The following is a 139,070-nucleotide window of genomic DNA, read 5'->3' as shown; positions in this document are numbered from 1 at the left end:
TCATCAGATAATAATGCGAGAAGTACATCATCTCCTTCACCAAAGCATGAACCAGAAACCACAAGAAAAATACATGATAAATCTTCAAGACCTACAAACTAACCTCTACATAACATACATTACATTTATTGCTACAAACTTATTTCACTTTCCATTTTCCATGCCAATGCATTTATAGTCGCCACAAATTGGCGGCCCCGTCTTCCAGCCGACCCCAACACAACTGCAGTCGCCTATGACTTAGGAATTATCATCGAACATCACCGACAGCAGCAGCCCTTGGACAAAGTCGCTTCTCTTTGTTTTCTCCTCCTGATCTTTGACCGACATTGGAGGCTTTCTGCATAACAGTAGAGATTAAGAACCATACAGACTCGAACATGCAACAAGATGAAAGACGCAGTTGATTTCCCAAGACCAAAAGTGAATGCCCCAGTGGTTAGTAGAAAAACAAGACTATGTTTGAAATTTAAGGGCATATAAACACAAACAAAATAGCAGCCTCGGGGAATCCAAGTCCTTGTTTTTGTTCATCTTTTTCATGAAACTCAATCTTTTACTTCTCACTTTCCATGTTTCTGACAGGTTATAGTAAAACGTGAACCCACCTCTCAATGTATGACTCATGTCCTTAACTTTTCAATGTAAGTTTAATCCAATGGTCATTTTTAGTCAGGACAAATATATGTTACTGCCACTAATCCGGCACCTCATAGATTCAAGAACAGCCTATAGAATCTCTAGTGCTGAAAGGCCTAACTTCAGTAGTTTCGTCAGAATTTGCTTGTTGCTAATTAGGTGGCACTGGTTCCTGGTTTAGATGATATTTTCGCCAACTAGGTTCTGGCATTGAGTACGTACTAGGTATAAATTAATCTAATTGCTTGACCCTCTGAGACCCTCCCTCCCTCCCTCCCTCCAAGGCCCCATATGCACTATTTATCTTAATAAATTATCAGTTAGCAACAGAATGGAGACAAACGACAGGGAACAAAGAAAAAGTAGAGGTTAGCCTCTCAAACAACGGGGAACAGTTTCTTTTCACAGTTCTAGTTCATGATAGTTTATGATCTCCAAAAAAACTAATACAATGTAAACGTTAAGCCATTGTTTAGGTTTCTACAAAACCTCATAGACACTTGAAAGATCCAGAGGGCCTCAAAATTATAAATAGTGCATCATACAAACTCATATGCTTAACAGGAAGACCCTACAGGGCTTTCATATTATCAAGCACACTCAATAATCTAGGCTTATAGACCTAAAGAACTTGAGAGAAAATATTACTCCTCTAAGGATGAAAACCATGATCTGACCCTATTTCTAGTAACAAATCCATCAAAGAATATTTATATATTCAATCATAGAGATGAATTTGATTAAAGGATCCGAATCATATTCAAAACTAATCATAACCTTCCCAGAATTTTAGTTTGCAGTAATGTTTAAATAGGTCCATTCTATGGGTAATCAGATTTTACTAGCACCAAATATACACATATTGATGAATGTTACTTTAGCCCTTCTATTGGGTCCACATACTTTAGCAATAAAATACACTAATGCGATGCAAGTATCAGAAACAAGGGTATAGCCATATAAGGGATCTTTTGCAATGCTAACCAGAGCAAACACTGCTATGACTTAAAACAACTAACCTCTCCGAAGTGCATTCAGTTGTGCTTTTCTTGGTTGTTGTCGTCTCAGCTGAAGAGTGTGATGGCACGCTTTCATAATCTTCAACCATTGGCAAAATAAATGAGGACAAAAGCGGGTCAGGGGCTGCATTGCTTGAAGAAACTATGCAGGAAGATCCTCCAAAAAGGGACTGCAAGTTCCCTTCTCTTAGCTCTCGCCTCAACAAAGAAAGAGTAGAATGTGAACCAGATTTTCGGGATTTTCTCTTGCGCTGCATGTAATACATAGTCAAGGAATCCAGAGTAGTTGGTCACTTAAGGAATATAGCATGCAATCATCTGTTATAGGAAGAAATAAAACAGCCATTTGACTATTTTAGCAATAACATCTGCACAATGCTACTTTTATTACTTAAAAATCCAATTTTATGTCTTGCAGCATTAATGTCTAGTATAAAACGTGTGCCTGATTATTAAGAATAAGGAAGGTGAATAAACTGCAAGTAATGGCTTCACGAGAGAATAAAATAGTTGAAAATGATAACTATTCTGAGAAGGATATCTTAAAAATATTCCCGTGTTGCAGTGTTATATGAGCTACCATATCAACACCTACCCTCATCGTACAAATTGGACATACCTGCAAGAATAGAGTTATTAATAGTTTTTCTAACAGTGAAGAGAAAATGTGAATAGACATCATGAATATGCTTTGAAGCAAATAACCTACTAGTATACCAAAGTTTTAAGAGAATATAATCAATGATAAATTCGTACTACTAATAACCAGGTATTAGATCGATCACAAGGACATAATTAGTGATGTGGAAAGAACTAAAAAGTTGTATGTATAATCTCCTAAGCTATCTGGAGGATACTAAGTCCTGCCAAGATTACGGAATTCAAAATTGGTGTTCGCAAAAAAACGAATTAAATCATAAGAAAGTCACCAATGAACATTTAGTGAGATAAGCCTCAGCTTAGCAAGTCTCGCAGTTCTTGCAGAGTGGAACCATGCTGTACCAGACACGAGGTAGATCTTCCAAATTTTCAAATAATGCCAAAGTTTTTACCCGTAACTGTACAATGATATGATAGGACTCACCCCATTCTTGGCTTCTATAGGATGCTCATCATCAATGTGGCAACAGAGTCCCACAATATCAAAATAGTCCGAACAGAAAGGGCATGGATATTCCTCTCTTATATCATCATCCATGTCAATCTCCTCAAAGCCCATGAGCATTTCTGCATCAAAGCCATCCCATTTCAATCCTATAGATAATACAAAAGCAACCAGAAACCCCAAAAGTTAAAGAACAACACACAAATGCAGATGTGAGATTTTTAGCAAGTAAAAAAAAATTCACTTTACAAACACACACATAAAAAAAAATCATCCATCATTCAACTTTAAATCGAAATCCCAAAGCAACTCATTCCTTGACAAATGCGACACCCACATAGAAAACAAACACAGTCAGCATATGCATCTACAGTCAAATTCATAGCACCAACATCAAATGAAATCTTTGGAGAATTACAAAGATTAGCCAATTCAACAAACCCTAGATTAAAAACGCAATCTTTGAAATGAAAATCACCCCCACCAACAATAATGAGGCCCATCACAATGCAAATATGTAACAAAGACTACATCATGTCAGCATCTAACAAGAACCCCAGATGAAGATAATAAATAGTAAAGTTTTTTTAAGAAGAAAAAGAAAGAGGCAAACAAGACATAAAGAAGGATTTACCAGATCGAGATTGAAGAGCAGATTGATAGCGCTTGGAGGCAGAAGACAAACGAGTAGCCCAAGAATTAGCATCCATGGCTTCTTAATTTCTTATCAACCCCAAATTTCAATTTTTTTTTTTTTTTGCAAATCCCGAGCTGTCTTCTTCTCAAGAGCCTATGAAAGCAATCAAGGGTGCTCCTGATGAAATAATTGCCCAGAGATTTCCTTAATTTGTTGGGAGAAAGATGATGATGAGATGAATGGAAGAGAGAGAAGGGTTGCCTTTGGAAGGTGATATGAAAATCCACCAAGAGGGAGCCGAGAGTTGTCTTCCACACACCTTTTATATTCTTCTTTTTTCTATTTTTATTTCTTTGCGTCCTGACAGCTTGTCCTTGTCTGAATGTAATTACTCTGAAATCGATGATCAGTTTTTGAGCATAATTACTTTGGACAGTGTTTGGGTGAAAATTAATGCTGATTACATCCTGCTTTGACAGATGTCAACCGATCACACATTTTTACCTGCTTTGGTGAATAGCTATTAAATCAATTAAATATTTACTTTTTCTTTCTAAAATTGGTTTATATCCAGTTTTTGATAATTTAATTGAGTTGGTTAAGAGTATATCAATTGATGTTAGAGCATCAGCATCGGCGGATGTCCGCCGAGCATCGGACCGGCGTGTCCGATGTTCGCGGCGGACGTTCGCCATTGGGAGAGGAAGGTAGGCGGGCGGACGTCCCGTGCAGACACGGGAGTTTCGCGGCATTGGCGCGACGTCCGTCGGGAAGGCTACGGGACATCTGCCGCTGTGGCATGCAGGCGTCGGATATATTTTTAATTTTTTTTCCAAACTCTATATATACGGCTCGTTAAACTTCATTTCATTCCCACCACTTGTGTTAACAAGTTTCTATCTCTCTCTATATTCATCTCTTCTGGCGAAATATGTCTCATTACGATAGTGATTCCCCCGTCACGAGCGAGTCACAAACGCAGAATATTCCCTTGCCGTGTATTCCATCTCGAGTTGGGGGAAATGCCAGCGGAAGTGCACCGATGCCCGGAATGTCGACGATGATGCAGCAACCCCAAATAGGGGGAATGATGCCTGGGTACTACAATATGCCCGGGATGATGCCCGGGTACTACAATATGCCTGGGATGATGACGCCCTAGATGCAACAGATGCCCCAGATGCAACAGATGTCGGGGATGATGCCCCAAATGCAACAAACGCCGGGGATGATGCCCCAAATGCAACAAACGCCGGGTATGATGCCCCAAATGCAACCGGGGGATGATGCCCCAGCTGCAACAGGGATCCACTGCCGCTGCGGGAGGGAGCAGGCAGGGTGTCCCTCAACCAGCTGGGGACAATGAGTATCGTCCCTATATGGATTTATTGTGCAGTGATTCTCCCATCCGTACTTCGCTGGAGACTCGTACTGCCCTGGAGACTCAGTTCCGCGGACGTCGCCAGCCACGCAGCCAGCAGCACCACCGGCAAGGACACGAAGGGAGGGGAAGAGCAAGGCGACTACCTCGCATGTAGCGACCGATAGTGGGGCGGGGATGGAGGAAGGCGGCGGCAGGAAAAAAAGGACTGTCTGGAGCATTCAGGAGTGCGTCGCGCTGGTAAAGGCATGGATCAGTGTAGTCGAGGATCCATATGTCTCGTCCAACCAGGTCATCAATAGAATGTAGTACCGCATTAGCCAAAGCTACCTCGATTGAAAACCGGCCGACGGGAAGGCTCACTGTGCAGAGCAGTGCCAGAAACAGTGGGAGCGGCTGAAGAAGCAACTCAGCCGATTTGTCGACCTCTACCAAAACAACCTCCGGTTGGCAACCAGCGGCATGACCTTCGAAGATGTGAAGCTTCTGTCTCACCAGTAGTACCCCGACAGTGAGAAGGGGTTCGGGGAGTTCAAATAATGGGAGGTTTATCTTGAGGTGGAGAATTTCCCCAAGTTTATGGCGGGTGTTGAAGATGGGTGGCCGAAGCGGACGAAGATCAACGCCTCTGGCGAGTACAGCAGCAGTGCCGGTTCCCACGAACTCCCCGAAGCCGAGGCAGAGTTCCCGACACCTCAATCGTCTTCCTGCCGCCGTCGCCCGATTGGGCAAAAGGGCGCGATGCGGATGGCTAGGGGAAGTTCCAGCGCCTCGCAAGAGGTCCACTCGGAAGCTCCTTCGCAGATCACTCCCTAGCTGACCAATCTCGCCGAACTGCAGATGACGCAGTTCATGATCGAAACAACGGAGAAGTGGCATGCAGCGACAGATCTCATGTACAAGCGGATGTTGAAGTATGGGATCGACACTATGAGGAGAAATCTGAGGCTGCCATCCCTGCCCGATGTTGAATAGCACCACCGGCGACGGGGAGAACGAGTCTGATGACGGGGAATGAGACGGGGGGCCAATTTGTCGAAGCTTGGGGTAGTTCTTTTTTCTGTAATAATTATGTACTTTTTTTTAAAAAATAAAGTAGTTGCATTTTCTCCGTATTCGTGTCGAAATTTTAATACCGTACATTGTTTATTAATTCCGTAAATTGTTTAATTTGGTGAATTTGTGAATTTTTTTTTATTGCGGGAAGTCCGTGCGGGAAGGCTATGAGATGTCCGTCACTGTGCAGGGAAGGCTATGGGAAGTCCTTATGACGTGGCAGTGCTGGGAAGGCTATGTGAAGTCCTTATGACGTGATAGGAGGTGTTTTTGGGAAGTCCGTCCCCACTGGGAATGCTCTTACCCACTTGTTAACTGGCCGTTCCGATTCGAATTATAACCGGCTTATTTTATCATTTTCTTTTTAAATTTTAAATTTTGATTTGAATATATATAAAAATAAGCAATAACAGAATGTGTAAATTAAATTAAGGGTAGATGGAAACTATAAAACTAAAAGTCACAAACTTACAATTTATGGTTTTACAAGTATTTCAAATTTAAAACATAACTATGGAGTAGTACGTACTCCTATTTTACAATTAAGAAAAGAAAAATAAAATGAAATAAAATGGTTTAAGTTCAACTTAAATTTTGAATTTATGACTTTTAAACTTAAATGGTCGGTTAATATGTGATTTTGTTAAAAATTAGTACTAATTTTTAATGGAAAACATTTGGTTTTGTAGATTTTCCAGTCATATATGCTACACGCGTCCCTATCACTGACCTCCTATGAAACTAGGTCACGATGATTGTTTCCAACGACGATTATAGTTGTAATTATGCTCAACTTATCATCGATTAATGTATACGATAATTATAATTGATATACTACTATGTACGTAATATTATAATATTATATTGTTAATTCAATACCAAATTGCTGACTACAATTAAATAATATTCTTATATATTCAAATTAAGAGTTTAAATCATTAGTATCAAAATGTCAATGCAATCAACAAGAAATATCAATAAGGATATTAAGGTCACTTTACAACAAATTAGTTCTAAATAACTTTTGAAAAATATCTTGTAACTTTAAAACGCATATAACCTTCTCGATTTAAATTATTTTTTCGCACAACATATATCAAATTAAAGATAATTTCATAAGGATTCTAACGAGATCTCACTTGCATATGTTCCTGTTAGGATCGTCGACTGCAACATCAGTTTGATATTGTCCGCTTTGGGTCAAGCCCGCACGGATTTATTTTTGGGTCACTCCCAAAAGACCTCAAACTAATTGGGGTTGGACATGAATTATACTCCCTCCGTCCCATGTTACTTGCACTTTTACTTTTCGGCACGTCACAAACTCCTTAAATTTTTTATAGTTTAAGTTAGAATTAATGCATTTAATTAATATGTTAGTTTAAGTTAAGAGGTCCTTTATTAAGTGACGTCTCATTACACTTAAAATTCTAACTTAATTACACAAAAAAATCAATCTTAAATTTACGGCCTAAAATGAAAAGTGCGAGTAGCATGGGACGGAGGGAGTATATACCTTCCAACTTCCCTCCCTCATACGACTCAGCTATAGAGGGACGGAGGGAGTATATAAAATATGTCAATATAATACATGTAAAAATGTCATTCTTAAAGCAACGTGTTGACATTCTTAAAGCATTGTGTTGATATTTTCAAAACACTATATTGACATTTTCATCCAAAACCCTAATTTGGTAGTTTTTTTATCTTTTTCGATTTAATTAATAAAAATGAAAATTACACGTGACAAATTTTAGATTACTATATTTCTAACATCCTATGGTATTAAACTACTCCCTCCGTCCCGGCTAAGATGACACATTGCTTAGCCGGCACGGGGTTTTAGGAATTATTGGTTAAAGTGTTTAATTGGAGAGAGAGAAGTTGGGTGTAAGTATTAAAGTAGAGAGATAAAGAAAGATGAATATTTTAATAGGAGTGAGAAAAAGTGGTTGAGTGTATCAATTGGAGAGAGAAAGTTACCAAAAAAGGAAATGTGTCATCTTAGTTGGGACAAACTAAAAAGGAAAACGTGTCATCTTAAGCGGGACGGAGGGAGTAATTAGTTATAGTTAGCAACTAGAAAGTGAGTTAGCAATTGATCACTCTTCCTACTATTACTACGTAACCATATAGGTTAAATTCCAAATTGAAATTGAGGATATTGGGTAAATTTTCGATCGGGTTAATATGGCAAATCTATATACATACTCATTTAAAAGTGTGGGCTTATCTTAACCAAGGGTTTTAGTCAGCGCCGGAACCAGCATAGGCCAAGCCACCGCGCCAGTGGGGGCTTGGCCGGCGCTGGACATTATAACCCCGCCGTGGCCGCCCCACCCCGCCCAGGAAGTTTGAATCGGAACTCTGGAAAAGAAATACATGGAGGTAGAAGAAGACGGGGGATACGAAAGAAATTTTTATTAAGCTATGAAAACTGATAAAGGCTATAAAGATAGGCACCTATACGCTATATTCAGCTAGTGCTCCCTTTTAGAGTATGCAAATTTATTTTTTGTATACTAATATTTGTACGCACTTTAATATCATTGAAAAAGTACTTTTATTTATCAATCTAAAATATTAAAATAGTATCGTCCCGTAAAAGATGTCACATTTGTGGGATGGCACGAAATTTTAAGAAGTTTTGTTTTGTGTGTTAGATAGAGAAAAAATATAATTTTTATATTAATGTGAGAGAGAATTTTTTCTAAAAACAGAAATGTGACATCTTTTATGGGACGGAAGGAATACTTACTAATTAAATACTATGTGCTATATGCACATTTTTCAATTAATTAGACAATCAATCGATCTAGAGGTGAAATTTAATTAAATATTTGTTAATTTTCAGTTAAATCTATTTTTTTAAAACTATTTAGATGAGGCCTCGGTACTATATTTATGTATTCAATTTAAAATTTCACATTTAAAAAGTATGATAGTGAATTCAAATTTGTAAACTACTAGTATAATTAAATACTATATTGATTTTGAAATGAGATTGTTAGGGATTTGGGTTGTGTTTGTGATGATCTATGATCACGTGAATTTGAGAATTTGGATTTATAAATTAAAGAATAAGTATTATATAAAAAATTAAATATTGTATTCTCTTTTACTATTTCACTTTACCATTTCTTGTGGTGGACCCCATATTCTACTAATCCACTCACATTTTATTTTGAAACTAAAACCCACATGCCACTAATTTTTTCAACCAATTCTCTATTACATTTCTTAAAATTCATGCCAGATCAAATGGTACCGAATTATTAGGGACGAAGGGAGTAATATTTTTTTTGGTTCAGCCCCGACTTACTTAAATTCCTGGTTCTGCCACTGGTTTTAGTCATTTATAACTTAATATTGTTTGATCTCCTAAAATACGTACATACTCCACCCGTCCGCCATTAGGAGTCCCATTCCTAGCTAGGCAATACGAGTTTTAAGAGATGTTAAGAAAAGTGGATGAAAAAAAGTTAGTACTAGAATAGAAGTCTCACTTGTGTATATATTAATATTAAATAAAATGTGAGTGGAATGAGTTAATGGAAGATGAAACCCTATTACTATTTATGGTAAAAGTGAACTAGGACTCCTATTCGCGGACGGACTAAAATGAAAAAAAAAAACAGGACTTATATTTGCGGACGGAGGAGACGAGGAGTATATCTTAAAAGTTACTCCCTCCGTCCACTATTAAGAGTCGGTCATTTTTGCGCACTCGTTTTGTAAAAATGATAATAAATAGTTATAGTGGAGAAATGGTAGAGTAAGAGGGAGAATAATGTTGAGAAGTGTCTTATCTAAGTTATTCTGTCTCTTACTTTACCATTTTTCAATTTAACTATTCATTATCATTTTTATAAAATGAATGAGCAAAAATGACCAGGACTCCTAATATTGGACGGAGGGAGTACTATGTTATTTCAGACTTTTAATTAAAGGTTTGTGTTAAAATGACAACCCCTCTTAAAGTGACACCGTGACACCACTTATACAACAATATTATAAACGATACGCAACAATATTACAAATACTATACAACAATGTGTGTCAGATATTGCTGGACAAGAGAAATTGCTGGATAAAGACCAACAAATTGCTGGCCATCTTTTTCAGATTTTTTTTTAGTTTTTTGCCATGTGACAACTTATTATTCGTCCACATGTACAAATGATTGATTAAGAATAGTGATATGGTGTTATTTTAAGGGATGGTAGCACCCTAACATGCCCCTTTAATTAAATCTTCAAAATCAATTATTTAATGTTTGGACATGATATGGAATATGCACGCAGATTTACAACAGTTACCTGATAGATATCCATTAAGAATTAAGATAGGATGAATAAGTATATAAATTAAAAATGACCAAGTATAGCCATTATTACTTGTATTTTATACCATAACTAGTGTCACCCCTCATAACTAGTATCACCCTTATGCGATACACGGATTGATTTAATTTCATTATAATAAATTTATATTTTGAATTAATTAAAATAAGTATAACTATATTATCAAAGTATTAAAAATCAGAAATATGTAAAACAATTTAAATATAATATTTAATACATGTGTGATGCACACATTTTAAATTTACTTAATATTAATTAAAATTTATAAAAATAAAGTAATATCTACACCACACAAAACAAAAATAAATAATGCGTTGAGCAAATAAATAGTGTTACTAGATTGTTGAAACAAAAACAATTCCTCAATCACAAAATAATAGAGAAAATGAATTGAGGATGAAGGCAAACATTATTAATACACAAATAGAAAAAAAAAATCCATCTTAATAGAAAACTAATTTTGTATTAAAAAATAGTGTTAGAACTTAAATAAATAAATAAAACAACCTTAGCCCACTGGACTTATATAAATAAATACTACTACTACTACTATACCCTACACTAATTGTTTTATGCGTCTAATTTTCTTCTTCTCCATTTCTCCAGTATTGGTCTTCTTCCTCATCATGTAGTAGGTAGTACTAAGTCTTTTTTCACTTCCTTCTACTATTCACTATACCATTTTAAAAAATTGAATCTATCATACAATACAAAAAGGGAAAACTCAGTAAAACCATTCATTTTGTTTTCCTTGAATGTGACTCTCGTTCTTTCTTTTTTAATGGATTGGAGGTGAAGTTGTGAATTTTAATCTTAAAATAGAAAAGTGTGTAAAATTTAATGACCATTGAAATCATAACAGTGGTGCAATTATTAAGGAAAATGAAGGAAGGAACCATAGACTGACTATATTAACAGTAATGTATTATAAAATAATCAACAACAAAAAAATACATTGCATAGAAATATAAAAATAAATAATGCACACAATCATGGAAAACTAGAGGTGATATTGTGAATTTAGGATGCAACAGATCATATGAATAGATCACCGGAGAAAAACAATTCTCCAATCACAAAATAATTTGGAGAATGAATTGAGGGTTCAAAGCAAACATTATTAATACACAAATGAAAAAAAATCATCATGTTAAAAACTAAATTCATGCTAAAACAACAGTGACGCAGAATTCGAACAATACCTAAATACGGATTAGATTTCTGTAAAAAGTTTAGCGAAGAATATAGTGGAAAAAAGGTAAAGAACATGTGGATTGTAAACTACCAAATGTCATATATTTATAATAAAAAATATAAGCCTCTTCCATAAACTTTCAATTGATAAGGAAAAAAAAACGTTTTTAACTTCCAAATTCAAAACCTAAATTTTGCACCTTAAATATGAAAAATTAATTGGTGTTTAAGGCTTCATAAAGACACATAATTTATTCCCCAAATATTTTGTAAAATATACATAAAGTTAAGTCAATAATAATTTGATAATCAAAATATTCAATTTCTATAATAAGTGGCGTCATATTATTTTGGTGCTAATAATAATTGATCATTATATATAATAATTAACTATGAGTGATGGCCATTAACTCAATCCATCATGTAATGTAACGTTAAAAACATACAGAAAATTAAATCAACAATAATTTGATAGTCAAAATATTTAATTTCTAGAGATGAACCATCATTGCAGCCCAAGAGAGTGGATAATTATGACAATTAATTCATAATTATATTTGAAGATAGAAACTACAGAATGAATTAAAAATTGTGCTTACCGAAATTTAATGAGTTCATGAAGTGAAAGATTCCTTGCACAAATTTCTTATTAAAAAAGTCCTAAAACTCGCCTTTTATATAAGTATAGATAGATTCTTAACTACCTTAGGTTTAATCCTAATCAACAAAATATACACGCCGTTGCATCTTCGCCGTTACATCTTCTTCGTCATCCCAAATCTGTCTACATTAATGGGGCGGCTTGATTTCTTCACCAATTTACCATCAGATATTACGATCGACATCCTCTCACGACTCCCCCTCGAAAGCATTTCAATCAGCAAATGCGTTTGCAAATCATGACTCAATCTGCTCAATTCCGATGATTTCAAAATAAAAACCCCACCCGCTCTAGTTTGCTTGAAGTCGGTGGGGATGAACCAAACTCAGTGCATGATTTTTGAAATTTTAGACGAAGAAGAAGAAGAAGCCGATTTGGAGAGCCACGATCTTCACGGCATTACGCTCACAGATTTCGATACCCCTCACACAATGAAAGCAACGATAGGTAGCGCTGCTGATGGATTGCTTCTTCTATACCCAAACGCAGATGATCCCGAAACTTCTGTTTACATATGCAATCCGGTCACTCGTGAATATATCAGCCTCTGCCGTCCTAAGGAATACAATTGCTGGTCGTGTTTCCAATTTTGCGCGAGCAAAGTAAGTGAGCAATATAAGGTGGTCTATCTCGGTCGAACCCTTGAATCCGACTCTTTTCAAGTATATACCCTCGGAACAGGATTATGGAGGCCCATTGAAACTGGCGCTGCTTCTGGTTTCAAATTCAATTCCAATGAACGTGCTGTATGTAATGGCAACCTCCACTGGATAGTAGATGATTTTGATCAACTCTCTATTCGAATTTGTGGTTTTGATGCTGAAACGGAATGTTTTAGCATCTTCTCTGCACCTCAAGGCTTTCCTATGGATGGAGATGTGGAATCGAATGTCAAGTTGACTAATTTTAGGGACTGTCTTTGTGTTTGTTACACATAAAACTACTCTGAAATTGTCATCTGGTTGATGAAAGAATACCATATTGAGGAATCTTGGACCATAGAATACAAGTTGAGCATTGATTTTGATGTGGATTGGTGGGTTAATATGTCTATATATCCTATCAAAGTTTTCAGAGATGGCGGCATTTTAATGTTAATGAACGGACATCAACTCATCTACTACTCTAATAAGACGAGAACCACTCAACAAGTAGGTATGTTTTGTGATGCGAGTGCTAAAACAAATAAAAGGAAAGCAGAAAAGAAAGCTATACGATGGCAGAAAATTAGTGTGTATTAAAATACTTCCAGATACAACTTATTTATAGGCAAGCTGCTCAACAAATTCCTAAAAACTCTCTAGCACTATCTGCCACTAACAAAACAGAATAACAAAATTAAATTGACTACTAAATCACTCTACGAGTGACTCCTAAATTCTAGAATAGAAAATAACAGAACAAACTAATTAAAAACAGCCACTAAACATATTTGTTAGTTCCTAAAGTTTAGCACTAATTTTAACACTCCCCCTTAGTGCAAACTCCTGCTCAACAACACCTAAGGCAGCACGGAAAAGCTCGAATTTAGACTTTGCCAAGGCCTTAGTGAAAATATCAGCCACTTGATCGTTGGTGCAGACTCCTCTAGCTTGACTTCTTGATTCAGAACCTTCTCACGAATAAAGTGATGTCGAACTTCAATGTGCTTCGTACGAGCATGAAAAACTGGATTTGAAGCCAACTTTATAGCACTTTCATTGTCGCACTTGATCTGCACAGGATAGTCGACATTACTTAGCATATCTCCAATCAATCTCTTCAGCCAAACACATTCTTGTGCAGCCATGGTTGCTGCAACATATTCTGCTTCACTACTTGACAAGGCCACAATATCTTGTTTCTTCGAACACCATGAAACAACCGCTGAACCAATATCAAAACAGTAGTTGACCGACGATCATTTGAGTCTCCAACCCAATCTGCATCAACAAATCCACTCAACAAGAAGTTATCACAATTCTTGTATAGTAGCCCGTAGCTTATAGTTCCTTTCACATAGCGCAGAATTCTCTTCGCAACATCTAAATGATAACTCCTTGGATTTTGCATAAATTGTGCAACAACACCAACAGAGTAAGAGATCTCCGGCTTTGTGATGGTCAAGTAAATCAGACTCCCAACAAGCTGTCGAAACTTCTTAGCATCTTTCAGTGGCTTTCCTTCATCTTTCTTCAACTTGAGATTTGATTCCATTGGTGTAGCCATTTCTTTCGACTCCCCCATGTCGAAGCGCTCCAAGAGACTCCTTGCATAGCCTCTTTGAGAGACAAAATATCCCTGATCTGCTCTCTCCACTTCTAAGCCAAGGAAACATTCAACCTCTCCCAAATTTTTCATCTCAAAACGAACAGATAGATCAGCCATCAATTCAACGATTTCTGACTCATTTCCTCCCGTTATTATCATATCATCAACATACAATAATACTAGAAGATGCACATGTGGTTCTATTTTGACGAACGAACTGGAATCTGAGGTAGATACTCTTAAACCACAAAAGAGAAGGTATTGAGCAACTTTACCATACCAAGCTCGAGGTGCTTGCTTCAAGCCATATAGAGTCTTCTTCAAACGACACACGCAGGCTGGAAACTTTGTTGAGACGAAGCCTTCGGGCTGATCCATAAACACCGGATGATCTAACTCACCGTAAAGAAATGCATTCTTTACATCGAGTTGCCACAACTTCCACCCTTTGAACGCAACAATAGAGAGTATAGATCTTACTGTCACCATTTTTGCTACTGGACTGAAAGTCTCCTCATAGTTGATTCCATAGCTTTGAGAAAACCCGCGAGCAACTAAACGAGCTTTAAACCTGTCAATGGTTCCATCAGACTTCTTTTTTATGCGGAATACCCATTTGCACGAGACGATTTGACAGTTTTCAGGCCTACACACCAGCTCCCATGTCTCGTTTCTGTCTAAGGCTTCGATCTCCTCTCGCATAGCTTTTTCCCAATTTGGACTGCCCTTTGCTTCTTCATAGCTTATTGGATCTTCAACATTCATCTCTCCTGTAAAGAAACACGATACAACCGAACAATGATTGATATCTACCTCATAATGTTTGAGATAATCTGGTTGTCGTATCTCTCTTCTCGGCCTTCCCGAAATCTGCTCCACATCATTATTCTCTGCACTTGCAATCTGTCTAGAAACTGGAGAAGCACCAACAATCTGTTCTGAAATTGGTGAATCATTTTCAGCTCCTTCACGGCTAGAAGCTTGTACATCTATTTCAGGAAATAGTGGCTCCGAACTATCTTGATCCCCATCAAGGGCAGCAAATTCTTGAGCAGCATAAAGAGATGATACTTCATCAAATACCACATCTCTAGACGTAGTATACTTCATCGTCTTCGGATCCATGCACCTCCAGCCCTTTCTATAATAGTCATATCCAACAAATATGCACTTCTTCGCTTTCGGGTCAAGCTTGGTTCTATTAGACGTAGGAACATGTGCGTAGCAAATAGAACCAAAGACCCTAAAGTAATTGACATCTGGAACTTCACCATATAAAATCTCAAAAGGTGATTTTTGAGTACCTGGCCAGGGAGGCAGCCTGTTCGTCACATGACAGGCACATTTAACAGCTTCCGCCCAAAGTTCTCGAGGATGATTCTTTTCATGCAGCCATGAAAGACAAACTGAGGTGAGATGAGCTAGCTTTCTTTCTGCCACTCCGTTCTACTGAGGAGTGTCTGGAAAAGTCATTTGCCGTTGAATGCCATTGTCTTCGCAATATTTGAAGAAAGCATTTGACATATATTCTCCACCATTGTTACTGCAGAGGCACTTTATCTTCTTCCCAAACTCCTTTTCAACAGCATCTCTGAACTCCATAAACTTGGATAGAGCCTCACTCTTTTCTTTAAAAAATTTCACCCAAGTGAACCTTGAGTGATCATCCACCAACACCATAACATAGCGATGACTGCTGCAACTTGGTGTTCTAGTCGGCCCCATGAAATCTGTGTGAACTAATTCGAACAACGTAGATCTACGATTCAAGGACTTTTTAAAAGGGAGTCTATGCGATTTACCATATTGACAGCCTTGGCAAATCACATCTTGATAAGGCTAATTTCATGCATTGGTAATAGGGATAAATTCTGTGATTTCCCGGGTCTAACAAACCTTTTTGAGCCAGGTGTGTAGAGAAAATCGCCAACCCCAGGAAGAAGACAGAGATCGCCTGGTGGAGGAAGCCGGCAGGAAAAATAAGCTGAACAAGGAAGAGCGCTAGACAAAAGAGCATCGAATCGAAGGGAAAAATGGGCATTACAAGAACAGTCTAGAAGCTCTATCCATTATAAAAAGGAGCACGCAATCAACATGAAGGAATCAACTTTCAGCTCCTAGCTTAGTTTTCCAATTTTTCTCTACACACTCACACACTTGGGGGAAATCTGAGGGGATGGTTCTCATTTCATCAGAAGTTTGTGGTGCAACACCGTCTCTAAGGAGGAGAAGAAACAGTTGTCTTTTATTTTTCTGTCTACTTTTGGTACTCGCCGAGTCCTCGCTGTTCGAGGCTCGGCCTTATGTTGTTACTATCGTTGGATACCTCGTATTTTGCAATGGATATCACTGCTTTTGTTTCGTTTATCTTATCGTGTTGTTTTGGGTTTGATTTGCTGATTATTGTTGGATGATCTGAGTTTGGAGTTGTTTTGTAAGAAATTTGTTTGTGATCGGTTGAAACTACGTAGACTTGTGAGGATCGGAGGTGGAAATGATGTTTGGTTGTTATGGATGGCTTGGATCCGGAGTGGATTAAGCGCCCCGTGGTTGGATCTGCTTGTTCTCGTTTCATTTAGTTGTTTAAGTTCTGCATTCTCGTTTTGCCTCGTCTAGTAGTTGTAGATCTGCTTCAGTTTTAACTGGCTTAATTTCTATCGGTGTAATTTCGTTTACTTTGCTTCGATCTACGTTCTTGCTCTGTTTTAACTGGTTATTTCGTGATAAATATTGGAGAAGATGATGTCGTTGTTAGTTAGTCCTTTAGTTAGTTATTTTGCAGCTTTTCAATCGTACTCTACCTTTTCAGAAAATGGTCCCCACGTCTAGTTTCTTTCCCAAGTCTAGGTTAATTTAGGAAACTGTTCGTTTGATCTAGAAATTGTCTCGCTCTATTTCGGTTAATATGCATGCTTTTATGTCTCTGCCTAGATCTAGCTGTTAGAGTAGAATATTTCAATTACCAAGTCTAGGAATTAAAGCGCAACCCCAAAAATTGTGTGGCAGCAGCCAAAAATAAAAAAATAGTTCCTGAGTCTTTGAACATGTTTACTTGCGCATTCATCTCTGTGGATTCGATCCCTACTTCCATGTACTAGTTTTCTTACATCTTCATGCACATTCATCAGAGTAGGCATGCCAACGACCAACCTTTTAGACGACATTTGCTGCAATAGCTGATAGCCTACATGGCCTAACCGAGCATGCCAGATCGTTGCATTGTCGGTTTGGCTTGTTTTCTTGACATAGGCTTCACCTGCTGACATAACAAACAAAGAACCCTTCTTCTCTCCAATATATGTTACATCAGCAGAAATATTCTTCACATTATCAAGCACCTTCACATCATTAGGACCAAACAAGACATATTTTCCAGATTCTGTAATTTGAGTGACCGAAGCTAGATTTCGTTTCAAACCTGGAACGTGGTAAACATCATGCAGCTTGACACTTTTGGCTGATGGATTTCCGACAACGTCAATGGTCACATCACCTTCTTTGGCTACTGGATGAGTTGAGTTGTCTGCAGTGACACCAACTCTCTCTCCATGGTGATCACGCATCTCCGAGAACAAAGTGTCATTTCCGGTTGCATGATGAGAGCAACCAGAGTCGACGATCCATTTCTCCTTGTCGTTGATGTAGTTGACATGGGCATCACCTTCCTTTTCTTTGATTGCTTCAATGGTGAAGCACTGATCCCATTCAATTTTATCATCTCCATCATTTGTGCTGGTAATGTTGGCTTTAGCAAGCTTAACACGACAATTCTTCTTAATGTGCGCCCAGTCTTTCCGCACCTGAAACACGTGATAGGCTTCTTACTTGGAGAATTTTTGCCTTTGCCTGCACTCGTGTCTTCATCCTTACCCTTGTTCGAAGTCCACGCATTCTTCTTGTTTGATTTCCCCTTTGAGAAGAGAACAGCATCAGAATCAAGACTCTTCGCCATTTGTTTCGCCAAGGCTTCTTGATTGCAAAGAAGATTCTCTAGCTCCTCTACTGAAGGCTGATTTGCCCACCCTTGTATCGAGGTGACGAAGGGCCCATACTCCTTCCTCAGACCACGAATAAGATAGCGACGCAGACGTGCTTCGCTGATCTTTTCGTTCGTGTCTATCTCTGATATTTCAGCACAACTGCTTTTAATCCGTAAAAAATATTCGGAAACTAACATACCTCCTTGAGTTAACATTGCTAACTCATTCTCCAAAAGTTGCAGCCTTGCGGTGTTTTATTTGGTACAAACACTTTCAAGTGTTTGCCAAACTTCTTTTGGAGAGCTCACATCACGAACATGATCAATGAACTCCTTGTTGATTGATGTCCTCAACGCAAAGAGCACTTTACCGCACTTGATCTTCCACTTTCTTCGTGATTCGGCATTTACAGGGACATCTCTGGGAACCTCCGTTTCAGCACCGGCGATCAGTGTAAGCCATATTTCAACTTTAATGATTTCTATAATGAAATCTAAGTCTAGATTTGAATTAATTCAACCACAACATTTAAACTATAAAGTGGAGATAGATCACTAACCTCCATCCATGCTTTTCTTGTGTTGAAGAAGATGTTGAATCCACCTTTGATGATTCTCCTCTCCTTGACCTTAAGCCTTCTATTTGATTCCTTTAATGGATAAATAATCAAGAGCACTTTTCTATATATATATATATGTGTGTGTGTGTATAAATGCCGACTGAATACTGTAAGCATTTGTTGGTGTGTGTAAATAATGCACATACCATCTCTTTATATAGGCAAGAAGTGACTCTTCATGAAGAGACACATAGACGTGACTTTACAATTTAAAACACTATTGCATTCGTTAATGCAATACACATGTCGGTTGGGAAGGTAGTTAATTAGTTTCTAAAGAAACTGATTCTAACTCAATCCCCCACGTCACACACGTGCATATTCAAATACATGCATATTTAATAATATTATTTTATGTACTAAGTAACTACCATAATTAATTGTTACTTTAGTACATGCTCGGCTACACACATACATCATATATATAATACATTTCGTATAATATAATATATACTATATATATTATATTATAGCATTATAATTAGAGGTAAGAGAGGAGGGTTATCAATACACCCGATTCTAATTCTTTATCCGAAACCGATCCATCACGGTGTCGTCTTTAATATTCGAATCCCTTTTAACTTTTAATATTATAAACTAGAACTTTAATTTAAACCAATAGATACATAGGTCATATAAGAATATAAATATTCTTACATTCTCCCACTTGACCTTTGTATCGTCTTGATGGTTTAATAACCATATTGCGCACTTTTATTTCAAGTTCAAAATATCCTTAAATACCATGACAAAATTAGAATTGATCGAATCATGGCGGTCACACATCATTAAGCGACATGATTCCTTCCATGTATCACAAATCAATTCCAACTTTACATTGTCATTTCATTGAGATGAACTTTTATTCTCAATTTATCATATGTTATCCAATAACCATAATTGTATACAAACTATAATGATAACATATTCAATAAACAGAAACATAACTTTTATTGAATTCAAAGTGTCTTACACTTTATAAGCATAATACAACTAAAATAGCAAGGCTTTATCTATAATACCCATACGCTCTACATGGCCAATAAACATTTTGGGTAGTCCTTTAGTTAACGGATCCGCTACCATCATATCCGTCCTAATATGCTCAAAGAACACTCTTTGTTTCTGCACTTCTTTAACAGATAAGTATTTTAACTCCATGTGCTTAGCCCCTTTCTAGTACTTATCATTCTTTGAAAAGAAGACAGTTGCGGAATTATCACAATAAATTTTCAGCGGCCTAGCTATAGAGCCGACAATTCTAAGCCCTGAAATAAAGTTGCGCAACCACAATCCGTGAACAGTGGCCTCAAAGCATGCCACAAATTCGGCTTCCATAGTGGAAGTAGCAATGACAGACTGCTTTCCACTTTTCCATGATACTGCTCCCTCGGCTAAAAGGAACAAATAGCTAAACGTAGATTTTCTACTATCAACGCATCCGGCATAGTCTGAATCTGAATATCCAATGACCTCTAGATTATCGGATCTTCTATACGTAAGCATGTGCTCTTTGGTGCCTTGCAAGTACTTGAGGACTTTCTTTGCAGCCTTCCAGTGATCCATTCCGAGATTACTTTGATATCGATCCAACATACCAACCGCAAAGGTGATATCTGGTCGCGTACATGTTTGAACATAGTTCAAACTCCCAACCACTGATGCATATGGAATTCTTTCCATTTCCTTACGCTCCAATTCATTTTTAGGACATTGCATTTTACTAAACTTGTCTCCCTTCTGAATTGGAGCAATCCTACAGAAAATTTTTCCATTCTATATCTCTCTAAAATCTTATTGATATATACTTTCTGAGATAAACTTAATAATCCTTGTGACCTATCTCGAAATATTTCTATTCCGATCACATAAGATGCATCTCACATATCTTTCATTTCAAAGTTCTTAGAGAGATATTTCTTCACATCATGTAACATACCCATGTCATTTGCAGCAAGCAAAATATCATCAACATATAAGACTAAAATTATAAACTTACTCCCACTGATTTTTACATAGATACATCGATCAACAATGATCTCTACAAAACCATGTGATACAATGATATCATTAAACTTTATATACCATTGTCTAGAAGCTTGTTTTAGTCCATATATTGACTTCCTCAGCTTACATACTAAGTGTTCTTGTCATGTTGCCAAGAATCCTTCGGGTTGGTTCATATAAACTTCCTCTTCAAGTTCTCCATTTAGAAAGGCCGTTTTTACATCCATTTGGTGTAGCTCGAGATCATAATGAGCCACCAAAGCCAAAACAATTCTTAAAGAATCCTTCTTTGAAATTGGAGATAAGGTTTCTTTATAGTCAACGCCATCCTTTTGGGTGAAGCCTTTTGCAACAAGGCGAGCCTTGTATCTTTCGATGTTACCTTTCGAATCACGTTTTGTTTTAAAAATCCATTTAGAACCAATGGTTTTAAAACCTTTAGGCAATTCTACTAAGTCCCAAACTTTGTTATCACCCATAGATTTTATTTCATCTTTTGCGGCAATCAACCACTTTTCAGAATCTTCACTTTCCATGGCTTGTCGGAATGAGATCGGATCTTCATCAAGGCTTAAGTCACATTCACTTTCAACAGTGTAAACCACATAGTCATTTGAAATGGCAGATCTTATTTCCCTTACCGATCGCCTCAAAGTTTATTGTGGTTCATTATTCTCTTCTTGAATTGTGACAGGTTCAATTACTTCATTTTCGGTTAGTGAGTTTTGCACATTATCATGTTGTTCTATTGTGTCATTTGATTGTAAGACAATAAGAACAACAATATTTGGTGCAACAATATGTGGATGAACCTTATCGTGGATTTCTTGAATATCCACCTTTTTAGGTTCACCACTCCCACTAATTTCCCCATTTTCAATGAACCTAGCATTTCCCGTCTCAACTATTCTCGTACTAAGGTTAGGACAATAAAAAGTATACCCCTTTGATTTATCCGGATAGCCAATGAAAAATCCACTGACGGTCCTTGAATCAAGTTTCTTTTCATGTGGATTATACAACATTACTTCTGCTGGGCAACCCCAAATGCGAACATGCCTTAAGCTAGGTTTCCTTCTCGTCCATAGTTCAAAAGGGGTCTTAGGAACTGCCTTACTAGGAACCCGGTTAAGCATATATGTTGCAGTCTTTAAAGCATAAATCCACAATAAAAGGGTAAAGTACAACCACTTAACATACTTCTAACCATTTCCATTAATGTACGATTCCGCATCTCCGCTACACCATTCTGTTGCGGAGTACCGGGCATTGTATACTGTGCACAAATGCCTCTACTTTTGAGTAACTTTGCAAATGGGCCCGGACATTGTCCAGTCTCATTATACTTTCCATAGAACTCACCACCTCTATCCGATCTCACAATTTTAACTTTTCTATCTAACTGTCTTTCCACCTCATCAATGAATATTTTCAGCACATTCACTGACTCAGATTTTTCATGCAGTAGATATATGTAACTATAACGTGAGTAATCGTCAATAAATGTGATAAAGTATTTTCGACCATCCCACGAAGGAGCATCAAAAGGACCACATATATCAGTATGTATTAACTCAAGAAGTTGAGTGCTTCTCGTGGCTGATTTCTTTACAATGTGTTTAGTTTGCTTTCCTTTAATGCAATCTACACACATATTTAGGTCACTAAAATCCAATTGAGGAAGAATTTCATTCTTTACCAACCTCATAATCCTTTCTTTAGAAATATGACCTAATCTTTGATGCCACGAGTAAGCCGAACTTTCACTTGACGCGTTACGCTTAATGCCTCGACTTTCAACATTAAATAAGGATTCACGAAACTTTGCATCAAGATTGAATCTATAAAGTGAATCATACAAAGTACCACTACCATAAAAGTAATCGTTTCGGTACAAAGAGAATACACCATTTACAATCTTAACTTTAAAACCTAAATCATCCAATCTACTTACAGAAACAAGATTTCTAGCACATTCAGGTACATAAAGACAATCTATAAGATCTACATGACATCTTGTGTCCAAGATCAATATGTAGGTCCTAATGCCTTCAATCAGTGCTTTCATCCTATTTCCCATGAACAAATATTGTTCAACCCCTTTTATAGGTTGGATCGAACTGAATCCCTGTTTAATATGAGACACATGAGTTGTAGCACCATAATCTAACCACCAAGTATTGTTAGGCACTTCAATAAGATTCAATTCAAAGCAAACAAAACTATTATGTTTACCTTTCTTATCAAACCAGGCCTTCCTTTTTGGACAATCTTTCTTGAAGTGTCTCGTTTCCCTGCAAAAGAAACACTTCCTTTCCTTTTGGATTTTCTTCTCCGGACCTTTCAGAAAAGATTTATCCTTCTTTTTGTCCTTCTTACTTGATTTTCCTTTACTGGTGCTAGCACCTGCATGACCTATGAGATTCGCAACTTGACCATTCATCTTCTTTAATCTCCCTTCCTCTTGAACCAACATAGCCTTTAATTCCTTAATGTCCCATTTATCTTTGATGGTGTTATAATTCACCTGGAACTGGCTAAATTCAATAGGTAGGGAGTTCATGATAAATTGGACCACAAATTGCTCATGAACCTCCATTCCCAAGGTCGTTAGCTTTGCCACCAAGTTAGACATGTTTGTCACATGATCATGAATTGGTTGTGACCAGTCAAACTTCTTTGTAGTAAGTTCACTCATTAAGCTTCCTACAATTGACTTATCAGCCAATTCAGATTGTGAACACTCCTTAATTTTCTCAATGAATTCCCTTGCACTTTCTGTCTTGGGCATTGATGGCTTAAAATTTTCTGCCATCATCATCCTCATAAGATTCAAGCTCAACCGGTTAGATCGCTCCCAAGTCTCATGTTGAGACTTTTCAGTTTCGGAGCTCTCGTCCGTTATGGCTGAGGGTTCATCTTCTGTTAGTATGGCATGGTCCAACGCCATTACACCCAGTGAAAACCGGATCTGTTCAGACCACTCACCATAGTTTTGCCCATTAAATTTAATGACAGAGTTCGCATATGCATACAAATTCGCTGAGGCTGCAACATTTATACATGCTTATCTATTAGTGCTTGAGTCCTTAATACAGATTCATAAACAGTAATACCTTAAATAACATGAATTCAAGTAACCTTTGGGCAATACTTAAATACACATACTTTCAACGATGCTAAAATCATAGTACTTTAACAATTAATCAAATCATACATATATCAAATAAGCATGTTGCTTTTGGGTATACATACTACATAAGACACATAGTAGACATGATTAATCCCTTTCGTATTATTAAATATATACAATGATCTACCTTTGGGTGATCTCCAAGCATATAGATAATAATTTAATTGATCAATCAAACTTTTATGTCATTTATAACATCTCTTTAATCATGATCAATTAACTAACATTTATTATTTTCAATAAATAAATGTAATATAACAAGACCACTTTGGTGATAAACAAGTTATATATTATTTAAATATTGAAATCTTTAATGGGTATAATATCCTAATATTATTTTAATATTTCATAAAACAATTACCCAACACATAAGCGGAAGCATATTAATCAAAATTGAAAAATTCAAGACCATTCAAATTTAGATTTTGAAATCACATAAATGGTGAATTAACCAAATCTAGATTGGCTCTGATACCAACTGTAAGCCATATTTCAACTTTAATGATTTCTATAATGAAATCTAACTCTAGATTTGAATTAATTCAACCACAACATTTAAACTATAAAGTGGAGATAGATCACTAATCTCCATCCATGCTTTTCTTGTGTTGAAGAAGATGTTGAATCCATCTTTGATGATTCTCCTCTCCTTGACCTCAAGCCTTCTATTTGATTCCTTTAATGGATAAATAATCAAGAGCACTTTTCTATATATATATATATATATATATATATGTGTGTGTGTGTGTGTGTGTGTGTGTGTGTGTGTATAACTATATATGTGTGTATAAATGCCGACTAAATACTGTAAGCATTTGTTGGTGTGTGTAAATAATGCACATACCATCTCTTTATATAGGCAAGAAGTGACTCTTCAATGAAGAGACACATAAACGTGATAGACATGTCGGTTGGGAAGGTAGTTAATTAGTTTCTAAAGAAACTGATTCTAACTCAATCCCTCATTTCACACACATGCATATTCAAATATATGCACATTTAATAATATTATTTTATATACTAAGTAACTACCATAATTAATTGTTACTTTAGTACATGCTCGGCTACACACATACATCATATATATAATACTTTTTGTATAATATAATATATACTATATATATTATATTATAACATTATAATTAGAGGTAAGAGAGGGGGGTTATCAATACACCCGATTCTAATTCTTTATTCGAAACCGATCCATCACGGTGTCGTCTTTAATATTAGAATCCCTCTTAACTTTTAATATTATAAACTTGAACTTTAATTTAAACCAATAGATACATAGGTCATATAAGAATATAATATTCTTACAATCAGCTCCCATAGATCCCGACCTTGAAGATATGCCTCCATACATATCCTCCAGAACTTGTAGTTGTTATGGCCTACAAGTTTCTCCATCCCAAACTGATTATTTCCACCATTTGAGGCTTCCATCGTATTGACGACAAGAGTTTTCCCAAGAGTACAACTCGACTCTGGTACCATAAAACAAATAAAAGGAAAGCAAAAAAGAAAGCTATACGATGGCAGAAAATCAGTGTGTATTAAAATACTTCCAGATACAACTTATTTATAGGCAAGCTGCTCAACAAATTCCTAAAAACTCTCTAGCACTATTTGCCACTAACAAAACAGAATAATAGAATTAAATTGACTACTAAATCACTCTACGAGTGACTCCTAAATTCTAGAATAGAAAATAACAGAACAAACTAATTAAAAACAGCCGCTAAAAATATCTGTTAGTTCCTAAAGTCAGTGGCGGACACAGTAAGGAGTGGTGAGGGGCTTAAGCCTTCCCCAAAAGTTTTTTTTTTAAATGTTTTTCTTCTTCTAAAATTTTTGAAAAAAATAAAAACTTATCAATAGCCCTTCCTAAGATTCTACCACAGAAGAGTAAATTGCCAAATCTTAATGACAAGAAGGGGCTGAAAAAATTGGAAAATTGGAAGTTGCAGAAGATAAAAATGGTTGCCGTAACTCTCGGGAAGAAAGACGACTAAAAAGTTATGTAACAATATAATATTATTATTATTAAAAATAGTTGCAGGTACATAAATGATTAAAATATTAGTACTTTAAAATGTGACGTCACACATTAAGTTAAATAGGCACAGTATATTTTAAATTTATACTCCATGTAGTATTTTTTTTTAATGTGACAATATTTATGTTTAGAAATTACTATTAGTATTTTAATTTATATAGTTTAATAAATTGGAAATGTGCTTAAAAAGCCATTTCTTCATTATTTTAACATAACAATTTTTTGACGGTTCAATTGTATATTTTTCTTTTCAATTTTATTATAAAAAAATGGTTTTTAACATTTCTTTTTATTATTTTATTACAAAAAATTTCACAATAAAAATTAGAGTTGGTGGTTTAAATTTATCATCACATTCTAGTTGACGCATTATTAAAATGTAACTATCATTATTTCTATTTTATTTTTTCTCTACACAATTTATGTAGAATAACTATATAAAATCTTATACCAAACAAAAAGTGTTCCACCTAAAGTAGAACGGAAGGAGTATAAGATTAGTGATTTATTAAAATTGATTTTTATCTTGTAGGTTCAGTGCAACTATTATTTAAACAAAATACTCACTCCGTTGGTGAAATAATATCACATTTTGTCATTTTAATACGTCACCAACTTATAGCCTGATTCACTTTTTTTTTGGATAAGTGAACCCGTCTATTTACTAAAGCATTATTTTATTATAAACTCTATATGTAAAAGTAAGACACATGCTCCACGTACTTTTTCCACTCATGAGGGAGACTTTAAATCTGAATGAATGAAGTTTACTGTGGAGCCTCTGCCAAAAACAATTTCTGCGTCCGCCACTGCCTAAAGTTTAGCACTAATTTTAACAAGTGCATGGTATTACTTTACCTTTGCCATGATTTTCACTCCTAGCCTTTTCTCACTCAAGAGTTTCATATTCGAGAATGTGATCTCTTTCTAACTAATGTTAGTCCACATTTGTATTTTGTTGTTATCTGGTTGTGTTCGTGTACCACCTCCCCAACACTATTTGCTAGGCCTAGCTAGTATTATACATATATCTGTGTATATATTAGCTGATGCTCTCAGTAACTGTGTTCTAGTTGAAAGATTTTTATTATATCTATTCTAATTTATCCTTATGATCATGTCGCAATGTTGTATGTAACTTGGAGTTTCTCTCTATTTATAGAAACGACTTATATTTATAATAAGAAAAAAAATCTTAATTTATATTTTTAAGTAAAAATTTTGAATTCGCAATTCATGACTAAACGATCATATGCATATTCTGATTAAATTGACTTTCTGCCCGATTTAATGCCTCTTATTTGTATATTAATATCTTATCTACAATACACAATTAAATACTTAAAGTCGGATTAATTTTTTAAATTAATTCATGTGCTCTAAGTGCAAACTAGTAATTTAAACAAAAAATGACAATAATTACTTTTACAAAATAAATATTTGGATATTAACCCTTAAGAGTAAAAATGAATGCACTTAAAATTTTAACCTTTCGCAATAAGGGTCAGTGAAGTTATTTTAACAGGAATAATGGAATATATAGGCGATTGATCTTTCAGTTCAGCATCGTTGAATACATTACCGAATCAAAACTGAAAAAATTAGGCGGTGTGTTTTTGACATAAAATAAAATTGTGAACTGATTAATCTTCCAATTTTAGCTTTAAATTTAATTTCTCTGTTTTCAATTTGTCTATCTCTTCCTTCTCTCAAACTTGCCATCATTATCTTAGGTGTTGCAAATCGTGCGTATTGATTCGTTATCAGATCAACCTATTAATGAAACGACCCAATAAGAACAAACACGAACATGACATGTTAAGAAAACCCCAACTCCGAACACGAACCCAACCTGCTACCCTCAAACCCGAACATGGCATGAACCCACTAACGACATAAACCACCTTGGGTTAACACGACACGATAACAACGCGTACATGACACGACTCTATAACAACACAGCTAGAACTTGATAACAACTATTTTTAATTAACAAAAGTCTTCAATCTGATCATTAAATTCTAATTAAAGATCTTAAATCTATTACAAAGTCTGATACGATCAAACAAAAAAAATATTTTTAAAATACTAAAAGCTAATAATATTATAATATTACTCCATCCGTCTCATAGAAATAGGCCATTTGGAATTGACCCGGACTTTAATGCGTAATTAGTAAAATAAGAAAGAATGAAGAAAAATTAGTTGAAATTGTGTAGTGGATCGTAGAATTCATAAATGATAAAGTAAAAGAGAATGAGAAAAATGTTGTCATATATGGATATGGATTATTTCTATGGGACGGACTAAAAAGAAAATATGACCTATTTCTATGGGATGGGGGGAGTATTTCTTAACGGGTAACCCAAACCCGACACGAACACGACACGACACGATATGAAATTTTCGTGTTCTTAACTGGTCGAAATAAGGATACAAACCCAATAAGCTTTGACTCAAACCCATTAATTTCATGCAGATTCGTGTGTGGTTATCGTGTAATGCCAAAAATTGTCAGCCCTATCTTTCACTAATTTTCTCAGACATGACTCATATCATCACTCAACTTTGGACTGCCGCCAAAGTTGCCATCGTCGCTAATGTCGGTGTTTATGCCTTCATTTTCCTTCGATAAGACAATTGGATTAGCAGCACAACCGTTTGTCGCTTCTCTTCTCAATACCAACACCAATAAGTCTACCCTTCTTGGCTCACGATTGCTCAAACTCAACACACATAGGTGTTGTTCGATTTACTAATAAAATAGCACCCAAATTATATATTCCATGATTGAGTTGTGAGATTATTTTAGTTTGGAAGGATTTGGCTATGAATAATTATCACATGATTATTCATTTATGATTGAGTTGTAAGATTCAATCTCATAAACCAAACACACTACATATTTAATTTTGAGATATAATCTTCCAATCGAACAGCCACATATGGAAATACCAAGGCCCAATGTGACTAAACAATAGCAACTTCAAATTCAATCCTGAAACTAACCACTAGACCATGCAAAAACTCATAACGTGAGACAATAAAATCTAAATGTTGGGAAAATTGTGGATTTTGGACCAAAATGTAAACTACACAAAACCGTTAGAACATCCTCGGATCACACTACAATTTGTTACCATATCACTAGATTTTTGTAGTGTGGTACGGTACCCCGCGTTGGTGGAGGAAACGAAGGGGACTAGGTCGGGTGCGAGACTGAGCTTGAGGTGTGGCCCAACCTAGATGCAGTTGTGATGTGGGATGCTAAACGTCCACAAGCCTTTTTAATTTATAATTTCATTCTTTATAATTTTTAATTTTTTTTCCTCTAAGAATACAACACCAAGTAATATAATTTATCTTCATTACTAAATTTACAAAATTCTATATCGAAAATTTAATGGATTTCCAAATAAAATGACAATTCCAATTATGATGATGTCGTTATTCAGCTGATATTGAAAATCAACCATGCACGCAGTCAATTCTTGATGAATATGAATGAAAGGGTACATGACTTCCTTGGTAAGCTTAATCACATAGATTGTATGCATTGAGAGCGTTGGAAGAATTGTCTTCTAGCATGGAGATGTGCTTACATTAGTGGATAAAAGTGCACGCATTGGATGTTGATTCTCAAAGTTGTTGTTGGCCAATGTTTATGAATCCTATACGCTTACTTTTGCGCGAGTGGGTTGAATGATGATATCAACGTCTTGAATCAATCAACATTTTTCAATGAAATTTGCACTAATAGAGTACGACTGGAGATAAAATATGAGATACTACTTGGTAGATAAGATCTATCTACGGTGGTCGGTGTTCATGAAATGATTATGTGCTCGAGCGACCGAAGATATGCAGTTTGTTAATAAGAATGTTTACGATTTTAAGTACAAGATAAATAAACACTTTAGTTCTAAGTATCTAATCCAACTCACATAGATTAAATAAACTACAAAAAGTCACGAACTCCCTCCCTCCATTCCACTCTAGATGTCCTTCATTCATTTTTAATTTATCTCACTCAAGATGTCCACTTTCTATATTTTGAAATAAATCTCTCTCTCCTAACTACATTTTTCTCTCTACTTACTCCAACTAACAACTGTTCTTAAAATCTCGTGTCACTAAAGAATGTGAACATCTTGAGTGAGACGAAGGGAGTACAATTTATAATTTATAAGTGTTTCAAATTTATTACTCTCCCCGTTCCACATTAGGAGTCCTATTTGATTATGACGCGAATTTTAAGAAATGTAAAGAAAAGTGGATTGAATAAGTTAGTGGAATATGATTCTCACTTATATATATTAGTTTTAGAATAAATGAGTTAAATAAGTTGGTGGAATGTAGGGCCTATTTACCATTTATGATAAAAGTAAAATATGACTCTTATTGTGGGACGGACTGAAATGGTAAAATATGACTTTTATTGTGGGACGAACTGAAATGGTAAAACAGGACTCTTATTGTGGGACAGAGGGAGTACATAATACTCCTCTGTCCCACCATTCTAAGTAACACATTTTCCTGTTTGGGATGTGCCACTCTAAATGATACATTTTTAAATATAGAAACACCACTCTCATTACTTTTTCTCTTTCTTACTTTATTCTCTATATTTTACTCACAAAACAACACTACATAAAATATCATGCCGAACTATAGATGTTCCACTTAGAGTGGGACGGAGGGAGTAATATGTTGTAGTACATCCACCGCATAAAAGATGTTTCACTTTCCTTTTTAGTTTGTCTAGTTAAAGATGTTATGGTTCTATTTTTAGAAAAAAGTTATACATCTCACATTAATATAAAAATTATAATTTCTCTCTTAACTTAAAATATAAAATAAAACCTACTAAAATTTCATTCGTCCCGAAAATATGACATCTTACATGAGATGGAGGCACTACTATTTTACAATGAAAAGAAAATAAAATGAAATGGGTTTAAGTTCAACTTACAAAATTGTCGGTTAATTAGTGGTGTTGTTAGAAGTCGGAAAATTTCAATCGAAAACCATGGTTTTGCGGTTAATTAGTGGTGTTGTTAGAAGTCGGAAAATTTATGATAAAAGTAAATAGGACTCTTATTATGGGACAGACTGAAATGGTAAAATATAATTTTTATTGTGGGACGAACTGAAATGGTAAAATAGGACTATTATTGTGGGACAGAGGGAGTAAAAACAATTTTGGATAAATTTTCGATACAGTTAAAATCACACATCCTTATTAAATGTACACATTTAAGAGTCCAGATATAAATTCATGTCTCCTCTTATCTTATTCAAAGATTTTTAGTGGTTATATAACTTAATATATGTCTGTAGGCACATATAGCTCAATAGTTAGTATTCTGTTATTTCAAAATCCAATTTTCAAATTTTAGTAGACCAGTAGTTGCATATAACAAAATAGTATAGAAGTGCGATCAAATACTAATTAATTTAAAATAATAATTAATAACTAATATCAATTTTGTATTTAAAAATATCAATACAAAGACATAAATTTGTCAATATTTTTGTTTTGATAAATTTATGTCTTTGTACTGATATTTAAATTTACATGTTGTATTGATATAATTATGTCTTTGTGTTGATAATTTTTATACACAAAATTGAGAGTTATTAGTTATTACTGTATATTTGATCACACACCTAACAAAATATAACTATATATACGTTAGACCAAATTTAACCATTATCTTGTGTGTGTTTGTTGGAGCAGTGATTCATCTAAAACCTGTCTACATTAATGGGGCGGCGTGATTTCTCTACAAATTTACCATTAGATATTACGACCGACATCCTCGCACGACTCCCTATCCGAAGCATTTTAATAAGTTAATGCGTTTGCAAATCATGGCTCAATTTGCTCAATTCCAACGATTTCGAATTAAAATCCCCACCTGCCCTAGTTTTCTTGAAGTCGGTGGGGACGATCCCAACTCGCTGCACGATTTCCGAAATCGAAGATGAAGAAGAAGCCTATATGGAGAGCCATGATCTTCACTACATTCCGCTCACAGATTTCGATACCCCTCAAGGAAGCAGTGGAATGTCAGGCATCGCTGCTAATGGATTGCTTTTACTATCTTCAAACGTAGGTGATCCTGAAATTCCTGTTTACATATGCAATCCGATCACTCGTGAATATATTGTGCTCTGTCGTCCTATGGAGTACAAATTTGTGTCGTGTTTTGAATTTTGTGTCAGGAAAATAAGTGGGCAATATAAGGTGGTGGTCTCTATCTGTCGGACCCTTGAATCCGACTCGTTTCAAGTATACACCCTCAGTACAGGAATATGGAGGGACGTTGAAACCGGCGTTGCCTCTGGTTTCAGATTCTATTTCGATGGACACGCTGAATGTAATGGCAACCTCCATTGGATGGTGATTGATTTGGTTGAACCCTACTTTCAGATTTGTGGTTTTGATGTTGAAACAGAACGTTTTACCATCTTCTCTGCTCCTCCATCTCTCCCTATGGAGTTGAGTGTCCAGTTGACTATTTTAAGAGACTGCTTATGTATTTGCTATGTACAAGATTATGAAATCGCCACCTGGTTGATGAAGAAATACCGAGTAGATGAATCTTGGACCATAGAGTATAAGTTGAAAACTATGGATTTTGCTTTTAATGTGGCTCGGGTTAACATGGTTGTTCGTCCTATCAAAATTTTCAAAGATGGCGATGCTTTCATGTTGGTGAACGAACATCAGCTCATCTATTACTTCAACATGACAGAACCTACTCAAAAAGTAGGTGTGTTTACCGATGCAGATATAAGGTACTCCCTTCGTCCCGCTTAAGATGACACGTTTTCCTTTTTAGTTTGTCCCAATAAGATGACACATTTCCTATTTTGGAAATTTTCTCTCTCCAACTAATACACCCAACAACTTTTTCTCACTCCTATTAAAATATTCATCTTCCTTTCTCTCTCTATTTTAATACTTACACCCACCTATTCTCTCTCCAATTAAACACTTTAACCAACAACTCCTAAAATCCCGTGCCGGCTAAGAAATGTGTCATCTTAGCCATGACGGAGGGAGTATTACTTTACCTCTGCCATGATTTTCACTCCTAGCCTATTCTCACTCAAGAATTTCGAATTCTAGAATGTAATCTCGTTCTAAATCCTAATGTTAGTCTACATTTGTGTTTTGTCACTGTCTAGTCATGTTCGTGTAAAAGGTTTCTTTATTGAGTGGTTTTCTTCGGGGTCCATATGCACTATCTATTGAGTCTAGCTAGCATTGTACGTGTGTCCTTGAAACCAATCCCAACCATTTGAACTGTTAGTATATATTTTGTGTACACAAGGTTTAAAATACGTTATTTAGCGTAGTTGACACTAGAAGTGATTGTCATGTTCGAGTTTACATTTATCTTTTTTGAATTTTCTAGATGAATAATTTATTAAGTAATTAATTCTTTTTTTTTTTATCTCATAATTGAATTTTTTATGTTTTCTAGATAATTTATCTATTAGTAATTAATTTACTTTATTTAAGGAGAAATAGCAACAAAAACTACTCCATAAATTTGAAAGTGATCAAATATAACCATTATTACTATTTTACTCCGTAATCCTAAACTAACTTAGGTCTAATCCCAATTAACAAAATATACGCGTCGTTGCTGCTGCTTCTTTTTCATCCCAAATCTGTCTAAATCAATGGGGCGCGATTTCTTAAATTTACCATCAGAAATTACGACCGATATCCTCTCACGACTCACTCTCCGGAGCATTTCAATCAGCAAAAGCGTTTGCAAATCATGGCTCAATTTGCTAAATTCCAACGATTTCGAATTAAAATCCCCACCCGCCCTAGTTTTCTTAAAATCGGTGGGGACGGACCCAACTCGGTGCACGATTTTCGAAATCGAAGACGAAGAAGAAGCCGATTTGGAGAGCCACGATCTTCACTACATTCCGCTCCCGGATCTCAATACCCCTCAAGGAAGCAGCGGAATGTCAGGCATCGCTGCTAATGGATTGCTTTTACTATCTTCAAACGTAGGTGATCCTGAAATTCCTGTTTACATATGCAATCCGATCACTCGTGAATATATCGTGCTCCGTCCTCCTAAGGAATGCCAAAATGTGTTGAATTTTGAATTTTGTGTGAGCAAAACAAGTGGCCAGTATAAGGTGGTTTGTATCAGTAAGACCCTTGAAATCGACTACGACTCTTTTCATGTATACACCCTCGGAACAGGAATATGGAGGCCTATTGAAACCTGGGAAGCTTCTTGTTACAATACCTATTTTGATGGCTACAGATACTATTTTGATGGACACCTTGAATGTAATGGCATAATCCATTATACATTAGATGATTTGGTTAAACCCATCTTTCGAATTTGTGGTTTTGACGTTGAAACAGAATGTTTTAGCATCTTCTCTGCCCCTTCATCTCTCCCTGCAGGTGGAGTTGTAGAGTTAAAAATCCATTTGACTATGTTTAGGGAATGCTTGTGTATTTGTTACACACGGGACTATGAAATTGTCATTTGGTTGATGAAGGAATACCGTGTTGAGGAATCTTGGACCATAGAGTACAAGTTTAGCACTATTGATTTTGATATTGATTTTGATGTGGATTGGGTTGGGTTGGCAGTTTTGCCTATCAAAGTTTTTAAAGATGGCGACATTTTGATGTTGATAGACGAACAACAACTCATCTACTACTCCAACAAGACAAGAACCACTCAAAAAGTAGGTATGTTTAATGATGAGGATCAAGAATATTACAAGTACTTTACCTCTGCCATGATTTTCACTCCTAGCCTTTTCTCACTCAAGAGTTTCAGATTCGAGAATGTAATGTCTTTTTAAATCATAATATTATTTTACATTTGTGTTTTGTTGCTATCTGGTCGTGTTTGTGTAGACGGCTTTTTTATTGAGTGGCTTTCGGGGTTCGCCTTATGGTGTCGGCACACGCACTATCTGCTACACCTAGCTCTAGTCTTATACTTATACTCCATTTGTCCTATTAAAATTAAATTATTTTTCCTTTTGGATTGTGACATTAAAAATAAAACATTTTTCAAAATGGAAAATCTTCTGTACTTTTTCATTTCTCTATAATTTTGTATTTAAATCGTCGGATGCTCTCTATAATTTTGTATTCGTGTTGGAAAGTTTTTTTTTATTGTATCTTGTTCTCGTTTGTCCTTATCATGTCACACTGTTACATTATCATCAAGTTTCTTTCTATTAATGGAAATAGACTAATTTTTATTGGAAATAAAAATTCTAACTAATACTCCCTCTGTTTTTTAAAAATAAGAACTTTTGAAATGCCACGAGTTTTAATACAAAATTGATAAAGTAAGAGACAAGTAGAAAGAAAAGTGTATTAGTGGAAAATGAGTCTTAGCTCTTTAAAAAAAAGAAATTTTTTATTTTCAGGGGATGGAAAAAAAAAGAGTTTCTATTTTTTTGGACACAATGAGAGTATATTTTAAGTAAAAATTGTAAATTCGCAATTCATTACTAAAGAATCATATGTATATTATGTTTTAAATTGAGTTTCTGCCCACAATTTTGATTTAATGCTTCTTATGTGTATAAAGTGCAGACTAGTAATTTAAATGACTACTTATTTCTCTAATTATTTTTACAAGAGGGAACTGCATGAAATGTCCCTAACTTTTGCAGTTGTTGCACTGGTGATCCTAACAAAAAAAAAATAGTTTGTGTTAAAATGACAACCACCCTTAAAATGACAACGTGACAACGCTTATACAGCAATATTATAAACGCTACACAGCAATATCCAACACGTTAGACAGCAATCTATAGATTGCTGTCTAACGTGTTGGATATTGTGCTGTTCAAGAAAAATTGTTGTTTAAAGGCCAGCATATTGCTGCCCGTCTTTTTTTTTTTTTTTTTTTTTTTTTGCCACGTGGCAACTTATTATTCGTCCACGTGTACAAATGATTGGCTAGAAATGGTGGTATGGTGTTATTTTAAGGGGTGGTGGCACCCTAACATGCCCCTGCACTGGTGATCCTAACAAAAAAAAATAGCACTACAGAAGCCTAACAAAATATACAATCACAAACCAGGTGTTTTTAGCCATTTTTTGGACGAAAATGCCTAAATGGCTTGAAAGACATTTTGTCTAATGACCTCCAGACCTGCACACCCTGCACACCTACTCTGCACAACAACACATGATTTGTCAAATCATACATGATATTGTCTACGTTTAAAAATATACAAAAAAGCATAGTCGTTGATCTGTGCATCAATGTATATAATATGTGATGAAAAGAGAGAGGAACAGAAATGGAAAGAGAGAGAATCATGGAAAGGGAGAAGAGGAGGAAAAGAGCGGCCAAATCGGAGGTTAGGAAGGCCGGCGACAAGATGAAGATCAATCAAGAGATCCGCTTGGGGATGGGAAGGGTTCCGCCGCCGCTGAGGCTTCTCCTCTCCAACGGAGGAAGAGGTACGTGGAGGAATTCTTCGCCATACTCAGAAGTATGCAAGTCGCCGTCAAGTATTTTGAGAACGAAGCTTCTAACAATAATAGTAGTAGTAAAGTCTGGTCATCACAGAACCGTCCGGAGGGCTTATGGAAGTAAGTCTGGCCGTTGGGAGGCTCAAGGTTGAGGCACAGGCCGGCCACTAGTTGCTGGTATCGGAATTGGAATCGCCGAAGTTGAAAACGGACGGATGGTTGAAATCAACGGCGGTGGCTGCTGCAGAGAAGATGAAGATAATGAATAGTTTAATTTTATGTTGAGGAAATGTATTTCAGTGAAAATCTTTAATGTTAAATTTTAATGGTCAGCAAAATGTCCCAAATCCAAAATTGAAATTTATTACTATTCGCTCATATTCTGGTATTGGATTTTCGAATTCTTGATTTTCTATAATTAGATTTCAAATTTTTATGCAATATGAAATTTTTTTAATTGAATTGAGTCGAATTTTAATAAGTAGAATAATAAAGAAAATAAAATATTTTAAAATTTTACACGAGATTACTGTGGCTTCCAATTTATTGAAGCATGTTCAAAGATCCTAGAAGTAATAATTTATCTTACTGCTAATTTATCAAAATTATTGATTCATAAATTGAGGGAGAGGAGAGAAGACATGACATTTTGAGTCATATCATTAGTAGTGTGTCAGTCACAGTGAATGTTGCAGGTGCATGCTGGGCGGCGTTAGAGCATGTTGGAGCAATTAGACGAGAATGCCCTTTAAGGGTCTGTGGGTGTTATCGTCCGTAAAAATCTGGTTTGTGATTGTATGTTTTGTTAGACCATGTGTGCTATTTTTTTTTGTTAGGGATCACTAGTGCAACAACCATAAAAGTTGGAGACATTTCATGCCGTTCACTCATTTTACAAATTAACTATTTGGATATATTAAACCTTCTTAATAAAAGTTAAATGAATACTCTTTCTGTTCAAAACATTTTAACATTTCGCAATAAGGGTTAGTGATGCCATATTTAATTAGAATTGGCGGTTCAGCCCAAAAACGACTGGTTGACCTTTTCAGTTGAGCATTGTACAGATCTGGGTCGAATTGAAACTGAAAAAATTAGGTTGTTAAGTTTCAAAAAAAAAAAATTGTGAAATACTACCGATTAATCTCCAAATTTCAGTTTTAATTTTAAAGATGGCGACATGTTGATATTGATAGACAAACATAAACTCATCTACTACTCTAACAAGACAAGAACCATCCATTAAATAGGTGTGTTAAATGATGCAATTGTATGCTATTATTTTACCTATGCCGTGATTTTTACTCCCCGCCTTTTTCCACTCAAGAGTTTGGGATTCAAAAATGTGATCGCGTTCTATTTTTTTTAGCAGACCACACATTCAACTAAATTATTTTACTCACATTTATTATAATATATTAATACTAATTTATAAAAGTAAGACACATATACCATTAACTTGATCCATCCACTTTTTTTTACGTTTCATAAAATACGTATTGGGTCAAAATGAGACACATGTTAAAGGACGTGGGGAATATATATGTTCCGTCCCATCATAAGCGAGTCACTTTCTTTATGCATTTATTTCGAAAAAATGATATTCAATAATTAAAGTGAAAATAAAGTAAAATATGAGATCCTGCTTAAATCAAATGAAATGGTTTTAAGTTCTAACTCAAATTTTGAACTTAGATTTTCAAACTAAGAAAATTGTCGGTTAATTAGTGTTTTAGTTAGAAGTCGTCAATTTCAATCATGGTAACTATAGGAAGTTATTTCAGACTTTTAATACTCAAAATCTTTAAAATTAATTACTCCCTTCGTCACTGAAAAATATAAACATTTCATTTGACATAAATTTTAATGTATAATTGATAAAATAGAGAGAAAAAGGAATTAAAATATTGTTAGTGGATAAATGGCCTCACATCTCTTTTGAGAGAGTTTTTTTTAAAAAAATTATAATATTCATACTTTTTTTAAGGATAGATTAAAAATTAAAAAGAAAATTATTCCTACTTTTCATGGACCATAGAAATAGTACTCCCTCCGCTCCCTCATAGTTGAGGCGGAACTTTTCGGCACGGAGTTTAAGAAATGAATGTTGAGTGTGTTAAATAAATAGATAAAAAAGTAAGAAAGAGAAAAAGGTAGAGAGAATAAAGTAAAAAGTGAATAAAGTAGAGAGAATAAAGTAAGAGAGAGTAAAGTAAGAAAGAGGAAAAAGTTACTATGTATGGAAATGACTCAACTATGAGGGAACTTCTCAAAATGGAAAAATGACTCAACTATGAAGGAACGGAGGGAGTAGTATTTAACGTCTGCACATGTTGCTTTGCATATAGAATAGAAAAAATTCACATCAACAGTTACAGCCTACAGGATAAGATATCCACTCTAGATATTAGTAACGATAAAAAATTAGTAGCTACAGTAGTAATTTAAAATGCCCAAATATAGCCGTTGAACTATCTTAGGTTTAACCCTAATAAACAAAATATACTCGCGGCTGTTACTTTTTCTTCATCATTCATCCCAAATCTGTCTATGGGGCGGCGTGATTTCTTCAAAAAATTACCATCAGAAATTACGACCGACATCCTCTCACGTCTCCCTCTCCGAAGCATCCCATTCAGCAAATGCGTTTGCAAATCATGGCTCAATCTCCTCAATTCCGACGATTTCAAAATTAAACCCCAACCCGCCCTACTTTGCTTGAAGTCGGTGGGAACGAACCCAACTCAGTGCACGATTTTCGAGATTGAAGATGAAGAAGAAGCCGATTTGGAGAGCCACGATCTTCACTACATTCCGCTCACGGCTCTCAATACCCCTCAAGGAAGCAGCGGAATGTTAGGCATCGCTGCTAATGGTTTGTTTTTTCTATACTCATACAGAGATGATCCTGAAATTCCTGTTTACATATGCAATACGATCACTCGTGAATATATTGTACTTGACCATCCAAAGGAAAATGATTATTTTGAATTTTGTGTGAGCGAAATAAGTGGACAATACAAGGTGATATGTATCTGTAAGACCCTTGATACCTTCTCTTTTCAAGTATACACCCTTGGAACAGGAATATGGAGACCCATTGACACTGGTGGTGCTTCTGGTTTAAGTTTCAATTCTGCTGGCCATGCTTTATGTAATGGCAACCTCCATTGGGAAGTAGAGGATTTGGTTACACCCTACTTTCGGATTTGTGGTTTTGATATTGAAACAGAATGTTTTACCATCTTCTCTCCCCCTCCTTCTCTTCCTGCGGATGGACCTATAGAGTTACATGTCCAGTTGGCTGTTTTAAGAAACTGTTTGTGTCTTTCTTACACACATGACTATGATTATGATGTTGTCGTGATCTGGATGATGAAGGAATATCAAGTTGAGGAATCTTGGACCATAGAGTACAAGTTGAGTACTGTTGCTCTTGGTTTTGATGAGTGGATTCACTTATCTTTTCGTCCTATCAAAGTTTTCAAAGATGGAGACATTTTGATGTTGTTGATGGAAGACGGACAACTTATCTATTACTCCAACAAGACAACAACCGCTCAAAGAATAGTTTTGTTTAATGATGCAGCTGTCGTGCGTTATAATACTGATGCCATGGTTTTCACTCCTAGCCTTTTCTCACTCAATAATTTCGAATTCGAGAATGTGATCTCGTTCTAAATCCTAATGTAGTATACATTTGTGTTTTATTGCAATATCTTCGTGATCATGTATAAGGTTTCTTTATTGATTGGTTTTCGGGGTTGGTCTTGTTGTGTTGGCCCTCCCACACACTATTTCCTAGGCCTAGCTAGTATTATATGTGTGCATTTTATGTATCATCGGATGCTCTTTAAAATTTTGTATTCGTGTTTCAGATTTTTTTTGTTGTCTTGTTAGTATGTAATTATTGTGTTGTACTATCTATTAATGAAAATGGACTTATTTTTATTGGGAAAAAAGTCCTACTAGTTGATAGTGGTATAGCTTAAGTAAAAATTGTAAATTTGCAATTCATGATTAAACCATCATATGCATATTTTTGTTTTGAATCGACATTCTTCCCGCAATTCTGATTTGATGCTTCTTATTTGTAAATTAATTACTAGGAGTAGTACTATGTTTTATCTACAATTCAAAACTAAAACCTTTAACTCATGAATTAATTTTTGAAGTGCAAGCTAGTAATTGAAACCGAAAAATGACTACTTATTTCTATAATTATTTTTAGAAAATAACTATTTGCATATAATAACACTTCTTAATAAAGTCAAAGTGAATACACTTCCCTTTAAAAAAAATTAACATTTCGCAATAAGGGTTAGTGATGCCATTTTTTATTGGAATTGGTGGTTTAGCACCAATGAAAATAGTTTAAAGCCGAATCAAAATTGAAAAAATTAGGTGGTCTGTTTTCAGTTCCATACAACAAAATTGTGAATGGCTGAGTAATCTATCTTTTGGGCTCACAATTGCTCCAAACTCACCACCACAAAAGGAATACCGATGCCTTATGTGACTAAACAACAATAATAATAATAACGTCAATCCTGAAACTAACTACTAGAGCCTGACTCGGTAAAAACTCATAGCATGAGACAATAAAATATTGGGAAATTTGTTGATTTTGTACCAAGATGTAAACACCTAGAGCCTTTAGAACATCCCCATCACACTACAATTTGGTATCATATCGCTACATTTTTTTGGTATGGTACAATACCACACCGCGCATTGGTACAGGAAACAAAGGGAGCTAGGTTGAGGCTAACTACGATGAATGCACTAACTATGGATATGATGCTGGAAATAGGCCCATTTATATCATCCTTCTATTCGAATTGGCAAAAACAATGTCTGCCTGCATAATATAGATTCCAAACATTCATGTTCTCGATGTGAATGGGTCGAATTACTTATCCCTCGATGCAGGACTGACCCTAGCGGTGCGATACTGAGCTTGAGGTGCCGGCCGACCCAAATGCAACTGTGATGAAGGAAGCATAACTGTGCCACAAGCCTTTTTAATTTAAAATTTCATTTTTACTAATTTTTAATTTATTTTTCTCTGTAAATACAACAAATAACACAATTCATCTTCATTCTTAACTTTGCAAAATTCTCTCTCTAAAATTTAATGGATCCCCAAAAAATGACAATTCTAATCACGGTTATGTTATTATTCAGTTGGTATTGATAGTCAATTGTGCACGACACTCAATTCTTGATCATGACATGAGAGGGTAAATGACTTACCCGATATGCTCGGCCACATAGATTGGAAGAATTGTCTTATAGCATGAATAAGTCTTTACGCTAATGGATACAAGTGCGCATATCGGACATTAATTCTCAAAGTAGTTGTTAAGTATTAACCAACGTTGCTTATTTTGGCATGAGTGGATCGAGCAATGATATCACGTTTTGAACATGTCACGACCAATTGCTGGATATGCAATATGAACTACTACTTGGCGGATTAGATCTATCTATAGTATATGCATACATCAACCTTATTTCCTTATTAGAAAATTCAGGATGAAATAACCAAATAGGCCCCTCATAATTTATATCTCCATTTTCGTTCTTCTTCGTTTGTGCGAAAATTACCCGCGGCTCGTTCGTATCAGAAAATTCGCCAACCAAATTAGGCCCGAATTTCAGCCCGAACATTTCCATTCCAATCTACTCGAATCAGTTAATGCGGCCCGTTTAGATGTCGGGCCGATCCAATTTACGCAGTGCTCGCTGCATCATACACAGATCTATCATAAACTAAAGCAATTTCGTGATTTGATTAATACTATATGCGTTGGTAGATTCTGTGAAAATATTGATACGCCTTTTTGTTTCAATGGCGACGAGGAATCGGACGATTCTGTTTAGAAGGTATAGGGATGCGTTGAAGAGCGTCAGAGTTCCGGCGGGCTCGTCGAGCTCCGGCGGAAGAGCGGTGATCGAGCTCTCGACAACGTCGTTGCTTAACCCTAACCGATCTTACACTCCTATTAGCACTGAAGATCCCGGAACCTCCAGGTGCTTTAATTTAACTGCCAATGTCTCTCTAGTCTTCTGTCTGCTTTTAGTAGTTGAATTTGTTTGTTTGTTTTTTTTTGGATATTTTAGATTTAGTTATGATTTTTTGAGATCAATGCACTATTGTATCAGTTGTTGAACTGGTTGGCATTGATTTGCCTGATTGAAAAATTGTATGCTATGAGATATGTTTTGCCTCTATCGCATCCAATACAGTTCACCGGAGATTATGATCCAGTTCGTTATGATGGTTGGTACTTATGATTTGAGGAATCGAAAAAAATAAAGGAAAAGTAATGTTATCTTAAAATTTAACAGTTTATTGTTCCATCTGAAATTCCGAATCATTGCTAGACCTTGAAGTGAGAGAGGGGCCAAATAATACAATTTTGAAATCCTAAGATTGTTCAGTGTCCTCTGGAAAATTTTGGTTATGGTGATATTCAAATAAAAAAGTACCTAGTCAAATAGAAGGTGAGCTACCTCGAAAACTCTTGGCTACAATGTCCTTATGAAATGGATGGGGCGAATGCACCACATGTGGCCGTGGATGATTTTAATTCATAATTGTGAATATCACCTAAACCAAAATTTATCCGAAATACCTTTGCTGCAATATCACCGCATTCTGCTTCAGAAGCTTAGGGATCATCTGTATAGGTCCTTATAATGGGTTTAGACACTTTAATTGCTTTGAGAGGAGGATTCCAGCTGCACATAGCTCAGAGTTTCGTTATATTCTAGTATAATTTGATACTTTGATCAGTAATGAGAACTTGCAAACTGAACTCTATCATCGTCCATATATGTGCATTGATACAAGCAAAGACACCGCACAACCTGGGCTGAGTATTCCTTTCATAAAATTATTATTACAGCAGGGGAACAGTTGCAGTAGGTTTACCGCCAGCTTGGGTGGATGTATCTGAAGAAATAGCGACTAACATACAACGTGTGAGAGGGAAGATGGCTGATTTATCGAAGGCTCATGCCAAGGCTTTAATGCCTTCATTTGGGGATGGTAAAGAGGATCAACGCCATATTGAGGCACTAACACTAGAGATAACTGATCTTTTGAAAAAATCAGAGAAAAGATTACAAAGACTCTCGGTTGGTGGGCCATCAGAGGATTCAAATATCAGGAAAAATGTCCAGGTATAATATATGCTGAAATAATGTAATCATAAGCAATAGTCATAATATTCTATTTCCTGAACTGTATGTGAACGATGAGCCATTTCTGTAAATATTCTTCTTGATGAACTCTACAGGATGACAAACTCTGATAGAAACTACATAAGTTAGTATACATGATAAAATTATATTCTGATGCAACTAGAAGAGCAGTATGTTAAGTCATTGTTTGCTATGTACAATGGAAGTTTTTGTGATATTTTAATGAGTATTTTTACCCCAGCTAGTGTCTGTCCATATGGAACTGTCAATCATCTGGTGATCTTTACTCTCAGATGCAGATTTTAAACAGAATATAATAAAAATCGTGGTCATGTGGCTCTCATTCGTCACATATATGATTAACATATCTGTGATTACCCTGTTGACCACATAATATATGCTCATGTAGCATGTAGCATGTTGCATATTTTTCTACTAGAACATTTTTCATCAGTTTTAGTCTATTTTATGCCTGTGTTATGAAAGCTTGTGCTCAGTGTAATTTGTATACAAGCAAGATTGTGCTTAAAGTTAAAGTGCATTATTTCTTTCACAGCGTTCATTAGCTACCGACCTTCAGACCCTCTCAATGGAGCTACGCAAGAAACAGTCAGTATATTTGAAACGGATTCGGCAGCAGAAAGAGGTATGATTTCCTTTCCTGACACTGTCATCCAGAATTAAAATGTGAATCTCAATCAACTCTGTTCCAGTGAAATAATACACATCCTCCTTGTGATGGGAAATTTCTTGGCATTCATGTATAGAACAAGCTCTAATTTCCTGCCACTGTGTGCAGGGTTCTGATGGGGTTGACTTAGAAATGAATCTAAATGGCAACAAGTCAACAAGGGATGATGATGATGATGATATTGATGACATAGTGAGTGAATTTCTCTTTTGGATATGACTTAAACTTCTATCCATATGGTTTCAGTGTCTTGGTTAGAACAGTAGACAAAAATTATGTACTCGGTAAACTGTGCAAAAAGCGGATATGCATGTGCACACAGACAGACATGCACGTATATTTAGCTTATAGGTATTTCAAGTAGGATGGGTCTTTACCTCTTTCCCATTCGTACATTTGGTACTTAATGTAGCATCATTTAAGTCCAACCTAGACTTCTAAAAGTCTTGATATTTTTTTTCTTAGTATGAGTTTCCTATGACCTGAAGTGAGTAGTAAAAATGGTATCTTCAAATCTTGAACCAACAGCTCGTAGAAATCGTGACTCAGCATCATTTAGAATTACTGACCTCAAGCTTGGTTATTGATGCAACTATTGTCTACTGTAACCTACCAAGCATTGAAACACTGATTTTCTTTTATCAAAGTGGTATGCCTATATCATTTTCTTGTTGTTATATCAATAGGAAAATGAGTTTCCTCTACTTGCGATTACAATTCCTGCTAGATGACTGCTTAAACCTGGGCTGAGTTTGGAAAATTCTTAAACCTGTGACTGTTGGACCTAAACAAACGTTTCTCATTCAAAGTGAGGAGGATGAGATCACCTTTTCTGGATTACTTTTTGTTATTTACCCAGAAATTTATTACTCTTCGATCACCTTCTGACTGATGTTTCCTTATCCCCCTTACCCCGACGTACAAATCTTCTAATCATGTCATGAACGCATCCTTAACCTCCAGTTGGTTGCCAACCTCACTATGTTTTAGGGATTCAGTGAACATCAAATTGCCAGACTAAAGAAAAGTGAGGCATTCACTGTAGAGAGGGAGAGAGAAATTCAACAGGTGATAAAAATATTTACATTTTCTTCTATGCAAGAGCGCTAGATGTTGGTTTTTTCTTATGGTTTTTTGTTGGTTTTAGGTGGTGCAATCAGTCAATGAACTTGCTCAAATTATGAAGGATTTGTCAGTTTTAGTCATTGATCAGGTTGGATGTTTTATGCTTTTCTCAATAGCTACTAATACAGCAAATGTCAATTTGATTTAGCTTTTGCCTCCAAACAGGGTACTATTGTTGACAGGATCGATTACAACATAACAAATGTTGCAGCCACAGTTGAAGATGGTTTGAAACAACTTCAGAAGGTCCAGTCACTTTATCAGCAAATACTCCTTACTTTATTTTGATGGGGTCTTGAATTAAGTTGCAATTAACTTTGTGTTGGAATGAAACAAAATTGCAGGCTGAGAGAAATCAAAAACAAGGTGGCATGGTTATGTGTGCGACGATTCTTATCATCATGTGCTTTGTGATGCTAGTACTCTTAGTTTTGAAGGAGATCATCTTCTAACCTAGGATAAAGCTGGGATGATTATGGTTACCCTCTCAAACCAATGAGTCAGATTTCCGAGTTTTACCTTGTCCAGCGCCGATGTTAAATGTCGAAAAAAGTTAATACTACTAGTTTATTTCTCCTCCTGCTTTCTTTCCTCCCTGTAGAATTTCCGGCACCATGTATAGTCTGAGGATTTCACACTCATTCTACCCTTTTCTCTTTTTTTGTCTAGGAAGATATTGTAGTTGTGTACAAGAATGAGGCCTTTATTTTTGCCCAAATATTACTGCTCTTGTAAGGATTCACTCTTCAATTGGGGAATACAAATATTTCACATTCCAAACATTCAGTATTACGTTTTCTTTTGTAGTCAATCTCATTATATCTAATAAATATTTTCGGGGCCTAAACTTTGTCCTGTTTTGGTTCATCGATTTATCGTGCTTCATTTTTATGGGTTGAATATAAGTCATATTCAACAAGGCATAACATTAAAAAAGGATCCCGTAAGGTGTTGAGTTGGCCTAGTTATAAAGTAGTTAATGCTTGGGCCAAAGGCTATAATTTCGAGTCCACCGTGGGGCAGCCTTTGAAAGTTTATGTTTATTTGCCAATCAAATAAAAAAAAGGATGCCAATATTCATCGTATATCCATAAAAATATGAACTACTTTTTCCCCTTAAATATGCATTATCTCTGTAAATAGACCAAAATTAGGAAAATACAGACAACAATAACAATGATGGAGTATATAACTTATGTCTGATTGCAAATGTTACATCATCAATTTAGTTCAGCTAAGTTGCATAAATTTTTCATATAAAAATGTCCGAAGCTACAAATACACTTGGCAACTTGTGCATGCAGATATTTTGACGTGCTTATACGCTAGCTGTACATTGGCTCAATCTAATGACCAAATATAACAAATCAGAAGAAGTTGGTAAGTAATTGTAGAATCTAGGCATTCCCTATCTAAAGGAAGCTTGAATGAGGCCAGATACCGGCAGTTTCAAGTCGTATGTCAGTCGTTGGAGAACCAATGCCAACGAATGTACATCTGATAGGGCTCTATGAGCTGGCCCGATTGATGGAATGCCATAGTGCTCACGGAGGGCCTGCAATGAAACCCTTGAAGGAACCTTTGATCCTGATAACAGTAACGATAATACGGTTAGAAAATCACTTTGTACAGGTAGAAACTACATATAGAGGAAGACAGAAAGAACCTTTATTCTTCACCACTAAACGAGCCAGAGGCAGGGTGTCGGCAAACAACCAATCTGGAGGAATCTCATAAGAGCAGCGACTAAATTCACTTTTCAGGAAGGGGACATCAAAACTTTTCCCATTATGAGACACCAAGACCACAACTCCACCAGGCAGCTGACGGCTCCGGACATACTGAAGTAGGACGGGAATAAAGTCCTTCATCCTACACAAGGCTAGCTAGTATAAAGCATGTGCATATGATATGTTTATTTTCTGAAAGGTTCAATTGGATTTGGATCAAAGTATTTGGAAAATGAATTTCCATAAATCAGGGTCCTAAACTGAGAATCATAGTCTATTTATGATAATCAAACTCACGGAAACATCAACATAGACATTTAAGATCAACTGCAAGGGAGAGGGAGGTTGATGGCAAGCTAATACATACATGCTGCGAGAAGGAAGCAACAGAAGGAAAAGAAATACCAAAAACAGATGCGATATAAGATTTCACATGTCAAATTAACGAGATATATCTTCAACTAGCATAAAATATTTTTCAAAATGTAATGATTGTTGTTCATGATCCTTGTCAACCACATTATATATCAAGATATGTTGTAGAGGTCTGAACCTCAATGTCTAATTACCTGGGTATATCGTATCGGTTAACCATATGGGTTGAAATGCCATGAATTTGTTCATTTGGCACATCACGTTCTGGATTGACTAGGCTCTGTAAGGTGCTGTTTTCACCCCCTCGAAGATCTTGGCATGCGAACTCAATGATTCGATCTCTTTCTCTAGAGAAACCAGTGGTTTCAATATCAAAACAAAGAATTGTTGCGAGTTTGGCCAAGTCCGCATAATACTGATCTGTTTCTACCTCTGCTCTTTCTACACTGTATGTATTTACTTCGGTGCTTGCATTTTTAGATACGACATTGTTTCTAATACTTAATTTTCTGGTCCTCCGTGCCTTAGTCGTTTCCAATTTACCAGAATCATTGCCTGTTTCAGGAATGATATTATGGCTGATACTCTTATTGCTAGTTAGGCTCTCCTTATTTCCTCCAGTTTTTGAATTTAAAGTTCGCCTTGTCCACCTCCTGCTGCTATATCCTCCTTCAAGCTCGTAGTTGTTTGAACACAGAATCTTGTTGCTGCAACTGCTTCCACTACTGCTACGAAATTTATATAAACTCTCCCACCAACAATTAGCTAATGAATGAATTCTGCATCGAGGAAATGGCAAGACAGAGAAGCACATTGCAATTGATTTCATTCAAACCAAAGGGCCACCAGTGCCGAATTCAAAAACTGGTAAAATGTTTTGACCTGCAGAGGACACAAGGGATATATTATCATATAAGACAAACTTCAGAAATTGCTCAGTGATGTTTTGAAGTAGACGATATGAAAATGGAAAACACAAGCATAATAAGACAAATAGAGTAGAGAATCCAAAGCCACTTCCATCGATACATGATATCACCATAATAAGATGTAAGGTGCATCACAATACAAGAGGTATCACAGACTAGACAAATCCATGTGTGCTATTAGTCCTGCTGCCTTAAATCATACATCAAACGCTAGCCTAAATGGTAACAGAGTCCTTCCATTTCTAAATAAACAAGATTTTCATTACCATGCTTCAAAGCAAAGATTTGGGGTAAAAAATCATGAGTCCTTGATTTCTTTAACATGAACCAAAGGGCAACTTACATATACATAAATACCATACAGTGCTATTTCCTTGTTTGACCATCTCAATGCTTTGAGACTGACTGTGACCTTAAGAAACAAGTGAAGGTCAGCTCTTAAGCACAGACTACCATATTTCAGTTACCAAAACTATAGCTGAAGGCCGACATTGATACAAGACTCATGAAACCCAAGTTAATAAATAACCTAGAGATTTTAAAGCAACATTTCAAAAATTGATTAGTCAGGAAAAAAGTCAATAAAGACGCAGACCTATCAATTGCATAGAGTTAAACACCAGCCCCTTGTGTGTACTGAAAACAAAAGTAACAGCCAAGCCAAACCTATAAAAAATAATGAAGCGATAAATCTTCCGTTACAGACTAAAACCAAACCAAAAAAGAAAATTTCAGACCCCGAATCACAAAGGGAGATATCCACCCAACCAAAAAGGTCAAAACTTTGAGAGCGAGGGAGCAATCCAGTTGAGCCAATCCATAAATTATGGTCGAAAAACTCAAAAAGGAAATAAAGAATGTCAATCTAGAACCAAATAAAACACACATTAAGATCTGATACTCATTTTCGGACGCAGAAAACTGTCGATACGAATACGATTGCAGTATTAAAAAAGGGGGGAAACGAGGCATGCCTGAGGAGAATTAGCGGAAATGCGAATTTTAAAGATCCAAAATTTGAGATGTTAGGATGAATAAAGTTGAGTGTGGAGGGAGAAAACAAAATAGTCGGGGGAAGGAAGAACATGCGAAATGAAAGAGCCGTAGAGGTGAAGCGAAACAGTAATGAAGAAAGCGCTCTCTCTCTCTACTTCAGATATTGTTATTATTATTGTTTTCTATTTTAATTGTCCTAAATAAATAGAAAAATGGTAGAAAAGCCCACCCGAAATGTGCGGATCGTGGCTCCGATCCATATTTCACGCTTACCTATCTTCCTTCACTTTCCCAAATAAACTATAACAGTTTTGAATCTTTAGATTACTTATTCAGACATTGTATGGAATATGGATCATGGATATTCGGTTACCAACAAATAAAAAATACAGTTCGATCTGCAGCACAACTATTGTTTAGTTGTGGTATATAAAGGATGGATCCATTAATAAACATTACATAATTTCGTGTAACATTACTGTTAAGACCCAAATAAATAATGTAACCAGTCATAACCAAGATATGCTGCAGCATACAACAAAATCATCTCCAATCATAAAAACGTACTACTACCAAATAAAAACTGCATGCGTGAGAAAATAAGCCCTCTTTCCACAAGCAAGTCACGGATCTAACTTACAAAAACTTGAATATTATACTTGTCGAACATAATAAATAAAAACATTACACAACGTACAAAATCGAACGTGCCATCTTCTCCCACAAGTGTCCTCGATGATCCAGAACAAGCTTATGCACATTTTTTACTCATTCCGCCAACTAGTTTGCCCGAGGAGCAGCCCATTCAACTCTTAGGATGAGATTGTCATATCCATACCCATTAAGCTTGTTGATGGCTCTCTCTGCATCTTCTCTGTTGACAAAATTGACAAAACCAAAACCTCTGCTTGTCCCAGTCTTCTGATCAATAGCAACATAAACTCGGCTAACTGAACCAAATGGCCGGAAAAGCTCAAGCAAGTCAGGCTCTCTTGTGTCTTCAGAAAGGTTGGTAACCCTGACTGAGTTTTCCTCGTTTCTGCGCCGCATGTCAGTACCACTCCTCTCGGGAACACCTCCTCTCATGCTAGGGGGAACATAAGCTCCCTTTGTACCACCAGCTGCAGCATTAGGTTCAGTTGGCGGCTTATCAACAAAGGTCTCACTTGGTTGAGCGAGATCCTTGTATGGGCATCTTGAGGTCCAATGATCACCCTTCTTCCCGCAAGTTCTACATACCATGAGCACAGCTCCTCCTTTCCCCATTTGAGCTAACGGATCCCCAGCAGACTTAGCTTCATCTGCTTTTGTACCTATTAGCCAATTCATCAATTACATGAGAATGCGTAGACATATGAAAAGAACACAACATAAACCTTAAAAGAAAAAACAAGCCATACACTGTATAAATGCCACAACTGTCAAATTACATAAGAATTGGAAAAACTGTCGTCCACAGAAACAATTGCTTGAGCAATGTCACAATGAAGCACCCTTGTAGATCAATTATTGCAATTTAAGGTAGTCATCTCTAGTGTCAAAATGAGACGATTTTTAGTGACAGTCCTAGTATGTCATTTCAATATAAGATTTGAAAAAGTAATGACGTTGGAAAAGGGAACAGCGAAGTCAGATGGAAGCAAACAAATCATCAAGTAAGACCACTTTGATGCATAACAGCTTAATATCTCTAGCCATGTTAGTCAACAAATAAGACAGATGATTTTATTGTTTGGAGCATCAATCAGAAAAATTCATCTATGAACAATCACATAACATGTGTGAGATAATATGCAATCATGAGTTTAGACATATCTAAACTACTCCACCAACCAGGCATAAATTTCAAAGAGTAATCATCATAAGGAAGAATCAGCCATCCTTGGATGGTGTAATGACATGAGAGCATTAGTTGTGGCTTGCACATGGGCAGTGAAAACCCAAGAGCCCCTCAACAATAGCATACTCCAAGGGCATGCCTCCTCTGGTTAATTATCAAAGAGATTTAAAACAACAGATAGATCAGATTAGAGGACCCTGATTGTCAATAGAAGAACACTTTGTTTAAAAATACGGATTAGGAAACGAACTTTCAAAATCAACAAAAACCAATTCCATTTGGCCCCATCTCAACCTTGCAAACACTACTGTGCTAGTTAGACACACGGAGGTATTGCAGGAAAGCAATTAAACTTCACAGCAACTGACTTCTATTTACTATACAATTGATCCTCAAACAAGTATAGGAAAACAAGATGAAAACACATGGAGCTGATATGTCATCAATCCTGTATACATTTAAGGAAACAGAACAGAACTCCCAAATCTATGGCGACTATCGCCCAGTGGACAATGTTTCATAGATCTCAAAATTAATCAGTGAATCAAATGAGAAAGAAAATAGAGGCATGTTACTGAAACTGCAATCAGGATTTATGAAATCACGACCTTTTCTTCCCCAAATTAAACACCGTACACCCAACAATTATGAACAGAAACGTATATGCAGTTTAATAGCGCATGAGTGACAGAAACGGCAGAAATAGCGATCATAAACGGAAAGATGGTAGTACCAGGGGCGCGGGGGCGTTCAAGGAGGATCTCCTCCGTGGACACCATGGTGAGGCGGCTGCCGACGTCCTCGTGCACGGCATCGCCGAACTTGGGCCAAGAGCGGCGCTCAATAGCGCGCTTGCTGAGGCGGGCGTTGGCGAGCTTGCGGATCCGAGTGGTGGTGGTTATTTTGACCTTGTTTCCATCGTCTTTGAACTTGTATTCGATAACCTTCTTAATCCCGCTGTCGTCGGGGCCGATAACCTGCTTCGGCGGCAACAAGAAATCCAAATCCTCGCTGTCGTCCTCGTCCAGCTCGCCCCATCGCAGCTTGTTGGGTTGCTCCTCTCTCACCATTTTCGAGACTAGGGTTTTCGAGTGAGCAATGAATTCGGGTTTGGGGGTATGCACATTTATTTTTCTAATTTGCTTCTATAATGATAATTACTACAGTGTTTGTTTGTTTTTTCGGCTAATAAGAAAATTACCGACTTTTTTACTGTGCACAGAAAGGTGAATAATATTATCCCTTCCCACAGTAACTTTCATATTTTATCATTTTGGTCTGCTTCACAATAAGAGTCTCATTTTACTTTTATAAATATAACACTTAATTTTATCATTTTGGTTTGTTCCACAATAAGAGTCTCATTTTACTTTTATAAATATGACACTTAATATGGAATGGAGGTAGTATAAAACATTTGTTTTTTAGCATGAAATTTTATGTAATAGTTTTATTTTAGAATTATTTGCATGTAAATACATGTACTTTCAACATATTTTATTTTTTCCCTAACCTTTATTTTTTAAATACAAATGCATGAACTTTAAATTTTTCCGATTTTTTCCCTAAATTAAAAATCAAAGCTGATGTGGCATATTAAAACTTATGTGACATATTACAACTATATTATTTTTATTTTATAAATTAAAAAAAAATGAAATTAAACTTCCATATCATCATTCTGCCATCTCATTTATCTCTCTCATTTCGTTCTTCCCAAATTTCATTTCAAATTTCTATAATAAATGAAAATGATTTTATAGCAATTCCAATTGAAAAGAAACAATATTTCTATCACAATTTCTAAGCTTATTTGTGAGGGTTTGGGAAGCAAGAAAGGTTGGAGTTCAAGAAAATATGAAGGGTCTCGGTGCTATTGTGGAAATCGATGGAGAAAACTGATGAATTATGCAAGGACCATCTGGAGTAGCTTTTTATTCTTATTTTGGTTTTCATTTTAAATCCATTTGAGTAAATGAAGGATTTGGATATGGTAAATGTTTGGGAAGAAAGGAGATGGCAAGAAAAGATGACAGAAGAGCAGGAGACAGAGAATGGGAGAGAGGATGTGAATCATGTGATGATATGCAATTTTAATTTCATTTTTTTCAAATAGTAAAATAAAAATAATATAGTTTCAATTGCCACGTAAGTTTTAATATGCCACGTCAACTATGATTTTTAATTTAGGGAAAAAATCAGAAAAGTTTAAACTCATGCATTTATATTCAAAAAATAAAGTTTAGGAGAAATAACAAAAAATGTTGGAAGTTCGTGTATTTACAGGCAAATAACCCAATATTTAATATAGTTTCGGGTATAAATTAATCTGAATGATGCATATCAGTAAATATAATAAATGGACAATTTTGCCTACCGTTAAAAAAATGCTAATAAGGCAAAAGTATCTATACATATATAAAAGGAGAGTTTTGAGGATATTATTGGAATTATCAAGGGGAGTTTTGGGGGTATTTATGGACTTGAAATTTTTGAGGCTAGAATGATTAGAATAAATTGAAATTTTGATAATTAATTTGTATATATCTCAACCGGCAGTTACTAGGATATTCAAGTTTGTGGATTATTATCATCAAATAGGAGTAGATAAGGTGTACCATTTTGTTTCTCAATATATTTCATGCATGATTATATATTTATTATCAAAATTAAATTTATTCTAATCATTATTGTGAGTGTTAAATTCACACATCTTATCTAAATAAAATTAGAAAAATGAAAATATTTTATTTATTTATGTGATAATTAGAGAAATGAAAAGATTTAATTTATATAACTATCGCATATGACGTCTAATAGTATGCTAAGAAAAAATTGAATGGAAACTTTTATTGGAGTAATGACATGTGTAGTGGAGAATTTGTAACCTCTTTTGTCATCACTTCATGATTTATGGTACCTTAATTTCAAGACCTCTTAAGTTGATTATTTTTCCTATAAAAGGTCTAGAATTGTAGATGAATTATATATCAACAAAAGCATTCTTCTTTCTATCTCAATTTTTCAATATTTTATTTTGCATTTCAGGAGCATTGTATTGCTACATTCTCATAGCTCCATCAAGTACGTCAATGACTAGCTGGTTTAAGATGCTTCTACACGTTAGGAGAATGTTGTTTTATTATATCAATCTGAGAGCACTAGCTGTGCCGTAATTTGCCTTACTTTAAGAGGGATCTCCTCGACTTGACTTATAATTCGATTTATGTTATAATTTTCATCGTAATTTTCATTCCATTTATTATTATTCTTTATCTTAGATTGTAAAGAGTTAAAAGTAGGGAAAAATTGTAACACTTTATTTTTCTCCATCTTTACACAAATTATTATTTGTGTATCTATACTATCACAGACATTATAATTATATTATGTGGTAAATGATGATCACTCGTGATGAGTTAATACATTCAAGTATAGATAATATTTGTATGTATATTTGCGTGTACTAATAATGTCAAATGTATGTCTTTGTGACAGAAGACTTATCCAAGTATAATGAAAAAATGTATGGGAGTTTTAGGAATATTTACAAAACTGCCATTTAAATTTAAAATTATAAACTATAATGATAAAATGTATGGGAGTATTTTTTAATTACATTTGTCTTAACTACGGCAATTTCAAATGTGAGGTTACGAATATTTATTTTCCTCTTTTAAATCATTAGAATTTTTATTTCCCTCTTTTATATCATTAGAATAATAAATAAAATAAACTAGACAACAATAATAGAAAAAATATTATTTGATCGATCTATCGTCATTCTGCCGTTAATTTTATCTTTATATGAGCATAGAAACAGATTTACAACCAAGATTCGGGTAAAAAAAAAACATCTACTATCAGTAAGGATTATCAAGTAGGCCGACCCAAACTAAGATATCAAATATAGATCTAAAACCCCCAATATAGAATAAGTTATCAACAAAGTAAAATTGAATCGGGACGGAGGGAGAATTTTGTTGATATTTGGCTCATTTTGTTGGTCATGATGAGTATATTTTTAAGATAAGGGTTTAGAATTTAGGTTTCAAGGTTTGGGTTTTTAGTGTATAGAGTCACTATATTGTAATCAAATGGAGTTCGACTAGGAAGTGTCTCACCAATGCAATCTTAAATTATAGCTTTTGATAAACAATATCTAAAATCTCATTAGGAGAAGTGGTAATTATACATTCTTTAGGTTTTTTTTTTTGTATGATGTGAATTTGCTTTATTTTTTAGTCTCATGATATACAGCATTTAATTTTTTATCATGAGTTTTTAGTTGTATTTTTTATTTATTGGTGATAGTGTTATAGTATTGAATTATATATATATTTTTAATTATATGTTGTTGATGTGTGTTCGCAATTTTTATATTAGATGTGAAAATATTTTCATTAATATTTATGGATTAATTATGGTAAATTATTTTTCATTTAATATTCATGCTACATAATTCTTTGGTATTATATAGATTCTGGAAGAAAATATAATGTGCCGTGCATAGCACGGGAGAGATACTAGTTTGAAAATAGTGTTCAAGTCATAGAAATGCAGTTATCGTCTAAGGACTATACATGACATAAAAATTTATTAGAGATAAAAAATGTTAGAACTCAATTATCTAGAGACCTAATTTGTATTTTACAAAATATAAAAGATAGTATTGTTGTTGGATGATTATTGATAAATTATGGAACATAAGTATAGCTGAATTAGAAGAATATTGAAGATGTGAGAAAGAAATAATTATTTAAATATTAATAATAATGTTTGATTTGTTGATCTGTTTGATTGTTGAGAAACATGATCTACGATTGGCCAAGTAAAGTTACCGATGATTTTTCATTGCTAATTTCCCTAATTTTAGCTCTTTGAGCCTTATATTGTTCTTTTTCCTTTATTCCTGGCTATTTCTTTAGCAATACTTCTTCAATTACAAATATTAGATTTATTTGCTCCAACATTTCTTGCTATTTTCCCTACTACATCAGCGCCTTTCTCTTTAATCACAAAATTTTAAGACCTAGAAATAACATTATTAAGGGCTCGTTTGATTGACTGGAAACAAGTGGAATAGACATGAATCATGATAAGCTTGAGTTTATAGTTGTTGATTGCCATGTTTAGGCAATCACGAGGCCCATGAAAGTAATGGAAGTCCGCCCTGACCCAAAAAATTGTGTAAGAATTTTAAAGAGATTTATAGATTTAAGGATGTTAAAAGTGATTTACTCCTCCGTTTATATGTGCTTTTCATTTTTATCCTAAAAAAATATGAATATTTCATTTTGAAAAAATCATCCCAGTTTAATATCTAATACATCAACTTATTTATAATTTATACCATTATTAAATATTATTAATTATAAAAATCTCAATATCCACTAATAATACTTTAACGATTCTTCTCCTTATCTCTTATTTTAATAATTTATTCTAAAATTCATTTGTGCATTTTTAAATTTTTTTTTTAAAAAAAAGGTGGTGGCAGGGATAATAAGAGAAGAGATGTGGGACCTTTGCATGCATGGTGACACGTGGGATAATACCCGCCTTTTCCTTCTCAACACTTATTTGGCGGGGACATTTATCCCAACCTCAATTCAGGCCCTTTTTCGTCATTCCACTTCTCCAATTAGGGTTGGATTTTTCTCGGTGCCCGTGCCTCTCTCTCTTCTTTCTCTCTCTATGATCCCTCTGCTCAGTTCGCCATTTCCCCCCTTTGCCTACCTGCTTTCTGGGGTTTCTCCGTCTCTCTCTATGTCTTACTCCCAGAATTAAACTACTTCTCCTTGTGATTAACAAGATCATGTGACCATTCTGCGAAATTCTGCTTCCCAACATTCATTCATCTTTAGTCGCGAAACAATCTTTTTCCTTTCCCGCTTTGAAAGAGTAAACAGCGATCACAAAAAGGAAGCCATGGAATCTAGCCAAAAGGTAAAGAGGAAGGAGAATTAGTTTATTGAGAGATGGGATCAGTCTTCCGTTGCAATTCACAAGTATTTCAAGTGATCCATCGCACACTCTTTTTACTTATATTTTCAAAATCTCCCCTTTCGCTGATGTACTTACTTATCTGGTCTTTTAGGAAGAGGGTTCGTCGACGATCGGAGCGGAGATCGAGAAATACTGCTCCGACTGCAGAACTACCACCACGCCGCTGTGGAGGAGCGGCCCTTCAGGCCCTAAGGTCTCAATTTCTCATCAATCGATCCATAAAAAAGTTCATTTTTTTCCCAATTCGGGATCTCTTCTTGTGAAGCTAATTCTGTTTGCTGTGTGTGTTTTTTCCCCTCAGTCTCTGTGTAATGCTTGCGGGATCAGACACAGAAAGAAGCGGGTGGTGGCGGTGGCGGTGGCGAAGAACGATGTGAGGAAGGGGAAAATAGGGAAAACGAGGAACTTGATGCCTCTGGGGAAGGAAGTAGAGGTGGCGGAGGGGCGGAGGTCGACGGCGGCGGCGAAGAGGCTGAGGAGGCCGAAAGAGTGGGGTGAAGTTGAGAGGGCTGCCCTGCTTCTGATGGCTCTGTCTTGTGGTGCTGTTTTTGCCTAGATTGGTGTGAGAAAGAGTAGCTATTTTCTTCATGGTTTTACTAGGGTTGTAGATTGAAGAAAGGGGGTTAGGAGTTAGTGGTTTCATTTTCCTTTGTTTTGTTGGGCTTGGGGTGTTAGAATTGAAAAAAAAAAGCAAGTGTAAATATCGATGGAAATCATCAATGAAGTGTTTTTCTTTTCAAGTCTTTATTTTATTCTCAGCATTAAATAAATCATTTGCCTAGTCGAGTAGCTAGGCTTTCTCTGTTCGTGCAAATTCATCTACTTTTTGACCTTGTTCAAGGTTGACTAGTGAGGGATTGGTTCAGTCATTTGTATAAAGTACTCTACATATGTATGATTCAACAAATTAAGGCACGTCAAAGATGTCCGCTGACAATAAGGTCTGCTCATCACCTAGTTTTAATCAAATAGTAATCAATATGTTAAGACCAACTATTTAAAAAGATAAAAGTGAACTTACAATTCCCATTTCAACCCAAGTCAGTCCAACCCAAAAATAAAGAACAGTACTCCCATTTAAATAGGAATAACTTTCTTTATGAATCGAACAAGATCCCATGAGAAAAGCATCACTATTCTGATAGTAAAAAGTGATTATTTCCAAGTATGCAAAGAGGGTGTGGTGTATTTACCACTCCACCAAACCCAAACTTCCATTCTATGCTACTTATAAGATAGCACTTGCTAGTTGCTACTACATAACAGGACAACCACTACATTTTATACTAAATGAAGAAGGTCAATGAGAGCTTGAATCTAGCAATACTATTTGAAAATAGGAAGTGTACCTTTATGGCTTTATTTCACCAAATCTGTTTTCCAATATGCAGCTATATTCCTTTCGTTCCAATTATGGTATAAAACCAGGAGATTAAACTCATGATTTTAGCAACAAACCACCTAATGCAACTGAAGATCATGCTCAACTCTTCATGGAGAAGCTACTCTGTTATTAAAAGCATAACTTTGCAGCCTAATTAGTAACTAAAGGAGGATAGTTTATACATAAGCATCCACGATTGCCTTGTAAAGTTGTCATGGCCATTGAAAGAGGATTCAAATATAAGTGCCTAGAAAAAATAAATAGACGATCTAACATAGTTAATCAGAAATGGAAGCAATCCGAAGAATCTGGTAGATAAATATGAAAGTGACCATAAAAGCCGGACAAAATAAACACTCAGCATCAATCTATAAGGCAAAAGAGTCTAATCTATAACTAGTTAAATTAAAACATGGCCAAACTAAGATAGTAAATGATGGAGATGATCATAAGTATAGACATTCCAAATATACAAAATTCCAGGAAATTTTTGTGTGAGTGAGTGACCTATAGAGTGTAATCAAATAAGAAGTGTTCTCCCAGCAGCTAATAACAAAATGAACACTCATACTCCCGAAAGTTTACCAGAGATACCTTTTTCTTCATCCTTATCAGTTTTGATATCATTCTTACTGTCCATTTGCTTGGACTCCCGCTGGTTAGGAGCAGTTCCGACCCCTCCAGTGAGTGACTGCTGATAGAAAACCCCTCCAACAATAGTCAAGAGCAAACACACCAAACCAAAAGGAGTGGCATGCTTATCCCATATCAACACATTGATAGCAACAGTCAAAAACTTGTTCACAACCCCTGTAACTGTAAATGCAGTAGCGGATATAGCCTTTCTCGCCGCGAAGCCAAAAAAGCTAATGAGCAACCCAAACACACAAGACAAAGACACTGCAGAAAATGCAACGGGTTCAAGGAAATCCGATCCACTCGAGGATCCCAGAGCTGCAAAGACATCAGCATACTCCCCTGTCAAAACCCAAAACAGGGGAGCTATCATCAACGACAAAAGATTATTGTACAACACAAATCCCCAAGTGTTCAATCCAAGATTAGTCACAATGTGCTTGATGTAAACCATCTCTGTCGTGATAGTCACCAAATAGGCGAAAGCCCACGAATACGCAGTCAGCGTAAACCCATCATCGGTCGCTACATATCCAACCGCGCCCCCCAAAATGATCACCAGTGAAAGGAAAGTCAATTTAGAAGGACAAGGCTGCCTCCTAAACGCTGTGTCAGCTATGGCCACAAGAAGTGGAGTCAAAGATCTGAAAACTATGAAGGTATCAACATTGGCATGACGAAGGAGGTTCGTATTCGTGAAAATAGCCAGATAAAACACCAATGCTGCAGGAAGGAACTTCTTGGCTGTGTCTAGATTAAAAGGATCGTAGTGCAAGAGCCCAAGTTTACCAAGAAGCCAAACACCTGCAGCTGAAGTTAAATACTGGAGAGCAGTGAGTAAACCAGGGTAATTAAACTTGGTAATCGCTAATTTGTTGATCAGAGTGCAAGCTGGAGCAGAGAGCATAGCCGATTACCAAGCTGCTAGTTGCGCAGTATTGCTTCTGCGCCTCCAACCGTATCAACGCCATCATTGCGGGGCTTTTAAATTGGAGAAATTTAGCTGAGTTAAGCTAAATCCTGGTGGAATCGATATGGATTCATCAGCTCGTTAGCAGAATAGACGATCTGTCCCTGATAAAAAATAGGGTGAAGAGAAACCCTAAAAATTGATGAGGGAAATGAGAAGGAAAAAATTGTGGCAAAATTGACAAGAAATGTGGTTCATGTAAAGCTAAATCAAGGTCAAATAAATGCGTGGAATGGAAAACCATATGATCGAAATCAGTGAATTCAATGTAGAAAGGACAAGGAAGCATGGATTGAAGAAAAAAAATCAATGGAGCTTTGTAAAAGAAATTAAAATGGACAAAATATACGAAGAAATTCAAAATAGAATGTTAAATTATGAAATTTCAAATTTTTATTGCCAAAGATACATCATCGCTGTGATCAGTACTTAAACCAAATTTAATTTAAATTAGTATTACGCCTATAGATTAATTAAATGTAATTAGATATTTTGGTTTTTTATTTTCTTTGTTTTAGATTTGAGACTTGATTCAAACAAAATAACAGAATCTGTTGAGTCAATATCAATTTTCACAAAATGAGCACCAATTATCCAGCTCCGATGACCGCCACGTCAACGGCCAATAACAACCTCTTCGCCGCCGTGGACATGGGTACCAACTCATTCAAACTTACGCTTGCCAAGGTCGATCCATTTTCCGGCCGATTCCTCACCCTCAGCCGCCTCAAAGAACCAGTCGTCCTCGGCCTCGACACCACAGCCTCCTCCGCCGCCATCTCCGCCGACTCCCTCGACCGCTCAATCTCCGCCCTCCGCACTTTCCAAAACTACCTCCACTCCCACCGCCTTCCCCCCTCCCATCTCCGCCTCGTCGCCACGTCAGCCGTCCGCGAAGCTTCCAACAAATCCCAATTCATCCAAACCATCAGCGAAACCCTAGGTCTCGGCGTAGAAATCATCTCTGGCGCCGAAGAGGCGCGCCTCATTTACCTCGGAGTTCTACAATTCTTCCCGGTTTACAGCTCTACGGTTCTTACAATTGACATCGGCGGCGGCTCTACTGAATTCACCATTGCGAAAGGGGGAAAAGTTCTGTATTCGAAATCATTGAGATTAGGGCACGTCACATTAACTCGGAGATATCCCGATGTTGAGCAAATGCGGGAACATATTCGTAATGAAATAGAAGCTTCTGGATTGATCGGGAAAATCAGGGAGTTCAAACTCGATACAGTGATAGGCTCCTCGGGTACGATTAATGCTATCGAGAAGGCTGTGTGTAAAGGCTATGCAGTTAAGGCAGAGGTGGAAACCGTTGGTGTGCCTGAGGAATTTGGGAAAAGGGAGTGGAGGTTTACTAGGCACGAGCTGAGTTGTCTACTGCAGAGTTTGTATGAGGAAGACAAGGGAATGGAGGGGAGGCTTAGAAGAATGGAGTTTTTCAAGAGGCGAGGTGCGTTCATCTTGGCAGGAACTGTTTTACTGGATGAGATATTTGGGAGGCTGGGGATTGAGGAAATGGAGGTTTCAGGGTATGCATTAGGGGAGGGGGTGCTTGCAGAGATGGCGGGGCGCGTTTTTGAGGGGTTTGATTTGAATGCTAATGCACGGTGGAGGTCCGTTTTCAGGCTTGCTTTGAGGTTTAATAATAAGAAGAGGATGAATGCTGCTACAACGTATGCAGCAATCGCAAGGGTATAGAGGAACATTTATTTAATGGATCATTCATTCTGTGTGCAATCTCCTTTCCTGTTGCTTATTAATTTGGGTTTTTCAGGATATTTGTGAAGGTTTGAGGAAATTGAATGACAATCATGATAATAAGCTCTCAGTGTCCTTGGATCACAGGGATCTTGAATGCCTGGATGCTGCTTGTTTGCTTCACAATATTGGCCTATATACTGGCAAAAAGGGTTATCACAAGCAGTCTTATCGCGTGATAATGGTGAGTGCATTTTGTGCTGTATGCTTCATTTTATCTTATGGTCGGAGGTACTTGTGAAATCTTAATTCCAATGCATGCAACGTCCAACCTTGTTGGATGTAACTTTATATGTCTTGTCGATTGTATTGGACAAGGGATGTATAATCTGATGGTATGAGAAGTCACTATTTATCTAAGTTGCAGGAAAAAATTACCCTAGTATTCGTTCCATGATCAGCTGGATAGTTTTGACTCTCAATCCTCTTGCCTGTAAATATTTTAGTTGGATGTAGCCTATATCTTTTCATAATCATGGTGTTCTGCCTTTTTGTTTTCAGAATGGGGATCACCTCTGCGGATATACTGAGGAAGAGATTAAGGTATATACTTTTTCGATGTGATGTAATTCAGTTTTAAAGGGCTTTGGTATTAACTCGCTTTTCAAAGCTTTCAGCTGACTGCATTGCTTGTGAGATATCATAGGAAAAAATATCCCAAAAAAGATGCTTTTAAGGGACCTGCTAAACAGGTTAAATCTCTGTACAATACCTATGTGCATTTGATTTTGTGGTTTAGGTTCTTGTTAGTTTACCTTTGTGTTTGGTAAAGCAGAAATTCAGAGTTCTCTGTACGATTATGCGGTTAGCTTATGCAGTGCAGCAATGTCTCCCTGGGGATATTCAAGTAGCAGAATTTGCATATTCTCCAGAAGGTTACAAATTGGTATGTTCAGTTTATATTTATATATAACTTCTCCCATTCTTTCTAGCTGTTAATATCCTGGCATAGGATTGAATTGAATTCATTCCATGAAGCAATGCACTGATGTAAGTACATTCAGGTACTCAATGCAAGCGAGGCAAGAAATCAGTCTGCCGAGGATGTCCAAGCATTAGCTGACATCATCCAACCATTAGATGAGGATAACAATGTGTTGATGGAGAAAGAATTGGAACATTTTAGGATGGTAGTAGTACTTACTATTCTGGTTTCATTTAATTCCTTTGAAATTCTAGCTCTCTCTTATTCTGACAAGGCGACAACCATATCCTTCTGAATCAGCATCAAAACATGTATGCCATTGCAGGTTTTCAGGGAAAAATTGTCTATTTTAGTTACTGGAACCGTTCCTGGCGGCTAGGCTGTGAAGTGAAGCCCTTAATCAGTTTGGTTGTTTACTATCCGGGTAGAGTTTGTAACAGGCTAAAGAATATGAATTCCTCAGCATCTCCTCTCCATGCTATGATCAAGAAGCTTGTAAGGTTGATTGGTTCCTGTATTCTTTACATGTATAGCCATTATAACAAATAGAAGTTCAATACCAAAAGGAAATATCTTGTGTTAATGTATCAGGAAAAAAAAGTTGGAATATAAAATGAATGCAGTGAAGCTGGTGTGCTAGAGCTTGCACTGAATGTGGTTTACTGCAGAGGCCTTGATAAATGTTTTTTTTAAAGAGGATCAATAATGGCACTCATATGGTTGGATGAGAAACGTCTTACCAATTGAGTTGCGTTTCATCGTCGCTTTGATATATGTTTTCTTTATGGTAACTACTTTCTATGTTGTATATGTAACACATATGTAGAGTGTAGTCAATATTGTCCATAAGTACTTGTTGAACTCAGATCGATCAATTTAGTAAGTACTCACAAGATCGTATGCTTAAGAACAAACACAGGAATTTGAAAATTAAGAAATCGGATTACTTTCCTGGATAGATTCCTGAAAAGCAAACATGACCAAAATAGAAAAATGATTCTACTAACTATGTAATAAAAGGGAGTATTAGAGCATCTCCAATGCCGGCTAGCCGATCCGCGTCGCTAGCCGGTCGGCTAGCCGAACCATTAGAGCAGGCGAGCGAGAAATCGGCGAAATTTTTGGCGTGGGCTGGCCGATGCGCTGGCCGCCATTGTGGCGGCCCGATCGGCCAGCGCCGATTTTTGATTTTTTTTTTGATTTTTTTAAAACCTATATAAACGCGATTTTAGTTTCATTTTCATTTTTAAAACCTATATAAACGCCACTGACCCCACGGAGAAGATGTTTCTTCACTCGATGCTCGAGAGCATGCGGGTTGATTTGGATACCGCGAGGGCACAGATGGGGGTTCCGACGTGGGGTTAGATACCCCGGGTGGCGGCGGCGGCGACGGCGACGAGGAGTAGAGAGTGGCGGGGCTCGTGTGTGGAAGCCTTTTTTTTTTAAAAAAATCATGTATTTTTTAATAAATCTTTGAATTAATTTTCCTGTATCTGTGTCGTAAATTTAATCCGTAATTTAATCGTAATTTTAATTCCGTAAATATAGTATATTTTGAATTATTTTTATTGCGGCTGACATAAATCTGATATGGCAGGTGGATTTTTAGTGCTATTGACGTGGCAGCAAGAGAGAGTGGCTGACCTATTTACATTGGAGATGCTCTTGTTTTCTTATTTAAAACCTTTTTTCATACAGTAATGACTCGTTGCCTTGGAGTTAAAACATTTTTCATTTATACCCATAAATTGTGAAGTTCATATCCAAACGACCCATTTACTGAAAATAAAATCCAATTTGAAAGCGCGGGAAGTTCACCACTTCTGAACTCTCGCCGGCGGGAAGAAAATGGACGGCGACGATTTGGAGTTAGAGAAGACGAGATTGATAAGCTTGGCTCTGGAATTCGGGTTCGACGGGGAGTCCGCCCATAGCTGTTTGGATCGTCTTGTTCAACTATATGGTAAACTATTCCCCCTTTTCTTTCACGCCCAAAACCCTTATGGCTTATGCTATGTTTTTCTCTCATTTCACTTTGCTGTTAATGCCTGACTTGCTCATGTCTCCGCATATTGATATTTCTCAAAGCTGCCTAATTTCCTATATGTAACTACTTAGTATGAAGAACTTTAAGCAATTTTTATGCTCTATTCTGAATTTCATTTCGAAGGCATGCCAAAATTCCTGGTTTCATTTTTTAAGGTGATGATGGGCGAGATTTCATCAGTGTGGAGCATTGTGGTGATGACTTTCTTGCATCACTAGCTGAATTTATGCAAGAGACTCAGGCTGAAGATTGGGATGATGAGCAAGCTATGGAATCAGAAGCTTGCGGTGCTTTGACTGAGATCCTGGACAAGGATCATCCCAGTAATTATGATTCAGAGGCTACAGAAAATAGAAGCGAAATTTATGTCATAGAAGATTCTCCTGAATCTCGAAAGCATCACAACGTAATGCATATAGATTCTTCAAGTGACAGTGAAGAGGCAAGCCAAAATATTTCCAGCAAACGATTCAAGTCGTCCTTTAATATTGGTTTAAATGGAAATGGTTGGGACCCCTCTACGAGTTCAGTAAAACCTCCATCAATTTCTGTAAGGACTTCTTATCCTTAATATCAATTACTAGGGTTATGTATAAACCTGTTGCTTTAGAATCCTTGATTCTTTGCAGCCACCCTTCCCTTCCACGGCTCCACCCCTACAATATCTGATATTTATGTGGATAAATATAACTACTTACAATATCCTTTAAAGCAGCTTATACCAGGGATGAAGAATTATGAATAGGCCTATGAATCTTTAACCTGCCTTTGTGTTGCTTCAAAGCCCATCAGTTTTCCCCTGCCCAAAAGGAGTAAGATAGACAAGAGTGTTTAACATTCTCTGCTTCCAAGTAATGATGTGCAATTATTTTTGCAGGCCCATCGAAATGATCCTACTCGAAGTTTAGATTCATCAGTTTCCCATGAAACATGGAACTCCAGTTTATGTGAGAATAGGCATGGATCTCTCACATATGAGGAGCTGCAAAAACTAGATGATTTTGAATTGGCAAACAATGTTGTCTTTGGTAACAGAAGTTTTCGACACTTGCAGCATCAAGCGTGTAAAGCATTTGTCGCTAATCGCGATTGTTTTGTTCTTATGCCCACTGGAGGTGGTAAAAGCCTTTGTTACCAGGTGAGTGCCAAGATGGTACACTAGGCCTTTCTCTATGAAATTTATTGGACTATCATATCTGCCTGCAAAACTACTAAGATATAACCCTATGATACCCATTTTTGTAGATAACTTGCATGACATAATTATGAGAAATTGCCTAGTTTTCTCATGACTTGATCATTCTTTGCTTGTGCTAGGATGTAGGCTCTGTTGTTTTCTTTCAACTTTCTAGGGACAAACCATCTTCATTGTATAATTATTATTATCTGAGCTCTCCATCTTCATTGCCCTCCTTATAGTTGCACATTTTGTTAGTCTGTTTCTTGACCAAACAGTTTATTGACCTTATTTTGATCATGGGTTCTCAAGGATTCATTCTGTTATTGTTGGAGAAGTTCATAGACCACAGTTTTCCAAGTTCCCGACTAATGATGTTAATTGTTAGTCTGTTCTAAACTATTGTAAAGTTTTTTTCCACAAATAAACATATGATTTATAAAATATGAAGTAATTATAACAATTTTACTATCTAAAAAATAGTTCAATCAAAAAAAGGAAAAAGTCATTTTTTTGACAAAAGGCCAACTAGGCCTAAGGCAGGTGTAGCTGAAGCTTTGTATAGGAAACTTTCTGCAGTACTGCATTTATTGACTATATTAGACTTGAAACTTTGCATGTAGTTTGAAGTAAGGTATTTATCAAAGTCCTTGTACTATTAGTGAGTCGAGTGCCATAAACCTGAAAAGCGTATATTAGCTGAAGTTGAACACACTAGATCCAAGTGGCTGCATCCCTCTTTTTGTTTAGATGAGTATTATTTTAAATTCAAACAGCAGGATGTTTCAGGCCCCTGGGACTAAGAATTATGGCTTCATCTATGTGCAGGCTAATTAATTGACAATTAAATTATGCATACAATTATTCTTCTTTGGTGATAATGCTTGTTCTATATCACAATTATGCTTTCTTTCATAACAACCGTAGATAATACCAACATCAATGATCACTGATCAGGATAGGTTCCTAAACTGTATAGTAGGAAACATTCTCATATGATCCACTTCCTAATTCCTTACACATAGGGATTTATATTTGTTTTCTTACTTGGTCATACCATATAGTGCAGCTTCCAGCCATTTTGCAGCCAGGTGTTACAATTGTTATATCTCCACTTCTCTCACTCATTCAAGATCAGATTGTTGCACTGAATTTCAAATATGGTATACCAGCGACTTTCTTAAATTCTCAACAGAAGCCATCACAAGCAGCAGCCGTGCTACAAGAATTAAGGTACACGACAGTGTATTCTCCACGCGTATATTTTTATATTCTCCATGTTTATTGGTGTAATATTACATGTATTTTCCACCTCCTCATTTGTCCAGTCAAACACTCCTCTCAAGCTGTCATTATCAGGCCAGTGCCACTTAAATTTTTCATAAATTTAGAATGTGTTTCCTACAAATCCAATATCACGTAGCAATTCCATGTCCAACTCATATTATTGTTTGAATGTAATCGTCATTAGTTTTACCATCCTATGCAACAGCAAACATTTTATACACCTGGAGGAAATGAAAGACCTAATATGAACATAACAGGGTCATCATTTGCATATAATAGAGCATTTTATTCTTTTTCTTTCACTTGATTGCCAAGTGATCTAAATAGTGATTAAATTTACTACTTCATTCTTTTCCTAGCCTGTTTATTATTGTGACTTTGTTTAGAGTGCAAGACATATTATGCCAAAATTATGGATACTATGGTCTTTATGGGATCAACTGCTGGAAATGTACAAGGATCTCAGTCGATTTCTCAGATTATTACTTAACATCAGAGGTTTTATGTGAAATCACAGGAAGGTGGTATTATGTGCACCGCATATTGATATAGCTTCAAATTGAAGTGCAAACTGCAGCTACTCAACATAAATACATTGATTGTTCATTAATTTTTCCATCTCACATTTTGCATTTTGTTTGAATGTTCTAGGAAAGAAAAGCCTTCCTGTAAACTTCTATATGTAACTCCAGAAAGGGTTGCTGGAAATATGTCATTCCAAGAGATCCTAAGAGTTCTGCATAGGAAGGTAAATCCTTTCTATGCTGTGGGATATCAAGGCAATGTTTGATGCTTGACTCTTTCAACTTTTCCGATGCTTTCTTCATGATAATGAGTATGAAAATATTAGCATCAATGCAGGGACTTTTATCAGGATTTGTTGTTGATGAAGCTCACTGTCTGAGGTATGCTGTTCACTGAGATTTTCCAGTGACAAGTTCTAGCACGTTAAAGAATAAAGATTTTGATAAAAGGGAAAGAACTTAAAAAAACAAATTTTTCAAATCAAGATAGTTATCATCGATGGCATAAATATGTTCTGAGTCCACGAAGCCTGTGCTGCATGTCTTTAAAATCGAGCCTACATGATAAAGTGTTGGATTAATGATACGGCTAGTTTGAAGAGAAGGGTTTATTTTCTGTAATCTCTTTGCTATGTTTCTCAGCCAGTGGGGCCATGACTTCCGTCCGGATTATAGAGTACTAGGATGCCTCAAGCAGAACTTTCCATATGTTCCTGTGATGGCTTTAACTGCCACTGCAACCCCTGTAGTTCGAAAGGTTAGATTACCGGCATTTGGTTACATCTGAATTAGCTAATAGTATCTCTTAACTGTCAAGCTCTAAAGTGATCTTACGACCAGGATATCATAAACTCGTTGCGAATCCCCAGGGCAATGGTGCTTGAAGCAAGTTTTGATAGACCAAACTTGAAGTATGAAGTGATAGGGAAAACTAAAGAACCGCTCAAACAGCTTGGGAATTTACTGATGGATCGTTTCAAAAATTTGTGTGGAATTGTATACTGCCTTTCAAAAAACGAATGTGTGGAGGTTTCAAAATATATAAATGACAAATTCAAGATCAAAGCAGTGTATTACCATGCTGGTTTGTCTGCTCGTCAGAGGATTGCAGCTCAGCAAAAATGGCATAGTGGAGAAGCCCATGTTGTTTGTGCTACCATCGCTTTTGGGATGGGAATAGACAAACCTGATGTTGTGAGTCTTACTGTCTGTTCTTTGAATTTTGTGTCTATTGTTCTTCATTTCCTTTCTAGGATTGAAGTTTGAAAATACACGAAACTGAATTGTCAGCGATTAAGAGAGAGACATTTTCTATATTACAATTGCTGAAGGGCCTGTGAATCTGTGCATTATCCCAAAAGTAGTACTGAATTTCGAAAATCTTATTTTTGCAAGAATTTATAATGATGAACTTGATTCCTTGTCACTTTTTTCAGCGTTTCGTTGTTCACAACACCATGTCCAAATCAATAGAGAGTTATTATCAGGAATCTGGAAGGGCAGGACGAGATAATCTACCTTCCAAATGCATTCTTCTGTATCAGAAGAAGGATTTCAGTCGGACTGTATGCATGCTTAGGAGTGGACAAACTGGTAAAAGAGAAAGCTTCAAACTAGCCATGGATCAAGCTCGGAAAATGCAAACATATTGTGAACTCAAGGTACAGACTGCAACTCTATGGAGATGCCAAGATCATCTTACTTAGAATTTTCTTATAAATGTAAAATTGCAACTGCTGCAGGATAAATGCCGTAGGAAAGCTTTACTAGAACACTTTGGAGAATCCTTTGACCCCAATGCCTGCAGAAATGGCTCCAATCCTTGTGATAACTGTCTCAAGTTATCTTCATGATCAGGAATGCCTCATATTGAGAGAGATGTGTTTGCAATATATGAAACAACTCATGCTTCATGGAGAATATTATCTTCAATACAAGCAGGTCTCTTTCTATTTCCTTTCACTTGTAACCGCCTTAATTATTTCTCATGTATGGAACATATTTTCTAAGTAGATCCATACTTTTGAGGTGTTAACAATTATGGAGTAGAAATTAGTCAGCAATATGAGAGTTTGGTGTTTGGATTATGTGGTGTAGATGATTTTTCCATTGTGTTGAAAGCAATCTGAACAGCCCAACTCCCATGTGCCCAAAAAACAGAAGAATGGGAAAACGTGTTTTGACTAATCATCTAGCACTGTGTCTATTAATGCTAATAAAATATATAGGGATGGGTCATTGTTATATGCTCCATCTAATTAGTATAAATTGGGGTTTTCAGTTAGCATCTTATGATAGTGGAATCTGGATGGGCCCTCAATCAGAGATCTAGCCACAAGGATTTTCTTGACTATTTGTTCTAGTATGGTTTTAATCATAACAGCTCTTCCACCCACTATTTTATCTATTTATTTATATCTTCAAAATTTGGCCCCTGCCCCAATTCTGCTCATCTTAGAAATCACTCACCAAGATTTAGGGATTGGCCCCTGTTCATATTCTTCTACCAATTGCTATAAATTTAACCCCTTCCCTTTATTATTGAGGTTTTTCAATATGAAAGTACTATATAGGAATAATTATAGTGATTATGATAGTGGTTGAAAATGAAGAATAGTGCCAAATAATAGATTGAACAGAATCGTTGGCCCCCAAAACCCCATTGATGTTGGCTACAGTTTGAATATTTGCCTATAATTATGGTTGGAGGGGGGCCTTAGTCCATCATGAATGATGCAGAATGGCGTTATACTTATATCCAACATCAATATGCCTTAAATATGTGACATGATGCAATTTCATTCAAACAAAAAGTGTATATTCACCGTCAATTTTAAGTTAAATTAATCCGCACAGAGAGAACATCTGATGGAGTGATGGGAGTATAAATTTGTACACATACCTCTATTAAATAATTTATTGTCCTATTTTATTCCTCTATATATATACATTCAGTTTAATGGTAATAGCGTAATATATTTATTCTTTGTGTATTTTACTGTTTCAAGTGTTATCAATTTATTAATATTGACTAAATCTATTGTGGTTGCATGGAAAGGATGGATAGGTATTAAATTTGTTTGTTTGTTGGTTGGTTGGTTTGTTTATTCTTCCTTCCCCTTTTCATTTACTTCTCGACCTTGAGAATGGCAATCTTGTTTAGAGGAACGACCGAAGACGACACAAAGTAAAAGAACATTTTACAAAACCAAGTATGGAATTTGAAATTGCAATAAATGTTGGAAATTCTCTTTTTTATTACTATATGCGATAATATCCAACATATTTTTTTATAATACAGTAAAAGTGTAAAACTATTCATCATATTATCTTTCTTCCAAAAGATACAAATCTTTTGCAGTGGTTGAGACTTGAGTCTTGAGATGATGATGAAAAGGACATGAAATAAGAATAATACGTCTCGACTTCTATGGGAATTGGGAGGAGCTATAAGAGCATCTCCAATAGCTTTAGGTTAGGCAAGGCTAGTCATTCTCTCTCTCTGCCATGTCATCAGCACTAAAATTTCACATGCCACATCATTATTTTAAGTAAATAGGCTAGCCGCAATAAAAATAATTCAAAACAACTAAATTTATGGAATTAAATTTACGATAAATTACAGAATTAAAATTACGAGACATATTAATTTCATTTTTAAAAAAAGTACATTCATTAAAAAAAATACATAATAAAGAAAAAAACTATCACGTGCGTGCAGTCTTCCGTGCCCACAACTCTTCAATTATATCCTTTTGGAGTTGAATATGAGCATTCACTTGGCGCATGTCGGCATGTGCCTGGAGGCGGCCGGCTTCATCGTGAGGTACCCCACGTCGTACGTTAGGGGTGACCATTCCGTGGCTTGGACCGGCTTCATCGTCATTGGCCCAATTAGTCAGTTGTACGCCTTCGTCTTCGACGATCATGTTGTGCAAGATAATGCATGCGTACATTATATCAGCAATGCAGCCGACATCCCACAAACGCGTTGGACCCTTGATTGCTGCCCATCGAGACTGGAGCACACCAAATGCGCGCTCCACGTCCTTGCGCGCCGACTCCTGCCGTTCCGCAAAGTAGGCCTTCCTGTCATCATTTGCGTGCCTGATCGTCTTCACAAAGACGGGCCACCTAGGGTATATCCCATCCGCCAAGTAGTAGCCCATATCATGCCGGTTGCCGTTGGCCACAAATGAGACGGCCGGACCGATGCCCTGACACTGCTCGTTGAAGAGGGGCGACGAGTTGAGGACGTTGAGGTCGTTGTTCGACCCGGCTACCCCAAAATACGCATGCCAGATCCACAGCCGGTAATCAGCTACGGCCTCGAGGATCATCGTGGGATTCTTTCCCTTGTAGCCGGTCGTGTAGGCCCCCTTCCAAGGCAATCGGACAGTTCTTCCACTCCCAATGCCGTTCCCCGTGCATCTGCATCAGATCCTGACAATCTTGGGGGGTAGGGCTTCGAAGGTACCGATCACGGAAAATTGCAATCACGCCCTGACAGAAATACATCAGACATTCCAGGGCTGTCGACTCACCGATGTGGAGGTACTCATCCCACATGTTTGCCGCGCCTCCGTAGGCCAACTGCCCGATTGCCGCCGTGCACTTTTGAATAGGGGTGTGGTCGGGTCTCGCCAGCCGCTTCGCCGTGCTTGGAGCGCAAATACAGATATCGACGCTCCAAAGCGTCAACAATACGCATAAACAACTCTCTCGCGCATTCTAAAACGCCGCCTAAACATGTTTGCGGGAAACGGCGGGTCCGGAGCGAAGTAGTCGTCATATAGCCGTTGATGTGCAGCTACATGATCCCGATCAATCACTGGCTTGGCGGTGGACAACGGGTGGAGGGCGAGGTACCGCCTGTTGTTCGACCCTTCGCATGTACCGCTCTATCTCGCGGTTCATGTAGGCCTCCATAGCCTCGTTCATCCTGCCGTTCGTACTCCTCAGCATCCCCACCACTACCACCACTGCTACCACCCGCGTTACTCATCGCTCGATGTTGCTCTTGTACAGAAATTTAGAGAAAGAGAAAACTCGTTAAAACAAGTGGTGCAAATGAAAATGAAAGCATCACTCATGGCTTACAAAATACTGTTATTTTTATAAAAGAAATTTGAATTGGAATATTGAGAAGAAACACAATTTCTAAAAATTGAGAGCATGGGTTAAAAGGAAATTTTAACTATATGCCGAGATAAATGCGTGAAATTTTAGTCAAAGTGACAAGCTGATCAAGAGGAAATCATGAAACCTATCCCTCTATTATAAGAAATTTATACTACTTTATTTGTTTATTGATGTTTATTTTGTGCATTCTCTACTAATTTGGAGTTAGGATTATTTTTGGCTGATTACACTTTGGTCTCAGTTTGTTTGTGCCACTTTGTTTTTTGTTAAGCAAGTTGTGGATGACTTGCTGTCTTGACCTTTTTTAAGTTTCGGGACTTCATTGATGTTTTGATGAATTTTTGTAGTATTGTTTTGCTCATCATTTTGTTGCAATTAGAGTTATTATGGATTGACAATGAAAATGTATACACATACCCTTACTATATACACTTCAAATCAAATAAAGCTCTTATAAGATTCAATCTAGGTCATATACAACCTTTTATCTTACTTATAAAATTTTCAAATAATCATGGTCACTTCTAGAAATGTGACCCACATTAAAAAAAAAATATGACTATTTATGTGTATGTCTTCTTCGCTTGTGGTAGTTGCACCAATGTAGTATTATTCGGAAGCAATGTGGAAATTTACAAGATTTAATTGTTGGCGAATACCCCTGCAGTGACTTTAAGCGAAGAAAATTAAATCACGCAATAATAAAACTCCATCCATCTATTAAGAATGTGCAACATGTTAATCGGTAGAGAGGTTAATGTTCGAGGTCAAATGTTTCGAGTTCGAGTGCGACCTTAAATCTAAACTCTATCATTATCCATAAAAAACGTGCAACATAGAAAATGAAACAATTTTTAATAAAATATTAATTAGATATTTGATTAACGAATAAAATGTCACATTATGGGCAATAATAAATTGAGACGGTTGATCATATGCATAATTCGTATTAGGGGCTACTTGGTATGATGGAATGGAATGTGATTCCTACTTCCATTCTATTCATTTGCTTTGTGTGATGGAATGAATGAGTGAATGGATGAAAATGCAAAGAAAATCCAAGGAAATTGATATTTCATTCCTATCTTCATTCCATTCCAACCTCCATTCCATTCCACCCTCATTTCATTCCATCATACCAAGCATGGCCTAAGGATTATTGTGAGAGTAAATAATGAGTGGTATTTGTTAAAAAAGTTAAGCTCTCAATGTGGAGGTCAAATAAAGCAATTACATTTCAAACGCTCTCATTTGTGGGCAAAGTTATTTATTTGGATTTTGAGACAAAAATGTAGTGTTTGGTATAAATTAAATCTTAGGTTATATTTGATTTTCGGTATGCACATATTATATCATTCAAGATATAATATAGATAAATATCATTTTATATGTGCATACCGAAAATCAAATATAACCTAAGATTTAATTTACACCAAACACTACATTTTTGTCTCAAAATCCAATTAAATAACTTTGCCCACAAATGAGAACGTTTGAAATGTAATGGCTTTATTTGACCTCCACATTGAGAGTTTAACTTTTTTAACAAATACCACTCATTATTTACTCTCACAATAATCCTTAGGCCATGCTTGGTATGATGGAATGAAATGAGGGTGGAATGGAATGGAGGTTGGAATGGAATGAAGATAGGAATGAAATATTAATTTTCTTGGATTTCCTTTGCATTTTCATCCATTCACTCATTCATTCCATCACACCAAGCAAATGAATAGAATGGAAGTAGGAATCACATTCCATTTCATCATATCAAGTAGCTCTTAATACGAATTATGCATATGATCAACCGTCTCAATTTATTATTGCCCATAATGTGACATTTTATTCGTTAATCAAATATCTAATTAATATTTTATTAAAAATTGTTTCATTTTCTATGTTGCACGTCTTTTATGGATAATGATAGAGTTTAGATTTAAGGTCACACTCGAACTCGAAACCTTTGACCTCGAACATTAACCTCTTTACCGATTAACATGTTGCACATTCTTAATAGATAGATGGAGTTTTATTATTGCGTGATTTAATTTTCTTCGCTTAAAGTCACTGCAGGGGTATTCGCCAACAATTAAATCTTGTAAATTTCCACATTGCTACTTCCGAATAATACTACATTGGTGCAACTACCACAAGCGAAGAAGACATACACATAAATAGTCATATTTTTTTTAATGTGGGTCACATTTCTAGAAGTGACCATGATTATTTGAAAATTTTATAAGTAAGATAAAAGGTTGTATATGACCTAGATTGAATCTTATAAGAGCTTTATTTGATTTGAAGTGTATATAGTAAGGGTATGTGTATACATTTTCATTGTCAATCCATAATAACTCTAATTGCAACAAAATGATGAGCAAAACAATACTAAAAAAATTCATCAAAACATCAATGAAGTCCCGAAACTTAAAAAAGGTTAAGACAGCAAGTCATCCACAACTTGCTTAACAAAAAACAAAGTGGCACAAACAAACTGAGACCAAAGTGTAATCAGCCAAAAATAATCCTAACTCCAAATTAGTAGAGAATGCACAAAATAAACATCAATAAACAAATAAAGTAGTATAAATTTCTTATAATAGAGGGATAGGTTTCATGATTTCCTCTTGATCAGCTTGTCACTTTGACTAAAATTTCACGCATTTATCTCGGCATATAGTTAAAATTTCCTTTTAACCCATGCTCTCAATTTTTAGAAATTGTGTTTCTTCTCAATATTCCAATTCAAATTTCTTTTATAAAAATAACAATATTTTGTAAGTCATGAGTGATGCTTTCATTTGACTGCTGATTTATAAGTAAATGCAAATTAATTAAAGAACACTATTTTTTTTATTGTTATTCCTAATCCTACAATGAAATTTAAGAAAATGAGATTTTATTAGTTGAGTGATAAAATAAAAAAAATAAGAAAGTGAATACCATAAAAGAAAATAGCTAATTTATTTTGGAAAGTTGCAACAAAAATATGAACACTTACCTTGAAAATGCTATATAAACCAAAATTTGGCAAACATGCAAATACCCGTTTAATTATACCATCATATATTCGATAAAATAAAATCACTCAAAGGTTAATTAAACTCCAATAAATTCAAAAGTAAAAGAACAAAAGAATCATCCAAAATTTCCAAGACAACATGATATATATCGAAAAGAGTAGAATGCCCATATTCTGTCTACTTGAGAAAAATTATTGTAAAAGTTCCAAATAAATTCCTGAGACCAAGCATGTGAAGAAATTATTATCCCCTGGAGTTTCAATGAATTTATTTCCCTTTTTTGAGCCTTAATTTAAACCAATAATAAATGGAAAATAAATGTGGCGGTGGGCCATAGCTTACAATATACAGTCATATTCAAATAACCAATAATCAATTTTAAATCTGACTGCGTGTTTTTGTTTTGCGACACTCTCTTTGTTTATTACTCTTTTTCACTTTTAATATTTTTCAAATCTCTCTCTCTCTCTGCAAGATCGAAATTCAAAATCCATATCCACTTCTCATTTAACGTTCCCAGATCTTTACCTCTGCTCTCTTCCTGTACTCGTAATTTAATGCTGCAGTTTCTGACAACAAAGATTCAAACTTTTTACCAAGACTTGTTCACACTAGTGATGTGAGAATTTAGGATATGAGCTTTGCAGGTTTGTTTCTGCAACTTCTTCTATTTGTTTGAAATAATGAAAAATTGAGGCTTTCTCTGTTGAATGTTGCTATGTTTTATGTTCATGGATGGATCATGGAATTGAATGAGATCGGATCCTTTGTTTTCTTGCGCGTCTAATGTGTGTTTGTAGGAAGTGAGGTCTCCATCTTTTTCTTGAATTCTGGGTTTGTGTGTGCGCTAATGGTTTTGCCATTGAAATTGGGGATTTTTGAAAATGGCGTCTCGGCTTGATTTTTGTAGGGTGATTCGCATAGCATATTGTTATCACCTTCATGAATACTTAGAGGAGCAAAATGAACACGAATTTGTGATAATCTCCGCAAATTTGATTTGTGAAGGGTTTTGATCTTAATTTGGGGTCTATTTTTGTTAGCTTAGCTATCACTGGAGTTATAATGATTTAATTGGTTTCTTTTCAATTTTTGATCACTTCACATTCCTAAGGGAGTAAAGATTGGAATTCACTCTAGCAGATGGGTGTCACTTGATTTATCTAGTGGCTATCTAGAGAATTTCACGTTCGAGTAAAGAACTAAAATGGAGGTTGAGAAGCGAGGAAAGGGAGGCTTTCTTCAGTTGTTTGATTGGAATGGTAAATCTCGGAAGAAGCTCTTCACTAGCAAACCTGATCTACCTGGTATTCTTCTTCTTCTTACTGTAACAGTCATATACGTTTTATTGTGGTTTTGACTGTTTCGGTGCTTGAACGTTGTTTTTGGTATTGTATGCAGAGAGTTCCAACCATGGAAAAGATAATTGCCATGGTTCAGTCATTGCACGGCGTCAGCTGGTAAATCTCTTGAATTTTCTCCACTCAAAGTGGGCTCAAAGTAACTGTGTAAGGTTTTGGTACTGACTTAATTATTTTTGTTGTGTGCTTGTATGAAGGTGCTTAATCAAGGCTTCCCTCTTAATGCCACTTGTGAGAATGATTATCCTTATGCTTCTTCAGCCAGTGGCGACTCAGAACAGGGAACAAAAGCACCTGGGGTTGTCGCACGTCTTATGGGACTGGATTCCTTGCCAACTTCAAATGTTAATGAACCTTGTTCTAATCCGCTTTCTGACTCCTACTCATTCAGAGATTCTAGTTACTTAATGGCTGCTCATGCATTTCATGGTGAACATGATATCGTAATCTTTGAGAGTGTGCGGAATAAATTGGATGGATATAGTCGGAATCCTTTAGACCTGAGGTTGCAGAAGGTACAGAATCGACATATAGAGAGGTTTCAAAGAGAGGTATTGCCTCCCAAATCCGCTAAGCCCATGCCTGTTACTCATAACCGGATCATGTCTCCTATCAAAAGTCCTGGATTCATTCCACCTAAAAATGCGGCTTACATAATTGAGGCTGCTTCTAAGATAATTGACCAGAGTCCAAGGTCAATCACTAAAGGCAATTTTTCGTCACTTGGATTGCCTTCTGGTCCGTTTAGAGTTCGGGATTTGAGGGAGAAACTCGAGTCTGCTCCGCGATCATCTCAAGCAGCTAATGCATCCCAAAAGGTGAAAGAGGATAATTCAAAAAATATCAAGAAACAACTTAATGCCCGGGGTAAAGGCCGATTAGAAGACAATTATCAGTATAAGGGATCTGAAGAATCCAAGAGGGCTAGTTCTCAAAGATCAAAGAGTAATGAAAAACTAGTTTCTCTTGCAGTTCAGACAAAACCCAGCATCCAGAAAAGAGATGGGTCAACTTCTTCTGGTAGCAGAAGTACTGAGAAGCAAAAAGAACACAATGGATGTGTAACTAGGGATCTTACACATGCACAAAAAAAAGTGGAAAAGCAAGGTTCATCAAGAAAGCCTTCTGAGGCGCTCAGGTTGAATAATCAGAAGCAAAATCGTGCCTCAGGCAAAGATGAAGAAAAGTTTGAATCTTCTTGTTCCAAGCCTAAGGAGAGACAAGAATCAAACTTGTCCTCCAGTTACATTAATGGGCGTACTACAAATAGGACTGTCAATAAAATTGTTTTCAATACCTTGACGACATCAAGAAAGACAAATTTTGTGGCTGCTGATCCTGGAAAAGATGCTTCTTCAGTCAGAGCAAAGACAGCTTCAAAGAAAAGATTACCTATCAACAGGAATGTTCAGTCTAGTGGAGGTGTTGCTTTAAAAGCTATGGCCATTAAAGATGAAAAATCCATAAAATGTAATGTTTCCTTTGAAGGTGATTCCAAGTGGGATGGAATTGACAGGAAAAGTAGTTTTGATGTCGTGTCATTCACATTCACATCTCCAATCAAGAAGTCCGTTGGATCTAATTCAAGTGCTGCAATCTTGGAAGAAACTAGCTTGCCTTCTCCTAGTTACGATCCTTGTGTACGCGAATCTGATTTAAGAACTACTGCAACATCCTCTTCAGGTTTCAATGTTATAGGTGGAGATGCTTTAAGTGTACTTCTGGAGGAAAAACTTAAAGAATTGACTTCTAGGGTTGAGTTTTCGCAGAAAGACGTGTCAGGGTCATCTTCTTTGTCCGTTAATAACTACGGAAACATGGGACCTGCAGTTAACTTGGTGGACCGAGAAGCCCAGGATGCATCGGATTGTACTTCTGTTGACAAACCTTGGCTCCAAGCTGAGCAAGGCAGCAAGGTACTGCACCTTCCTTTGGTATCTTCTTTGCTAGTTTATACTATATCAATAACCTATGTCCTTGTAAACTGTGTTTTCTTTGTCTGTTCTGGTAGCATCATACTGTAAAGAAATGAAAATTAGATAACTAATATTTGGACATGAACTTCAGTTGAAAATTTATGGGAGAGTTCAATATATGGAGAATCAGTATTCTGAGTTCAAAGGAAGTTGATTCCTGAGAAGTGATGGGATGCTTCTCTGTAGTTACAGATTTCATCCTTCTGAGACGTTCCTCTCTAATTATTGATTTAATCTTCTTTTTTCTCCTGGCAATTCCGCAACATCTTTTTACCTGCCAATTTCTTGCAATAGATAATCTTTAAATGTAATTACTCAGGTCTTTAATCAAGCTCTTTCCTGCTGCTTTATGTTTAGCAAAGGTGTGATGATTGACTAACCCCTTTCCATGAAAGCATTAGATATGACTACCATAGATATCTGACTGGCCTTCAATTTCAACTACAAAGACATCTAACTAGAGAACAATGTCATTAGTGAAATTTTCTCTATTCACTTTGCCAGGAACACTGTTTCATATTGTTGCATGCTGTTTAATTCTAGTGTTATAACTCAAGGAAAATTGACAGCAAAGGTTGTTCCCTAGATCTCGTGTAGTCAGCTATCTTCTACTATGCAAGTGTGCATTGATTGTCAAACGAAAAGGAAATCATAATGTATACCTTTTGGCCAATTTTTTATGTCATTCTTTCTAATACATGGTGTTGGGGCATGGAAAGATTATATGGAGTGAAATAAATTAAACCATAAGCTTGAAATCTGTAACACATGGATTAGAATAATCTCAGAAATGGCCCAACTTGAGGCTTTCTGTGGTCAAGTGGAAATGGTGAGAGTATGTTGGGATGAAAAAGTAGTACTACCTCCGTATTTGAAAAATAGAAACATTTGAAATGGCACGGGTTTTAATGCACAATTGGTAAAGTAAGAGAGATGGAAAGAAAAATGGGTAAAGTAAGAGAGAGGAAGAGAAAGTAATTGAAGTAGTGTTAATGGATTGTGGGGTCCACTTCCTAAAATAGAAAGTTGAAAGTTTCTATTTTTAAGGAACGAACCAAAATGGAAATAGTTTCTATTTTTAAGAGACAGAGGTAGTATCATCTGAAATTAGTGAATATATCGTGCTATAATGGGCTGTGCAGGTTTCTTCTCCTGTATTTTTCTTTACTAGTAATTTGACACCTTAATTTCTGTAATTTTAATTTAGGGACTAGAATACTTTGAAGGAGCTGGTGATAGTAAAAACTTCCAGAGACACTTGTACTTGCAAGGGTCCAATTCACTCTCAAGTCAGCCTTCTCTGTCAGGAGCTAGTTGTGACTCATTTGATGTTGGCAGAAGCTCAAGTGATAAAGGTATGATACCAAATCCTGTTTGTATATCCTTTTGATTAACTTGGTTCTCATGAAGAATAAGATGTGCAAACTTATTGCATGGATCAAATTTCAGAATATGATCTGGGTTTAACCTTGTTCTGGGAGTTTTAAGATTTTGACTTAGCGAAAGGGTTTATCTATACCCCTTGTTTTTATCATATTTGAATCAAATAGATTCTCGTATGATTTAGGTCAAATGTAGTGCTTATCGCTTGCCTTTTGTGAAGGAATTAATTGGAGATCTACTAGGAAGCCTCACATAGCTGAGGTTGATCCAGAGATATCGGATACAGCCTCCTCACTGTCTGTTTGGTCTATGTCCGAAACTGTTTCTTCCAGCTTACATGTGGTAGAATCGAAAGATTCTTCAAACTGGGAATTAAAATACATCGAAGATATTCTCAGCCATGCAGAATTGTCGCTGGAGGAGTTCTCTCTGGGACAAGCTCACAAAATCATAGCTCCCGACCTCTTCATGCAGCTGGAAAATCAAACAATGGAGTCGTACAAAGGCATGGAAGAAAATGCGGTAGAACGCAAGGTATTGTTTGACTGTGTGTGTGAATGCCTGGAACAGAGATGCGGACGGATTCTTGATGGAGGCCCGGAGTTCTGGGGCAAGCAGGTGGCTGTGTTACATAGAAGGCAATGGCTGGCCGATGATTTGTACAGAGAGATATGGAGGTGGACAAACTCGGAGGAGCTGATGGTGGATGAGCTTGTGGACAAAGATATGAGCTCGAAGAACGGGAAATGGGTGGACTTTGAAGTTGAGGCATTTGAAGAAGGTGTAGAAATAGGAAATAGGATACTAACTTGTTTAGTAGATGAATTGATTGATGATTTCTTGTTGTAATTGCTGCCGATTTCATGATTCTTTCTAGCTTTTTTGTTTGTGTCGAGAATCATGCAAAAAATCACTGTAAGCCTAACTCGAGAAACTTGAAAAAATCCGTTTATACTAAAGTGGTTATTTATGATTCTTTTGCTTGATTTTCATTGTATTTGATGAAACTTACAATACGAGTTGATAGTGTTTCATCATCTCTAAATTTCAAAGAATGTCAAGTGTGGAAGTAATTTATTGCTAAATTAAGTGTTGAAACTATATTGCACGTGACTCTAAAGGTTGGCACCTAAATTGCAAATAATCTTAAAATAAATAGTGCGTTGATGTAAAAATGAGTGTAGGTTTGAGGAGCGCTGACAATTAATAATATTAATCCTTGTTTTAATAGAAGGCTGTCAATGGTTAAAGAAAGCAAATAGTAGTATAGTACTATGGTTTACTTTTAGTAAACCAATGATTAAATAATTATGAATAAGTACTGCCTCCATTGCCTTCTATTGTACTCGCATCCCAATAGCCAGAATCCTATGTTTGATGTATCCTGTCTTAAAAAATCGATTGGTGCTAAAAAAAAGGATTGATGTGCATTACCACTCTATAATGTAACTACTTTCAAAGCTGAAAAAACAATTATAACTGTTTTGAAATCATATGAATGAACTCTGTGTCAACATTTGATATATATAAAATTTATTTACACGGTAATTATGGAGGTTGACACTTCCCTGAAGAATTTGCAAAGGAAGTAGATTAAATAAATTTATTTAATCCTTTTAAAGGAAAATTTTAAAAAAAGATTAATAAACAACAAAAATATGAATGTGGATGTGGTGCAGGCAGGAGATGGGGTATAATCCCCTATAATAAATTATTTACTCAAAGTCAATATGTCCATCTGCTCTTCGTCTTTTCACGCCAAATATTGGATAATATAATTAATACTATCACAATATATATCAAGAATAAGCTTTAAATTAAGGTGGTGAATGGTATACAGAAATGGTTGGTATTATGATGATTATTATTGGGGAATGGCATAACTATATATGGAAATAGAACGAATGAAATATTGTAATGCAATTGAAATAGAATTATTAATAATGAGTAGTATTACTTAACAATTTTTATATTATAAAAGTATTACTATCATGTAACAAATTCTTAACATTCTTATGATTTTAATAATAAAATAACATTGTTTGGTTATTATTAATTATTTTTGAACATTTTATATATAGTACGAAAAAACTATTTAATTAGAAAATAAACATGTATGGATTACCTTAATTATAAAAATTATGTATACATTTAAATGGATTGCTTACAGATTGCTTTTATAAATAAAATACACACGCGATAAAAATTTAATCATCGAAATTATATATTCATAGTACTCCTATGAGTTAATAAAATTACATCTGCAGTAGTAGTAATATTTATACAGAGATTTATGATAGCATATTACAACAAAACTTTTGGAGGAAGAAAGAGAATAGATCAAATTAAACTCATTATTATATAAAGACAAAACACGCTACGAATATTTACATTGTTTGTAGGGACAACCGTCAATCTTGGAGGCAGATCATGACACTGACATCCTCCACGTTCTCTGACATGATTATTTGTCGGTAATGATAAATTTATTTTAAATAAATGAAAATTTCTAAAGTATCCACAAATTAGCGTATGTCGATAATTGATCGGTGTTTTTAAATTTCAATTTTAAATAACCTCATTTACACCAAGACTTCTTTCCATCTATGTCTCATGCATGCTTCGTTTTCACCCCAATCCAACGTTTTAGCCTCTACCTTGTCCTTCATCGTCGACGTTTTAGTTAATCTACTTAAACCAAGTATTTTTATTTTTGGATTTTTTTTTACCACGTAACACTACAAATGATACATGTCTCATTATCTATTAATAGTATTTTAACTATTTGTTCTCATTCGGTAATATATATTGCCCCAAATTCTTGTTTTTAGAGAAGTGGATAAATTTAAATACGGAAAGGAACCAAGTGTCTGTAATATTTTTGATAACGCCAATTTGTAAATATGGGTAAATAATGCATGAAGAATATAGTTGTAGCATTTAATTTAATTTTCCATAAGGTTCGCATGAGTAATGCATTTAAGTTTGAAAGGGTCAGAACGTTCTGATTGGTGACCCAGCTTTGGCTGGCGTATTAAATGAATAATAAAATAATTTATATTTACTCACAAAGCTAGTTATAATTATAAATGAAAAATGATTTTTGGTGTGCAGAATAAATTGACAGCGAAGCTTGTATTTATAATGGTATACCCATCACTCCGTTGATATATCTCCTTCCCCACGCACACACACACACACACACACACACCTCCTTCTCCCCGTCAACGTTCCCAAATCATGGAAGACGAGATCGAAAACGAAAACCCTAACGCCGTCGACGACATCGACAGCTGCTGCTCCACTCCCTACGTCAGCGCTCCTTCTAGCCCCGGCCGCGGCGCTCCTCTCTCCGGATTCTACTACAGCGCTCCCGCCAGCCCCATGCACTTCGTCCTCTCCACCACCGCTCTCAAATCCTACCCCTCCGCTGCTGCCGCCGCTGCTGATTCCAGCTGCTTCGACTTCGATTTCTCCGCCACGCTCCCCTCCACCGCCGCCGCCTCGCCGGAGCACATGACCTCCGCCGACGAGCTCTTCTTCAACGGCCAGATCCGCCCGATGAAGCTCTCCACGCACCTCCAGCGCCCTCAGATCCTCGATCCGCTCATCGAATCGGACGACGCCTTCGACGACGACCAGATTTTCCCCCGCGGCCGGGATCTGAAGCTCCGCACCGGATCCCTGCGCCGCCGCACCAGATCCATGTCGCCAATGCGGAGCCAAACGACGCCGTTCGATTCCGCCAGATCCGACGCCGACGACGACAAATCCGGCGAAATCCGCGCAATCGCCGCCGAGGAGAAAGGAGCGCCGTGCGCGTCGAGGTCGTCGTCGGCGGGGAGGAGCTCGAAGCGGTGGATTTTCCTGAAAGAGTTTCTGTACAGGAGCAAGAGCGAAGGGCGAAACGAAGGCCACAAGTTTTGGGGATCTCTGTCGTTTTCGCCGGTGAACAAGGAGAAGAAAATGGCGCCGTTGGCGAGCAATGCGAAGGCGAAGGAGGTGAAAAAGAAGGCGGCGAACAGAAATGAAGGAGGTAAGAGGAGGTTGATCTCGCCGTCGGCGCATTACGCGGAGAAGAGAGCGCAGGCGGAGGAGATGAAGAAGAAGACGTTCCTTCCGTACAGGCAGGGGCTGCTGGGGTGTTTGGGGTTCAGCTCGAAGAGCTATGGCGCCATGAATGGGTTTGCCAGAGCTTTCACTACTGTTTCTTCTAGGTAACAAGCTGAGTCAGTTGTTTCCAGTCTAACATATACAGTACATTTCACGCCATGGAGTAGCGATTGCGATACAAGATCTTGGTTGAAAATTATTTGTGATTATATATTTAGCACTTTATATAGTGTTTATATGTTATAGAGAGACTACTCCATAATTTTTCTCTTGTTTTTCAATGTTTTGTAACTTGTAATCAGCAATCGTTCATCCCTGCTGTGGACGAATAAATCAATGGCGATGGAAACAGTCCATATTTTGTTGTCTTCACCTACCCCATCTATAATTGTCACATGGGACGTAATTACATACTCCAAATCATACATAATTTACATCAACATCAATAATTCAGACTCAGTTTTTCATATTACGTTACTATTAATGCTCGTGACTAATCTTATCTTTTATTCGGTTATGTATTTCTCAAAAGCTTGGCTAGACAATATCTTGGTCTACCTTTTTAATGTCAAATTATATTGTACTCCATCAATCTCATCTTCACATTTATGACTAATTGAACTATAGATAGATTCTACCTTATCTCATATTATACTTATCTCACTATTGTTATCTTATTTAACAAAAGTCAGAGTAATGATAAAATGCAAACTCATTTATCATACAAACTCCAAACTTTTTAATACAACGTCAATACAATGTTAACACAATATAAAATATCAAGATTTTGATGTCAACAAAATGTCAATACAATATCACAATGTCACCCGGTGTCAACAGTTGACACTGTGTTTACATTTTTTGTTGCGGTTATTTTGTATATGCTGACCTTTTTTAACGGTTCAGTTCATAGTTTGAAATTTGTACAATATTTAGAGTTTACATTTGATCACATTTCAAGTCATCTATATCTAAAATAAATCATAGAGGTTAAAAATATCTAACATGTGCATGTGCTTTTAGTTTTTTGACACATGGATATAGGTGCTTTTTAGTGATTTAGTTGCATTTCCGGTTCTATTAAAAGTGGCAAATTTAAAGGATCTTATAATTCTTACTACTTTACGGGAGTAAATCAATCAATTGTAGAACACATTGAGCAATAAATCAATCAATTTTAGAACAACACATTGAGCAACACGTTATTTCCAAGATAATTAGACACATCACATATGCGTGTGTCGCTTGGTTGAGGTCATTGAAAAGGAGTAGTAAAACTTCACCCGTCACATACATAGGATTTTCCTATAATAGAGGGTGAGGATTTTATAAATCATTTTTAAGAAATATACATCTAATTGAATTTTACCTCACTTTCCATCCATTAATTTCACATCCTTTTTTGAGTAAAATCACTAAAAAAAAAATCTGATTAATTAGATCAATTATTTATGTAAATCTTTTAATACTCTATTATTCACTTACATGATAATGTCAGATCTAAAGTTCTAAACAAGTATAGAAATTCATGGACTTTTTCAAAATAAAAAAAATATAAAACAAACTAATTCGTGTTGTCTGGAAAAAAAAATTACATATATCTTAAGTTTTCTAGAACACATTAGAGTATTCAGGATGCTTAATTTATATTTCTGATAGATTACTGATGATACAAATAACGCACTTTACATATCAATATTTACATGTATTTTCATACATGTAAAATTGTATATATAACTGTTATTTACATCTTTTAGTATCAATTTTGATTAGTCCATATTAACATTATTAATTTATTTTATTTTTATTCTAATGTTTTAAAATATCGATGTTATTAATTTTATAAATTACATAAAATTTAATTTTTATTTGTTCATTTTTTATAACTTAAAATAAATTAATAAAACATTAAATTAAAATTTAATTTTTAGATAATTTGTACTCCCTTCGTCCCAGTTTTCCATTTTGGTCCGTCCCACATAATTTGTCTCATTTCACTTTTACCATTTTTGGTAATGGACCTCAGAGCACTGCAACGCGGGCTCGGTCTCGTCTCGGCGAGACGAGCCAGCATCGAGACAGCGTTGCGAGGCTCGTCTCGTCTCGACGAGACGAGACATCTCGTCACGCGACGCGACCCGGCGAGGCCGGCCTCGAGCTGGCGAGACGACGCGCGCGCCCACGTGGCGCGCGCTGGAGCATTGCGTGACGCCCACTCGCCGGCCCGCGAGTGGGCGTCGTAATCATGACGTAATAATTTTTTTTATATAAATTCGAAAAATTCGAATTTAATTAAAAAAAAAATTTCAAACGGTCAAATGACCGTTGGGAACAAAACGATCGAATTTTTAAATTTTTTTTTTTTTTTTAATTCTTCTATAAATATACTCCATACTCCATTCACCATTTTACACACAAACACTACTCCAGCGGCGGCGGCAGCGGCTCCAAGCAGGCGGCGCTTCGGCGGGTTCGACTTGAACTCGTTCGACGATTCGGCGAGCATGTACAACTGTTTGGGTACTCCCGGTTCGTCGCCGGGCACCCAAGGCTCGACCACCCCGCCGGCGTACCAAACACCACATTTTGATGTGGATGCATACTATCGTCCCTCCCCCAGAGGTACGGGCAATCGCCGGGATTATCCCAAATTCCGGAGAATTTTTTGGCGCTCGAACGCAGTTTGCCCGACTGGCCAATTGGTGGAGGCTCCGGCTCCGGCACGGGCGCCGGCGGGATCAACCTCAGGCTCGGTGCCAATGCCGAGGAGGAAGATGAGGAAGAGGAGGAAGCGGAGGCAAAGGCTGTGGGAGACGGCAGCCGTCATCCATACAGCCAAGCCGAGATGTTGGCTCTGTACGACGCTTGGATCAGCGTCTCGTACGATCCTGTCGTCGGGAATCAACAAACCCACAAGTGTTTTTGGCTAAAAGTCACCGAAGTTTACAACGCACGAAGGTCGACGAATACCGTTCCCCGCAACGTGAAGATGCTCCGCAGTCATTGGGACCGATGCGACAGAGATGTCAAAAAATTTTGCGTGATATACAGGGGAGAAGAGGCGAATTATCAGAGCGGAGCCAGTGGAGCCGACATTCTGAGAGCGGCGTTGCGGGTCTTTAAAGACGACGTCGGCAAAGATTTCAAGCTTGTCGATGTTTGGTCGCAAGTCCACCACCTTGAAAGGTGGGTTGGCGGTGTCGAGTCGGGCTCGAAACGCACGAAGCGCACGGCGCGTGGCCACTACTCGTCTAGTGATGGCGGCGAAGGCAACACCTCACGTGAGGGCACGCCAACCGATGATGCGGGGGGGTCTTCTTCCGGTGTACAACGTCGGCCGCAAGGCGGCGAAGGCGGCTAAAGCCAGGGGGAGAGCGAGAGCGAGAGGGATGGGCCGCGGCGGACCAAGCCGGCGGGCGAGGGCTCGGGCTCGGGCTCCGGCACGGGCACGGGCTCGCACACCCTAATGTCCATGTACCTAGTCGCCACGATGGCGGACCTTTCAAAAATGAATCCTGGCCAAGTTGCAGCCCATATGGCCGGAATTGAGTATATGAGAGCTCAACTTGGTATAGGTGCACCGCCGACTTCGGGGGATGATGATTCGCCGGCGGAGTAGTTTTTTAGTTTCATTTAGAGTATTTTAATTATGTAATTTTTTTTTATTTTTTAGGATTTTAAATTATGTATTTTTTTTTATTTTTTAGGATTTTAAATTATGTATTTTTTTTTTTAAATTTTTAGGCTTTTAAATTGTAATATTTATTTTATTTTGATGAAGTTGTTTTTATTAAAATTGAATTTGTTGGAATTAAAAATAAAAAATGAAATTGAATGAATAGTTAAGAGATGGTTAAGAGATGGAGGGATGCAGGTGTTGTCTCTTAGTTAAGAGATGAGCTGAAAAGTACAGTGGGGCCCATGAATAGTGAAGAGATGAGACAGATAAGAGACAGCGTTGCGGATGGCCTCATATTCCACTAACTCATTCATACTCACATTTTATTATAAAACTAATATATAAAGGTAGGACCCACATTCCACTAACTTTTTCAACCCACTTTTCATTACAATTCTTAAAACCCGTGCCCGATCAAAGTGACCCGAATTATCCGAGACGAGGGAGTAGTATGTAAATATATATTTTAAGGTATTGAAATGAAAACTGAATATATAAATTAAAACAAATAAATCGTATACTCAATGAGAACAATGCTCGCTGAAGATATGTAATTAACGTAACATTAATATCTCTTTATAAAGTTAAACTCGTCATGAGTGTCATATACAATGGAATTACTTGAGTCCCGTGAGGGGCAAATACCCCTAAATTTTTTTTCATATATATTCGTGAATGATGTGCACATAAAGCATGTAGCATGCCTAATAAAGTCGTAAGCAATACACTATACATTTCATAAATATATGTAAAAATAGATTAATTTCGGTAATTGCAAGTTTGATAGAATCATAAAAGTGAAAATAATTTAGTTGTAGAATATTTGGTGAGTGAATTATTTTGGTCTTTGGAAGTACACTCACATGCGTCTAGGACGACTCTAAACTATATTAATTGATAGGCCAACTGTGTTTCCCAATAAAGTCATGGACCTACAATTTATGTAATCGGAGAATAGTAATTTACACACTATAGTAAAGCGAAATTCACCTCAATAAACTACTCACAATGGACAAAAAGAGCTGAACAAATGCATGCAGTAATATCTAATTGTCTAGTTTATTTTATAAAGCTATGCCACTATTCACAAACACACAGTATCATGCTAGTCGTATTCCTTTAAACACCACCACCACCACCACCACCACCACCACCACCACCACTACTACTACTACTACTACTACTACTAATATTTTGAGAGTTTAGTAATCATCCTCGAGTGTGCTTACATTACTTGCAGCCCCGAGTTGCTTATGTCGGCATTTGTGGCTTTTTGCAAAAGACTATACACAAGGCTTCTACTCGCTTCACGGACCTCTCTGGGTATCGGGTGCCCATTGCTCAAACCACTATCTTGTCCATTGCCTTCACCCTTTGTTATATTCGTTCCAATCTGACATTGTCGTGGCTCTTAGCTCATCCTTCGAAGATTCTCCTACTTTCCTCGAGAGAGTAGGCAACACGAATGTAGAATCTGTCGTTGGAGAGTTGAATTTCGTCGAAAGATGTGTGGGTGCTTTTGGCATGTTGGACATATGGGAGATGTAGTCATCTTGGAGTGTCTATGGGTGCCAATTGTCACTGGAAACGTGGGGACATCCGACTTGTTGGCATACCATTGCTACCATTGGTCGTCGTCGATGGACCTAGTGCAAGAATTAAGAGTAAAAATTAAGGGTAAGAGAGATCTTTTAAGTGCGAAAAAAAGTTATTGGTTGAATGTAGTATTTGTAGATGATAACAGATTTTTGGAAATAAATAATATTAGTAAAAAGATAAAATAGTGGATAGAACAGAACAAACATTGTATGTATGTATATAAGTATGTTATGTATGTAAAATGCATTTGATTTTGCATATTAAGAAATGAATTAAACACAATTGTCTTTTCACGGGCCTTAGCCTACTGAAGTTGTAATGAGCAATCACATGGTATTGATGGTAATCTGTCCATTTTTTGTAGACCTAATTGTATTTTAATTATTGCTAAATGCTAATAGACATCCACCACTTTCGTAAGCATTTTTGTTTTTGTCCCATTAGCCTTTTGCTACACAAGTGTGTGTTTAGAAAAACAGATAGAGAGGGTTGAGGAGATATATCACATTAATATGTGAAGAACAGGGATATGAGGAATATTAAATATGAAAAAGAAAGCTAATTTTCGATCAAGACATATTGTCTCTTGGATAATAATCACATAAACAAGTTGTTTTCTGAGATGTTGCCATTTGCAAAGAAAATGAAATGATACACGTTAGTCTTTTCTAAAGGTGGTATAATTCTAAATACATACTCCAATAGATTCAAATATATATGAGATGTTTGTCTTTAGAAATTAAATAAGCACAATATTATATACTTTATCTTATGCAAATGACCCAAAATATAAGTAGTGCCTTTTATTCGATCCAAAGCCCACTTAAGGCTTGAGAAGTTTTTTTTTGGATGAATGATGGTACATATATATTTTGTTATGATGTGGTGTTCGAGATGGATAGCCACACAATTTTACAAGCTTTTAGGATGATGATTGATTGTAACATTTCAACCCCCACAAACTTGCAATTATCACTATGCAACAAATAGAGTGTTATGATTCTGTTTTTGTATGACGAGACAGGGTAAGAGATGCAATAACTTTGTCCATTACCATACCTTCTGCAAGTCCTTTATAAATTTGAGACCACTCCTAGTCTTCCGCATATATACATAACTCTCTCCACCTTTTCTATTCAACTTATCCGCACATCTCATTTGGCATTTTTTTCATAATAAGCAAAATGCTTAAACCATTTCAACTACATGCTCAAATAAAATAAGAAAACAAGAAACTTAACAACTCACAATTCACAAACCCTTGCTAGCAATATACTCCATATAAAAATAAACTGACAACCAAAAGAAGCCATAAAGGGTTCTCCAATATCAAACCAAGACCACAAGCAAGGTTCCACTACAGAAACCCCAACACCAACCTGAGCTACAACGATATTTGAGAGCAAAAAAGTGGACGCAATATATTTTAGTACTATAAGCAATAGTTGATGACTTACATGGATAGTTCTCTCAAATATTAGGACGTACATTGTTCATGAAACGGATATAATTTGCGGTTTAATAGTAGTATTACAATAATTCTATAAATATTAGCTGTATTTTGTTCTTGAAAAAAGTAGTTCACGCAGAGAAGTTATACTACCTAAATTCAAATGAAGATGATTCATTTCTTGAATAACACGGGATTTTATGTAGTGTTGTTTTATATAGTACTTTCTCCGTCCCTGAAAATTTGTCACTTATTTTCATTTTCATTTGTCCCTAAAAATTTGTTACATTTCTCTTTTACCATTTTTGGTAGTGGATCGATCTCATATTCCCCTAACTCATTACCACTCACATTTTATTATAAAACTAATATATAAAATAGGACTCACATGACATTAACTTTTTCAACTCATTTTCTATTACATTTCTTAAAATCCGTGTCGGATCAAATGATGAAAAATTATAAGGGACGAAGGGAGTAGTATTATATTTTGGAGAGAATAAAGTAGATAGTAGTACTTGACAAACTCATAGTTTAGGCTTGTTTTATGGGTGATTAGAGAGTGCTTTTGATGATTTAAGGTGTTTAATATAGGTTTTTCACGACATATACACTAATTAGGTGAGTTAATGGGTTTGTCGTAGTTTTGTGATGAAAACAGGTTGAAACGAGCCGAAGCTGAATTTTGAGGAGGATTTCAGAAGGAAAACCCGACCGGGTGTTTTCCATTTCCCGGAAAACCCGGTCGGGTGTTTTGTCGCAGCTTTGCGGGCTTTAGGAGAAAAACCCAGTCGGGTGTTTCTCTACTTATGGATCACTCGGCCGGGTGTTTTGAATACTTCCTCATTTAATCCTGATTTTCACTCCGAGTATAAAAGGGTTCTCACTTATTTTCGTAACCTAACTTTCCCCACTGCAAAATTGAGAGAGAAATCGAGAGATTCAAGAGGATTGAAGGCAATGAGGCTTCCATCTTCAAGAGATTGAAGAAGAAGATTCTCCCCAACATCAAGTCTACCTTAGGGAGTTCTATTTTCCATTTCTACTATGTTTTCTTTTGTTGTTCTTGTATTTTCTTTTGTTTTAGCTTCCACTGTGAGTAGCTAAGTCTTTATTAGGGATATTGGTAAAGTTTGTATGGAATCCATGGGTTAAACCTTGATTTATGCTTATCTATCTCTTTTGTGGTGGTTTTGTTGGTTATTGAGTTTTTTCATTGTCTAATTACTTAGCTACCAATTGGATATGTCTTGTTCTAATTATTGTCATTGAGAGCTGCTTGATTAGATTGTTAAATAATTAACAACTCCGTGCGTTTTATGTTATCGAGAGATGCATAGCTAGAGAGAGGGCTTGGGTCCGTAGGTTTTAGGAGTCGGTCTTGAAGTGTAGGGAGGAGACTCCGACATTAGAGGCCGATCAACGCGTTAGATGCACCCGAGAGGGGGTCTAACCAATTAACCCGACTTTCCTAGCCACACATGAGACCCAATAGATAGCATGATCCCTAGATGAACACCCGTGATCCATACCAACGGATCCATATCCCTACCTTCCCAATTTGTGTGAAAACTACCTTTTATTTGCTTTACTTTCCTAATTTGCTCTTATTTGCTTACTTGTTCTTGTTCTTAGCTCGTAGTTTAAGAAAAACCAAAACCCCCTTTTATTAGTCTAGATAGTGTTCAAAGTTGGATCGTAGTACTCAAGCCGGCACTTAGTCTTCGAGGATCGATAATTTCAACTTGCCACGTGCTACATACCCCATACACTTGTGGATGACATATTGATTGCAAATTTAGTATAAGTCAGTACTTAGTAGTGGAGTAGTGTTTTTTTCTTTTTATAAATGAGTCATTTTTATTGGGGTGGAAAAAATATATATAAATAGGTCATCTTCATTGGTATAGATACTATACCATGCATATTTGTATTTCATTATATTATGCGCGGTCCGGATCACCTAATGCATTCCCTAATCCATTTCCTACGCCACCCCTCACATACATATTATATTATAGTGGGGTCCACTCTCATGTATGTGAGGGGTGAAGTAGAAAATGAATTAGGGAATGCATTAGGTGATCCGGGTTTTATTATGCGTTATACTGTATGTACTATTTGTGACTTATCCTATTAATTATAGAGGGTTACAAATAACGTAAGCTGGAATTTGTTAAGGGGAGATGAGAGTTGGTGAATTACGCCGGCAAAAATAGCTGGTTACACAGCTGAGAGGGCCCAACTATAGTAGCAGGCATATGGGTCTCTCTATTACTTGGACTATTTTTATTCTATTAGAAACCTATCGTCTTCTTATGCACAAATATATATTTATGGACGAAATCAGATATCATATATTCATAATATAATCCATCCACTACTTCCAATTGCATGCCCTTATCTCTTATCTTGCCTTGACGATATATAAAAATAAATAAATAAATAAGTCCATGCATACTTCATTAGATTCAGATTGAAGAATATACATAATTTCATTTCTAATTTTAATACGACCAGTATACTATTATAAATGTATATAAAATTATATCTTTCTATCTATACTATATGCATATATATTTTCTTAACGTAACGTTTCATTTCCAATTTTAATACGACTACTATATACTATATCTTTCGGTACATAAATACTTGTAATATGAATGATACGAAATATAATCACGTTGCAATATGTCTGAAGGAAATATTTTGGAGAATATTATATTTGGTGAATGCAAAATCTCACGAAAGTGAACTAAAAAGTGTTGTGGATAACTAACAAATTATGTGATCTTGTTTGCACCAAACGTTTTTTGGCATTTTTAACTTTAATTGATGTTGGTGTTAGTATACATCTAACAAAATGTAGTAAATGTACAGATTTTTTCACCAACTCTATCTCATTATCTTAGGGCTCTTTTGTAAATAATGCATAAGCATGGATTGGTTAAAACCAGGGACGGATCTAATGTATGTTTAGATGGGGCAAATGCCCTACCTCAATCTCCAATATATATACACACATATACATTAAAATAATCTAGAGTAAAGGACAAAATTGGTCCTGAACATATATCCATTTTATCATTTTGGTCCTAAACTTTATCTTTTGAATTTTTTGGTCATGTACATTTCAAATCGGATCACAATTGGTCCTCCGTTAACAATTCCGTTAATTTTTTAACGGTCAACGGGTTTAATCCAATTTTGACCAAATTAAATAGTTATTTATAACTTTTTCTTACCTAATTATTTCTTAATTATTTTAATAAATTATTATTTAAACTATTGCCCTCACGACGGCCGCCGCCATAACCACCATCGCCCTCACGACGGCCATATCCACTGCCACCGTCTCCTCCAGAACCACCACCGTCCTCCGTAGCTACCGCCGCCGCCGATGCTGCCTCCATAGCCTCCACCATCACGACGATGGCCACGGAAACCGCCGTCGCCTCTGCAACCGCTGCCGTGAGACTGAGCCTCGTTGACGGTGATGCTGCGGCCATTCAACCCCTCAATCGCGTCCCTCGTCAACTGCAATATCATGAATCCGAAACCTCTCGATCTCCCGGAAATAAGAGAGGAAAAAGTGTTGAATTAACTCTGAAAACCCAATTCATTAAAATCCAATTAGAAATACTAATCTAGTCAAATTAAACCCTAAAGAAACAACAACAGCAACTGTAACATCCCTAACCCGAAACTCGGATCATTTTGCATAATATATTTTAGTAATGTTTAGCAGAGGTCCGCAATTTACATCTATGGAGACATGATTATATTTTAGTAATGTTTTTCACCATCAGAAAGATGGTAAGTCAGAGACAGATGTTAGGAAGAAATGAATTTTGCGGACAAAATTCTTAAAGAGAGGAAGAATTGTAACATCCATCCTGATATAATTTTATTTATCATTGCATAATTATAATATTTATTGAATAGTTATATATCGTACACACATATAAATTGTATGTGTAGGTGTACTTTAAATACTAAATTATTTATTTTAAGTGTGTGCATGTGTAATACCGTGAATGTGTGCATGGAATAGTATGATCTTAATTTCTTATATTTATCCTATTAGTTAATAAAATAATAGTATATCATTAGTAGTGCACGTGTGATGAGTATAGTGAAAGATAAGCCAAGTTATAATTATTATTACTTTTACACCGCTTTAGTCATATAGATTAAGTCGGCAGAAGAGAAACTTACCTTATATACATATACATGTTAGTGATATTTTCTTGTGGAGGTAGAAACAAAAATCTTTAGAAAAAAAAAAAAAAGAGGCGAACGATAGATATAACAAATGGGATGGAAATAAATTGAAGATTGAGGAGTAAATTAGTAGACTGGAATCAGGAGTTCAGTTTTTTTATTAAGGTGTGTATAAATCACACTTTTAATTTTACATATTTTATGTGCTTCTTTGCTAGATGTTAAATAAAGTGAATAATTTGATTAAATGATGTGACTCTGATATAATTGTGTTTTATTTGATATAGAAGGTGGAATATTGTATGGATATGTGATTGGTGCAATGGATATATTTTATATATTGTAAATGAATTATATGATAGAAATATGTAATTGGTGAAATTGATATATTTACACATGATTTTGGAATTATTTGTGAATCATATGATTAAAGAGGATCTGTGACAGTCTTGCCCTGGATCTGAAAAAAAAATATAGAGAGACCTTCGGGTCATAGAGGGACCTATGAGTCCAATTACGGAGGGACCTTCGGGTCATAGAGGAATCCCGGGCAGATATCAGGCTTGATTTGTCACAGAATAATAAACTGAACAGAGTGCCACGTGCATATGTATATGGATTTAATTTTAATATTTGTTGATTATTGTTTTATATATTGGTTAAAGAGTATGTTTGATATCCGGCATGTGGAATTAAAGGTAAGGTTTATATACACTGAATTGTGGCTCATATAAACCACTAATATTTTTCAGGAATAAGATATCGGTGAAGTATTTGGTTGAGATGAGTCGTAGGAATTGCACATGTTATCAGGGTCGGCGGCTGACGCGTTTTGGCAACCTTCTCCTCCTCATCATTTTTGCATGTAAATAAGTGTACCTTATATAAAGTGGTGAGAGGGTCCCACTACAACTCATAATGTTTTGAAATATGTACTTGATAAATATTGGTTTTTGTAATTATATAATATGTGCGTTTTATTTACAATAGTGTGGATTATTTATTTTAAATATTGAATTTATTCATAGTAAGTGCATACGTCATAAGGGTTGAGGTGTGACAGTTTAGGTGGTATCAGAGCGGGGATAGAATCCCGCTGGGACATAGCATTCGTGCATATTGTATGATACATTTTGGTCATAAGTTTCATTTGCTTTATCATGAACATGTGTCACTGAGGAGAGAAGGGTCAGCCGCCCTGCATCGTCAATTAATTGTAACATCTCATATACATGCTGCATCATATGGGGATTTTTGGTACATGGACAAATGATGAGGTAAAGAGGTAGAAATTTTATAGAGCTCAGAAAAGTAGAAGTTGTTGATTTTATGGTACTAATCTGACTGAGGCTGAGATATATTTAAAAGTGAGAGAACCGGTGTTCAATCAGATGAGTTGTATGTCAGAAGAATGTTTTGATTATAGGGTATCTCTTCTTTGAAGCAATACTTACTCTTGGTGGGAAACATTCCCACAAGCTATGATACAACCTCTAGTATTCAGTTCAGACAATTTTTCTAGAGAACTCAATGCTAAATATATGCAAAGAAGTGCATTGTGATAAGAAGCAGAGAAGGATTTGTCTTTAATCAAGGAACTATGTTTGTTGATTATGAGCAGACATTATTTCAGTATACACGGTTTATCTAGACTGCGTGGTGCGAGTTAATTCAATTGAGCTGCCAGCGGATATTGATTCTATTGTTCATACACAAGTTTTGATATTATTATGGGTATAGATTGGTTTTCACTTCATCGAACCAAGGTATCTTGTCAAGCAAAAGAAATGGTAATATCATCATCGAGACGGGATCGAGTGATATTTTACGGTAATCAATATATTGTTCCAGGTTTTCTTACATTATCTAGATCGGCTTTTTTATTTATTGGAAGTGGAGATTTATCTGGATTTTCACCTTATCAGGAGATATATTTCTCTATTGAGCACTGCATTTATTTTTATTTCTACTTATCAACCGTCTTCGTTAGAGTTTCAAGAATTTATGAATCAGTTACAAGAGTTATCTGGTAGGAGATTTATATGACCCAACATTTTATCTTGGAGTCCACCAATATCATATTTGAAGAAGAAAGACTGCACATTGTGACTTTATATACACTATTGAATGTCGAATCAAGTGACAGTGAAGACTAAATATTCATTATCGAGAATCAAAGACTTGTTTGATCAGTTTCAAGAGTCTCTCAATCATTATTGGAACGTCAGTATTTCAAGTTCGGCGAGATGAACAACTCTATGCTAAGTTGAGTAAAGGTGAGTTTTTGCTAGAACATGTGGTATTGTTGGGACACGTTGTAACATCCCGAATTTCCGAACCTTAATTTTAGAACCCTAAAATTTATTATTGATGACGTGGAGATGTGAATTAATTTATGAATGCATTTATTGCATGAGATGCTATGGCCGAGTCGAGTCTAGGGTTTGCGTTAGAAGTTTGAAAAGTCAAACTTGTTGATTACATGATGTGGCATGTGATTTATTAAATTATGAGATGAATTATTTGTTTAAGGGTGAGTGAGGATATTAGAGAAAATTTCCAAATACTAGCCACCCTATTCTTGAGATTTTCGACCCCCCCTCCCCCTTTATTTCTTGGTGATTTTCGAAAATCACCTATTGTGGGAAGGAAAGAATTATTTTATTTTAGTTAACCCCTTATTTGATTTTATTCCATACCTAGAATTTAAATATTCTACCAAATCTTTCCATACCTCAAGAGATCTTGCCTTATCTTACTTTAGCTAATATTAAAAATCCATGCCTTATTTAAAAGGCTACTACACGCCTATTTCAATCCCAAGTTGGGAGAATTCTTATTTTTATTTTGCTTCATGATATTTTATTCTACTCCGTAAAATATACCAAAACAAAATCTTGGCTAATTAAGAAGCCTAATTTTCGAAACCTATATGCCTTGGAACCCTAGATCTTATTTTTATTTCTTCTTCCCTACTCCACAATATTTTATTGTGTAGAATCAAATCTTACCAAATATTCTAAAGATCTTTTTGAGCACTATAAATAAGAGAAACCCCTAACCCTAAGCCCCATAATTTTCGCCCCCCACCCATACTACACGCCCCCTCTCTCTTCTCCACACTCTCTCAATTTTCTTCTACTTTACTCCAATAATCCTTCATCCTTTGTGAAGAATTGAAGTTTGATCCAAGAATCTTGAAGAACCGAGTCTAATACTTAATTTCTACCGTTCGTTTTTCTCTTAAGGTATTTTTATATCCATCTTCTTCGTTTCTACTCGATTCCTCTTCTTTCTAACCGATTAATCGGTATTCTTGAACCCTCATGCATCTTGTTTGAGTGAAAGTGGGATAAAAAGGGATATGGGAATATGTATACATGTGTGTGTGGCGTGTGTGTGTGTGTTGTGTTTGTGTGGAGTGTGATTGATGGCTGAATACTCTTGTATGACATATGTTGATGTTAGATCTAGATTTGAGATGCGAATGGAACTTATGCGATGAACATGACCTTGATTGATTAATGATGCTAAGATAAATTGGTGGGAAAAGGGAAAAAGCGTTGAGACATGCATGAGTTAGGAGTTTGTGTTGAATCTGATTTGTGATATGTGCCTATGTGATTAAAAAGGTGAAACCTCAGTTGCGAAGCCGGATAACAAAGGAAAGAACATACTTGAAACCTAAGCAATCGAGGTGGGCTTTACTCTTAAACTCTTTTATTGGCAAATTTATGACTGTGGAGAGATAAGGGTGGTTTAACTGTTATGTCATGCCTATGTCTGTTTTGTTGTGATATTGTGCGCCTGATGCCCAGTTTGAGTGTTCGCTCCATTGGGCTATAGGGCTATGGATATGTTAAACGAATTCGGGTCTGAGTATGGGCCGCTAACCCTACCAGGCTGTGTACACGAGGGGATCGGGAGCCGTCCTTGCTAGTCGGCCGGTCTCGTGGGCGAAAAGTGTGGCCACACTTTCGTCGCACCATGGAAAGATTGTGATTGTGGAATTTGATGAGAAAAGTGGGGAGTTATTTGACTGGCCAGTCTATGGAAAATATATTTGGTGATATTCGTGATATTCTCTTTGTAACTGCTTAAAACTCGAGTTCACTTGGTAAGGATGGCATAACTTATAAAATGTTTTGGCAATGAGCTCACTGAGTATTTCAAAATACTCAGTCATGCATGTGTTTTCCTTATGTGCAGGTAGAGGTCACCACGGTTCATGAACCGCCGGTTCCCAGTTCGGAACCGTCGGTTCAGGTTCGTAAAAATTCTGAACCTGAACCGGCCCGCCTAGGTTCCGGCGGTTCCGGTTCATCCACGGTTCAAAGCCGGTTCAAGACCGGCGATTTCCAGATGGTTCCGGGGCGGTTCCGGTTTGGACCGCCGGTTCCAAGTCGTATTTTTTTTTAAAAAAAAAAATTTATTCAAATTACACTTTGTAGAGTTGTAGTTGTAGTTGTACTATCGAATAAATAAATAAAACGAGAATGACAATTGACAAATGGAGTAGAAGTCGACATTGGAGTTGGAACAATTGGAATTTTATTGATACAATCATACAATTATACAAATTTGAACGATATGTGAATGTCAATATTACAAATACAAATGTTGAAAATTGAAATTACAAAAGAGTCTTTTGACTTAATACATAATAACATAATATATGCTTGTTAGCTTGTATAACAATTTAAATAAAAAAACTTGAAGTAAAAAACAATAAATTATAAATGTAAATAGATAGTATATATATATATACTCTTAGTCGGCGAAGGAGATGTTTCTAGATAACTAAATTGAGGATACCTTTAGCAATTCAACCTTAATTGTTGAGTTTAATTTAACCATCAACAATCATGGTAGAATTGTCAAAAGTCTCCCGGATTTAGTCTTATAGAGAAGTCTTCTTCACCGATTAGAGTATATACAAATACAATTATATAATTGTATTTGTATATTTTAAAGTTGAAACAATTGAAAAAAAAAAGAAATAAAGGAAAAGGACTTGAGCCCAACTTAAATTTAAAATTTAAGTTGGGTTGCCTACGTATCCTTAATGCTCAATTACATTAAGGAATCAAAGTCCACGTAGTTCTCTTACCTTACTTACCTATTCGGCAATCGGCGGTAGCCGGTAGACCTCCCACTCCACCTCATTGTTGTTGTTCTTCTTCGTCGGGGTAGTAGTCTTGGTCGGTTTGTACTTGGGTGTTCCAATCTAGCTCTTGGTCTCTAATGTCAGCCGAACACCAATCGTCAAGTAACATGGTGGCTTCCATATTTTGGCCGGATAGTCTACTTCTTCTATCGTCCAAGACGTTGCCTCCAACACTAAAAGCGGACTCGACGGCGACAGTGGAAGCCGGAATTGAAAAAATCTCCTTGGCCATTGATGCAAGTATGGGAAAATCTTTCTCATGTGTTCCCCACCAATCGAGGACGTCGATTTGGTTGGGAACGGGACCTTCATCTTCATTCAAAGAAAAACGTGAGTCAAAATATAAATCTAACTCACTTACCGTATTCCTTGCCGACGAACTGCCGCTGGTGGTGTAACCGTATAGGTCGGCCAATTGGGATTGTGCGTCGGGGTCATCAACTTGAAAGAACCCAAAATTGTGTTGTTGATGAGGGGTGGGTCGTTGTCTCACTTGGTAGGTACTGTTGTACTTGGCTTCGTATTCGGCAAATAGAGTTTGCAACTCAAACTCAAATACATGTTTGATGACGGAGAGATTGGGGAGGTTTATTTGGAATGTTTCGGACAAACGTATGTTGTTGTCCTCATTGTCGTCATTGTTGTCCGATTGCAAACGCCGAAGTGGTTCAAGATCAATAGAACTCAAATTGTTGTAATAAAATTCTAAAATCTTCAAGGTACCGACTAATTTCCATTTCGGATCCAAAACCTTTGCAATCAAAAACACCGTTGGAATCTCACTGAAATACTTAAGTCATTTGTCAATCATATAATATAAAACACACATCAACTCAGGATTTGTAACGGAATTTTTCATAGCCGTCTTAAAACCAAGTGATATATACATGCAATGCTCTAAAACACGAACAGATGTGCAATAATAAACACCCGATAACTCAACAGTCGCATTTTTGAAACCTTTGAACAATTTAAACAAACTCATGATTTGCTCCCAACATGCATGCGATAGATATAAATCAGGAACGGGATAAGTCCTAAAAAAATCAATCAAATAATCTATATGCTCCAAAGTAGAGTTCAAACAATCATATGTGGAGTTCCATCTAGTAGACACATCAATTGTAAAATTTGTGTACCTGATCTTCTTTTGATGACAATATTTCTTCCAAGCCTTACCAATGTGAGGCTTCCAATGGATCAAATTTACGGCAGTTCTAATAGGATCAACATGTTTTTGCCACAAAGAAAGAGCATCTTGTACACATAAATTTAAAATATGACAAATGCATCTTTGATGAAAGTACTTACCATTTATAACCGGGGCACAAGCCGCAATTAAGTCGGCAATACTTGCAGTGTTAGCGGTTGCATTATCAAAACCAACAGAAAATACCTTATTGCACAATCTATATTCATTCAAAACTTGAATAATTAAAGCAGCAATTGCGGGTGCGGTGTGTGGCGTAGGAAATTGTCTAAAACCAATCAAACGCTTGTGCAACGTCCAACTATTGTCCAAAAAATGACATGTAATGCCCATATAAGAATTTCTTTGAAAAGCATCAGTCCACACATCAGAGCAAATGTTTACTTTGTGACCCAAGGTGGACAAAAAACGTGTTACTTCTTTTTGCTTCTCAAAAAATTGTCTGTTGTTAGATCTTTGATGTGAAGTTGCGGGTATTCTTTTAGCACCGACATTAAAAGCGGTTTGCATAGTAACTTCATATTTTTTGTCATAAAAAAAATTGAAAGGCAAATGCTTCATTGCAACCCATCTAACCATAGCATCTTGAGCGACTTTATGATCATATTTAAAAAGAGGCGTACATGTTGTTTCAGACGCACCGGACGGGAAGTTTAGTTGGGTTTGGGATTTGGCGGTCCCATATTCGATCGGATGCTTTGCCTTTAAATGACGATGGAGAGTACCATAGCCCCCACCGGCAAAAAAGGGGTAGGATTTATCGCAATAGTTACAATATGCGACAAATTCATTGGTCTCTTTTTGAGTGGTTGCATCTAGTACCGGGACTTTTTTATAATGTTTAACAAAAATATCCGATTTCAAGGCCTTCTTATTAGCCTTACCCCGCTCGGTTTGAGTTTCAGGAGGAGGAACCGCTTCATCATTTTCACCAACTTGTCCGGCGCTCGTCGGAGGATATTGTGCAGATCCTCCACCATTACCATCGTCGTCGTCGGATGATAAATTCACGTTGCCATAAGAGTGATAAGACTCGTAACCTTCGCCGCCGCTCATGTTGCTAAGTACCATGGCAGCCCTATGATCTTCTTCGGCCTACAAATATTATATATAAAGTTATAAACGGTATAAATAATGTATAGTACCAAAAACAAGAATTTGTAAAATTAATATTCGAACAACTTACTTGCAAACGCATAGCGGTTTGTCGGGAAACCTCATCCATAACCTCACGACGACTAGGGCGCCTTGATTTCCGACGACCACTTTGATCTTGGTCTTGGGCAATTCCCTTGCCCCGATCACCACCACGACGAGATGAAGACATTTTTTGCAAATTGAAAAATAAAGAGAGAGTATAACAAGAGTAGTGAGGGATGATTATGATAGACAATTGAAGTAAATTATAAGAACAATTTGCACAAATATAGTAAACAACTTGAGCAATTAGAGAGAATGGAGATAGAGATGAGAGAAATTGTGAGATTGAGAAGAGAAATTCTTATTAACACAAGAATGGGGTGAGTAGAAATGAAGGGGAGAGGGGGTATTTATAGGAGAAAAAATCAGATTTAATAAAAATAAAATAAAATAAAAATTGAATTTCGAAAATTTGAAACCAAATTTGATGATAAATGTGAAGAAGCCTTCCAGCTACTCAAAGATCGTTTGGTCACAGCCCCGATAATCCGCTCGCCCAACTGGGATTACCCCTTCGAGGTAATGTGCGATGCGAGTGATTTTGCCATAGGAGCAGTTTTAGGCCAGAGAATCGAAGGAAAAAGTTATGTCATATTTTACGCCTCGAAGACTCTCAACCAGGCCCAGAAGAACTATGACACCACCGAGAAGGAGATGCTGGCTGTGGTGTACTCATTTGAAAAATTCCGACCATATCTACTGGGGTCAAGGGCCATAGTGTTCACTGACCATGCAGCCATTAAGTATCTTCTAGCCAAGAAGGAATCAAAGCCAAGGCTAATCCGATGGGTGCTGCTATTGCAAGAGTTCGACTGGGAAGTCAGAGATAAGAGAGGGACCGAGAATAGAGTGGCTGACCATTTAAGCAGAATTACCCAGGGAGAAGATGAGGAAGCCGTCCCTGATGCTTTTCCAGAGGAGCACTTGTACTACTTAGGGGAATCCACTAGACCAATCAGATGGGTAGCAGTATTAGCATTAACTGGGCCCGAGGAGTCAGAGAAACGGAAAGGCAAGCTGAATGACGAGCCTTGGTTCGCTGACCTGGCGAATTATTTGGTCACTGGAGAACTACCTACCGCACAAGAAGTCACTAGGGCCCAGAGGATGAAGATTAAAAGCGATTCCAAGTACTACTTTTGGGATGACCCATACCTCTGGAAAATGGGTCCAGATCAAGTAATAAGAAGGTGTATTCCAGAGTGGGAACAAAGAGACGTGCTAAACCATTGCCATGCACTAGCGTGTGGTGGACATTTCGGCCCAAGAAAAACGGCGAGAAAAGTTCTGGATAGCGGTTTCTACTGGCCTTCGCTGAATAGAGATGCTTATGAGTTCTGCCAGAACTGCAGTAGGTGCCAACTGACCGGAGGGATTTCTATGAGAGATGAGATGCCACAGACTCCAATAATAGTTTGCGAGATCTTTGATGTTTGGGGCATGGACTTCATGGGCCCATTCCCATCTTCGTATGGAAATACGTACATATTGGTTGTTGTAGATTATGTGTCCAAGTGGATCGAGGCCAAAGCTACAAGTTCAAGCGACGCGAAGGAAGTCTCAAGATTCCTAAAGGCCAATATATTCAACCGGTATGGCGTGCCCCGAGCGATCATCTCAGACCAAGGGACTCACTTCTGTAATAGGACGATTGAAGCGCTGATGAGAAAGTATGGAGTCCACCATCGGTTATCTACTCCGTATCATCCCCAGTCCAATGGGCAGGCTGAAATCTCGAATCGAGAAATAAAGGGCATCCTAGAGAAGACAGTGAATACCTCGAGAAAGGACTGGAGCAAACGTCTAGACGATGCTCTCTGGGCCTACAGAACCGCTTACAAGACACCAATAGGAATGTCACCCTACAGATTGGTATTTGGAAAAATGTGCCACCTGCCCGTGGAGATAGAGCACAAAGCATACTGGGCAGTCAAGGAAATGAACATGAAGGCTCATGCCTGTGAGGAAGAGAGGAAGATGCAACTGCAGGAACTGGAGGAATTGAGGATGGAGTCATATGACTCAGCCATGTGGTATAAGGAGAGGACCAAACTCTGGCACGATAAAAACCTCCGGGTCAAGGAGCTGCAGGTTGGGCAGAAAGTACTCCTTTTTCAATCAAAGCTCAAGCTCATGCCTGGGAAGCTGAAGTCAAAATGGATAGGGCCTTACACAATCGTTGGCATTCGACCGCATGGAGCAGTGGAAATTCAGGGAGTCAATGCTAACTCTGTTCCGTTCCTTGTTAATGGTCATAGAGTGAAAGTGTTTAGGGATAGTTCGGAGTTGTGTGAAGTGGAAGAAATTCCACTCCACACACCTTCCACTATTGCCTAGTAAGCCATGTTTAAATATTCTTCGGGAATTACTGGGTCAGGTAGATAGGGTAAAATTTTCGATCAGCTGACTGGACCAGTTAATTCCCAAGAATATTTAAACATTTAGGTGTAAATAACATGAATAAGTTTTTTTTATGAAAATACAAAAAAATTATATACTTCTAAAACCCAAAAAGATTTTTGAAAATTCTGATCGTCTGTGGAAATGCACAAGTGTGAAAGGCTCATCTCTTTGACCCAGACGTTCAGCAAATTTCGTTATTTTTTACTAAGTGTTTCGGATTACCAGGTCAGAGGGAAGTGAGGAAAATCAGGGGGAAGTTTGAATTTTGAATTTTAAAAAGCTGGCGAGGCGTACGGTTGCTCGCGTCAGAGACGCGACCGTTCGCCTGCAGCCAATCATAATATTCCTTTTTTCTATTTTATTTCCTTTTCCTTTTCTTTTCCTTTTAATTATTTTATTTTCCTTTTATTTTCTTTTTCCTAAAATAACTTCCCTAAGAAAACTAATTAACTTCCCCCACCTAAAATTATTTTCTCATAACTCACCATTCCCAAACTTTTCTTTCTCTCTGCAGATCCGAGAAACATCAAACCCACCGCCATTAACCACCGCCGTTAGCCACCAACCACCGCCGTACCACGTAGATAAAGATGCAGGGAAATCCATCGGTCACGCACAACCCGCGGGAAGAACCCGCCGAAGGGAAAGACCACGAAGAAGGTGGCGGAGGCGACGAGTTCGGCTCCCATGGCAGAGAAAACACCCACGCCGCCACCAGAAGAAAACCCCACCCCACCGGAACTTCCACCGCAGCCCATACCGACTGTAGTGCAACCACAGCAAAACACGGGACAAGAAAACCCCGCCGAGGCGAAATCCGAAGAAGTAGAACCGGATCCCGAGGAAGTCATAGAAGAATTCATGAGGAAGTTCGGGAAGGGGCCGAAGGCGAGCAAATTCTTCGCAAAAATGTCGGAGGCATGCCGGAAACAAGAAGAGGTAATTCCTGCCCTAACCCCACTTACAATTCCACCAAGACCACACACATTAATCGAAACACCCACCGCACAAGCCTTACCCACGCACACCGAAAACCCCCAAATTTTACCGGAAACCCTAACCCAAGAGACGAACCCCCCACATACAAGTCCTCAAAAAGAAACTGAGCCCCATGCCGAACCCTCTGTAAATAAAGAAGAAACTGGAAAGGAGGAGGGTGATAGGATGGAGACGGAGGAATCGGAGAAAGAAGAGGGAGGGGGTAGTCTAGGTGAGCAAGAAGATACACCGGATGTAGAGGCCGCTGGGTCAGGGGATGGAAGGGAACAGGAGGAGGGTAGAGATGGTGGGGAGAGTGATAGAACAGAGGAAGTGGGTCAAGAAGAAACAGGGGAGGTGGAAGCGAGTGAAGAACAGGGTATGGAGGAGACTGAGGATGATGGGAAGGGTAGTGAAGGTAGCGTAGGTGAAGAAGGTGAGACGGGTGTTGACAAGGAGGCTGAGAAAGAAGGTGAAGGTGTTGATGAGGAAGTTGCTGTTGAGGAGACCGAGAAGGAAGTTGAAAATGAGGAGGAAGGAAGAGAAGGCGATGAGCAAGATGCCGAGAATGTTTGTGAAGAAATCGAGACTGACATCGTCGTGGTGGACGATACGACTACTGATGAACAAGTGACTCCGACGGATGAGAGGATGACGAGGAGGCAATCCCGTCTGAACAGAAAGCAAGTGGATGAGGCAGAGGCAGGCAGATCCAAGCGCCTGAGGCTGGAAGACATAGAGGAGACTGAGGAAGGTATTCCCCCGGTCCAGGAGACTGTGGCAGCTGAGAAGGAGATCTCTCCAGAGGCTATGGAGACGAGATACGAGGCTGAGAGGAAAAGGAAGGGGAAGCATACTGCTAAGCCCCAGCAGAAGAAATCTCGCCCCGCGAACACCACTGTGGTGATTAGCGAGCCAGAGGCGATCCGTGTGTCGTTTGCCCATCCAACAGACAAAGAGGAGGCTGAGATACCAGCCGTGGAAGAGAGCCCGTTTGAGACGATGGAGGTCCTTGTGACCAAGAGGTTGTTGGAAGCCATGGTCCAGTTTGAGGACCCAAAGCTGCAGAAGGCATGTGATGGCCGAGCCACGAATGGAAAATCGGCGAAATCCGGAAAGAAGTTGTGCCTCTCGGACCTGGAGGAACTAGGAGTGGAGAAGAAGTTCATCTCCTACTTCAAAAGCATCGGGTTTGAGTGGCTTCTCAACCACAGCAATGCGGAGGTGCCGGTGGCTCTGGCCAAGGAGTTCTTCACATCATTCAAGTTCAAACAATCTACGGATCTCGATGCGGACACAATCTCCTTCAGGATATTCAACGAGGAGATGGAAATGAGTATAAGGGAGTGGTCGTTGAGACTGGGACTACTGACACCCGAGGAGGAGGAAGAAGGAGCGTGGAATGAGAGAGAGATCGGCGCACCCAAGAATACAGCTGGCTTCGATGCTGAGGAGGCCTGGAGGATGGTTGCCCACAAGAAGGTGGCCAAGTTCAAGACAAGCACATCGAAGGGGATAAACATCACTGACCCTGTACTCCGATTGGCACAAGTATATATCGGGTACAATCTCTTGGGTCAAGTGGGTGCAACCCTCACTACTCCAGAGCTGTATTTCATGTGGTGCATGCTGAACAATGTGAAGGTCCACCTCCGGGCCCAGCAGCAGCGCATGCCTCCCAAGTTGCCCACAGAATCTAGGCAGCTGACCCCAGGAGCTACCCCAGAAAAGCCAGCCCCCAGCACCCAAGGAATGCCACCAGAGAAGAAGAGAAAGGACAGCGAGACCACCACCAGCGTACCAGTGAAGAAGGATACCCCCAGGCCAGGGGAACAGAAGGCCAAGAAGGATGATGAACCCAAGCCCAGCCAGAAGAAAGCAAAGACGATGCCCAAGAAGTCTGGTCCCACGGGGGACCAGAGCCAGAATTGACCCCCCCCAACCAAGTAATTTTAAATTTTAGTTTTTTTTTTATGTCTTTTTATGTTTTAGTTCGTTTTTTTTACAAAGCATGCCGTTTTTTTTATGTGTCTGTGAATACTTGTGTTATCTTTATGTATATATGTGTTGTCAACTTTGATGCCCTTTTCCTTAATAAATCAAAATCGGTTTGGATGAAGTAAGGACGAAAGAATATGCCTCGACTAATCTAACCGTGAAGCCCTCCACAAAAGTGAGTTATAAGCCTTAAACACTTCATACTAACACAAAATGAGAGGGCTGCCACTTGATGCTTAGGGAAAGAACTTAGAAGGAGAAAATTTTTGGTGATAGAAGTAACCTCTCGGGCCTAGGGGAAGGGTACTGGAGGTATAAGCTGGACGAAGTCCAGGGTCTAAAAAGGGAGGAATAAACTGGAACAAGGTCCAGATTAAAAAAAAATGTTGGAGTTATAAGCTGGACGAAGTCCAGGGAGGTATAAGCTGGACGAAGTCCAGGAGGGAAGGAGAAAATTATAATAAGAGCTAAGACAGGGGAACTATCTGACCCGAGGCATCAGTGGTATGGCATATAAAGAGCGAATGATCCTAACATCCCTGGTGAGGAATGAGTGATCGAGCGAATCCAACAGTTAGTGAAGTTAGGGGCTATCTTGACGAACTGACAAGCCGATTAGATAGAAGAAGGGAAGGGGAAGATTCGGAGACTGTAGGTTCTTGAATTGACCTTAATCTTGTGGGGATGGCTGCTAGAAAATAAACCAGTTTATGCAATTATATGTTTATGTGTTGATATGTGTTTTTATCTGTTTTCTTTGTCTAAGTCCTTAGCGTCTAGGTCTAGTAGTTTGAGTCTTTTTCTTTTTTTAGTAGAGTCGGTTAAAGGGAAACCATGCATTGAAACGTGCCTTATTCCTTTTTCTTGTCTTCATACTTGAGGGCAAGTATGGTTTAAGTGTGAGCAGTTTGATAAGGCTCGTTTCATGCATCGGTTTAGGGTTAAAATTCTGTGCATTTGGGGCGCTAATGTGCGTTATTGAGTTCAGGTGCGTAGTAAATCTGTCGGACCCAGGAGTTGTTGTTACCTGACCTGGCAGATGCAAAAGAGATGAAATTGAAGCAAAAATCAGAAGTCGTCGTTCGGACCTGGGAGAATCAAAAGTTGGCGACAGGAGCAGAATGGAGCGAGAGCAAATTATTTTAAAGAGTCTTACTCAAGGGCAGGAGCGTAAAATCACCAGAGGGGATACCCTAGGGATCAGAGCCTCACATATATAAAGAGCTCAACCTTTGAAGAACAAGACAATCCGTGAACAGCCACTTCTACGCTCTCCTAGCTCTAGTTCTAGTTCTCTACTTAAAAATTTTCATCTTGGACTGCTGCGCACTTGGACATGGAGGATTCTGGCCACCGTGGTTCTCATCGTCATCGTTGTTATTTTGTTGTGTAACACCGCCTTGTGGAGGCGAAGAAACAATTTTATTTGCTTTCGTTTAGTACCTTGTTGGTTTTTAAGTTTCGCAACTCTAGTTTCTTGCTTTGATCTACTGGATTCAGACCTATTTCTAGTTATTATGGAAGTTTATGTTTGCTTTTGGTTGAATATCTCTGAGTTTATGTTCATCTCTTGTTTTTAGCTTTCGTTCTTGTTTGTTGTTGGATGTTTGGAGCTGAGATCTGTGTTTGTTGTTGGAGGTTGGGAATTTGCATATGAAGATGTTTGGATTTGTTGAATCTTGGTGTTTCGGAGTTGGAGTTTCGCATATTTGGTGCTTGATGTTTACGTTATGCATGATTATGGCTATTTACTTTCTGTTTCTGCATCCTTTAGGTCCAGTAGCGTAGATCTGTTAGTTTAGGCTTTAATTTCTCGTTTTAAGTCTAGATCTAAAGTTTGCTCTGTTTTCATGGTGTTTAAAACTCTGTTTTATCTGCTATTCTCGTTTGATTCCCGAAGAAGATGAAGTTGTTGGTAGTTAGAACCAAATCTGCTTTATGTCAGTACTTTTCTGCATGTACTTTACTTTTTCTGCATATCTGCTAGACCTGTCAGTACGATCTACTTTGTCTCTTTTACTTTTCTGCATGCTTTTCCATACCCTGTTAGTTTAAGGAAATTTGTCTTGCTTTTCGCTTTATGCTTGTTTGTCCAAATTAGGAAAGTCTGTCTAGTTAAGTTTACCCCAGTTGTCTTAGAACTTAAAAATATCTCACTTTCTCTGAGTCATGTATGTTCCGTACGCTTTCGTTTCTTAGACCCAATAGGTAGAGTAAAGTTCTTCTGATCCTTTAGACCGAGTAGGTAGAGTAAAGTTCTCCTGATCTATTAGACCCAATAGGTAGAGTAGAGTTTCGCTTATCTCTCAGACCCAGTAGTTTTAAGTTCTCGACCCACAAAAATTGCGTGGCAGCAGCCAACCCCAACCCTTTTCCAAAACATCCTCAAATGCAGTTCCGTAACACCTGCTTCCTCGTGGGATCGATCCTTTACTTCCCTGTGCTAAGTTGTAGTATAGTGGGTTGAGGTTTTTGAAGGGACAGAGTGCACCCAACGACCCCTTTCTGATAGTTCCACGATCGTCTAGCCTTCGAAGTCTAGTCGAATCCACTGGACCTGTTAGATCGAGTGACACAAATCACAGTACAAACCTGCACTGCACTCTTAGGACCTGTCAACAAGATATTATGTTATTTATAGTGATGCGCTGAAACATGGATTTGGTTATCTTTTGACTTAATGGAAAGTTTATTGCTTATGCGTCGTAACAATCGCAAGTACAGGGAGATTCTTATTCTGATCAAAATCTGTTATTAGCGACATTATTTTTCTTTGAAGAATTGGCATCATTATCTGTAGGAACGCTTATATGGTTATCTTATATATCGACAGAGATCCGCGGTTTACTATCTCAGTCTTGATATGATCTTTTTGTGAGTTTCACCTCTGAAATGAGTCATGCGATTCGAGCAAAAAAGTAAGATGAGTCCTCGTTATATTGGGCCGTATGATATTATGTGGACGATTGTAGAAAATCTGCCAAGTTAGCACCGTTCTTACCTATACGTTGGATTTCTTTGTTATATCACTTAGCTGAAAAGTACGCGAAAGATGCAGCAAGATTATATGGTATTCTATCTTTTATGTCTAGCAGAGGTCCGCAATTTACTATCTATGGAGACATGATTATATTTTAGTAATGTTTTTCACCATCAGAAAGATGGTAAGTCAGAGACAGATGTTAGGAAGAAATGAATTTTGCGGACAAAATTCTTAAAGAGAGGAAGAATTGTAACATCCCTAACCGAAACTCGCATCATTTTGCATCCTGATATAATTTTATTTATCATTGCATAATTATAATATTTATTTGAATAGTTATATATGGTACACACATATAAATTGTATGTGTAGGTGTAATTTAAATACTAAATTATTTATTTTAAGTGTGTGCATGTGTAATATCGTGAATGTGTGCATGGAATAGTATGATATTAATTTCTTATATTTATCCTATTAGTTAATAAAATAATAGTATATCATTAGTAGTGCACGTGTGATGAGCATAGTGAAAGATAAGCCAAGTTATAATTATTATTATTTTTACACCGCTTTAGTCATATAGATCAAGTCGGCAGAAGAGAAACTTGCCTTATATACATATACATGTGAGTGATATTTTCTTGTGGAGGTAGAAACAAAAATCTTTAAAAAAAAAATAAGAGGCGAACGAGAGATATAACAAATGGGATGGAAATAGATTGAAGATCGAGGAGTAAATTAGTAGACTGGAATCAGGAGTTCAGTTTTTATCCAGGTGTGTATAAATCACACTTTTAATTTTACATATTTTATGTGCTTCTTTGCTAGGTGTTAAATAAAGTGAATAATTTGATTATATGATGTGACTCTGATATAATTGTGTGTTATTTGATATAGAAGGTGGAATATTGTATGGATATGTGATTGGTACTTTTAATTTTACATATTTTATGTGCTTCTTTGCTAGGTGTTAAATAAAGTGAATAATTTGATTATATGATGTGACTCTGATATAATTGTGTGTTATTTGATATAGAAGGTGGAATATTGTATGGATATGTGATTGGTGCAATGGATATATTTTATATATTGTAAATGAATTATATGATAGAAATATGTAATTGGTGAAATTGATGTATTTACACATGATTTTGGAATTATTTGTGAATCATATGATTAAAGAGGATCTGTGACGGTCTTGCCCTGGATCTGGAAAAAAAAATATAGAGAGACCTTCGGGTCATAGAGGGACCTATGAGTCCAATTACAGAGGGACCTTCGGGTCATAGAGGAATCCCGGGCAGATACCAGGCTTGATTTGTCACAGAATAATAAACTGAACAGAGTGGCACGTGCATATGTTTATGGATTTAATTTTAATATTTGTTGATTATTGTTTTATATATTGGTTAAAGAGTATGTTTGATATCTAGCATGTGGAATTAAAGGTAAAGTTTATATACACTGAGTTGTGGCTCATATAAACCACTAATATTTTTCAGGAATAAGATGTCAGTGAAGTATTTAGTTGAGATGGGTCGTAGGAATTGCACATGTTATCAGGGTCGGCGGCTGACGCGTTTTGGCAACCTTCTTCTCCTCATCATTTTGGCAACCCGGGTTGTCTATATGTCAATTTTAATCCTATTTGTCACTAAATTCATTACTTGGATACTATTTGGCACAAATAATACATACAATCACAATTATTACATAACAAATGACAACTTTTGAATAAACAAAACACAACTTTAACATTTTGAATTATGCTATTCGAGTCGGAAATGTGCTATTCGGGTCGGGTTGGGAAAATCCTAACGAAATGAAAGTTCGTGGTTTTAAAAACAAATCTCATAGTTCATGGGAAAAACTAGAATTTGGGAAAAGATTTTGGTTTAAAAAGCCAAAAACCCTTCATTTTTTTATATTATTTGTGTTATAGTTTAAATAATAATTTATTAAAATAATTAATATATAATTAGGGAGTAAAAAATTATAAATAACAATTTAATTTGGTCAAAATTGGGTTAAACCCGTTGACCGTTAAAAAATTAACGGAATTGTTAACGGAGGACCAATTGTGATCCGATTTGAAATGTACAGGACCAAAAAATTCAAAAAATAACGTTTAGGACCAAAATGATAAAATAGGCATATGTTCAGGACCAATTTTGGTCTTAACTCAATAATCTAATACTGACATATTCACATAATTTGCCCCCCTTCGTTTAATAAAATAAAGATTTACTTGCCCCTGATAACCTACGGAAAACACGGCTGGCACTAGAAAATAGGGGAGACCTAAGGCCCAAATAAAAATATAATTACTATAAATATAAGCCCCATAAATTTTTTTTAAAGAATAACTAAAATATTTGTGTTCCTTTTGAATACAGCCGCAATGACGGAGGCCCTCTCCCAACACCCAAAATTTTTCTCTTATTATTATTTTTTTATATTTATATATTAATATTTTTGCCCCTCCTACTACAATTTCCTGGCTCCGTCCCTGGTTAAAACAGAAACACTTCACTAAGGCGGCGTTCGGTTGGAGAGATTAGCATGATATAATTTGGCTGACAACTTTAACGTGTTCAATTGCTAATATTGAAAATTATGTCGGCCCAATACATATAAAGGCCAGTGGTCGGCCCATCTACATGATATAATTTTATGCATTGAAATACCGACTATTCATCGGAGCTTCAACCCTCCGACTATTTTATGTCTCTGCATCTCTCTTTTGCTCCCCATTATCTTTCTCCAATATTTATTTAGTCTTATAAAAAGCCCATTTCAACTGATCCAACTACTAATTTATAGTATAAGCAACGGAACACAGCCTAAGAAGACCGGAAAAGGTTTTCATGATAAAAGGGTTCTTTGTTAAAAAACATAAGTTTTAATAAACATATATGTGCAATAGTTTGAAAGATATTATTAATACACTTTATATAGTTATAGTGAGATGTAAAGGTAAAAATGTCTAATAATTAATAAATACTTATGTAATTATATTGTAGAGAGAAAATGGATGGGATTCATTGGATTGTGTATTTGTGTTTGGAGAGTGGTCACGAAATTCCTGATGCAGCATTGGCCCATTATTGTGATTAAGATCGGCCCAATACTGGAGTATTCCTTTTCGTGATTCGAAATTTCGAATATCGTTTTTCTCTATTTTCATCATTTTCTTCTCAATGTAATCTTCTTCAGAAACCTAGCATAAGAACTTGATTGCTTACATAGCGAACTTTACCTCCAAAGTAAACTATAAGCTAGTATTATTGATGATATGATTTCCCTCTTTGAACTCAACCATAAACATCCATATAAACATATGGGCATTGTCTTCCTAAACCAACTTATCTCCTAATATAAGATATCCATTTCTGAAGATAGTTTTATGGAATATGAAGTGGCCAATTCTTTTCAATCTATTGTGCTACAACTCAAAGACTGACGTAAACCAACAACCAATTATCGATATAAAAGAACAACTAAAAAGTAGTATTCGATATAGGTTGTGGGCATTGCCTTGCTGCCATAGCCTACGAAGTAGATCTTAGGCATCATAACATCTTCAACAAAGAAAAACTAGTAAAATTGTTTGCTCAGTGACTCAAATTCACATTTTACATGCCAAAAGTGGTTTGATCACTGTCCCACATCGGAACATTGAAATACTATAAAGTGGTTTATATAGTTGCAAAAGAGATTAAATATTGCCGAGCCTTGTAACGTGCGCTTGTGACCCAAGTGGCGGGCAATGAGGGAATTGAAGGTTGGGCCGAGATTGTTTGGCTGGGTCATGGGCTGCTATATATGGTCCGCCCGTTCCAAGCAGAGGAGTTGGGCTGTGTAGCTTATTTGAATGAATGGGCTATGCGACCTTTAGAGAGGAGGGCACTGCGTCAGGCTGGTTTCACAGAGCAACGTTAACTTCCCGCTCTCTAGAGTGGAAGGATAGCATGCCTCTGTAGCCCTGGCGCATCAAAGCTAAATGCCTCTCATCATTTCATGACTTCAATATTATGCATATCAATAAAATTTGAATAATGTACTTAGAAATAAATGTTGTTTTTTTTTCTATTTAAAAGATGAATCAGTTTTGGGGTTATCATGAGTTTGGTTGGCATAGGATTACTTGCTTTCGAGAATAAACTAAAATTAATAAGTAATATATTAGTGGATAAAAAAAATTACACATAAAAGTGGCACTTTTATGAGTACATGAAATAGCATGCATGAGAGCAAATGTTACTTTATGATCCCACATTTGATGTTTAGTTTTGCTAAAGCGTGAAAATAAAATTTACCTTTTCAGTTAGGGTATTAATTTATTTTCCACAATTAATTTTGGTAATATATGAAACTTATAGTGGAGTAGTATTTAATAATTAATTAAATTACTAGTTGTTGATAATTATTGATCTAATTTAATAAGCTTCATCCAACCAGGTTTTTAATTCTGACTAATATCCCAATGTTTATAAACATTCATATAATTAACAATATATTTGTAGTTGTTGTATCAATGTATCTGTTGTGGGATAACGATAAAGTCATGATTCCTAGTGGTGGGATCATTAAGAAGCTTACTTATTTAATAAGATGGATAAATCATATTTTTAATTTTGTAGTATGTGGGGCTTAAAAAGTAGGCCTGGAATCTTGGGGCTTTAAACCAGCAGGCTTTGTTAAATTGTCGTGACATGATTTTTGTAGTATTAGATAAACAATATTGGGCCAGGATTTGGCAGCAGCTTTGCCACTTTACAATTCTTAATCTTTATATGATTAATTACTACTACTACTACTAGATTATAGCATCACTACAACACCTTATACTTAACCTGTTTTACTTTGAAATAGCTTTTGTTTCAGTTTCTATTACAGCGATGAACTAGCATATAATTATTGGACTCCTTTCACCATTTCTTTTTATAAAACAGGGACAAGGTCCAATATTCGAGCCATAACGCTAGGCGAGCGACACAACGAGCAAGATAAAAGCAAAATAAAAATTCCCACCTACTCTACCCAAAAGATACCCACAAAAGAAAAACTGAAAAAAATAAGTCGCAGAACCATACTTTAGAGACTCCACTAAACACAACAAGGCAACAAACCAAACCAACAAGAGAACCTCAAGCAGCTAGGCAAGAGATCAAGTCAAGAGCAAAGTAATATAACAAGGTATCAACTTGGCTAACTAACCCCTTTGCAGCTTCTATAGTCACAACGAATCTGAAATTTCATCCAAGTTATCAGTCAAGAGACCCTTTGTGAGGGGAGTTCCTTTGTTTGGGTACCTTGAAGTCTTACATAGTCTGATTTCACTAAAATTTTCTATTGCTTGCGCCGGGATGAATGGAAAATCCACGCACCATCCTTTTACCCACATGCCTAAACACCAAAAAAGTTGTCTCTCTTCGAGCTTCCAATTAAGCTTGAAAAGTAATCTTATTTCGACTATCTCAAATGGACTCCTTTCAGTCTTTCACCATTATATATCCGAAGACCAAAACCAAGGACAAACCTCGTCCAAAATAATCGTGACACAAGATGAATGTTTGATAGTAAAATAATTCAATCAATTTAATTCATCGAGATTATGTTTATTACGGATATGTTTTTGCATAAGAGTATACTTTGAATTAACTAATCAATACCCAAAAATTTATGAGCAAAGTATAATCATTTATCGAAAACGTTTGCCGTTAGGACACTAAAAATAATTTATACTAGTAGTATTATTTTTCAATCTATGTATGAATTAATGATCCAGTTAGATATTGCTGGTGAAAATGACAAACTAACTAATTTAGCTTGGTATTGCAGATAGCTAGAAAAAGATAGTGTCCCCTATCTAACATGGAATAAGGAATTAGGAATTAGGAATTAGGGATCTATGAGTTGAGTTGATATAATAGAATTGTAAATGGATGGAGCCCTTCTACACATGACATGAGTTGCAAAGAGGCATCTAACTCCAAAAGCATCTGCTTTTCAAACATTATAATAAATCTTAATTAATTATATAGTAGTATCATTTAATAAGTAATTAACTACGTATATATCTTCCCCTAATTTTCAATCATTATTAGTTCGGCATTATTTGGATAGGAGTTAGTCATCTACAATGGAATATTATGATTTCACTTGAGTAAATTAAGCTTTGAACCTTCGTTAGCTTATGTTAGTTCTGTCACTGTCATTTGGAGTATTTTGTATTTCTAATATCCAAAAAATAAATTCTTTATGTTTTGTTTACATGCAGATTCAGTAAAAATCTTGAGATATTCTGTGTCATAAAATTGTGTAACTATCCAAATTAACAATGCTGATTAATTAGATGCATGTCAATTAACTCTAACCAAATCACTTATAGCAATGATAGCATCAAACATCTACAGTGCTTTATTCGTTATAATTTGCCATAAACTTGCTCTTATTGGACAATGATAAATTTATATAGGAGTAATAAATTTAAACAACAAAAGTGACCAAAAAGGAAAGCGAGGGAAATCAAATAAGATCTGTCAAAATTATCATCAAATAATCAGTTCTCATTAATCTAAAAAAACAAGATATTTTGGAATTATTGACATTTTTAACTTTGCATTTTTTTTTCTTCTTCGTATAAGCGGTTTCGGTTTCGGTTTCGGTTTCTCTTCTTCTTCTTTCAATCTTCTCTCTCTATAACTTCCCCGCCGATTCTCTCCTTCTCTGCTCCCATCTTCAAACACGATTGTTCTCTGCAATCTCTCCTCACATGTTAACAATCCACCACTTAATGGTGGAAATACATGAGAATCTCGTGAATACATATACCAAACAGCATGCATTGCATTCTAATTTTTGAAAGTTGAAGAAACACACTCTTTTTAATGGCGGATGGAATGTTGGCAGAGGAGGACGCGCTAGGCAAGAGTCCGAACGACATGGATTTGGCCTCAAGAAAAGCAGAAGAAGCTTGTATGATGATAAGCCCTTTCCACCATTCTCAATCATGTTAATTAATTGTTTATAATGTTTGTAATCGGACATTTCAATATTGATGTTGATCCATGTATTGTGCATTGATGATCATTAACAATTCTGTTCTCGGTTTTTAATTAAATGTCAGTTTCAATTGGTGCATTCATTATTGATTGATTGAGAGACACTGTGTTTCAGCATTGAGAAGATATGATGCTGCCGGATGGTTGAGGAAGATGGTAGGTGTGCTTACAGCAAGGGATTTGTCTGGTCAGCCCTCCGAGGAAGATTTTCGACTTGCTTTGCGAAGTGGTATTATACTTTGCAATGCATTAAACATGATTCAGCCAGGCGCCGTGCCTAAAGTAGGTCTTATCTTGATCTTTCATGCTGTATTGTATTATTGGATGTTGCAATTTGATTGCTGGATTGCATCTAGGTAGCCGAGGCACCTTCAGGTAGTGTGATTGTTCCGGATGGGGCTGTTTCGGCCTTTCAATATTTCGAGAATGTTAGGAACTTTCTTAATTCTGCAGAGGAAATAGGGATCCCAGTGTTTGAAGCTTCTGATCTGGAACAGGTGTTTAGTTGTTAACTTTTCAGTTAGTTTTTTCACCAATAGAAAGGTCCCTATGTAGATAACATGGATCTGATTGAACTTTTGCAATGTGTGACAATAATATTAGGGAGGGAAGAGTTCTAGAATTGTGAATTGTGTGTTGGCCCTCAAGTCTTACTGTGAATGGAAGGAAGGAGGTGGCAAAGGAGTGTGGAAATTTACTGGAACTTGGAAGCCTCATTCGGCATCCAAGAAATTTGTCAGAAAGAGTTCTGGTCAACATGCGAATCCACTCTCGAGGACCTCATCCATTGTTGAGCAGAACAGTCAGGACTTTAATGAAATGGTTTGTATGCTTACTGCTCTAAATATGTATCGCATTAGCCTTTTTTAATGGACAGAGGTGATCCCGTGCATTGATTTTCAGGGTACACCTGATGACTTGCACTTATTTGTGCGCGGGCTTCTTTCTGGTAAGAAGCAAGAAGATGTCCCTCTGGTATGTGCTACTGAAAACTTTTTGATCATAATGTTTCATCACTCACTGCAAAATGTATCGTCTTCCATTCTTTCTGTCATCAGCATTTGCTTTCTGGTATTGTAGATAGCATTTTTCTATTTCTGAGAAACTCAAGGAGTTTGTTTTTGCAGATTGTTGGGAGTATACTAAGCAAAGTTATGGAACAATTTGAACAGCAGTTAGCAAGGCAAAATGAGCAGGTGGGACTGATGATTGTATTAAATCAAACCTTTACTCCTGCAGGTTACTGTTTGATAGTTCACATGCTTATGCACATGCAATAGTGTAACTCGACTCAGTTAAAATGATTTCTATAGAATGGATGAACTAAGTTCTAAGTAATTTGCATTTGTTGGTACAATAGGCTGGAGCAAGTTCGATATGTGTGGATGTCCCAAGTTCTGACCAGCATCAAGTTGTCGAGGTTTGATGGATTGTTTCATCTTTATGGTTTTTTTACTTATCTTAAGCTCAATTCAGTATCTTGGTACAACAGATTGGAACAAGTTCAAGCGACACGGATGTTCCAAGTTCCTACGCGCCTTCTGAGGTAAAGGTCTAATTAGATTCTGCATCTTGGTGATTTGTGTATTACAAACCTCAAACAACAAGGGCTGAGTTTTCTTGGTTTTACACAAGGCCTCAAACAATACGAAAGATAAGAGTTGGTCCAGGAATGATTTGCATGATGGCAATCCAAAACGACTTGGTTCCAGGTGTCATGACTTGGTTGAATACTATCAAAGAAGCGTACAGGTCCTTCAAATAAGAGATTGGATGTTGTAACCAACTCCCACTCTCCACTTTGGACCCTTTTAAGAGCATATATTTCGTTTTATAGGAACTCAAAAGTACACTTCACTCGACAAAGGAAGACCTGCATTTTCTACACATGAAGTATCAAGAAGAAATCCAATATTTAGGTATCTATTTGTTATCTTCTAGACCAAATCCTCAATTAGAGAAAATAGAAAGCTAGAAGTTAATCTTGTTTGATGATAGGTAAACACTTGAATGGTCTTGCTGGTGCGGCTTCTCGATACCAGAAGGTTCTTGAGGAGAATCGCAAACTATATAATCAAGTGCAGGACCTCAAAGGTAAGTTTCTATTGGTTTCAATATTACTGGAGCAGTGTCCATGCAATGTGATGGTGGGATTTTGTCAGGGAATATAAGGGTATATTGCCGAATACGACCTTTTTTGCCGGGGCAGCTACCTGGTTTGAGCACTGTGGAAGCTCTGGATGGGCAGACTATCTCAATAATCACTCCTGCAAAAAATGGCAAGGGAAAAAAGTTGTTCACTTTCAACAAAGTTTTTGGTCCATCTGCCAGCCAAGGTATGTGATTAATCTCTGATTCATAGACTTCTTCTCATAAGTACTACTAATTTTTTCTTGATTCTGCAGAAGGAGTATTTTCAGATACACAGCCGCTGATTCGTTCTGTGCTTGACGGGTATAATGTTTGCATATTTGCTTATGGCCAAACTGGTGCAGGAAAAACATATACTATGGTAAGAGATAATTATAATTCTATCAGAAATTGATTCTATTTAATTCATCTTTTTCTTTAATCTGCAGACTGGCCCTAAGGAACTTACACCCGAAAGCTTAGGTGTAAATTACCGAGCTCTGAGTGATTTATTTGCCATCTCTAAGCAGAGAAAAGACAGCATGTCGTATGATGTCTCTGTCCAGATGATAGAAATCTACAACGAGCAAGTTAGAGACCTCCTCGTCTCTGATGGTGTCAATGAAAAATATCCTTGGATAAAGTGCTTTTCATAGCTTTGTTATGATTTTATTGCATACTTTGTGAGCTCTTGTTTTTTTCCTTAAATTCCGTTAGTACATTAGAAATCCACAACAGCTCCCAGAACGGTATCAACCTACCAAATGCAAATATTGTGCCTGTTTCATCGATATCTGATGTCATCGAGCTGATGAACATTGGGCTTAAAAATCGTTCAGTTGGTTCCACTCCAATGAATGACCGAAGTAGTCGCTCTCACAGGCACAATTTCTTACTCTCTTTCTTGATTCTGTTTTCCATTATATTTGTTAATGTCTTCTTCAACTTACCTTGAATCTATGCATGCGTCTGCAGTTGCGTGACTGTTCAAGTTCAAGGAAGAAATCTGACATCTGGTTCGATTACTCATGGTAGTATGCATCTGGTTGACCTGGCAGGAAGCGAACGAGCTGATAAAACTGGTGCGGTTGGTGACAGGTTGATGGAGGCTCAACATATTAACCATTCCCTATCTGCTTTAGGCGACGTGATAGCCTCTCTTGCCCAAAAGCAATCGCATGTACCTTACAGAAACAGTAAGCTCACGCAACTGCTTAAAGATTCCCTAGGTAAGACTAAGACAGCATCTGTGGCCAGTCTACATTGTTACTCTCTCGTAGCTCTTACTGATATCTAAATCATTCATGTTTCTTTAGGGGATCAGTCAAAGACTCTAATGTTCATTCACATCAGCCCTGAACCCGATGCTCTTGGAGAAACATTTAGCACGTTGAAGTTTGCTGAACGTGTGTCTACTGTCGAGCTTGGTGCTGCTAGAGCAAACAAAGATAGTCCGGATGTCAGAGAACTAAAAGAACAGGTTTGACACCTTTCCTTTTCCACTTGTTACGTGCTTTAAGGACATAGCACCTTAATCCATCATTGGTTTCCAACTACATCCAGATAGCTAATCTTAAAGCAGCCTTGTTTCGGAAAGAGAGTGGATCCATGAATGGATCTGTTACGTCTTCTCCAGCGCCATCTTGGAAAAGTATAGGAGATGTTAGTAAGGGAGAGGTAGGAAATTCAAACCATGAAACAATCTTTGGAAACTTTTCATAGCAGTTGTTTTACGTTTCTGCATTGCCCACAGCAGGGACAGACCGAGTCCCTAGCAGGATCCAGAATGCAAAGCTTTGATGGTGTGGACTTTATGGCTTCTCCCATTAGTGTGGTGTCAACAGAAGATGAAAGAAGCGTCTCTGGGGATTGGATTGATAAGGTTATGGTGAAGAGCCACTTAGGTGAAGATGGCGGTCATTCACCAGATATAGTGTATCAGATTAGTAGACGTGATACTTCCAAGGTATATCCGGAACAGTCTCTGAGCAAAATTGCAACTCTAAGACGAGACAACAGTTCGGGTAGGATTCAATTTGAGGGTGCAGAGGCCAGTGATGAATTAGAATACACAGAAATAGAAGCTAGTGATGAATCAGGTTACCAATGCCAAACAAATGGTGCTAAGCAAAAAGGAGGAGGAGGAGGAACAAAAGCCAAGAAACCTACTCCAAATCAAAGGCAGATGAAAAGCCCAGAAATAAGGTAAATGTGGATACTGATCAACTTATAATGCTCAAGTTTAAGATACAACACAGCAAGTTGACATCAAAGCATGGACGCTTATGTTTACTTTTTGTAACTTGTAGGAGCCTGATTCCCCAACCACCAACGAGGAAAGTCGGGAATGGATCTCATTCACCATTGAATAAAAATGGAAAGAAACCAGCTACGGTCGATGGGAGGCGAAAGCCGACCTCCACGGGTGGGAAGTGATGTCTTGCACAGGATGCATCTGTGTTTTTCTGTTTATATGCATTCATGGATTGGAATGTGTTCACAGAAATGGCAATGCCAATGCCAATGCAATGCTTCTCATTGTCAAGTTCTTGTTTTCCATTTATTTACTTTTTTTAAATCCCACAGATGTGTGTTGGCGGTGTATACAAGGGTTTGATTTTTGTTCTCTTTGTATATTGTTTTTCATTCTTTTTTGTAATTGTAATTCTTTCACTGTACAAGAAGAGAGAACATGGCATATTGAAAGAAGTTTATACCGTAGTTATTTGCAGTGCCTTTCTTAAATTATTACATTCATTCCAATCTTAGGTGAACTAATAAGATTATACATTTTGATCAACTGAGGAACTATATGACTAGAGTGTAAGATTGAACAAGTATTGAGGGAAGATGAAATGTTGTTGCTTTGTTTTACATTTGCCAACAGAAGCAAGTATTCTCCTGCAAATGTTATTGTTACTTGTAAGATACTACTATTAGCTATACAAACTTTATGTATCACTTGAAAGATTTTGGCTTTACAACGCAATGTTTCTCCTATTTTAATCATTCCTTATTAAGATAAACGGTATATTTTGCTGTAAGCTTTTCAGTTGGATGGAAATGATTGGAAATGGGTTATCTTGCCAATTAAACTGCACTTTATCTTTAGTTTCCTACCTAAGAATAATCAACATTCATCAATATAATGACGCAGATTGAGTAAAAGGAGGGATACTTCTAAAAATAAAAGGAGATTTTTATATGGGCAGAAGCAATATTTAATTGGTGAATAGATTACCGCATTTAGTTAGCAATATTATTTTTAGGTGTATTTGGTTTTGAATAGGTCACAGATGAGTAGATGCAATTTTATATGGGTAACAGCTGTTCTTCCTTCCTTAAAAGAACCATAATTTTATTTTTGAAATAATTATTTTTTAAAGGGAATTTTTCGCAAATTGTGTTTCTTCTATAATAAAATCTGCTAAATTTGCGTCTGTGGACTTATTTTATTGTTTCTCTTTTCTTAACTACTTTTTCAATGCCATAGTTTTTTGAGTATATATCCTTTTAAAAAATAAAATAAAATAAAAAGGCTATTAATCGGCTTTTGTAAATCAATCGGGATCCCGGTCGTTGCCAGAAACGCGCTCCTCTCTCTCTCTAGATTTTGATATTCCGATCAAATTGATTCCTGTAAATCATAGAGTTAAAAATTCCTTGATTTCTCTCTCCGTGGCTTTGAGCTCTCCACCTGCGGCGATCTACTGCAGTTTACCTCCTCGCCCTCTGCACTGTAAGCTTCTCGATTTGATTCCTTTTTTTCTTTTCTTTTTTTGTTAAATAATGCTCTTTTTCAGTTCTGTACAGCTCTTAAGCTGCATTTCTTGTTAATGCTGGTAAATGTATGTGAAAACATAAAAATCTATGCAATTTGGGGCCACATGCACGCTAGTTGCTCCCTTTTCCGGAAATTTTTCGCATTTTGGGGGTTTATTTTTTAAATAAAATCAATTTTAGTAATGGGCAATCTGCATCCTTTTGGTAGTCGGAGCTAATTGCGGATTACCGAACACGTCGTTTACTTTTTTTTCCATTTTATTTTGTGACTGTTGTTTTCTAGTGAAATTGTTTATTTTTTTAGTATTTGTGTGATTTAAAACCCTCTCTCTTTTTCTCTCTCACGCTGCTTATGATAAACTTCAGGCGTAGTCATTATTTTCTGGTTGCAGATTACGTGGATAAAATTGGGTTTCTGTTCAATCGATTTTCCTGAACTTTATGTGAATGAACTGGAGAATGTCCTGTAATTTAGGCTGTGGTTGGGGATCGAGCCTTGGAGAATGAGAACTGCTAATGTGTTGAAAGCCTGATATATGCCACATTGAAGTATTACCAAAATGAGGCACAAACAACAGCTGGTGCCACTTGGGACTTTGATTGGTCGCGAGTTGAGAAATGATAAGTTGGAGAATCCAGCAGTGAAGTATGGTCAGGCTGCTCTGGCTAAGAAAGGAGAGGACTATTTTCTCATTAAGCTTGATTGCCAAAGAGTTCCGGGGGATACATCCACTTCTTTTTCAGTATTTGCAGTATGTGTTAACTTTCAGCTGTTTGAAATTGATATCTGGTTTATAACAGTGCCGTTGATTTATTTTCTGAATTTCTATTTCTGTGTAGATTTTTGATGGGCATAATGGAATATCAGCTGCTATTTTCACCAAAGAGAATTTACTGAACAATGTATTATGCGCTATTCCCCCAGCACTTGGGAGGGAAGAGTGGCTTCAAGCCCTTCCCAGGGCATTAGTTGCGGGCTTTGTGAAAACTGACATAGAGTTTCAGCAGCGAGGCACGTATATATCATGGTTTTAGAATTGATTTTATTGTGACAGACACTTTACTTTTGTTTAATGTGTCACTTATGGGATCACTACAACTGGCAGGTGAGACATCTGGAACTACTGTGACATTTGTCGTTATTGATGGTTGGACTGTGACTGTTGCATCTGTTGGAGATTCTCGGTGCATATTGGACACCCAAGGAGGGGTCGTATCTCTTTTGACGGTTGACCATCGACTAGAAGAGAATGTTGAGGAACGGGAGCGTATAACTGCAAGTGGGGCTGCTGTAGCAAGGCTCAATATTTTTGGAGGAAATGAGGTAGTTTGCTTAGTCCCATCTTAGTTTTCTCCTCTCAAATTCAAGTTGTAAGAATATAGTATTGGTGAGGGATTCTTTCTCTTGATCTGGGAAGATTTTGTGGTTGGGTATAGGTTGGTCCATTACGTTGCTGGCCTGGCGGATTATGTCTTTCAAGGTCAATTGGTGATACAGACGTTGGGGAGTTTATCATCCCAATTCCTCATGTTAAGCAAGTCAAGGTTCTTATACTGTCATCCTTAACGATGATTGGAAGTCCTACCTCTGTTATACCAAAATGATTTATTTCATAACTATTCTGTGGCTATCAGCTTTCAAATGCTGGAGGGAGACTTATAATTGCCTCTGATGGAATATGGGATGCTTTGTCTTCTGATATTGCTGCTCAGTCTTGCCGGGGTTTACCGGCAGAGCTTGCTGCAAAGTTGGTTGTTAAGGTATTTTATCATTTTGTAAACCAGATATTTGCAAATTGGTTTCTTAGTGTTCTGGTTGAAAATTTTATTTCGTTGCATTTTTTTATTTTAGGAAGCCCTCAGGTCAAGAGGTTTGAAGGATGATACAACCTGCTTGGTTGTTGATATTATTCCTTTCGACCCCCCTGTCTTGGCCCTACCGCCTAAAAAGAAGCAAAATTTGCTTTATTCACTTATATTTGGGAAAAAATTTCAAAATTCTAGTAAAGGAGCTAATAAGCTATCTGCAGTTGGAGTTGTTGAGGAATTATTTGAGGAGGGTTCTGCAATGCTTGCTGAGAGGTACTTTTAGGTTTATATTCGTTTTGAATTTTGCTCCTTTTATGGAGTAATTAAAACTCTTGGCGCTTCCTTTAAACAAGGGTCCTTCTTAAACTCCAACCATCTACATGCAGGCTGGGCAAGGACTTTCCTCTGGAGTCGAATACTGGGCTCTTTAGATGTGCAATCTGCCAGGTTGATCAGCTCCCCAGTGAGGGCTTATCCGTTAATTCAGGCCCATTTTTCTCACCTGGATCCAAGCCTTGGGAAGGTCCCTTTCTCTGTGTAAGTTGCCGCAGGAAGAAAGATGCCATGGAAGGGAAGAGGCCTACATCGCCTGCAGTGACTGCATAAATCTGGTAACCTAGCAAATTATTCGTAAATATCTTTCGGTGATACTGTTAACGTGCTCCATTTTCCCTCTGGGAGGATCATTACGTGTGTGTGTGTGTGTGTAAGAAGTGATCTAGTGGTTTTGTCCATTATAGGGAGCACTCCTTTTTTTTTGCTGTGGTTCCTATCTGTGTCTGAGCTCGGCCATCTCACTGATGCTCGACCCTAACAGACACAGTAATTCATGAGTATGTAACAACTACCAGTTCTGAGTATGTAAGAGAAATGATGTTTGCAAACGGAAATTATTCATTGGATGTGTTTGCTGTTTCTCGTCTTTCATAATTTTCAATGTTTTACGTCTTTTTAAGCTTGACAGATATGAACTCATCTTTCTCCTTAATGTATCTTGCTCATCTGCTGTACAATAACTGCCAAACTGCAAGCTGTCTAAATTAGCAGATATCTGTAAATGTAAATTTGGGGCTATTTCAAGTTTCATTGCATGACATTGTTTAACTAACTTCTCTTTGTGCTTGTTCTCGTAGTATCTTAAACCTCAAATGTCAATGTCGGTGAATAAGTTGATGTCCAAGCATTCTCTTCTGGTTGCATCTAGATCAAACACCTTTCAGTCATGCATCTAGTATATAGTTGACTGTTCGATTCATTCATTTTACTTAATTGTTTTCCTTCGTTTAGGTCTTTTGATTCAGATTTTACTAGTAATAGTATTGCTTTGATTTGCACGTATGTTGAGTCTTGACTTGTTAGCTAGAAAATTTTGATTCGGATTTGGTATTATTTACTTTAATGATAACTATATCCGAAAAAAACTCAATTTTGAAAAAGAAAGACTAGGTGAAAATTTGTTTGTATACTAACGACCATGTGTATTTCCCTCGTTTGCCGTCAGATTTAAACGAGACTAGCATGCTATCCAATATGACAAAAATAGATGCTTGTTATTTACTCATCATCAATGCACCATATTGCAAGACATAGTTTTAAAGCTCAGACTATCCTATGTCTGCCTATTTAATAAGATTGGAATAATAAAACATAAATTTGATGTAACAATCATTAGTATATAGGTAGCTAGACTCGATCAGATCAATGCACCAAGTATTGTGTGGAGATGCTGAGATTCGTGTTGTGACCTCAAGGCCATCACAAAGTGGAACTTGAAAGCGTTTGGCGCTGACCAACTCACCCATCTCTGCCTCCAAAGTCCGAACCCATGCTCCAGGGGTCACTCGAGAGGGATGCTGACACGATTGCTATCATGCCAAAAGTTTCTTATGATTTATGATTCTCCTAACAGTACTAATAAGCAAAGGGTCAAGTAATATGCATCCTACTGCAGGATCAGTCATTAAATTTCAAATTTGACACCAGCATGATCTGCCAAATACTATGAATTATATCAATCTAAGTTCGAACAGCTACAAGCTAAAAATTTAAGAAAAATATCAATAGAAAGGAGAAACGTGTATTCAAGACACTGGCCAAGACTTTGTTGATGGCACTTGCTATTGGACATCACTAATATAATCCTTCACCTGCAGGCAAATAAATATCCCCCAATAAGAGCTATGGAAAACAAATCTAAAAACTGGAAGAAATTTGATCGCAGCTGAACAAGTATATGATAACTTACGTAGCTCATCAATGGAAATACTACTGTCCATGCTTTCCCCTGCTTTTATAAGCCGAACCCTTCCTGCAAAATTAGGTTACCACAATTGGGTTAACATGAAAAGAAATGAATGTTCAGGACTGAGCAGTAACATAATACTTACATGCAAAATATACGTACAAAATGAACACTAGTTTTGTATGAATTAGAGTTCGTCGTAAACAATAGCTCATACTGGTTATCTTATACTCAAACTATTTGAATCCCCCAATTGAAAACTCAAAATTTACAATGATTATCATCCTATCTTATTTATAAAAGAACTTAAATCATGTGATCCATAAGCTGGACGCTTTAAAGATACTATTAATCATCCGAGTGTCTAATCATTGATGCTTTAGGTGTCAACATGAAGTATAAACTCCTGAAGAGAAACACAATGGTAAGATGATGTGAACTAAAATGCAACATATGCTCCTATAAGAGCAGATAAATTTTACCAAAAATAAGCAGTTAATCGCACTAGAAAATGTTATGGCTGATAATGTTTGAATAAATTTAGATTCAACACTTCTATGGAATGGAAATGCTGGTCTAGATCAATGAGAAAACTCTAGGTAGCCCCCATCTTTCTGGAGACAAGTTGGTCATAGAACAAGCCAAATGCATGCCCAATTAGAGGTCACAATGCTTGCAGATAAGTCCACACATTCTGACTGATACACTATGATAAACTACAAGCAGGACAAATCAATCTTCACTCCCTGAGGCATATATATGTTTGTAGCATTTTTTTAGCAGCTTCACTGTTTAATTAGTTACTTTGCAATGACAACATATATTTTATCTTCGATCAGTAAGCAATAGAGATTCAAATTCACATACCATCACGGCACACACAAATTTCTGGTATGCTTTTTACGTCTCCATTGATGCTGTCATTGTAGACTCTCATTTCAATATCACCCTCAACGTAAACTGAAGAACTGGAAGTGAGCTCCATTTGTTAGATGGTACTCCAAGAAAAAGACAGGAATTTAATACAGTAGTAGTATAAATTTGCAAAAAAGAAAACAACTTCCTACTTTTTTCACAACTTGTTGCACTGCATAGGCTGCAAGCATAGGGTTATGAACTGCAATACGATGCCATTGAGCTGGTTTTGGCAAGTCATGCGAACCTATGGTTCTCTGATCAAACATACCTCCAGTTCCTACAGTGAACGTGGTTACAGTTCTACCATTCCTCAAGATCTTCTGGATGGGGGCTTGACCAACTTTTCCGCATATAATAGCCTGGCGAAAACAGGTGTCCTAGTGATTAGTGAATAACCAAATCTTCATACAAAATATTTGAGAAATCAAGCAAATAAACCACATAATTGACTAAGCTCCTATCCAAGATAAGAGATTCCATGAATGTATTCCAAACTTGATAGTTCTCGATTAATAATGCAGTTTTCGGGTAAAAGCTTCTCATCGGGTAATATCCAGGATCACATGATAACCATCTCAAATGAAGAATGGAAAGCTAAACCTAAGAAACGAGAGTAGTCACAATTTGACCAAAAACTAATGATACTCCTATAAATCATTCAAATAGAATCAGAAGCATACACGGTGCACGCCGCGGAAATTCCAGCCTTTCCTGGGATCAACGCCCTGGAGCTGTAACTCCGGCCTCTTTGAAAGGAAATCGGCATCCTCAATTTCCGGGGCCGAGTTGAATGAATCAGTCGAGAAGAAAACCTTCGAGCTCCTCTGCAGATACGCCGCTGTTTTACAATCCCCAAAACTATCATCTCTAAATCCCCAATTTTGGAGTAAGGAGCAAAACCACAGGCTTTATTATAGTACCATAAAATCATTGAAAATATATCCATTTGAAGCAGAGACGCAAGTGGCTAGATAAAAATCTAAACTAAGATTGTGAAAAAAATGAAACTGAGGGAATGCAGAGCTGAAAATTACCGGTGGAGAAATTAGGAAGATTGCGGAATTTAGTATGCACCCACATCCAAAGGGTTTATGTATCATATTCAAATAAACTCAAATTTTATTCATCTCATTTATTTTCTCTCCATTAACACTTTTAATAATATGTTCTTAAATTATGTGCCCAAAAAATGCTTCACTTATACTAGTGTTTATGAATTGTGATTTGCAATATATTCCGACCCATTTGGTGGAGTTTGCATCCATATCACTGCTCACTCCGTATAATTCAAAATGACCACATTTTCATTTTTTTAATCTCAATCAAAATGTCTATTTTTTTTTATTTTTTTTCTCCGGTCAAGATGATCATCTTTTATTCTTGAAATAAATTCTCTTTCTTCTTTTCAATAAAATATTCAATTATATTTTCTCTCTATCTTACTACATTTAACAACTCCGCCTAAGATCTTCAATCACTCAAGATTCAAGAATGTGATCATCTTGAATAGGAAGAAGAGAATAATGTAACTGTGATATACATTTTGTATTGTATTTATATTTCAAACTTTTGAACGATACAACTCAATTCTCATTAGCATTTTTATTTTACAAGAGCGAGATTGTATATATAAACATGTATAAACAAACATTCAATTCTATGTATTTGTTTCTCTATCTTTCTTTTTTTTCACAGATTTCTTTTGATTGTGATAGTGAAGCGTTATCCAAGAAGACCGTATCCACTATAATATACTAGTATAACAAACTCATCGCTCAAGATATAGAATACATGTGAATTATTTTCCAGGGGTGTACTTAAAAAATAACTCAAATTAGAATCACAACATCCTTCCAATCATATGCTGTCACATGGCACTTATAAGCAACAAAACAACGTTATTAAGCAACAAAATTAATGAATAACATTAACGGATTTTCATGGATTGCATAAAGACTATTTATGTTGAATTAAATACAGTTTATATTACATTGTAGAATAAAATGCAAAATAAATTGCATTTAATGCAACATAAATAGCCTTTTATGCACTTTGCGGAAATCCGCCAATGTCATCCATTAATTTTGTTGCTTAATAACGTTGTTTTGTTGCTTATAAGTGTCACGTGGCAGCATATGATTTGAAGGATGTTGTGATTCTAAAGGTGAAAGAACACTAGTGCTCCCATGATAATAGTTTGATACCCTTCCTTATATTATATCCGAGTGGGATATAAAAGTAATTAATGTTCATCAATATACACGTAATTAGTGATTATTTTTTTGGAGTAAATTGCAACTCTTAATTATAAGGTAGGAACATAAGCAAATAAAAATGGGCAGCCTATCAACATCCACTTCCACCACCCACAATCACAAGCCACAAATATGTCTTGTGCATTTCAAAAGCAACCACTTCTTACTATGTAGCAGAAGAAGAAGCAATCAAGTGTTGAGTACAAGGCAAGCAGATGCATCAACTAAATGATGGAAGCAGCAAGACTCGAACTCACAAAATTGGTGCCATCTTCTCCACTGCCTGTGGCATCGTCAGATCACCAAACATGCCTTTTGGGTTCGGCATTGCTGCTGCCGATGACGAGAGCAAGACTCAACAAATCACAAACCATGTTGTGCTGCCATGCCAACGACGACATCCCATTGCGGTTGCCTCTGCCATCCTCACTAGCAAGTGGAAGATCAGCTTAAAGAAGGTCAAGCTTAGGCTCAAAAGAACAAAGACGGCAACCAGCACCGAGGCTGTGGAGCTCTGCAAGAAGAGGATACTCATGGGAGACAAGTGCAGAACCTTGAATCTATCAGGTGTTCTTCATTATGATAAGCATGGAATACTCCTACCTGAAGATTGATTTTCATGTGTATTTGAGAATTCACCCATCTAATCAATGAATTTCTAATTTCAACATTTTCATGAAAAACTTGTGTACTGATGAACAAACTGAAGCATCATATCAATACAAATTTAAGATTCATCCATCTACATTACAAGCATTCATTGATTGTTTCAGACCCTCAAAGGCTTCAATCCCAGAGACAATCGGAGCCTGTTCTGCTCTGCAATCTCAGGATCTGGATGATCTGTTCCATCGTCTTTCTTTGCTGCCTTCTTCTCTTTCTTCTTCTTCGGTGCCTCATCCTCAGGTGCCTCTCCTCGTCTTTTGGGGCTCGTGCTGGAGTGGTGCCGTCTGCGACGCTCATCACCATCACGATCCTTGCGATCTCTACTTCTACTGCGGCTCCTTGAATGGCTCCTCCTCCTCCCACGGTCCCTCTCTCGCCTTTCACGCTCTCTGCCTTCTCTATCTCGCTCTCTATCACGCCCATAATCTTTCTCGTCTCTTAGGCGATATCTGTCCCTGTCTCGGTCTCTGTCTCGTCTTCCACGGTCTCTATCATAATCTCTTTCGTAGTCCCTATCTCTATCTCTGTCATAGTCCCGATCCCTGTCATAGTCACGGTCCCTGAAATTTTGTAAAGATAGACTGTCAGTTCTTGTCAATACACCTTTAACTTTCTCCTTCTGTACTTCACTAGATAACATCACCAAAAAAATTAATTGAAGGTAAACCAAAGGGTAATAATGCAACTGGTTGGCACAAAAATCCTCCTTTAACTGAGAGTTTAAACGGACCAAATAGGAAAGGATACTCTCAAGGCATAAAAATCAATCAACATTTGAAAATTACTAGGTAGAAATAGTTGATCCTCGTATCTTGATTCTTGAACAACAGAGGAGCTTAAAACCAATCCAAACGGACACAAAATACCACAATGACATACTCCACATAAGATGCATATAATACGTTATTGTATTGCACTAAGGATCAATTGGATACCGAACAAAATAAACACACAGGCAAGTTCTTCGCAATGTCACAACCTCTAAGTTTTTGTTACCTCAAAAGTGAGACTCTGTAAATGTAGGTACAGCAGAGATACAATTGGAGATGGAGTGCAACAAAAAAAAGTAAAGGGAAAATATTGCGCTGAACACTTTTCAGTTTTACAGAGTACAATTGTACGATCCATCATACTTCTCAGCTGCACACTGCCAGTGCAGAGAAACCTGGCAGGACCACAATGTTTTAATCTAGGATGCTGTTATAAGCCATCAGAGGCTTGAAATGCCATGTTGGTCAGGCAATCACAATAATGTGATATGTACAATCAAGTACATTCATGTTTTAACAGCATCCAACTCACTCAGAACTCCCATTAAAAACATAGAAGAAGTTAAACACCACATAAAGCAAAATTAATTGCTTCACTATAGTTGCAAAAACTGAAACATGAGTAACACTTGACCCAAATCACCAAACATATTGCTATTGACAAGCAATATTTGAATGTGCAACGAAGTACTTGGTTGTACCTATATCTGTGACTATCACGTTTTCTATCTCGATCTTTTTCCCTGGTTGGACTTCGTGCCCGGTAGTAATCCTGGTGTAAAATAAACAAATAAGACAAGGTCTACAAACAAGAAATAATCAGGCAAATTAAAGTCATATGCTATGTATAGAGATTTGACCTTGTCATCGGCAGCAGAATCTAATCCATCAGCAAGTTGGTCATCTTCTTCTTTTTCCTCTTCCTCTTCGAAATCGTCTTCAAGAGCACTTCTTCGAGGCTCAAGCGAACCAAGTCCTTCAAGAGTCCATCTGCAAGCAGAAAATATGATATTGATGACTTCAAACAAATAAAGTACAACACATACCATCAAACAAGAGAAACTACCAATGAGAGAATAAGAGTTATCAAACATGGACTAGTTATTTTTCATATGCTCAAAGAAGTGGGTTACTTGGTTTAACAAATACAGATGCAAGTAGGAATTGTTCACATAAAAGGATCACATGATAGAATAAAATCTACAGAAGTCAGAAGTTAGAACTCAGATATGCTCAACGTAGTGGGTCAAGCATGACTTGTTCACATGATAGAATAACATTTGTACCAGTTCATATGATACCCGATCAAAACTTTAAAATGAAAAATAAAGCATTACATTATGTTCATTAAAAAAATAAAATTATTATGTAGTAATCATAAGATAATACTACCTCCGTAGTCCATCCCTTAAAAATGTAAACTTTCTATAGTTTCTATTTTAGGAAGTCGACCCCACAATCCACTAACACTACTCCCACTACTTTTTTTTCTTCATCTCTCTTACTTTACCAATTCTTTTCTCTTACTTTACCTATTGAGCATTAGCACCCGTGCCGTTTCAAAAGTTTCTATTTTTCAAAGATGGTGGTAGTAAGAAACTATATATATTCTCAAGCTACATGTTAGACCTTTAGAGAACCACACTCACCATTCATAGCAACTAACAGGCCTAGACAAAAGATTAAGTTCTATTCGAAAATTCTACAAATTTACAGAGCTAGTGGGTTTCAAAATTAGTATTCTGGCAGTAGCTAGTGGTATCACCTAACTTAACACTAACAAGCAAAAGGGGCCAACATGACTAACATATTATCATACAAAGGTGGAGATACTAAAACAAAATTAAAATAACCCCGTAAACACCATCAGAACCTTGTCCGCATTGCATTTCAGATACCTTTTTTTGATTCGCGGCAGTGCGATATCACATGAGTAGTCTTTTGTCAACAGCTCATCAATATACTCATCAACATGCGTCAATGTGAATTCTGTAGCAATCAAGTCAGAAAAAGAAAAGTTATCACACAGTAGAACAATCGAAAGTTCAAAGAATTTGAACCAATGAACAAACTGATTGAGATTGACCAATAAATCTCAAATAAGGGTTAGATAATCTTACTTCCATCATTTAGCTTGAGCCTCAGCTTTCGGTAATCATTGTATAAAGGTTCCAAGTAACGGTAAACATCAACATCCATTCCCGTTAGACGCAGATAAAATGCTCCAAGCACACGAACATATCTATATCAAAGACCGTGAGAAGTTAGTTAAGAATTACAGAAACAGAATCGTGTGGCATATATTAAAAGTACTAGCAGCAAATAGGTTATTACGATAAAGCGAGAAAACTGAAATCAGCCAGGAATAAGATGGAAAAAATAAGGTAAACACTTTCTTAGAATTTGAAGTTCGTGCTATTTCACCAATCACAATCCATTTAACCCAAATCACATTACTAAAAATCAGTAGTTATGTAGAGCCAGAGATTTTAATTCCTTCTGCCCAGACTTCGACCAAAAGCTATCACGCATTTTTCCGCATCCAAGAATTACGGCATGAGATCGAAATTCCTAAGACACCCGACACTACTTGAATAGATATTTTAACAAATTTAAATGCAGTACATCCAATCAAACTAGACACGCAGCTTTTCACTGAGCTGAAACAGATAAGAAACGCCTCTATATTCTTAAAAATATTACACACAAACACTATAATATAAAGAGGATGAGGTGAATCGAGTATGAAATAGAATAGATTACTTGTACTCGGGATTCTTTATGAACTCGACGACGATTTCCTTGTCGGGCTGAATCTGGAGCATCTTCATAACAAGGCACATAAAAGGGGTGGGTTTCCGGGTGCCGCCGTGAGTTCCGCCGAGGTGGTCTAGCTCCATGGCCTTGTCGACGAGCGTCTCCGCCGTCAGCCCGAAACATTGCTCCTTCCAGTAAGTGTGCTGGTATATTTTGGTCCGCAAAATCTTCTCCACCAGATTTTGGGGGTTTGTACCCCTTATGCTCTTGGCGAGGGGATCTGTTCGATTCGCCATGAGAGAGATGGAGATTTTGGCCGAAAACCTAATTCCCAACTTCAGAGAAATGGAGTACCCTTTATGATGCCTGAAGAGTTTCTTAATTCGTAAATCTCAAATAATTATATTTAGGATAATTAACTACTGGACACTATAGCACAATATAATACACTGAAAAAAATTCCATCAATTTATAATTTATATATATCGACTCTATCACATTAAAATACCACTTGTGACGCATAATTTTAGGTGAAAATTTGAGTACCACTTTCTTCTGATGCATAATTTTAAGTGAGAATTTAGGTGAAAATTTGAGTATTAGTACTAGTAAATAGAAAGAGAAATGTAATTTATTATTTTAATGAGAGAAGTAAATAAAAGAATTTTTATTCTTAAAAAACTTATATTCCAAATCTCTTAAATGATTGCAGTATGGTTTGGACAAATAGCAAAGGTGTAATGTCGATGAAGTGCAGACGTGCAATATTGAGGAACAACCCGAAAAGTAATGGGGTCAAATCATGACAATAAAGCTAGTTCGGTGTTCATTTGATGTTTCTGCATGGCCCTCGATTTTCGCTCCGGCCCGCACTATTCATGAAGACTTTCGCACGAGATGTTTCACGATCCCCACTTGATATTGGAATTCTTTCCCGCTACAGTGGACAAGAATTGGTTGACAGTTTACCAAATTATCCCTCAAAATTTTAGATTTCCCCCCATTCACACATTGCGTCTGCATTTGGAGTTTGCCTTTTGGGGATACTCTCTCTCACTACACTGCACTCCTTGGAAGCTGTTGAAGAGGCGGTGACGAAGATCCACAGATTTCCGTCACTAACAACAACGTTTACGCGTACAAAAGTTTATCGGTATCCTTGATTCTACGTGTATACCCCTTCCACCGTTCTTGAATAAGGTTGGATCTAACAAGTGCGATTTGTGTGTGCAGTCTCAGATCCGGCCGCTGAGCGAAGGGACCATACTCTAGCGAGGACATAATCTTGGGTAGTCGACTTTTTCGTTTTGACGCTTTAATCGATGAAAGGGGTAGAAGAAGGACACCAGACTCCCTCAACTATTGTTGTTGTGATTGTCGCTCTGTGACTCTCGGAAAATTTGGATTCTGGGTCAGTATTTTCATGGCCGGGTTTGTAGATTCTTTTTTGGATTGAAGAATCTTGCTGATGAGGAGAAACAGAGAAACGGTCGTTTGATTTTGTCAAGCTGGGTTGTAAAGATCAATTTTTTATCCATTTTTCTTCAGCTCTATTTTCTCTTTGGCCATTATGAGTTGACAAAAGCCCTTTAGCTGATGCAGAAATCTATGTGTATACCCCTTTCATCGTTTTTGAATAAGGTTGGATCTAACAAGTGCAATTTGTGTGTGCAGTCTCCGATCCGGCCGCTAAGCGGAGGGGGGGGGGGGCACACTCCAGCGAGGACATAATCTTGGGTAGTCGACTTTTTTCGTTTTGCCGCTTTAATCGACGGAAGGGGTAGGAGAAGGAATTACACATATTCGTTTGAATGCATGGAATGGGCTTGCGTGTTGTCAGCCAAATATGGAACACCGAACTCCCTCAACTATTTCCTACTTGAAGGGACCACCTGTTTTAATTAAGTCAATATTAATTTCTTACTTTTCCAAATAGGAAGAAGCGAACGAGCCATTAGTGACTTTTGTGCGGATTTAGGTGAAACCCAATTGTGCGTTCATAGAGCATACTCTATAATCTATTTTGGTTATTTTCTCCCTTGAATTTGATAATGGGATTATGGAGATGCTCTCTGAGAGATTCACTTTCATTCTTTCTTTCTCTTGTTTTTAACAAGTCGAGTGATTGCCAATTCTTCAAATGGGCCAACGGAACCAATAGCGACTGTCGAAAATAGCAAAAAGATAAGTTGCCAAATAAGTCCGAACAACTCAAGGAAAAGTTGAATAAATATCGAATCATATACTCCCTCCGTCCGCGAATAGGAGTCTCGTTTTTCCATTTTAATCCGTCTGCGAATAGGAGTCCCGGTTCACTTATACCATAAATGGTAATAGGGTCTCACATTCCACCAATTCATTCCAATCACATTTCATTTAAAACTAATATATACAAGTGAGACACATATTCCACTAACTATTTTTCAATTATTTTTCTTAACATTTCTTAAAACCCATGCCACTAAGGAATGTGACTCCTAATGGCGGACGGAGGGAGT

General features: G+C 36.9%; 18 protein-coding genes and 1 pseudogene across 36 annotated transcripts; 12 read left to right on the top strand and 7 right to left on the bottom strand.

Annotated features, from left to right (window-relative positions):
* Nucleotides 1–6: 6 nt before the first annotated feature.
* On the bottom strand, nucleotides 7–3,705 carry LOC125222454 (protein DEHYDRATION-INDUCED 19 homolog 3-like). Of its 2 annotated transcripts, none has more exons than XM_048125076.1 (5): nucleotides 3,398–3,705; nucleotides 2,743–2,912; nucleotides 2,200–2,277; nucleotides 1,659–1,915; nucleotides 7–340 (listed from the first exon to the last, which is right to left on the bottom strand). In XM_048125076.1, exons 1-5 carry the CDS (start codon nucleotides 3,471–3,473, stop codon nucleotides 241–243), a joined length of 681 nt encoding a protein of 226 aa, XP_047981033.1. In that variant the 5' UTR covers nucleotides 3,474–3,705; the 3' UTR covers nucleotides 7–240. The 2 variants fall into 2 exon arrangements, with proteins under 2 accessions (XP_047981033.1, XP_047981034.1); XM_048125077.1 differs by having other exon boundaries at nucleotides 2,743–2,885; nucleotides 3,398–3,704.
* An 8,665-nt stretch (nucleotides 3,706–12,370) lies between these two features.
* Nucleotides 12,371–12,994, top strand: LOC125220954. Its single transcript, XM_048123082.1, has one exon. It carries the CDS (start codon nucleotides 12,371–12,373, stop codon nucleotides 12,992–12,994), a length of 624 nt encoding a protein of 207 aa, XP_047979039.1.
* Nucleotides 12,995–20,081: 7,087 nt separating this feature from the next.
* LOC125220953 (secreted RxLR effector protein 161-like) lies at nucleotides 20,082–20,588 on the bottom strand. Its single transcript, XM_048123081.1, has one exon. It carries the CDS (start codon nucleotides 20,586–20,588, stop codon nucleotides 20,082–20,084), a length of 507 nt encoding a protein of 168 aa, XP_047979038.1.
* An 11,577-nt stretch (nucleotides 20,589–32,165) lies between these two features.
* LOC125220952 (F-box protein CPR1-like) lies at nucleotides 32,166–32,987 on the top strand. The gene has a single exon (XM_048123080.1). It carries the CDS (start codon nucleotides 32,166–32,168, stop codon nucleotides 32,985–32,987), a length of 822 nt encoding a protein of 273 aa, XP_047979037.1.
* Nucleotides 32,988–33,859: 872 nt separating this feature from the next.
* LOC125220951 (F-box protein At3g07870-like) lies at nucleotides 33,860–35,023 on the top strand. The gene has a single exon (XM_048123078.1). It carries the CDS (start codon nucleotides 33,860–33,862, stop codon nucleotides 35,021–35,023), a length of 1,164 nt encoding a protein of 387 aa, XP_047979035.1.
* Nucleotides 35,024–39,212: 4,189 nt separating this feature from the next.
* LOC125220950 (F-box protein CPR1-like) lies at nucleotides 39,213–40,343 on the top strand. The gene has a single exon (XM_048123077.1). It carries the CDS (start codon nucleotides 39,213–39,215, stop codon nucleotides 40,341–40,343), a length of 1,131 nt encoding a protein of 376 aa, XP_047979034.1.
* A 1,886-nt stretch (nucleotides 40,344–42,229) lies between these two features.
* LOC125218881 (syntaxin-43-like) lies at nucleotides 42,230–46,476 on the top strand. 4 transcript variants are annotated; one of them, XM_048120673.1, is made up of 9 exons: nucleotides 42,230–42,698; nucleotides 43,577–43,719; nucleotides 43,786–43,853; nucleotides 44,431–44,520; nucleotides 44,674–44,757; nucleotides 45,556–45,633; nucleotides 45,713–45,778; nucleotides 45,856–45,936; nucleotides 46,035–46,476. In XM_048120673.1, exons 1-9 carry the CDS (start codon nucleotides 42,517–42,519, stop codon nucleotides 46,140–46,142), a joined length of 900 nt encoding a protein of 299 aa, XP_047976630.1. In that variant the 5' UTR covers nucleotides 42,230–42,516; the 3' UTR covers nucleotides 46,143–46,476. The 4 variants fall into 4 exon arrangements, with proteins under 4 accessions (XP_047976630.1, XP_047976629.1, XP_047976628.1 ...); XM_048120672.1 differs by having other exon boundaries at nucleotides 43,580–43,853; XM_048120671.1 differs by having other exon boundaries at nucleotides 43,577–43,853.
* Nucleotides 46,477–46,853: 377 nt separating this feature from the next.
* On the bottom strand, nucleotides 46,854–49,895 carry LOC125217998 (exonuclease DPD1, chloroplastic/mitochondrial). 3 transcript variants are annotated; one of them, XM_048119587.1, is made up of 5 exons: nucleotides 49,462–49,639; nucleotides 49,320–49,390; nucleotides 47,990–48,677; nucleotides 47,357–47,562; nucleotides 46,854–47,277 (listed from the first exon to the last, which is right to left on the bottom strand). In XM_048119587.1, the coding sequence occupies exons 3-5, from the start codon at nucleotides 48,622–48,624 to the stop codon at nucleotides 47,099–47,101; spliced, it is 1,020 nt and encodes a 339-aa protein (XP_047975544.1). In that variant the 5' UTR covers nucleotides 48,625–48,677; nucleotides 49,320–49,390; nucleotides 49,462–49,639; the 3' UTR covers nucleotides 46,854–47,098. The 3 variants fall into 3 exon arrangements, with proteins under 3 accessions (XP_047975544.1, XP_047975542.1, XP_047975545.1); XM_048119585.1 differs by lacking the exons at nucleotides 49,320–49,390; nucleotides 49,462–49,639 and adding an exon at nucleotides 49,699–49,895; XM_048119588.1 differs by lacking the exons at nucleotides 49,320–49,390; nucleotides 49,462–49,639 and adding an exon at nucleotides 49,068–49,253.
* A 417-nt stretch (nucleotides 49,896–50,312) lies between these two features.
* LOC125220949 (eukaryotic translation initiation factor 3 subunit G-like) lies at nucleotides 50,313–52,822 on the bottom strand. Its single transcript, XM_048123076.1, has 3 exons — nucleotides 52,811–52,822; nucleotides 52,294–52,705; nucleotides 50,313–51,033 (listed from the first exon to the last, which is right to left on the bottom strand). The coding sequence occupies exons 1-3, from the start codon at nucleotides 52,820–52,822 to the stop codon at nucleotides 50,501–50,503; spliced, it is 957 nt and encodes a 318-aa protein (XP_047979033.1). The 3' UTR covers nucleotides 50,313–50,500.
* A 4,363-nt stretch (nucleotides 52,823–57,185) lies between these two features.
* Nucleotides 57,186–58,309, top strand: LOC125222410 (GATA transcription factor 15). Of its 3 annotated transcripts, none has more exons than XM_048124993.1 (3): nucleotides 57,186–57,509; nucleotides 57,661–57,762; nucleotides 57,871–58,309. In XM_048124993.1, the coding sequence occupies exons 1-3, from the start codon at nucleotides 57,492–57,494 to the stop codon at nucleotides 58,123–58,125; spliced, it is 375 nt and encodes a 124-aa protein (XP_047980950.1). In that variant the 5' UTR covers nucleotides 57,186–57,491; the 3' UTR covers nucleotides 58,126–58,309. The 3 variants fall into 3 exon arrangements, with proteins under 3 accessions (XP_047980950.1, XP_047980949.1, XP_047980948.1); XM_048124992.1 differs by having other exon boundaries at nucleotides 57,186–57,571; XM_048124991.1 differs by having other exon boundaries at nucleotides 57,186–57,580.
* A 933-nt stretch (nucleotides 58,310–59,242) lies between these two features.
* LOC125222409 lies at nucleotides 59,243–60,822 on the bottom strand (annotated as a pseudogene).
* A 269-nt stretch (nucleotides 60,823–61,091) lies between these two features.
* On the top strand, nucleotides 61,092–63,973 carry LOC125222408 (exopolyphosphatase). 4 transcript variants are annotated; one of them, XM_048124987.1, is made up of 7 exons: nucleotides 61,093–62,257; nucleotides 62,340–62,507; nucleotides 62,825–62,866; nucleotides 62,941–63,015; nucleotides 63,099–63,209; nucleotides 63,328–63,456; nucleotides 63,574–63,973. In XM_048124987.1, the coding sequence occupies exons 1-7, from the start codon at nucleotides 61,139–61,141 to the stop codon at nucleotides 63,625–63,627; spliced, it is 1,698 nt and encodes a 565-aa protein (XP_047980944.1). In that variant the 5' UTR covers nucleotides 61,093–61,138; the 3' UTR covers nucleotides 63,628–63,973. The 4 variants fall into 4 exon arrangements, 3 of the variants coding, with proteins under 3 accessions (XP_047980947.1, XP_047980944.1, XP_047980945.1); XM_048124988.1 differs by having other exon boundaries at nucleotides 61,095–62,257; nucleotides 63,328–63,453; XR_007176553.1 differs by lacking the exon at nucleotides 63,574–63,973 and having other exon boundaries at nucleotides 61,092–62,257; nucleotides 62,970–63,015; nucleotides 63,328–63,357.
* A 1,033-nt stretch (nucleotides 63,974–65,006) lies between these two features.
* Nucleotides 65,007–70,324, top strand: LOC125222407 (ATP-dependent DNA helicase Q-like 1). Its single transcript, XM_048124986.1, has 10 exons — nucleotides 65,007–65,214; nucleotides 65,454–65,848; nucleotides 66,176–66,436; nucleotides 67,545–67,708; nucleotides 68,414–68,510; nucleotides 68,624–68,667; nucleotides 68,929–69,043; nucleotides 69,127–69,480; nucleotides 69,723–69,947; nucleotides 70,029–70,324. Exons 1-10 carry the CDS (start codon nucleotides 65,100–65,102, stop codon nucleotides 70,137–70,139), a joined length of 1,881 nt encoding a protein of 626 aa, XP_047980943.1. The 5' UTR covers nucleotides 65,007–65,099; the 3' UTR covers nucleotides 70,140–70,324.
* Nucleotides 70,325–76,887: 6,563 nt separating this feature from the next.
* Nucleotides 76,888–82,157, top strand: LOC125185122. 3 transcript variants are annotated; one of them, XM_048081615.1, is made up of 6 exons: nucleotides 76,888–77,098; nucleotides 77,595–77,758; nucleotides 77,853–77,911; nucleotides 78,010–79,728; nucleotides 80,996–81,143; nucleotides 81,392–82,157. In XM_048081615.1, exons 2-6 carry the CDS (start codon nucleotides 77,659–77,661, stop codon nucleotides 82,018–82,020), a joined length of 2,655 nt encoding a protein of 884 aa, XP_047937572.1. In that variant the 5' UTR covers nucleotides 76,888–77,098; nucleotides 77,595–77,658; the 3' UTR covers nucleotides 82,021–82,157. The 3 variants fall into 3 exon arrangements, with proteins under 3 accessions (XP_047937572.1, XP_047937573.1, XP_047937571.1); XM_048081616.1 differs by having other exon boundaries at nucleotides 77,575–77,758; XM_048081614.1 differs by having other exon boundaries at nucleotides 77,566–77,758.
* A 36,698-nt stretch (nucleotides 82,158–118,855) lies between these two features.
* Nucleotides 118,856–124,103, top strand: LOC125218727 (kinesin-like protein KIN-14I). The gene is made up of 20 exons (XM_048120466.1): nucleotides 118,856–119,156; nucleotides 119,358–119,524; nucleotides 119,599–119,739; nucleotides 119,846–120,064; nucleotides 120,146–120,217; nucleotides 120,370–120,438; nucleotides 120,603–120,662; nucleotides 120,735–120,788; nucleotides 120,878–120,994; nucleotides 121,080–121,161; nucleotides 121,241–121,336; nucleotides 121,405–121,578; nucleotides 121,648–121,754; nucleotides 121,822–122,000; nucleotides 122,093–122,254; nucleotides 122,348–122,601; nucleotides 122,689–122,852; nucleotides 122,936–123,049; nucleotides 123,129–123,577; nucleotides 123,682–124,103. The coding sequence occupies exons 1-20, from the start codon at nucleotides 119,069–119,071 to the stop codon at nucleotides 123,806–123,808; spliced, it is 2,895 nt and encodes a 964-aa protein (XP_047976423.1). The 5' UTR covers nucleotides 118,856–119,068; the 3' UTR covers nucleotides 123,809–124,103.
* Nucleotides 124,104–124,878: 775 nt separating this feature from the next.
* LOC125224239 (probable protein phosphatase 2C 5) lies at nucleotides 124,879–127,879 on the top strand. 4 transcript variants are annotated; one of them, XM_048127605.1, is made up of 8 exons: nucleotides 124,879–125,111; nucleotides 125,631–125,907; nucleotides 125,996–126,167; nucleotides 126,262–126,479; nucleotides 126,593–126,700; nucleotides 126,791–126,916; nucleotides 127,008–127,237; nucleotides 127,351–127,879. In XM_048127605.1, the coding sequence occupies exons 2-8, from the start codon at nucleotides 125,716–125,718 to the stop codon at nucleotides 127,568–127,570; spliced, it is 1,266 nt and encodes a 421-aa protein (XP_047983562.1). In that variant the 5' UTR covers nucleotides 124,879–125,111; nucleotides 125,631–125,715; the 3' UTR covers nucleotides 127,571–127,879. The 4 variants fall into 4 exon arrangements, with proteins under 4 accessions (XP_047983562.1, XP_047983560.1, XP_047983561.1 ...); XM_048127603.1 differs by having other exon boundaries at nucleotides 125,548–125,907; XM_048127604.1 differs by having other exon boundaries at nucleotides 125,528–125,907.
* Nucleotides 127,880–128,951: 1,072 nt separating this feature from the next.
* LOC125219569 (single-stranded DNA-binding protein, mitochondrial-like) lies at nucleotides 128,952–131,315 on the bottom strand. 3 transcript variants are annotated; one of them, XM_048121580.1, is made up of 7 exons: nucleotides 131,159–131,315; nucleotides 130,805–130,962; nucleotides 130,393–130,483; nucleotides 130,274–130,323; nucleotides 130,074–130,174; nucleotides 129,210–129,272; nucleotides 128,952–129,111 (listed from the first exon to the last, which is right to left on the bottom strand). In XM_048121580.1, exons 1-5 carry the CDS (start codon nucleotides 131,202–131,204, stop codon nucleotides 130,157–130,159), a joined length of 363 nt encoding a protein of 120 aa, XP_047977537.1. In that variant the 5' UTR covers nucleotides 131,205–131,315; the 3' UTR covers nucleotides 128,952–129,111; nucleotides 129,210–129,272; nucleotides 130,074–130,156. The 3 variants fall into 3 exon arrangements, 1 of the variants encoding a protein (XP_047977537.1); XR_007176165.1 differs by lacking the exon at nucleotides 131,159–131,315 and adding an exon at nucleotides 131,045–131,151 and having other exon boundaries at nucleotides 130,274–130,483; XR_007176166.1 differs by lacking the exons at nucleotides 130,274–130,323; nucleotides 131,159–131,315 and having other exon boundaries at nucleotides 130,805–131,136.
* A 1,193-nt stretch (nucleotides 131,316–132,508) lies between these two features.
* On the top strand, nucleotides 132,509–133,049 carry LOC125222874. The gene has a single exon (XM_048125722.1). It carries the CDS (start codon nucleotides 132,595–132,597, stop codon nucleotides 132,991–132,993), a length of 399 nt encoding a protein of 132 aa, XP_047981679.1. The 5' UTR covers nucleotides 132,509–132,594; the 3' UTR covers nucleotides 132,994–133,049.
* LOC125222873 (pre-mRNA-splicing factor 38) lies at nucleotides 133,024–136,946 on the bottom strand. Its single transcript, XM_048125721.1, has 6 exons — nucleotides 136,579–136,946; nucleotides 135,936–136,057; nucleotides 135,714–135,804; nucleotides 134,676–134,805; nucleotides 134,517–134,587; nucleotides 133,024–133,605 (listed from the first exon to the last, which is right to left on the bottom strand). The coding sequence occupies exons 1-6, from the start codon at nucleotides 136,866–136,868 to the stop codon at nucleotides 133,149–133,151; spliced, it is 1,161 nt and encodes a 386-aa protein (XP_047981678.1). The 5' UTR covers nucleotides 136,869–136,946; the 3' UTR covers nucleotides 133,024–133,148.
* Nucleotides 136,947–139,070: the final 2,124 nt, after the last annotated feature.

Source organism: Salvia hispanica, chromosome 4 (genome assembly GCF_023119035.1).
Source record: "Salvia hispanica cultivar TCC Black 2014 chromosome 4, UniMelb_Shisp_WGS_1.0, whole genome shotgun sequence".
NCBI lineage: Eukaryota > Viridiplantae > Streptophyta > Magnoliopsida > Lamiales > Lamiaceae > Salvia > Salvia hispanica.
Note: the sequence above shows the minus strand (reverse complement) of the source record. Positions and strands in the feature narration are given on the sequence as shown.

What these genes read in the sequence shown, in the direction of transcription:
- LOC125220951 (XM_048123078.1), top strand. Translation starts at nt 33,860, where the DNA reads ATGGGGCGCGATTTCTTAAATTTACCATCAGAAATTACGACCGATATC.
- LOC125222407 (XM_048124986.1), top strand. Translation starts at nt 65,100, where the DNA reads ATGGACGGCGACGATTTGGAGTTAGAGAAGACGAGATTGATAAGCTTG. An exon ending in TAAAACCTCCATCAATTTCT is followed by an intron (nt 65,849 to 66,175) that starts GTAAGGACTTCT and finishes TTATTTTTGCAG; the next exon opens with GCCCATCGAAATGATCCTAC. An exon ending in AAACATATTGTGAACTCAAG is followed by an intron (nt 69,948 to 70,028) that starts GTACAGACTGCA and finishes CAACTGCTGCAG; the next exon opens with GATAAATGCCGTAGGAAAGC.
- LOC125222454 (XM_048125076.1), bottom strand. Translation starts at nt 3,473, where the DNA reads ATGGATGCTAATTCTTGGGCTACTCGTTTGTCTTCTGCCTCCAAGCGC. An exon ending in TGCTCTTCAATCTCGATCTG is followed by an intron (nt 2,913 to 3,397) that starts GTAAATCCTTCT and finishes TATTATCTATAG; the next exon opens with GATTGAAATGGGATGGCTTT. An exon ending in ACTGAATGCACTTCGGAGAG is followed by an intron (nt 341 to 1,658) that starts GTTAGTTGTTTT and finishes ACTGTTATGCAG; the next exon opens with AAAGCCTCCAATGTCGGTCA.
- LOC125222874 (XM_048125722.1), top strand. Translation starts at nt 132,595, where the DNA reads ATGCATCAACTAAATGATGGAAGCAGCAAGACTCGAACTCACAAAATT.
- LOC125220950 (XM_048123077.1), top strand. Translation starts at nt 39,213, where the DNA reads ATGGGGCGGCGTGATTTCTTCAAAAAATTACCATCAGAAATTACGACC.
- LOC125222410 (XM_048124991.1), top strand. Translation starts at nt 57,542, where the DNA reads ATGGGATCAGTCTTCCGTTGCAATTCACAAGTATTTCAA. An exon ending in GCAATTCACAAGTATTTCAA is followed by an intron (nt 57,581 to 57,660) that starts GTGATCCATCGC and finishes CTGGTCTTTTAG; the next exon opens with GAAGAGGGTTCGTCGACGAT. An exon ending in GCGGCCCTTCAGGCCCTAAG is followed by an intron (nt 57,763 to 57,870) that starts GTCTCAATTTCT and finishes TTTTCCCCTCAG; the next exon opens with TCTCTGTGTAATGCTTGCGG.
- LOC125222408 (XM_048124987.1), top strand. Translation starts at nt 61,139, where the DNA reads ATGAGCACCAATTATCCAGCTCCGATGACCGCCACGTCAACGGCCAAT. An exon ending in CGTATGCAGCAATCGCAAGG is followed by an intron (nt 62,258 to 62,339) that starts GTATAGAGGAAC and finishes TGGGTTTTTCAG; the next exon opens with GATATTTGTGAAGGTTTGAG. An exon ending in CTCCAGAAGGTTACAAATTG is followed by an intron (nt 63,210 to 63,327) that starts GTATGTTCAGTT and finishes AAGTACATTCAG; the next exon opens with GTACTCAATGCAAGCGAGGC.
- LOC125218727 (XM_048120466.1), top strand. Translation starts at nt 119,069, where the DNA reads ATGGCGGATGGAATGTTGGCAGAGGAGGACGCGCTAGGCAAGAGTCCG. An exon ending in AGCAAGAAGATGTCCCTCTG is followed by an intron (nt 120,218 to 120,369) that starts GTATGTGCTACT and finishes TTGTTTTTGCAG; the next exon opens with ATTGTTGGGAGTATACTAAG. An exon ending in ATGAAAAGCCCAGAAATAAG is followed by an intron (nt 123,578 to 123,681) that starts GTAAATGTGGAT and finishes TGTAACTTGTAG; the next exon opens with GAGCCTGATTCCCCAACCAC.
- LOC125217998 (XM_048119585.1), bottom strand. Translation starts at nt 48,624, where the DNA reads ATGAAATCAATTGCAATGTGCTTCTCTGTCTTGCCATTTCCTCGATGC. An exon ending in AACCGATACGATATACCCAG is followed by an intron (nt 47,563 to 47,989) that starts GTAATTAGACAT and finishes AGCCTTGTGTAG; the next exon opens with GATGAAGGACTTTATTCCCG. An exon ending in TTTAGTGGTGAAGAATAAAG is followed by an intron (nt 47,278 to 47,356) that starts GTTCTTTCTGTC and finishes TACTGTTATCAG; the next exon opens with GATCAAAGGTTCCTTCAAGG.
- LOC125220954 (XM_048123082.1), top strand. Translation starts at nt 12,371, where the DNA reads ATGAACCAAACTCAGTGCATGATTTTTGAAATTTTAGACGAAGAAGAA.
- LOC125224239 (XM_048127605.1), top strand. Translation starts at nt 125,716, where the DNA reads ATGAGGCACAAACAACAGCTGGTGCCACTTGGGACTTTGATTGGTCGC. An exon ending in CATAGAGTTTCAGCAGCGAG is followed by an intron (nt 126,168 to 126,261) that starts GCACGTATATAT and finishes TACAACTGGCAG; the next exon opens with GTGAGACATCTGGAACTACT. An exon ending in CTGCAAAGTTGGTTGTTAAG is followed by an intron (nt 126,917 to 127,007) that starts GTATTTTATCAT and finishes TTTTTATTTTAG; the next exon opens with GAAGCCCTCAGGTCAAGAGG.
- LOC125220952 (XM_048123080.1), top strand. Translation starts at nt 32,166, where the DNA reads ATGGAGAGCCATGATCTTCACTACATTCCGCTCACAGATTTCGATACC.
- LOC125222873 (XM_048125721.1), bottom strand. Translation starts at nt 136,868, where the DNA reads ATGGCGAATCGAACAGATCCCCTCGCCAAGAGCATAAGGGGTACAAAC. An exon ending in ATAAAGAATCCCGAGTACAA is followed by an intron (nt 136,058 to 136,578) that starts GTAATCTATTCT and finishes TCTTTGATATAG; the next exon opens with ATATGTTCGTGTGCTTGGAG. An exon ending in CTGCCGCGAATCAAAAAAAG is followed by an intron (nt 134,806 to 135,713) that starts GTATCTGAAATG and finishes TTCTGCTTGCAG; the next exon opens with ATGGACTCTTGAAGGACTTG.
- LOC125220953 (XM_048123081.1), bottom strand. Translation starts at nt 20,588, where the DNA reads ATGGAAAGAATTCCATATGCATCAGTGGTTGGGAGTTTGAACTATGTT.
- LOC125185122 (XM_048081615.1), top strand. Translation starts at nt 77,659, where the DNA reads ATGGAGGTTGAGAAGCGAGGAAAGGGAGGCTTTCTTCAGTTGTTTGAT. An exon ending in TAGCAAACCTGATCTACCTG is followed by an intron (nt 77,759 to 77,852) that starts GTATTCTTCTTC and finishes TATTGTATGCAG; the next exon opens with AGAGTTCCAACCATGGAAAA. An exon ending in CAGAAGCTCAAGTGATAAAG is followed by an intron (nt 81,144 to 81,391) that starts GTATGATACCAA and finishes CCTTTTGTGAAG; the next exon opens with GAATTAATTGGAGATCTACT.
- LOC125220949 (XM_048123076.1), bottom strand. An exon ending in TGAACGCCCCCGCGCCCCTG is followed by an intron (nt 51,034 to 52,293) that starts GTACTACCATCT and finishes ATTGGCTAATAG; the next exon opens with GTACAAAAGCAGATGAAGCT.
- LOC125219569 (XM_048121580.1), bottom strand. Translation starts at nt 131,204, where the DNA reads ATGTGGGTGCATACTAAATTCCGCAATCTTCCTAATTTCTCCACCG. An exon ending in TCTTCCTAATTTCTCCACCG is followed by an intron (nt 130,963 to 131,158) that starts GTAATTTTCAGC and finishes ATTGTAAAACAG; the next exon opens with CGGCGTATCTGCAGAGGAGC. An exon ending in ATTTCCGCGGCGTGCACCGT is followed by an intron (nt 130,484 to 130,804) that starts GTATGCTTCTGA and finishes TGTTTTCGCCAG; the next exon opens with GCTATTATATGCGGAAAAGT.
- LOC125218881 (XM_048120671.1), top strand. Translation starts at nt 42,517, where the DNA reads ATGGCGACGAGGAATCGGACGATTCTGTTTAGAAGGTATAGGGATGCG. An exon ending in GGGAGAGAGAAATTCAACAG is followed by an intron (nt 45,634 to 45,712) that starts GTGATAAAAATA and finishes TGTTGGTTTTAG; the next exon opens with GTGGTGCAATCAGTCAATGA. An exon ending in CAGTTTTAGTCATTGATCAG is followed by an intron (nt 45,779 to 45,855) that starts GTTGGATGTTTT and finishes GCCTCCAAACAG; the next exon opens with GGTACTATTGTTGACAGGAT.